This window comes from Vigna angularis, chromosome 1, assembly GCF_016808095.1.
Source record: "Vigna angularis cultivar LongXiaoDou No.4 chromosome 1, ASM1680809v1, whole genome shotgun sequence".
NCBI classification, from domain to species: domain Eukaryota; kingdom Viridiplantae; phylum Streptophyta; class Magnoliopsida; order Fabales; family Fabaceae; genus Vigna; species Vigna angularis.
This window is the reverse complement of record NC_068970.1, coordinates 61,574,937-61,711,585: the sequence shown is the minus strand read 5'-3', so window position 1 is coordinate 61,711,585 and position 136,649 is coordinate 61,574,937. Positions and strand designations below refer to the sequence as shown.

At 31.2% G+C, this 136,649-nt stretch overlaps 9 protein-coding genes and 2 non-coding genes across 17 annotated transcripts; 5 read left to right on the top strand and 6 right to left on the bottom strand.

Moving 5' to 3' along the window:
- Window positions 1–4,313: 4,313 nt before the first annotated feature.
- LOC108347283 (heavy metal-associated isoprenylated plant protein 39) lies at window positions 4,314–5,934 on the bottom strand. Its single transcript, XM_017586451.2, has 3 exons — window positions 5,783–5,934; window positions 5,309–5,384; window positions 4,314–4,816 (listed from the first exon to the last, which is right to left on the bottom strand). Exons 1-3 carry the CDS (start codon window positions 5,786–5,788, stop codon window positions 4,497–4,499), a joined length of 402 nt encoding a protein of 133 aa, XP_017441940.1. The 5' UTR covers window positions 5,789–5,934; the 3' UTR covers window positions 4,314–4,496.
- Window positions 5,935–9,617: 3,683 nt separating this feature from the next.
- LOC108347624 (monodehydroascorbate reductase, chloroplastic/mitochondrial) lies at window positions 9,618–17,797 on the bottom strand. Its single transcript, XM_017587000.2, has 17 exons — window positions 17,585–17,797; window positions 17,348–17,507; window positions 17,159–17,258; window positions 16,969–17,046; window positions 16,682–16,753; window positions 16,176–16,294; window positions 16,008–16,092; window positions 15,613–15,702; window positions 13,363–13,464; window positions 13,158–13,247; window positions 12,907–12,987; window positions 12,540–12,611; window positions 11,445–11,539; window positions 11,265–11,353; window positions 11,100–11,162; window positions 10,970–11,010; window positions 9,618–9,960 (listed from the first exon to the last, which is right to left on the bottom strand). Exons 1-17 carry the CDS (start codon window positions 17,598–17,600, stop codon window positions 9,835–9,837), a joined length of 1,479 nt encoding a protein of 492 aa, XP_017442489.1. The 5' UTR covers window positions 17,601–17,797; the 3' UTR covers window positions 9,618–9,834.
- Window positions 17,798–36,361: 18,564 nt separating this feature from the next.
- Window positions 36,362–37,950, bottom strand: LOC108347216 (protein ROH1). The gene has a single exon (XM_017586379.2). It carries the CDS (start codon window positions 37,650–37,652, stop codon window positions 36,483–36,485), a length of 1,170 nt encoding a protein of 389 aa, XP_017441868.1. The 5' UTR covers window positions 37,653–37,950; the 3' UTR covers window positions 36,362–36,482.
- A 16,947-nt stretch (window positions 37,951–54,897) lies between these two features.
- On the top strand, window positions 54,898–63,472 carry LOC108346423 (uncharacterized). The gene is made up of 9 exons (XM_052872952.1): window positions 54,898–55,051; window positions 55,407–55,536; window positions 56,480–57,145; window positions 57,209–57,266; window positions 60,947–61,048; window positions 61,143–61,191; window positions 61,289–61,568; window positions 61,774–61,906; window positions 63,242–63,472. The coding sequence occupies exons 1-9, from the start codon at window positions 54,919–54,921 to the stop codon at window positions 63,314–63,316; spliced, it is 1,626 nt and encodes a 541-aa protein (XP_052728912.1). The 5' UTR covers window positions 54,898–54,918; the 3' UTR covers window positions 63,317–63,472.
- Window positions 63,473–66,593: 3,121 nt separating this feature from the next.
- Window positions 66,594–69,893, top strand: LOC108347442 (mitogen-activated protein kinase homolog MMK2). The gene is made up of 6 exons (XM_017586677.2): window positions 66,594–67,010; window positions 67,113–67,242; window positions 67,366–67,503; window positions 68,388–68,720; window positions 69,194–69,377; window positions 69,479–69,893. The coding sequence occupies exons 1-6, from the start codon at window positions 66,826–66,828 to the stop codon at window positions 69,652–69,654; spliced, it is 1,146 nt and encodes a 381-aa protein (XP_017442166.1). The 5' UTR covers window positions 66,594–66,825; the 3' UTR covers window positions 69,655–69,893.
- Window positions 69,894–70,256: 363 nt separating this feature from the next.
- On the bottom strand, window positions 70,257–72,631 carry LOC108347441 (probable polygalacturonase). 2 transcript variants are annotated; one of them, XM_017586675.2, is made up of 6 exons: window positions 72,343–72,631; window positions 71,890–72,228; window positions 71,675–71,795; window positions 71,413–71,587; window positions 71,227–71,297; window positions 70,257–71,120 (listed from the first exon to the last, which is right to left on the bottom strand). In XM_017586675.2, exons 2-6 carry the CDS (start codon window positions 72,223–72,225, stop codon window positions 70,414–70,416), a joined length of 1,410 nt encoding a protein of 469 aa, XP_017442164.1. In that variant the 5' UTR covers window positions 72,226–72,228; window positions 72,343–72,631; the 3' UTR covers window positions 70,257–70,413. The 2 variants fall into 2 exon arrangements, with proteins under 2 accessions (XP_017442164.1, XP_017442165.1); XM_017586676.2 differs by having other exon boundaries at window positions 71,890–72,236; window positions 72,343–72,630.
- Window positions 72,632–76,558: 3,927 nt separating this feature from the next.
- LOC128195115 (U5 spliceosomal RNA) lies at window positions 76,559–76,674 on the top strand. The gene has a single exon (XR_008246688.1). It is a non-coding gene; the product is annotated as a U5 spliceosomal RNA (small nuclear RNA).
- Window positions 76,675–79,771: 3,097 nt separating this feature from the next.
- LOC128195114 (U5 spliceosomal RNA) lies at window positions 79,772–79,887 on the top strand. Its single transcript, XR_008246687.1, has one exon. It is a non-coding gene; the product is annotated as a U5 spliceosomal RNA (small nuclear RNA).
- Window positions 79,888–99,135: 19,248 nt separating this feature from the next.
- LOC108346269 (uncharacterized) lies at window positions 99,136–102,837 on the top strand. The gene is made up of 3 exons (XM_017585300.2): window positions 99,136–100,216; window positions 101,749–102,291; window positions 102,438–102,837. Exons 1-3 carry the CDS (start codon window positions 99,308–99,310, stop codon window positions 102,537–102,539), a joined length of 1,554 nt encoding a protein of 517 aa, XP_017440789.1. The 5' UTR covers window positions 99,136–99,307; the 3' UTR covers window positions 102,540–102,837.
- A 5,328-nt stretch (window positions 102,838–108,165) lies between these two features.
- LOC108347616 (homeobox protein BEL1 homolog) lies at window positions 108,166–113,890 on the bottom strand. Of its 6 annotated transcripts, XM_052876709.1 has the most exons (7): window positions 113,733–113,889; window positions 113,534–113,625; window positions 112,349–113,375; window positions 111,490–111,872; window positions 110,924–110,984; window positions 110,140–110,748; window positions 109,751–109,891 (listed from the first exon to the last, which is right to left on the bottom strand). In XM_052876709.1, exons 2-7 carry the CDS (start codon window positions 113,557–113,559, stop codon window positions 109,796–109,798), a joined length of 2,202 nt encoding a protein of 733 aa, XP_052732669.1. In that variant the 5' UTR covers window positions 113,560–113,625; window positions 113,733–113,889; the 3' UTR covers window positions 109,751–109,795. The 6 variants fall into 6 exon arrangements, with proteins under 6 accessions (XP_052732674.1, XP_052732671.1, XP_052732679.1 ...); XM_052876714.1 differs by lacking the exon at window positions 109,751–109,891 and adding an exon at window positions 108,166–108,195 and having other exon boundaries at window positions 113,534–113,890; XM_052876711.1 differs by having other exon boundaries at window positions 109,497–109,777; window positions 113,534–113,890.
- Window positions 113,891–128,203: 14,313 nt separating this feature from the next.
- LOC108347586 (BTB/POZ domain-containing protein At1g63850) lies at window positions 128,204–132,244 on the bottom strand. The gene is made up of 3 exons (XM_017586929.2): window positions 131,152–132,244; window positions 129,697–130,685; window positions 128,204–128,622 (listed from the first exon to the last, which is right to left on the bottom strand). Exons 1-2 carry the CDS (start codon window positions 132,052–132,054, stop codon window positions 129,741–129,743), a joined length of 1,848 nt encoding a protein of 615 aa, XP_017442418.1. The 5' UTR covers window positions 132,055–132,244; the 3' UTR covers window positions 128,204–128,622; window positions 129,697–129,740.
- Window positions 132,245–136,649: the final 4,405 nt, after the last annotated feature.

Sequence of the window (136,649 nt, the reverse complement as noted above, 5' to 3'; positions counted from 1 at the left end):
AGCTGATAACAAGTTTAAAACTAAAGGCTGATGATGCTGTTAAACTATTAGACAAAAACCATTCCCAAAAGTTCATTTCATTAGAATAAATTAAAGTGTAATTCGTGTTAATGTCCCAGAAGAGTGAAACTCATAAAATAAAGAGTCTAACAATCAAGCCTTTTACAAGAAAGGAGATTTTTACTTTAAAAAGAAGAAGAAAAGCATGTCCCCTTTTTCGTTGTATTCAAGGTTATACCTTTTGATATTACAACTTTAAAATAATAGGTAGCTCCTTTGATCAACCACTGCAGAGTACAGAACAATGAGACAACACATGTATACTTGGAAACAGTCAATTTTGATCAAATCAGATAAAATTATTGTCTTGGAAATAGCAATTAAGAATGGTTTTATTAAGAAACCGAAGATTAGCTAGAGATTGGTTCAATGGCATACAGAATGACACACTTGTATACAGTACTGAAAGCAAACCGTGGTAAAATATTAGATGATACAGGAGGGATGACCTAAGCTATTTTGCATTTAAATGGCTGATTATTATAATATGGATGACACATTTGATGACTGTGTCATCTCAATAATAAACAGGCTTTACCTACAACACTTCAAGCATCTTTAACGTAATTATGGAATTTATAATTCCTTTTACTTCTCGTGATTATCAAAATCTGCACCTAAATCTAACAGAATGTCTTTTTGTTGATCAATCTATACACAAATAACCCTCTTTGTTTTGAATCCATTTACGTCACATTATACATTAATTAAGTTTATTTCTAACTTGCCAATAAATTTGCTCTGTAGCTTGTTAATATCCCTCAACTTGCTAATAAAAGATAATTACCCTATATGTTGGAAAAGGAAGGAGTAAGTAAATAGTTGGAGATGGATAAATGAAAATATCCCTCACGTCATCACAACAAAAATAAATTGTAAAATACTTAAACAAAATATTATAAAATATTTCAAGTACTTAATAGAATGAATTTTTTTATACAACTCAATGTAAAATACTCAAATTTATAATATACTTAAATATTTTTTAAAATATAATTTAAATAGCTTTTTTTTTTCTAACTTAACAACTTATATATATATATATATATATATATATATATATATATATATATATATATATATATTTTGTTTGTTTTTCCCTTTCATATTACAATATTATAGGAACGGGGTCTTTACTTGAGAGACCTTTCAAAATGTCAAATATTATATAAACTATTTGGATTAAAACAATGAGAAATATTTCAGTCAAATTATCATCTTTGACGCTGAAAACTATTACAACTTAACTATTAAAATGTCTGTCTATGTTAAAGTTATAAATTACAATTTCAAGCACCGTTTTTTCAAAACCATGAACTTGAAATAAAAAAAACTAATATGTTTATTCTCAACTTGTTTGCATTTATTATTTGTTTTTGGATCCTTCAGAAGTATAAGAATCAACACTTGTTTGAAATGTGAAAACAATTATATGTACTTTTAGTTGGAAACAAAAAGTTTGCTCTTTGTAATAAAATATTGTTAACTGATCATATTTTTATTTTAAACTCATTCATTCACATTATTTAAATGTATGTAGATAATAATAGAAAAGATTATAGTTAGAAAAAATTGGAAGACGAAAGTTCTTCCAATACTGCATCCAGTGTTATTGAAATAGAAAAACAACAATGGTACTTTTTGAAGTCAATACAAGATGTTTAATGACTATAGTTTTTTAACAGTTTAAACAATAACCTTTTTTTTATATATATATTTTCTTGTTCACGAGATATTTAATTTTAACACATTTATTTAATGTGTTTGTATTTTTGTGTTTATTTAACTTATTGTAATTTTATTATCAATTGTAAACTCAATCTGTGAAACATTTAAAATATATTGTAACATGTACGTAGTTTTTTTTTTTAAGATTTTGTTTATGCAAACTAAGTCATATATCCGCAACCCAATTATTACATATGACAAACTAATAAAATTAATTCACAATTTTTATACAAGTTGTTCTACTCTAACCTATTTTGTGTGGGACCAAATGCCAAAATGTTAAAATGAGACCGATCAAACCACATTATTATTTCTACTTGATTCGTTTAAGGTTTGATTTAACTTTGATTCGTTTAATAAAAAAATTATATTTCAACTTTTAAAAAGAATAATTAAATAAAATAAATTTGACCTTAAAAGAAACTTATTAATTTTGTGTTTTATAATTAGGTCTACTGACCTTCTTAACTTTTTGGCTTATTTAATTGTTAACCAGTTTACATGTTAACATATTTACATGTTATAATATAAAGAACTACAAGAAAATCTTTTATTACATCTGTAGGTAAGAAAATCTTTTAGTTTTTCTATTGATCCATATATATATATATATATATATATATATATATATATATATATATATATATATATATATATATATATATATATATATCTGTAGATGCATTATTTTATCGCAACAAATACTTCAAGTAATTCTTGGTGGACTGTCGATAGTTGGACAAACTATAATAAAAAATCAAGATTCAAGAGTTTTTCAAGAAGCTTTGAAAAAGAAAATAAAATAGAAAAAAAGATTAAAGTGGAGAAAAACAACAGTAATTGTTATAAGTAAACGAAGATACAAGAAAAAGAAGTTAGATTTAAACACTTGAAATTCAAATTAAAGTTTTACAAGGGGAAAGAGACTTGTTATAAAATACTTTTATGTTGACAAGAGTAAAATAATTATAAAAAAATAAATTTTTATATTTTCTTAAAAAAGAAAAGGTAAAAAAAAAAGTATGAAATGAATGTAATTTTTTTTTGTATATGTATCATATTATCTAATTACAAAGAAGGTATCAGAAGGTGAAATATTTGAAAATATGCTCATGATTTATTAGTTTAGATATTAATTTATTGTTTCAAGAGTACAAATTTAAAAAGTTTATCTTTAAATTATATACAAACAAAAAACCATCTTTTTTATTTGTTTATCTTTCTATATTTTATTGTGATATGTTTTGTCTTGATGATAGATTTATAGTGATTCTGCATGTCATAGGTGGTGGTTTGTCAACATCAAGAATTTAAAACCGACCAACAAATTAGAACAAACCTTTTCAATTAATATTTGGTATTATGCATTGGAGCCGACAGTAAGGCACTGCACTGCAATGCCTCAATGATTTTTACATACCTCCTAATACACGGGAAGAGTCACTAGCTTCACCACCTACTTTGATGCTAAAATTATTATGTTTTAGGCTACTTTTATACAAACAAATTTTATGATTTTAGGATTATCATTGGAATTTATTTAGAACATACCATACTCTTACTCTTTCTCATTCACCTTTATTGTTTGCTCGGTTTTCCATTTTCTAGGGTTATCATTTTTTCCATGTAATTGATAATACAATTATGTATCTTGTTATGTTAAGAAGTTTGAAGAAATAATAATTTCTAATTTTTCTAATTTAATTCCCACATCTAATTCGACATTATCAATTTAAGGTTAATAAATTAGTGATTAAAAACGCAATTTTTTTTTAAATATGCATTGTAAAACTTCTAGACGATGTGGGAGTAGCTGAATTGTGAGTTGTTATTATATTTAATCAGATAAAATTGTTACATCAAGAAAATGACAAGACCCATTGATGGAGAATCAATCAAGGGACTAAAAATTATCAAGTTTTAATTAGTGATAAAAGATACATTTTTAAGACGTTTTGAGAAAAAAGAATATATATATATATATATATATATATATATATATATATATATAATCTAATTAAAAACGTTTTCTCAAACTAAACCGACTAAAGATTTTGATTGAGTATTTGAAGTTACCTTGGGTTGTTGTGACAACTCTACCATAAACTTCATAATCAAGGAGACACGCTTTCAACCGCATGCTAACTCTCCATATTAATTTGGCCACTGGTTTTGGCCCAAAACCAAAAGCCACGAGTCAATATTTTAATCTTTTCTGAATATAAAAAAAAAAACAACCTTAACATCGTCATCACATCTCGATCATAAAAGACTGTGTTCCACAATTCAACCTTATCCCAAAGAACTTTTCAACGATGTATAAATCATCCAATTTCCTTCTCTCATGAAAGAAATACATTACATGTTTTTTTAAAACAAATAAACCATAAACTTAGTTCACGTTATTAACATTACATTCAATATAAAATTTTAACACAATAGATTAACGGTCCTTATATATTATTTAATTTTATGATGTTTATTCTTTTGTAAGATTTATATCTTTAATAACAAGAAAGTCTGGATTGACAGAATTTTCTAAAGTGGTATCAGATATCAGAATAATGATGAATATTCCCACAATACAAACATCAGTTGATTTATTCATTGAAAACCTCCATAGCCTGTTTTGGTACCTCGTAATCCTCTAGGATGTCTGAATGGATACTCCGAAAATATAATTTACACAAAGCTTTCATGAGTGTGAGTCAAGAAATAGCACAAGCATTAGGGTTCTCTTCAGCACTCTGAACATAATAGTATGTTGGCATGTGGGGATTGTTTGCTTTGTAGATTTTGACAAGCTCCTCAATCTGTTGATTTGGATCTTTCTTCTTCTCATCATCTTTCTTCTTGTTATCGTCTTTCTTCTCTTCATCTTTCTTCTTCTCTGCCTCTTTTGCCGGCCCAACAGTTACAATTTCTGTGTGCCAACTTTTTCTCAATTTGCTCACCACACTCACAGGGTCTACGTCTCCCACTACAGTCAGTTTCTTCTCCTTCATGTCCATCGAGATCGAATCAATACCTGCATATTTTAATTATCCTATCATCACAAATTCTCTCATTTATTCTCTGCATTTCACGACCATCAAACCTCTTCTTTTTTAAAAATCTTCGTTAGCTACATCATCACGACATGGATCATAATACAAAAATTTAAAAACTAAACAATGTTTTAAGGAATTTATAATTAAGAAACAACTTTAAGCCGTCCATTTTACTAATTAAGGTTCACTGTTTTTGTTCTGAGTGGCAAGTAGAAACAAAATAAACGTCCATTCCTGGATTATCCCCTTTTCCTTTTATATTGGCAACATGCTTTGTTGAAAGCCATTCTCACTAATTAATGGGAAAAATTGTTCCAAATCAATATTTATATATATTGAATGCATCCTAATGGTCCAATCCCTACAGTTAGAAATTGCATTAAAAGGGAGAACTTAGATGATTTTTTCTAATATTATCAAAATTATAATTTAAACCCATAAGCTACCAAAGTAAGATCTTAAATCAGTACCTGGCAGGCTAGAAACCGATTTCATGGCCTTCTGCTTTGCTTTTTCATCGTGCAAATCCAATTTCACCACTACTTTCTGCAACAAAACAAAACAACAAAATCTAGGTTTAAGCTCGTAACAATAATCACCAATTAAGATTAAAGCATGTTTAAGCTCTTTTCTTTTTCTGTGTTTGTATAAGCTAGGGAAAGATGAGATGTGAAATTATATTGTGACTGACATATGCAGTATGGTACAGTATACAATAATCTGCATCAAGTATGATAGCCTTTAAATAAAATATGTATGAAACAAGTTAGAAAATGGGTATATTGAAGTGATCATTCTTGTTTAAAGGAAGAATGATGAGAAAGGGACACAAACTTATGAAAGGCAAAACAAAAATAAAAACATATAACATTAGAGAGAAACAAAAGATATAACATATGAAGTGCATAAGGAACTGAACTTTCAATAAGATTAGGAAATCTGACCTTCATTTAGAAATTGGTCTTAGTTTTGACAATGAGTGAAGAGTGTTTGAGGAAGAAAGGAAGAAGCAAAGAAATTAGCAGTGCAATTTCAGTGTTGGGTTGGGGCAAAGTTTATGTGGAGGATGGACTATTTCCTATGCATCAACCTTGTTATTATATAATATAAACATCAAAACAAGTCAAACAAGTGCCTTCTTAGTTAATTGTTTTTTGGGTAAACTAACATTTTAGACCATTTTCAATCCAATAACTCCTTTAAGATTCTTAAATCAACCCTTCATGTTAACATCACTCATTTTTATCTTAAAACTTTCTAAGTATTACATAAATCTCTCTAATCCAACACCTCCTAGAAAAAGTTACTACGTGCTTCCACCAATAACTCCACATTCTAGCATTTAATCTTAATTTAAATATTACCTTTAATTGTTCGTTCAGAAAACAGAGTAATTCATCAATCAAAAAATATAAAAAAGTTTAAGTTTTGGTAAGAAGTGCATCATCTAAAACTATGTTTTCAATGGTTTAAATACAGATTTAATCACTAAAATGTGAATAAATAGCTAATTTTAAAAAATGATTTCATATTGTGGAAATTTGTTTAAAGTTTTGTAAGTTTGACAAGGATTTTATGGTTTGAAAAATGAAAACGTAATTTATGCGTTTGTTTTTGTATTGAATGAGAGTGTTGGGCAAGGAAGGGATGAAATTGACGCAAGATTTATGACAGGCAAACGAATGAATTTGTTTTGATTTTGTCTGTGTTTGCGTGTTGTGTTGAAGATTTGAAGGGGAAAAGCTTGACCAAGTCTTTCGAATTAGAAATGACCAATGTGTCACGCTGCATGTTATACACTCTCTGTGGACCAAGAATAATTTTATATGTTGACAGTATCAATACGTATTAATGGATGATTAATTAATAACCATTTGATGTTTTGTCTAACATGTTAATAGTTAACAATTATTATATAATACTGAAATAAAAATCGTATTTTAAAATTTAGAAAGTACAGAATTTTATTTTTAAATTAGAATTGAATTCGTTCATTTTAAAAAAAAAACGAAAGCAGAACATATTTTATCAATGGTATAATTGAGTTGTGCTTGAAAATTTTTTGTAATCAATGAAAAAAAGGCGCCCACTTTCAAATAATGAAATAAATAAACTATTAAGCTATGCTGTTTTTATCATGGCCTTTAGTTCTTTGATGGAAGAAACTAAAGGTATTAAAATCGATAATAGCTTTCTCTTCCTCTGTTATTGAAAATGATACATTAATTAAAGAAAACATAGGCATTCTCTCTTTTAGTTGTTAACGTGTTTTTTTTTGTAAATTTGTTATTTTTTACTTTAGGAGAACAAGTATTTAAGTTCGCATATTATACGAGAAAAATGTGTTACTTGATTCGAATATTTTCCAAGAGAAAGTGTAGGGATTGTTTTTAAGGTCACAGTATGACAAGGACTTATACAAAAAACTTACAAATAATTTATTAACAAATAGTTATCGATAAGCTTTTAAGCCATTTTTTCATTAAAGTAGTTTAAGTGTATCTTTAATTTGAGTCGTGACATGTATATAAGTAAAAAGATTCAAATAAGGGTAGATTTTTAAGATTTAATGTGAATCTAAAGTTCTATATTGAAAAAAAAAATGAATAAGATTATTAGTATACAAGAATATAGACCTATGAACCTTTTAACGAGAGGAAATTGTTAGGATTTAATGAGTTTGAACTTCCACGTAGACTAAAAATGAGTAAGATCACTAGTATATAAGTAAAAATGACCCAAAAACCAATTAAAGAGAAAATTGACAAGATTTATTGAGTATAAAGTCTTACATCACATAAAAATGAATAAGATGACTAGTGTATAAGTAGAAAGACTCATAGACCAATTTAGGAGGATTATAGGGATTTAACGTTGGTTCAGAGTCCAACATCAATTAAAAGTGAGAGTAACATAACTAGTTGGTTAAAGTTAAGGTGGCTATATTGTAGGGATTTAACTTTGGTACAAAGTCCTACATCAATTAAAAATGAGTAACATGACTATTTAGTTAGGGTTAAGGTCAGAGTTCGAGTTAGGATTTAGTGGAAGGATAAAAATGACTAAATTAACTAATATATTAGTGGATAAACCTAGAAGAAAAAAACTCTTAGGACTAAACTTAGTTTGAACTCTTATTTCGAGTGAAAATGAGTATGACTATTATATAAGTAAAAGGGTTAGAGTTAGTGTTCAAGATAAAAATAAGTATGATGAATAGATAGGGAGAATGGGTTAATGTTACAATTTGAGGTATAAATCAAACCATAGCATAATATTGGAGATATTGATTTTAATTATTATCAAATATATTGTTTAAATTGTTACAATCATATCTTTATTTAATTGAAAAGTATTGAAAAAGCACGTCAAAGAAATCAAATTATAACATAACATCAAGATATTAAATCTAATTATTATCGTGAATATTACTTCTAATTATCAAAACCGTTTTCTTAAAATAAGATATTTCAAAATATTTTCTCATAACATAACATGTCTTATGAATGGTTAAAAAACAAAGGGTAGGGAAGATGTATAAAACTATTAGATTGTTGTGCTCATGAAAGCATGCGATAATTAAACACAAATTGAATTATTCCTTGTCTCTATTTTTTAATTTTATTTATTTTATTATTATTTTTGTTATCATTTTTATTTTATTATATATTTTTATTCCTTTTTATGCTAAAATTAAAGTTTGAAAATATAAAAAGAAATTATTTTATTATCTTTTATTTACCTGCCATTAATTGAAAGCATTTATTTTTTTATTTTTTTTTAGGTTTTGAAAATGAGTTTATTTATTAGAACGAAATTGGATATTAACACATAAGTTAATGTTAGAGTCAAAGTTAGGGTGAAAGTTTAGGATTTAAAATTTAGGATCTAAGGTTAATTAATCATGAATAGTTAATCACGGTTAGTTAACCATGATTAGTTAACTGTGTTTAGTTAACCATAATTAGTTAATCACCTTAGTTAACTATCTTAATTAATTGTTCTATTTAATCGCCTTAGTTAACTATCCTAGTTAATGGTCTTAGTTAAATGTCCTAGTAAACTGTCATAGTGGTTAAAAATTCAACCATTAAGAGTTATCAAAACAGACTACCCGACCCAACCCAACTTGACCCATTACGGGTTGATCACTTAGTGAGTCAACTCAACTTGACTTACTTATTAGTGAATCGAACAAATTTGAACCCAACCTGACTCACTTAATTACCGTATGAAAAAAATAACAAATTTTCTAATTAAAATCTAAATATAGAAAAAGAGTCTTAAATTAGATGTATAATCAATCAATTAAACATAAGATTTAATTCACACAAAATATCACAATCTCCTCCAAAAAAAATTTAATGACTTCATAGCAATTCAAATTTGTTTCTGCATAAAAATTAAGTTAATAAATATAGATTTTTGAATTTTTCATGTATAATAATTCCATACAAAAATAATTTCACTCAATTTTAATATTTTGTAAAATGACTAACAAAAAAAAATACTTATTAAAAAAATTAGGTGAATTGGTGAGCTAACCCAATTCACCACATATTTAATTCAGATGAGCCGGATTCTTAATGAACTAGGTTTAAAATTGATCTGTGTCAAAATTTCAAATTTCTTTTCAATCTAACTCGACTCAAACCCATATAGTCTCACGGATTTAAACCTAATTTCACAACACTACCATAAGGGAATGGAAAGGAAGTTAGGGTTGAGTCTACTAAGTTAAGAACAAAAATCACAGTCCAGGACAATAAACGAAAAGTGTGAAGGCAAAGACTATCTTAAATTATTCATGGATGCCAAATGACGTTAAATCAGATCCAAGACAGTCATTCCAGTTCAAACCCATTAATAAAGCCATGTGACTGAATATAATAAAAATTATTCTCTCCCAAATGGGCAATCCCTACTCAGATGACGACAGATCCTGATAATCTGGCCGAAAATGAATAAAAATGACTGGATGCTATTGCCCAGATTATTAGGCAGCGGCTTGCAAGGATGCCCGAGCAATCTCTAGAGCCTCCTCCACTGTAGTTGCGTTTTGAAGTTTAGCTATGTCAATCAGAGGTTGATTTCTGGCGAGTTTAGGCAGGAGTTGAAATTCCTGAGTTAAAAAACCAAAAAACAGCATTAGGTTTTCTTTTTCAATGATCCCACGTCTATTGATATGAATTCTCAATTATATACGACTAGTTTTGAATATAAATTCTGTAATTTACTAGTGTAATTGTATAGAAAGAGAACTTGGCTCTACTTAGATAAACTTCTGCTTAAATATAAATACTATGAGAAGAAAATGAGATAAAATGGTTTGAACTTTTTCCGTAATCGAAAACTAAGAATTAGTTAATTTTTATAGAACCTCTCTTATTTATTTTTTCTAAAAGTTTAACTGTATAATTGATTTTAGCTTACAGGAATTAATTTAACTTTTTTAACTTCTCCTCTAAAAAGTACTCACCAAAAAAATTGTACAAACTGAAACAGAGCCAAGCTAACAAATATAACTTCGGGCCAACAGTGTTATGGTGCTGTGTACACATTTAAGGATACCAATAAAAAGGGAAGCAACTTTTGCGGATTTTTCATAAACATGCCATATATTATTGCAAATAAACTCCATTAAGCACCCCTATTGTATTAGGATACTCTGCAGTTTCTAAATGAACTGCAAGATGTTCATTTCTAAATTTCACGCCTAAATTAAATTAAATTTTAAAAGATAAAATAGTTACTTAATAAAATAAATCAATAGACTAGATGATGCAGTTACTTCATAAAACTGTAGACGATCTTAAAATCCACCTTAAGTATATAATCTAAACATTAAAAAAGGATTAACAAGTTTTGGTCTCCACATTTTTCCCTATTCCATTATAATTATTTGGTAAACTTCGATAAAAAAAATTGTTAAAAGTGACTTATCTCGATAAAATTCATGAAAAGAATGAAATGATGTCTTGAGCAAAAGAAAAAAAATTAAATTAACACAAATCAATATTCTATAATATTTTCATAAAGAGTGAACATGCAGTGTCTATCTTTCTGCTAGTGAGTGTGTATAATTCTAATATGAATTACACTGTAGAAAGATAGTGGCAACTAGCAAGTACCTCGGGGCTCCCACTTTCAAGAAGAACTCCTTTCAGCTTACCTGTGCTCAAGTAATATATTCTTTGTAAGACCAATTCAAAGATCAAACAAGCACATATGTGCATTTAAACATACACATTAAAGCATTACCAGATCCAATCCAGAAGGTAGCTATTTTAGGATCAAAATTTCCAACTTCAACTGTTTCTCCGACTGTCCAAAGAAAAATATATGGTAAGAACAATAAAAGAAATTTAAAAGTTGAAAAAAGAAGCAATAGGTGAGGCGATGATGTTTATTTTTAAGTATATTTACCATTGTCTCCAAAGAACTGCCACCATACTTTTCTAGGGCTTCCTTCATATTCAAAAATCCTCGAGTAGAAGTATGGAAGATAGTCATACCTGAAAATTCATTAAGTAAATTCAGTAAAATCGGCTAGGGGAAAAAAATGAACTCCAAGGATAAATGACAGGAACATATAATCCCATGTACGTTTGAGTTTGTGCGCTGAGTAATGCTTTCACACAGTGCTGTGCAGAGCGACGGGCATGATCTACATGTTCCACTCGAGAGATACGGTCATAAATCTGTCCGGTTTTCCATAAACTCAGATGTCAGATAAAAGAAATGAAAAGATATACATAAACTGATCCAATTCAATGCAAATCACGAACACCAAACTAAAAGCCAAAAGGAAAATAACCAAAAACCAAATCAAGTGAAATAGCTGAAAAGTTTTTATTGAATTGGATTGGAATTCGTATGTGATTTTCAAAGCCAATCCAAAACCAATTCAAGCCCAAATTACGTGTATATATAATTTTGTTTATGAAATTATTGTACTAATATTTGTATATACCAACTTATTTTTGTCATCATTTTGTTAACTATTTTAAGTCTAGTCATATAATATTTTATAAGTGTACTAATTTAGTTAGCTTGAATTTGTATTTTTATCTTTTCAAACTATAACAGTGTTGCGGTTGTTGTATCTCTTGTTCTTTCTGTTATTATATCACTTTTACGTTTATGCTAAAAAATAGGTTTTGACTTTTGATAAAGAATGGATAGAAGAAACAAAATATTAGATACAGTGTGCCAAGTCTAAGTCTACAAAGAGAAGTAAAAATTTGTGCATGCATTTATTAAAATCTCAAACTATTAAACATGTAATCAATGTAATCCTTATAAGACTTGACTTTGCCGGTAGTTATCCTAAAAACCAGTTTTGTAGGATTGAGAGTTCCCATGCCTAAATTCTAGTAATGTTAAATTTATGTATAAAAATGTATTTGCAACTTTTTATGATGCCGTGACTATTGCCGTGACTATTGCCTAACAGGTCGATATTCAATACATTGAATAAGTATTTTGCTATATTTATTAAATAGTATGTGTTACATAGAAGACTCAAACCACATAACCAATCCAATCCAATCCAATCTATAAGAAGTTGGACTGGATTAGATATTGTATTCAAATTCATCCAAAAATACTTTCTTTCTTTTGCCCAAAATATACTAATCCAAACTGTAAATGCTCCAGCAATGAATTGATAAAACTTCAAAAGCAAAGTTAATTTTGTACCTTTAAAGGGAAAGCTGCTACATCACCAACAGCAAAGATTCCAGGAATGCTTGTCCGGAACAAACCATCAACCTGAAAGAAAAAAGAAGAAGAAGCTATTGATGCATTTAGACAAAGTCCTTCAACCATTATTTTGGCTCACTCCAAGTTTCATCCGCAAATGAGGGTGGTATCTCTAACAAACAGAATGATCTCCGAGAATTGATGATTAACATGTTTAAAAACCCTATGTTTCATTCACCGGAAAGGGAAGACATTGATGGTCTTGCCCATGCACAAAAATAGAATTCACTATAAGACCCTTAATCGTTAGTGTTTCCTAATCTTTTTAATTTTTTGTCAAATTATTGTTATTAATTGGCCTCACCTGTATACCAGCAACATCTGTATTTAGGCCCACCCTCTCAAAGGGGCTCACAGCAGGTTTAGCTCCGATGCCTATGATAACCTGTGAACCAGAAGAAAAAGTAAAGAGAAAAAAAAAATCTATGTTTTGTCCTTCTTGCCTAACGTAGATTTAAAACCTCAATTATTTCTCTAGCAACGCACGCATTACAGAAGTAAAATTGAACGGAAAATGATCATCACATATTAAAGAGTACTTAAAAATGTAATTACTGTATCTGCTTCCACCATAGATCCATCTCCGAGTTTCACACCAGCTACATGTCCATTAGAACCAGCTTCCAATTTTTTTATGGAGGCACCCTGGCAAATTTAAGATTTAAAAAAAAGAGCAAAAAAGGGAAAGGTTTTCTCAAACCCATTACTACCTAATAATTATAAAAATGGAGAATTACAGAAATGGAGAAGGAGGAAATACCTTTAAGACTTTGACTCCATTTTTTTGGTAGAGTTCTTCATATCTCCGGGAAAGAGAAGGAGTAAACAGTCTTTGCAAAAGTTGATCTTCCGGAAATATGATCTACTTTTTATGGTAACACATTTGCAAGTCAGTCGGTCAAAACTTTACAACAACAAAAAATCTTAGAAAGTTATGCATAAAAGTTCAACTCATGCGTATGTCTTAACTAATGAGGCTGAAAACATGATAATAACTAATGAGAAAAGGCATAAATAGTAAAGTAAGTATATTTGAATAGAAAGGCTAATCTAATCCAGAATGAATTACCGGAAAATACAACATTTTTGTTATTTTACCAACCTTCAGTAGAAGCAAATATAACATGGTTTAGAGATATGATCTGATTACATTAAATAAGAAAATAATAATCTGATTTGACAGGAAAAAAATTTATAAAATATTTTTCATTATTTGATATTGATTTTTTTTATTATTATTGTATCTCTCCTCTATAAAAAGTAAGAATACTCATCTGTGTACCCAACACACAAAATTCATTATACTCTCAATTTCTCTGTGCTCAACTTGGTACAAGAGTAGAACCATCCTTCGTAACCTGTTTTATAACTAATATCTTCAACATAATATCAAGAGCCTAATAGGAAAAGAACTCAAACTTATGCTTTCCCTTTGGACCCATTGCTCAGAAGAGTAAAATTTATGTGAAAATGTGTACATTTTCTTGTTTTTGTTTTTATTTTACTATCTACACTGGTCAGCTTTTTTCTAGCCAGCGTTACTATTTACCACTGACAATTTTCTAGCGAGTTTCATTTACTGCCAATGTTTTTCCAACTACCATTATTTATTTTTGACATTTTTTTCGCCAAGTCTAGTTTACCACCAACTTTTATCCAGCAAATATTGTCAATTGTTGACGCTTTTTTGGCCAATACTATTTACAGACAATGTTTTCTCAGCTAGTACTATTTACAGTTGATGTTCTTCCACTAATACTGTGTACAGTTGATGTTTTTCGATTAGAAATGTTTATTGTAGATGTTTTTCGATTGGTAATGTTTATTCTAGATGTTTTTCGATTAGTAATGTTTATTGTAGATGCTTTTCTGGCAAGTACTATTTGTTGACAACATTTTTCTAGTGAGTTTATATTTTCCTCAATCTTTTTCCAACTAGCTTTATTGTTCACCATGGATATTTTTCCAAAATGTTTATTTTCTTCTCCCAACAAACTTTTCTGGCCGGCATCTGACCATTGCCCTGTTGCACAATGACCATTTCTGCTCTCTGAAATCTGTTGAAACCTCTTAAGACTTGTTGCTTTCCGACAGTGACTGCACTCTCCAACCATTTTTGCATTCTGGCAGCCGAGGTGCTCTTTAAGCATTTTTGCTTTCCAACAATTACCATGTTCTCTAAGCATTTTGCAGACTAGCAGCTACCACATCCAATGAGCAATTTTGCTTTCTAACAACTTCGTTTTCAGGTAACTATTGTGTCCTCCAATTATTGTTAACAAGTCTGACTCATGGCATATGATTGTTAAAGATATGATTTTAAGGGAAGAAAAACATTAAAGATTATAGTCACTGATAAAGAGAAAATCATGTCCAGGAAATATCTACTTGCTTTGTAATTATTTACCGTCATCTTCAGCAATCAACTAGTTGACATGTTTACCAGGACCCTCAAGGTGTTTTCTACCCTTTGTTGAAAGGATTAGTAACAAAACAGTGATGGAGGATGTTAGCACTCTAGTATTATAGTGATAAGAGAGAAACATTCACTGTAAGATAAATGAATTAGAAGTGAAAGTAGAAAAAGCTAATTGAAAAAGCAACAGTCATATTTCTAATCCCCAATAACAATAAAAAGTGAAGAGTTTTATAATGAATTCATTGAATTTTTTGTAAGAGTTATTACCAACCCTTTTGAGGCGATTTGAGGGTAGTTGTTTTACATCACAAATAGGAATGCCATGCCCTGATCTAATGTTGACATTCAACAAAACAAGTTAATGCAAGAGATTTTAAATGACTCCTAATTGTGAATTCACGATTCATCACACACAACAAAATTTACTTAACACAAGACACTTTAAAGCTTTGTGTAGAGGACCAAAATGCAAAACTTCTGTTGGCATAGATGAACAACTTAATAGGTAATAATGGAAGTCAGAACAAGAACTTTTCACTTCAAATCAAACCATAAAATAGATAATGAAAAGGGTGCAGAATAAACACATACCGTGGTATCCAGATTCCAACCAACAGCAGCAGCAGCAACCTCCATTCCTATATAACCACCTCCAACAACTACAACCTTTTTTGATTTTTCCTGGATGTTAAAGAAAACAAATGAAACAAATCATATTGACGAACAAATTGTATGTCCTATTATTTTTCTATTGGCTGTATTGATATGTTTCTTAAAAGTAATAAATTATTGTAACTTTTCTCAATCTGTATGAAAGAACTCTTGACAAAGATTTATTTTCATGGGGGGGGGATATCGTAGAATTGGAAAAAGCATAATTTGAATACCTACATCAAATGATTGTATGAATAGGAACGTGCAAGAGATGCTCCATTTTAAAAGTAAAAATCAATCAAATTATTCATGTTAGAGGCATAATAAATTACCAATGATAAAATCAGTGCATCAGCATCTGCAACATTCCGGATATAGTGAACACCAGGTAGGTTTCCCCCATTTTTCTCTGGAAACCTTACATCAAGAAATCAACAACTCAGATTTTCATCACCACATTGTACACAAACAGTAGTGAGCTAAAGTAAATAAACCAACACCTTGATGCTGTACATCCTGTTGCAATAATAAGCGAACCATACTTCAGAAGTTTTCCAGAATTTGTTGTCAAAGTTTGATTTTCAATATGAATATCCTTTACTGGATCTTCATACAACATCTGAACAGGAAAAACAAACAGCCTAAACTCTTCATCTCACTGGCTTTAAAGGATGAGAACCAAAAGGAACGCTGCCTCAGACAGATACATTAAATAAAGCTTTACATTCTATTTCAAGCAATCCTATGTTGATTGTACAACACGCACACTTAAAGTGTGTGTGGAAACCAGTTTGGAGTCTCATATACAGAACTTTCCGCTTTCCAAAGCAGCAAACATAATAGAATAGGAGAGACAGATTGGCCTTCAGTTGAACTCACTGAATTCCAAAAACAAACTTAACAGTGTATGCAAAGCAATCTTAAAAATTTTCCTACTCTTTATTTTTGAAGTCCCTACCGTGATCAAACCAGTTGCAAAACGATTCCAACAGCAAAAAAGAGTTACCTCTATCCCGTTCTCTTTATACCACTCTGGAGTCTGCCTCTCTCCACCGGATCCAACACACGTATGAAAACCCTAGAAAGGCATACAGGAACTATCACTGACAAGAAACCATAATGTGAAGCCAGGGAACAACAGCACAGAGCGGCAATAATAGCATAATAATATAATCAATTGAAGAATATATGACCACACCACCACCCAAGCCTTATTCTACAAAGTGAGGTCCGTTACATGGATCACACGATGCTATCGCAGTGTATTAGAGTAACTGAGGAAAAAATTCTTACAGGAAGACGCGCTGGTTTCTTATCCGGCGGGAACAAATACGCTTTCGTCAGAGCGGGACGCTCGTAAGGTGCATATGGCTGGTTAATCGAATTCAATGGAAAATCATAAATAACAACAAAGAAACAGATCACGTTAAAGTTCTAACTAAAGAAACAGAAATTAACACAATGAAGCTAGAAACTAGAGAACCTCTTTGGTCACAATACAGAGGCGTCCATCCGCCATGCCGTGCTCGACGAAAGTGCGTGCAGCATATCCCGCGGAATTTCCACCGCCAACGATCACGTACCTGCGCCAACAGAAAATGAAAACTCAAAATCGAGTAATAACTAAAATTGAAAAAAAAAACAGTGATGCATGAATTAAGAGAAGCCGTACTCGCGATTCTCATTGGCGAACGCGGCGTAGCATCTTCTGAATTTGATTGAAGTGGAAGAAGGAGGAGCTCGAGTGAGAAAAGGACGTTGCGGACGCGCCAGAGAGAAACCGTGCTTGAGTGATAGTGAGTTTGATATCGCGGCCATTGTGAGTCTGCGAGCTGTGAAACAGAAATCGGTTAGGAGGGAAAGCGACAGTGCAATGCAATCAAATACTCCTACAATAGAGGTTGTGTACCTGAAGGGGAAGGCATCGATGCGTTTATAGGTGAAGCTTATTATAATAATGATAAATTAATTATTGAAATGTAAGTTAGTGTTACTTAAGGTGGCTCTAGTAGAGGTCGAAGGGGCATGATGTCTGTTCAAATTTATAAGTGTGTGCGATGGGAGATGGTCAAGTTTGTTTGTTTTCTCCATTGGAGGTTATCGCCATGTTCATTCTGCTGGTGCCCAATGTGTCCTTCCGCAATAGAGTAATACGACGTCGTAGGGTACTAGAGCAATCTGTTTCTATACAGGCCCCAGCCCATTTTGTAGTCACATAAGGTCAGTTCACCCGTCGTTACACAAAGCATCAACCTTTTTTACTCTTTGCACCCTCCAATATCTTTTGTAATATTATATAAAACTAGAAAAAAAAAACTCACTTATTTCTTGAGCTGTTTCTTCCTACACTTATCCATGTTCTATCCTTCAATAAGTTTTCCACCTTCTTCTCCATCTCCACAACTGTGTCTCCACTCTTTCACCCTCAAAGTAAATTTCCCACCTTCATCTCACTTTTCCCCCACACGTTTGCTCCATTACTTTTAATAAAATACACCTCATTGACACATTGAGTGAGTGATGGAGGTAGCCAACGCTAAGAGGAGAGAATCCACTGTGAATGACCCATACTTAGAGATTATAAAACACTTCCAAATAGAATAAAACTTTATAGATTAAACAATATGAAATATATTCTAAATATATGATCAGAAAAGTATTTTCAGATTCAAAAATTAATGTATTTTAGATCATGTAATTTGGAAATGAAGTAACCAATCCCTCTGAATCTAACCATTAGTTGGCTTATTCCAATCCAGCTACAAGTTGGTCTCTTCTAATCCAATAATAAGTCAATCCCTTTTAAACTGGCCACAAGTCGATCTCTTTCAACTCAGTCACAAGTTAGTTTCTACCAACTCAGCCACCAGTCAGCTTCTTTCAATCCGACCACAAGCCAACCTCTTCCAACCTAGCCACAAGTCGACCTCTTCCAATCCCGCCACAAGTCGATCTCTTCCAACTAGACAACTAGTCAGTCTCTTCCAACCCAGTCACAAGTCGACCTTTTCCAACCCGACAACAAGCTAACATCTTCCAACCCGATCATGAGCTAGCCTCTTCCAACCTGACCATAGGCTGACCTGATCCTACTCAACCATAAACTAGTATGTAATACTCTACTAGTGTTTTATTATTTAACTTAGCATAATTTCCATCAAAGGTAAATGGTCTGTTGGGCTTATCTTGATCCTATAGGTAAGGACCCATGATATTCATAATTATCCTATAAATAGTACACTCATTAAGGTAAAATGTTTGCATTCATTATTAACACATTAATTGTTATCTAACGCACCTAACTAACTTGGGCATCAAAATGTCTTTTGCAGGAATACCATCATCCATCCAATTTCATGAAGATGCCACTTATAACTAGAGTTATATGGAGGAATGTCATTTCATAGGAATTACATCAAGTGTTTGTGTTAGTGATTTTGCAATTTAAAGAAAGATCAATCTTTGATCTTCCACTTCGATTATTACAACAATCGATTTTGTATATGGATAAAACCTTTTTTTGACATATTTTAACAATATTCCATTTGAAAATCGATTTCAATATGTCTTCCACTTCGATTATTACAACAATCGATAAAACCTTTGTTGTTACCGTGATTGTTATTGTACAGTTACCGTTACTGTTACAAGTAACGTTACTATTACAGTTACCGTTATTGTTATTGTTACCGCTGTCGTTGTTGTTGTCGTTGCTATTAGCGCTGTTGTTGTCGTTGCTATTAGCGCTGTTGTTGTCGTTGCTATTAGCGCTGTTGTTGTCATTGTTATTGTCGTTGTCGTTACCGTTTACATTGTCGTTTTCGTTGCCATTACTGTTGTCGTTGTCGTTGTCGTCCACTACTGCTACCGCTATCGTTATCGTTACCTTTACCGTTTACCATTACCGTTATCGTTATCACTACCATCACCATTACCGTCATCGTTACCGTTACCGTTGTCGTTACCGTTATCATTGTCGTTTGCGTTACTGTTTTCGTAACCGCAATCGTTACTGTTACCATTACCATTATCATTATTGTTGTCGTTACAGTTACCATTACCGTCACTGTCATCGTTACTGTTACCGTCATTGTTACCAATATTGTTACCGTTATCGATACCGTTACCGTTGTCGTTGTCATTGTTGGTTTTGTTTTGTTATCGTTGTCATTGTCGTTGTTGTTGTCGTTCGGGGTTAAGGGTTAAGGGTTCAGGGTTCGGGGTTCGGGGTTTAGGATTTAGAGTTCAGGGATCAGGGTTCAGTGTTCAAGGCTAAGGGCTCAGGGCTCAGGGCTCAGGGCTCATGGCTTAGGGTTTCGAGTTCAGGTTTAAGGTTTAGAGTTTAAGGCTTAAGGTTTCGGGTTCAGGGTTTAGCGTACATGATTCAGGGTTGAGGGTTTAAAGTTTAGTGTTTATGGTTTAATGTTTAGGATTTAGGGTTCAGAGTTCATGGTTCAGGGTTCTGGCTTCTGGCTTCTAGGTTCACGACTCAAGGCTCAAGGTTCAGGGTTCATAGTTTAGGGTTCAAGGTTCAGGGTTTCGGGTTCAGTGTTCAGGGTTCAGGGTTCTCAGTCATAGTTTTGGGTTCCCGGTTTGGGTTTCGGGTTTTGAGTTTCGGGTTTTGGGTTTAAGTTTCAGGGTTTAGGGTTCACAGTTTTAGGTTCGGGGTTAAGGGTTAAAGGTTCAGGATTCCAAGTTCGGGGTTTAGAGTTTAGGGATCAGTGTTCAAGGCTAAGGGCTCAGTGCTCAGGGTTCAAGGTTTCAAGTTCAGGGTTTCAAGTTCAGGGTTTCAGGTTTCGGGTTTCGGGTTTTGGTTTTCGTGTTTAGGGTTGAGGATATAGGGTTTTGGGTTCATGGTTCAGAGTTTTAGGTTCATCTTTCAAGGTTCAGAGTTCGAGGTTCGTGGTTCAGGGTTTAGGATTCGGGGTTCAGGGTTCAAGGTTCATGGTTCAGGGTTTAGGGTCCAGGATTCAAGTTTCAGGGTTTAGGGTTCAGGCTTCAGAGTTCAATGTTCAGGGTTCATCGTTCAGGGTAAGGGGCTTAAGGGTTATGGATTATGGGTTAAGGGTCAAGGGTTAGGGGTTAATGGTTAGGGTTAGGGGTAAAGTGTTAAGGGTTACAAGTTAGGATTTAAGAATTATGGGTTAGGGATTAAGGGTTAACAGTTAATGGTTAACGGTTACGTGTTAAGGGTTAGAGGTTAGGATTTTGTGGTTAAGAGTTATGGGTTAAGGGTTAAGTGTTAGGGGTTAAGGGTTAAGATTCATGGTTTATGGGTTAATGGTTAAAGGTTAAGGGTTTAGGGTTAAGAGTTAAGGGTTTAAATTTTAGGGTTTAGTGTTAGGGGTTTAAGGTTTAATGTTTAGGGTTTAAAGTTTAGGGTTTATAGTTTAGGGTTTATGTTAGGGTTTATGGTTTAGGGTGTAGGGTTGAGGGTTTTGGGTTGAGGGTTCACTGTTCAGAGTTCAGGGTTCAGGGTTCAAGGTTTATGGTGTTGGTTTTAGGATTGAGGGTTTAGGGTTTGTGGTTTAGGGTTTAAGTTTTAAAGTTTAGGGTTTATAGTTTAGGGTTTAATGTTTAGGGTGTAGGGTTTATGGTTTGGGGTTGAGAGTTTAGGGTTGAGGGTTGAGGGTTCAAGGTTCAGGGTTCAGGGTTCAAGGTTTATGGTTGAAGGTTTATGGTTTAGGGTTTTAGGTTTAGGGTTTAGGATTTAGGGTTAGTGGTTTATGGTTTAGGGTTTATGGTTTAAAGTTTAGTGTTTATGGTTTAGGGTTTAGTGTTTATGGTTTAATGTTTAGGATTTTGGGTTTAGTGTTTATGGTTTAGGGTTTAAGATTATGTGTTAAAGTTTAAGGGTTAAGGGTTAAAGGTTAAAGGTTAACAGTTAAGGGTTATGGGATAAGAGTTAGTGGTTAAGATTTAAGGGTTAAGGGTTCAAGGTTCGGGGTTCGGGGTTTAGGATTTAAAGTTCAGGGATCAGGGTTCAGTGTTACAAGTTAAGGGCTCAGGGCTCAGGGCTCATGGCTTAGGGTTTCGAGTTCAGGTTTAAGGTTTAGAGTTTAGGGCTTAAGGTTTCGGGCTAAGGGTTCAGAGTTTAGGATTCAGGGTTTAGGGTTCAGGTTCAGGGTTCAAGGTTTAGGGTTCATGGTTCAGGGTTCTGGCTTCTAGGTTCACGGTTTAGGGTTCACGACTCAAGGCTCAAGGTTCAGGGTTCATAGTTTAGGGTTCAAGGTTCAGGGATTCGGGTTCAACGTTCAGGGTTTCAGGTTCAGTGTTGAGGGTTCAGGGTTCTGAGAAATAGTTTTGGGTTTCGGGTTTCGAGTTTCGGGTTTTGGGTTTAGTGTTCAGTGTAAGATCCCTGAAAATATTTGTAAGTTAAAATGTAAGATCCATAAAAAAAAATATTTATAATTGTAAATTTTAACATTTTATTAGTAATAATAATTTTAATGGATAGAAAAATGTAAATTTTTGGATATAAAGTTATAGTAATTCTAGAGGGAGAGCTTCAAATTTTTGATAACTTATTTAGGATTTTTTTTAAGAAAAGTGAATAGTGAATAGTAAATAGTAAATAGTAAATAGTGAATAGTGAATAATGAATAGTTAAAAAAATATATATTAAAATAAATTGTGGAAGAGAACACTCCACGTAGAATTAATCATTCAGAGATAAGAATGATGAATAAAAAATAATTTTTGAATAGTAAAAATGAATAGTAAAAGTGAATAGTAAAAATGAATAGTAAAATTTTTTGGCTATAAATAGCCAAGGGGGGGAGGCTGAAAATTTGCACCAAAATTCTAGAGAAATAATGAGATAAGAGAGTTGGAGGAAATTATAGTTAAAGAGGGGAAATTCTGGAAGTTTCCGGAGAACGGTTTGAGAAGAGGAAACTAAGTCTGGAATAGAGGTAAGGGAAGCTAACTTTGAGTATTTCTTTTTGTATTATCTTGAGTCTTGAATATGCTATAATTTTTCTTTTGTCTGATTTTAAATCTTGAATATGGAGTATTTTGTTTCTGTATGATTTTGAATTTTAAATAAGAGTATGTTTTGTGTTAATATCCAAGTGTGATAGTTGTAAAATATGATGTTGATTATGTTATGCCAATTGTATGTTATTAGTGGTTTATTTTTATATTTTGGAAGGATTAGAAATTGTCTAACCGACTCTGCCAGATTCAATTTCTTGTTTTCCCAAACATTTTATTGTTTTCCTTATTTATTTTTATTGTTTTTTTGGAAGGATTAGAAATTGTCTAACCGGCTCTGCCAGATTCAATTTCTTGATTCCCCAAACTTTTTATTTCCTTCCGTATTTATTTTATTACATTTTTGGAAGGATTAGAAGTTGTCTAACCGGCTCTGCCAGATTCAACTTCTTGTTTCCCCAAACTATTTATTTCTTTGCTTATTTATTTTATTGCATTTTTGGAAGGATTAGAAGTTGTCTAACCGGCTCTGCCAGATTCAACTTCTTATTTCCCCAGACATGTATTGTTCTTGTTATTTAATTATATTGTATTGATGGATGGATTAGAAGTTGTCTAACCGGCTCTGCCAGATTCAACTTCTTGTTTCCCCATGAATTTTTATATTAAGATTATTTTTATGATTGTCAAATATTGTATTCTTCTATGACCATTTATAGTAATGTTTTATTATTGTTAATTGTTTATAATTATCTTGTATGAATTCTATTATGGATGTTTATTGTGATGAATTTATTGAATGAGTTTGTTGGCTGAAATTAATCTTGTTGGAAGGTTTGGAATAAGGGTTCTGTAATAGCTTGTATATGGGTATTAAATATATAAATAGTGTTTGAGGTTGTTGTGAGAGGAAGTAAAATTAGGCATTTTAAGATTTAGAGCATAAGAAAACAAGGCAGATAAATTAAATAAATAAATTGTTAATTATTGAAGGCCTCCCTTTGTTGGTAGGATAGAGGAACCTTAAAAACCTGAGTTGGCACATCCCTGATCATAGAGCAGCCCTGGCCTGGTCCAGTCAATTGTGACTAGTCATATGTGCTGGCGTCGAAGGTGAGTTTGATGCGTTCAGACATCTGGGTCCTCTCCGGTGACCAATTGGGGTAAAGAAAAATCTCTACTAGGATGAAAATAAAATAAAACAAGTTGATTGTAGATGCATAATATTATCATGGTAAAAATTTCATATATATTTTATTTATCATTACATTGAGCCCAGACTTTAATATGTAGTTCCTAAGATATGTTGATATATTTTGGTTGATCCATGATCTTTGTTTGGTGAAAATATGTTGAGTTATACTCGGTATGGTCAAAATGAGTTTATAATATGAAGTATGATATCTGGCAATATGTTTAATTTATTGACACCAAAATAGGTTATTGTCAAATTATGATTAGAGAATGAACATGATTGAGTTATGCGGAGAAGAAGTTATGAATTGTTGATTTGATGAAATGTTGGAGTGGATAAGAGGGTATGAAATGTTGATTTGATGAAATGTTGGAGTAGATATAAGAAATCATTGCTTATGAAATGATGTTTCCTACGGGAAGTAGTATGTTCGGTTTATACCATGGGAGCTTGATATGAGCAAAGTAACACCTGAGGTTTATGAAAGCAGGCAGCAAGTGGTCTGACCATAAGGCTTTGACATAAATATGTGGTTCATAAGTTTTATAGAAGCAGGCAGAGAGAGGTCTGACCATAAGGCTTCAGAGAGTAATACATAGTATACAGGTGAGGCTTAAGGAAGCAGGCAGAGAGCGGTCTGACCATAAGGCTTCGTGAGTAAGCATGGTAAAATTGTAAGGTTTATGAAATTGAGGAAGTTGATTTTGATAATGATGAATTAATGACATCGGGGTAATGATATTTTAGTAATTGTAGAAATACATGTTTGAACTATTCTTATTACAAGTTTAATGATTGATATGATATGGTTGGCTTACCCTTATTTGTTTGTTCTATGATCATATAACTCATGTTATATGTGATTAGATAATGTTGCAGATGCGGTTGAAAAAGCTTAGAGATGAGAGAGATGCGGGGAAAAACTTTCAGGGATTTTTGTAAAAAGAATAAATTTGTATTGGGAAGATTATGTTGTGTAAAACTTATAAGTTGAAATTTCAATGATGAAGACTATATTGTTTAAAGTTTGTAAGTTTGGTATTGTACTTTGGAGTAATTGAAATAAAGTTTGATTGTTTATATGAGATATCAAATTAATTTAGTCTCTACTATCAGTAATACCCTTTAAAATATTTGGGTGTTACATTCAGGGTTTAGGGTTCAGGGTTTCAGGTTCGAGGTTAAGGGTTCAGGGTTCGGGGTTTAGGGTTCCAAGTTCGAGGTTCAGAGTTTAGGGATCAGTGTTCAAGGCTAAGGGCTCAGGCCTCAGGGTTAAAGGTTCAGGGTTCAGGGTTTCTAGTTCAGGTTTTCGAGTTTCGGTTTTCGTGTTCAGGGTTGAGGATCTAGGGTTTTGGGTTCAGGGTTCGAAGTTTTAGGTTCATCTTTCAAGGTTCAAAGTTCGAGGTTCGTGGTTCACGGTTCAGGATTCGGGGTTCAAGGTTCAATGTTCATGGTTTAGGGTTCGGGGTCCAGGATTCAAGTTTCAGGATTTAGGGTTCAGGCTTCAGAGTTCAATTTTCAGGGTTCAGTGTTCAAGGTTCAGGGTTCATGGTAAGGGGCTTAAGGGTTAGAGATTATGGGTTAAGTGTCAAGGGTTAGGGGTTAATGGTTAGGGTTAGGGGTAAAGTGTTAAGGGTTACAGGTTAGGATTTAGGAATTATGGGTTAGGGATTAACGGTTAATGGTTAACGGTTACGGGTTAAGGGTTAGAGGTTAGGATTTTGTGGTTAAGAGTTATGGGTTAAGGGTTAATGGTTAAGGGTTAAGTGTTAGGGGTTAAGGGTTAAGATTCATGGTTTATGGGTTAATGGTTAAAGGTTAAGGGTTTAGGGTTAAGAGTTAAGGTTTTAAATTTTAGAGTTTAGGGTTTAGTGTTAAGGGTTTAAGGTTTAATGTTTAGGGTTTAGAGTTTAAGTTAGGGTTTATATGGTTTAGGGTTTTGGGTTGAGAGCTGAGAGTTGAGGGTTCACGGTTCAGGGTTCAAGGTTTATGGTTTAGGTTTTAGGATTGAGGGTTTAGGGTTTTTGGTATAGGGTTTAAGGTTTAGGGTTTATAGTTTATGGTTTATGGTTTAGGGTGTAGGGTATAGGGTTGAGAGTTGAGGGTTCACAGTTCAGTGTTTAGGGTTCAAGGTCCAGGATTCAAGTTTTAGGGTTCAGGGTTCAGGCTTCAGAGTTCAATGTTCAGGGTTCAGTGTTCAAGGTTCATGCTTCAGGGTTCATCGTTCAGGGTAAGGGGCTTAAGGGTTAGGGATTAAAGGTTAAGGGCAAGGGTTAGGGGTTAATGGTTAGGGTTAGGGGTAAAGTGTTAAGGGTTAAGTGTTAAGGGTTAAGTGTTAAGGGTTACAGGTTGGGATTTAGGAATTATGGGTTAGGGATTAACGGTTAATGGTTAACGGTTACGGGTTAAGGGTTAGAGATTGAGATTTTGTGGTTAAGAGTTATGGGTTAAGGATTAATGGTTAAGGGTTAAATGTTAGGGGTTAAGGGTTAAGATTCATGGTTTATGGGTTAATGGTTAAAGGTTAAGGGTTTAGGGTTAAGAGTTAAGGGTTAAGGGTTTAAATTTTAGGGTTTAGGGTTAAGGATTTAAGGATTAATGTTTAGGTTTTAGGGTTTAAAGTTTAGGGTTTTGAGTTTAGGTTAGAGTTTATATGGTTAAGGGTGTAGGGTTTAGGGTTTTGGAGTTTGGGTTGAGAGTTGAGGGTTCACGGTTCAGAGTTTAGGGTTCAAGGTTTATGGTTTAGGGTTTAGATTTTAGGATTGAGGGTTTAGGGTTTGTGGTTTAGGGTTTAAGGTTTAAAGTGTAGGGTTTATAGTTTAGGTTTTATGGTTTAGTGTTTATGGTTTAGTGTTTATGGTTTAGTGTTTATGGTTTAGGTTTTAGTGTTTATGGTTAATGTTTAGGATTTAGGGTTTAGGGTTCAGGGTTTTGGCTTCAAGGTTCACGGTTTAGGTTTCACGACTCAAGGCCCAGGGTTCAGGGTTCATGGTTTAGGGTTCAAGGTTCAGGGTTGCGGGTTCAACGTTCAGGGTTTCGGGTTCAATGTTCAGGGTTCAGGGTTCTCAGTCATAGTTTTGTGTTCCCGGTTTGGGTTTTGTGTTTCGAGTTTCGGGTTTTGGGTTCAATGTTCAGGGTTTAGGGTTCACGGTTTCAGGTTCGAGGTTAAGGGTTAAAGGTTCATGGTTCAGGGTTCAGGGTTCCAAGTTCGGGGTTCAGAGGTTAGGGATCAATGTTCAAGGCTAAGGGCTAAGGGCTCAAGGCTAAGGGTTCAAGGTTCAGGGTTTAGGGTTTCGAGTTTAGGGTTTTGGGTTTCGATTTTCGTGTTCAGGGTTGAGCAACTAGGGTTTTGGGTTTAGGGTTCAGAGTTTTAGGTTCATGTTTCAAGGTTCAGAGTTCGAGGTTCGTGGTTCAGGGTTCAAGGTTCATGGTTCAGGGTTTAGGGTTCAGGGTCCAGGATTCAAGTTTCAGGGTTCAGGCTTGAGGCTTCAGAGTTCAATGTTCAGGGTTCAGTGTTCAAGGTTCAGGGTTTAAGGTAAAGGGCTTAAGGGTTATGCATTATGGGTTAAGGGTCAAGGGTTAGGGGTTAATGGTTAGGGTTAGGGGTAAAGTGTTAAGGGTTACAGGTTAGGATTTAGGAATTATGGGTTAGGGATTAAGGGTTAACAGTTAATGGTTAACGGTTACGGGTTAAGGGTTAGAGGCTAGGATTTTGTGGTTAAGAGTTATGGGTTAATGGTTAATGGTTAAGGGTTAAGTGTTAGGGGTTAAGGGTTAAGATTCATGGTTTATAGGTTAATGGTTAAAGGTTAAGGCTTAAAGGTTAAGGGTTTAGGGTTAAGAGTTAAGGGTTTAAATTTTAGGGTTTAGTGTTAAGGGTTTAAGGTTTTGAGGTTTAATGTTTAGGTTTTAGGGTTTAAAGTTTAGGGTTTAGAGTTTAGGTTAGGGTTTAGGGTTTTGAGTTGAGAGTTGAGGGTTCGCGGTTCAGAGTTCAGGGTTCAAGGTTTATGGTTTAGGTTTTAGGATTGAGGGTTTGTGGTTTAGGGCTTGTGGTTTAGGGTTTAGGGTTTAAGGTTTAAAGTTTAGGGTTTATAGTTTTGGTTTTATGGTTTAGGGTTTAGGGTTGAGAGTTGAGGGTTCCGGGTTCAAGGTTCAAGGTTCAGGGTTCAGGGTTCAAGGTTTATGGTTTAGGGTTTTAGGTTTAGTGTTTATGGTTTAGGATTTAGGGTTAGTGGTTTATGGTTTAGTGTTTAAGGTTTAGGGTTTAATGTTTAGTGTTTATGGTTTAGGGTTTAGTGTTTTTGGTTTAATGTTTAGGGTTTAGTGTTTATCGTTTAGGGTTTAAGATTATGTGTTAAAGGTTAAGGGTTAAGGGTTAAAGGTTAACAATTAAGGGTTAAGGGATAAGGGTTAGTGGTTAAGATTTAAGAATTAAGGGTAAAGGGTTGAAGGTTTGGGGTTCGGGGTTTAGAATTTAAAGTTTAGGGATCAGGGTTAAGTGTTCAAGGCTAAGGGCTCATGGCTCAGGGTTTCGAGTTCAGGTTTAAGGTTTAGAGTTTAGGGCTTAAGGTTTCGGGTTCAGGGTTCAGGGTTTAGCGTACAAGATTCGGTGTTGAGGGTTCAGGGTTGAGGGTTCATGGTTCAGGGTTCTGGCTTCTAGGTTCACGGTTTAGGGTTCACGACTAAAGGCTCAAGGTTTAGGGTTCATAGTTTAGGGTTCAAGGTTCAGGGTTTCGGGTTCAACGTTCAGGGTTTCGGGTTCAATGTTGAGGGTTCAGGGTTCTGAGTCATAGTTTTGGGTTCCCGGTTTGGGTTTTGTGTTTTGTGTTTCGGGTTTTGGGTTTAGTATTCAGGGTTTAGGGTTCAGGGTTTCAGGTTCGAGGTTCGGGGTTCCAAGTTTGAGGTTCAGAGTTTAGGGATCAGTGTTCACGGCTAAGGGCTCAGGGCTCAGGGTTCAAGGTTCAGGGTTCAGGGTTTCGAGTTCAGAGTTTCAGGTTTCGTGTTCAGGGTTGAGGATCTAGGGTTTTGGGTTCAGGGTTCAGAGTTTTAGGTTCATCTTTCAAGGTTCAGAGTTCGAGGTTCGTGGTTCAGGGTTCAGGATTCGGGGTTCAGGGTTCAATGTTCATGGTTCAGGGTTTTGGGTTCAGGATCCAGGATTCAGGTTAGGGTTCAGGGTTCAGGCTTCAGAGTTCAATGTTCAGGGTTCAGTGTTCAAGGTTCAGGGTTCAAGGTTCAAGGTTCATCATTAGGGTAAGGGGCTTAAGGGTTAGGGATTATGGCTTAAGGGTCAAGGGTTAGGGGTTAATGGTTAGGGTTAGGGGTAAAGTGTTAAGGGTTAAGGGTTACAGGTTAGGATTTAGGAATTATGGGTTAGGGATTAACGATTAATGGTTAACGGTTACGAGTTAAGGGTTAGAGGTTAGGATTTAGTGGTTAAGAGTTATGGGTAAAGGGTTAATGGTTAAGGGTGAAGTGTTAGGGGTTAAGGGTTAATGGTTAAGGGTGAAGTGTTAGGGGTTAAGGGTTAAGATTCATGGTTTATGGGTTAATGGTTAAAGGTTAAGGGTTTAGCGTACAGGATTCAGGGTTGAGGGTTCAGGGTTCAGGGTTTAGGGTTCATGGTTCGGGGTTATGGCTTCTACGTTCACGGTTTAAGGTTCACGACTCAAGGCTCAAGGTTCAGGGTTCATAGTTTAGGGTTCAAGGTTCAGGGTTTCGGGTTCAACGTTCAGGATTTCGGGTTCAGTGTTCAGGGTTCAAGGTTCTCAGTCATAGTTTTGGGTTCCCGGTTTGGGTTTCAGGTTTCGAGTTTCGGGTTTTGGGTTTAGTGTTTAGGGTTTAGGGTTCAGGGTTTCAGGTTCGGGGTTAAGGGTTCAGGGTTTGGGGTTGAGGGTTCCAAGTTCGAGGTTCAGAGTTTAGGGATCAATGTTCAAGGCTAAGGGCTCAGGGTTCGAGGTTCAGGGTTTAGGGTTTCGAGTTTAGGGTTTCAGGTTTCGATTTTCGTGTTCAAGGTTAAGGATCTAGGGTTTTGGGTTCAGGGTTCAGCGTTTTAGGTTCATCTTTCAAGGTTCAGAGTTCGAGGTTCGTGGTTCATGGTGCCGGATTCGGGGTTCAGGGTTCAATGTTCATAGTTCAGGGTTCAGGGTCCAGGATTCAAGTTTCAGGGTTCAAGGTTCAGGCTTCAAAGTTCAATGTTCAGGGTTCAATGTTCAAGGTTCAGGGTTCAGGGTTCATCGTTCAGGGTAAGGGGCTTAAGGGTTTGGGATTATGGGTTAAGGGTCAAGGGTTAGGGGTTAATGGTTAGGGCTAAGGGTAAAGTGTTAAGGATTAAGTGTTAAGGGTTACAGGTTAGGATTTAGGATTTATGGGTTAGGGATTAACGGTTAATGGTTAACGGTTGCGGGTTAAAGGTTAGAGGTTAGGATTTTGTGGTTAAGAGTTATGGGTTAATGGTTAAGGGTTAAGATTCATGGTTTATGGGTTAATGGTTAAAGGTTAAGGCTTAAAGGTTAAGGGTTTAGGGTTAGGAGTTAAGGGTTTAAATTTTAGGGTTTAGTGTTAAGGGTTTAAGGTTTAATGTTTAGGGTTTAAAGTTTTGGGTTTATAGTTTATGGTTTAGAGTTTAGATTAGGGTTTATATTGTTTAGGGTGTAGGGTTTAGAGTTTTGGGTTGAGAGTTGAGAGTTGAGGGTTCATGGTTCAGAGTTCACGGTTCAGAGTTCAGGGTTCAAGGTTTATGGTTTAGGGTTTAGGATTGAGGGTTTAGGGTTTGTGGTTTAGGGTTTAAGATTTAGGGTTTAAAGTTTAGGATTTATAGTTTAGGGTTTATGGTTTAGGGTGTAGGGTTTATGGTTTAGGGTTGAGAATTGAGGGTTCAGGGTTCGAGGTTTATGGTTGAAGGTTTATGGTTTAGGGTTTATGGTTTAGGGTTTATGGTTTAGGATTTAGGGTTAGTAATTTATGGTTTAGTGTTTAAGGTTTAAAGTTTAGTGTTTATGGTTTAGGGTTTAGTGTTTATGGTTTAATGTTTAGGATTTAGAGTTCAGGGTTCTGACTTCTAGGTTCACAGTTTCTGGTTCACGACTCAAGGCACAAGGTTCAGGGTTCATAGTTTAGGGTTCAAGGTTCAGGGTTCATAGTTTAGGGTTCAAAGTTCAGGGTTTCAGGTTCAACGTTTATGGTTTCGGGTTCAGTGTTCAGGGTTCTCAGTCATAGTTTTGGGTTCTCAGTTTTGGTTTCGGGTTTCGAGTTTCGGGTTTAGAGTTTCAGGTTTAGTGTTCACGGTTTAGGGTTCACGGTTTCAGGTTTGAGGTTAAGGGTTAAAGGTTCAAGCTCAAGATTTCAAGTTCGGGGTTCAGAGTTTAGGGTTTAGAGTTTAGGTTTAGTGTTTATGATTTAGGGTTTAAGATTATGTGTTAAAGGTTAAGTGTTAAGGATTAAAGGTTAAGAGTTAAAGGTTAAGGGATAAGTGTTAGTGGTTAAGGGTTAGGTGTTGAGGATTAAGGATTAACAATTAAGAGTTAAGGATGATGGGTTAAGGGTTAAGTTAACCACCATTAAGTTTACCATGGTTAAGTTAACCACGATTATTTAAGCAAAGTTAGTTAATCAAAATTATTTAACTATAATTAATTAACTAAAATTAATTATTCATAATTAGTTAACTATAGTTAGGGAACTGTAATTAATTTACTATTATTAGATATAAACCTAAAATGGAAAAATTATTAGTTTCGATCTTGAGTTTCAATTTCTTGTAAAAATGAACAAGAAAAATAGAAAGTGTAATGATAAGATAACAACACAAATCAACTTTACTGACCGTGCAAAGAAAGAAAGTTGTGATAGATTGACGTATCCAAATTCTTTTGCAGATGCTTCCCTCTCAAACTGCACGAAGCCATAACCTTTAGACCGGCCAGAGGCATCCGTAGCAACCTTGCAAGATAGAATATTGCCAAAACACGGACAGAGATGGAATAGACCCTTGTGATAGATTGACGTATCCAAATTCTGCGTCATCAATCAAGAAATTAGGACACTTTGAGGATAGGTAAAAATGCATAGATGATAAATAACAGACTTTTCAATGCAAGAAAGAAAAAGAATAATCCTAAGCAAGAACAACATTATTAATGCAAGAACAAAACCACCATCCTATCCCTCCAAGACCAAACGCGACGAGTCCTATCAAACCCAAAACATAAATGACTAATCCTAAGAATGTGCAAGAAGAAACCAACCATTGTAACTGCTACCGTAGCCGTAACCAAGGACTTCCCAGTTGCATGGTCGTGGCAAATTCGAACGGAAACGACTTGGGCAACGTCATTGAAGAGATCATAGTGCTGGTTATCGTCGATGTTCTCGCAAGATCCCTGACATACAACGCCGTGTAGGACTTGGAAAACGTCTCTTCACTAACGTAAAAGTTAAGCCCCGAGCAAGTATTTATAACGAAGTGGAGTTTCTAAATATTCTGTGACTTTATAGCTGTGAACTAGCTAGTAATTTTATTGTATATTTATAATATATACACACGAACTAATAGTTAAATTAGATAATTATTAGAATATTTAACAGAAAATTAAATGATAAATAATAATTTTGAGAGAGAAAACAATAATAACTAACTTTGTAAGAGAATTCTATGCTAAATTTGTGGATTTATTTATCCATTATTACGTTAAATTTTCATTACTTTAAATAAAGCAATACGTTGAACAAAGTTAAAATTTTATTTATTTTTATTTTTATTTTTAATTTCTATAAGAATTAAATGATATTTTATATTACAATATCAATTAAAATATTTATTTATATTTTAAATACTTTTCCGTTAAAATGACTAAATTACATTGTAGGGACTTTGAGAAGAAGTAAAAAGGTATAGGTGTTTTCAGTGTATTTATTTGAATTAATATTTTTCAAATTAGTTTTTGAAATATATTTTAAAAATAATATTTGAAAATTTTATCAATTCCTAGAAGTTTCAGATACCAACTTCTAAATAGAATACTTTTAATGTATATAAATCATTTTACAGTCCTACTGCGATATATGATACCTTCTCATGTTATAGATATAAATTGTAATAGTTGGTTCAATTAGAATTTATATCTAAAGATAAATATTATAATAAAAAAAACTTAAAAATACAAACATCTTATTCATTTTAATTCATTTTAAATTGTAATAGTTGATGAAAATTAATATTTTAATTTTTTTACTTTATTCATTTTAATTCATTTTATGTTTTAACATAATTCTTTTATTAATAGTGATTAAATGTTGAATAAAAAAATTTAATTTATGTATTACCTTTCTTCTATTATTTAAACACTAGTAGGTTCTTCGTGGTCACTTCGAAAGTGTGTACAAAAAAATCTGAAATTTTTTTCAATGATAATATTCAAGAAATAGCACACTTTTTCTTTAACAAATATATTCATAACTTGTTAAAATATTTGAATTACTTAATTCGAGCATTTCGAATCGAAACACGTATCCTCATTTGTTAACAAGTATTTAACTCTCCTAATTTGTTATTAAATAAAAATTTAAGTTTAAGTTTAAATTTAAATTTTATTTTAACTGATATTGAACTCTGTCTTATTTACAAATAAATATATCCGGAAATTTTATTTTATTCCATTTTTTTAAACTTCATTTTATTCTAAATAAACACCTACGTTTTTAGTTTTATTCAGATTAATCTTTAAATTTTATCAATTTTCATAAATATTTTTTTAGAAAAAAATTATTTTAGCTGAATCACAGTATAAAAATTTGTACTATTAATAAATTTATTTTAAAATTAAAGTAAATTCCATGTTTAAAAACTCATATTTGAATTTTGCTACATCAATTCAAGACGGATAGATTCCAAATGTTACTCCTCAAACTTATAAAATTATTTTTTAAATAGAGAAGTGTCACATTTGACAAATGAAATCAAATTGCTATAGTTTTAATAAACGGTAAATTTTTAGAGACATTAAAAACTACAATCAATTAAAATCTGTTTGTAAAAGTATAAATGGACCTTTTTTTTTTGTTACTTCATTTATTTCTAAGTTATTGTTTTTACTTTATTTTAATTCAAACTTATTACAAAAAAAACTGTTTATAAAAGATGGATAAGTTTCAAAGGTTAGGATGAAACTAGAATTCTAGATATTGATTTCAAAAACAATAAGTGCAAGGATAAAAAAAATCCTTAAAATATCTATAAAATGGAATGATGTTTGAGTTAATTAAAACAAAATTAAAATTTAAGGTGTCTATTTTTTAAAAAACATATTTAGGAAGGTTCTTTTTTCCTAAAAACTACACCAGTTAGTTTTCTCTTATATTGTTCGCAAATGTTTATGCTTACTCGTGCAAAAGAAAACTGATATTTTTCCTCAGTAATGATGTCTGACGTTAGCACGATCGAAAACTAAAAACTCGTATGTGCATCTAAGATGTGATGTATAAAAGAAACAATTTTTATTTTATTCCTATTCTTCAATGTTAATATATACTAAGATTTTTTTGAAAAGAATAATAAAGAAATAATGGTAGACGTTAAGTGATGTCTTGCACGTCTAAATAATTCAACATAACATCCTTAGTTGTGGGAGTGTAAGTGCACGGTATATGCCACTACACATAGCCAGCAACTTTTTCTAACATATACAGTTCATCTTTTTAAATTAAAATGTTATAAAATAAGATTTTAAAATTAAAAAAAAAACAATTAAAATGTGTCTTAAATTTCCAATCCTAGAATGCGTTATGTTATAATAATGTTTGTAAACCATTATATTTTATACATAAAAAAAAAAAACTATACTCACGTTTACTTTACATACATTAAATTTGATGAACATTATACTTTTTTTTATATTAAATGACTATTTTAGTCTTTGTCAATAGCATATTGAAAATACTGACTCGTTTGTATATAATTTAAACACCAAAATAATGGAAGCATCAATTCGAGGATTGCGTGTAATGGTTTTTGGTTATTTTTTATTTATAAATTCTTACTTTTATTATATTAAATTATCTGTAGCGAAAAGAAAAAAGATTAAAGAATAACTGATGTCAATGAAAATGGTTAACTTGAAGACATTAAAAAAATATATTTATAAAAAAAAATAATAAGTTTTAAGATTAATTGGAATATAATGAAATTTTAGGTGTTTATTTAAACAAAAACGGTAAAATTAAGAAATTTATTGGTATAAACTTACAACTCAAGATGTATGTTTGTGAATAAGATATGGAAGATGGACTGAAAACAGATGCGAATTTAGGATATTTATATATGTAGAAAAGGTTTCTAGTAGTTTTTTTTTTCATCGTAAATAAATAAAAGAACTCCACTATATGAAAATATGATACCAACAAAAGAACATATAAATTGTAATAATGGTTAAAACATGATACTAAAACAAAAGAACATATTGTAATAATGATTAAAACATGATACTAAAACAAAACAAAAAAACATAAAAAAATTGTAATACTCTTATCTTATTTTATGTGTTTAATAATGTCATTTAACGATATTTTGTTGTGATTACAGTCAGAATTGCATTTAAGAACTTGTTGAAACAATTCCCAAATAGGCGTTGTTAGATGGCAGTGTAACGAGAAGAGTTGTACTTCAATAACATGCTATTGAGGCACTCAGATCAGATATCAAAGGGTATGCTAGTGGTGACAATAAGAGTGTTTGGAGATTAAGTGTAGGACAATAGTGGTGAAGTGATTGGTGACATCTTGTCTTCTTTTTCTTTCTCATTTTTGTAAGTGGCTTTTAAGCTACTATCAATGATCAGGGTTTGGTTTAACAATGAAAATGAATAGGAAAAAAAAAGGTATGATCTAACTATCATCATATTTAATTGTAACATTTAAAATTATTACTATATTATAGATATAGTCCGATGAATCGAACTAACACGATCTATCGTCCAAAGTTTGAAAAAGAGTGATCAGTCACAGTTAAAATCAACTAATCATTTAATTAATTTACACTATAAATACAAAATCAAAATATAATTATTAAAACTTTTACTCTATATTTACTATAATATTAATTGTTTAACCGATTAAACTTAACGTAAAAATATCTTTAAATGATCAAATCCTATACCCCAAACAATTACAAATGATTTCGTGTAATAGATTCTCATGACGAAACACTAAAACCGATATATGTTTTTAAAGACAACTTGACATTCTCCTTAATAAAATATGAGATTGAAAACCTATAACTATTGGTTTGGTTATATTTATAATTTGCTCCTCGTAACATTGCATCAACACAGGCTAAGGTGTAAAGCATTTGCAAATTACACAGTTAAGGATAAATAATTACAATAAATTGTAGCATACACACAGTATCATACTTGCGAAATGAATACAGATAGAAAAAAAATTAAAAGTGACTAACTAATAGTAAGAGAAATGTATACATAATTTAAACAGTTTTGAAATATTTGAAAAAAAAAACAAAGAAATGACCTAGGAGTGGAGAGTGGGTGATTAAAATGAGAGAAATCGTAAAGGTATGATAAATATAACTAATTTTTGTACAATTAAAAAGTATGAAACGAAGAGAAGAAAAGTGATAGATTAGTAAATATGTATAGTGTTAAAAGGGAGAAAAAAAGAAAAAGAATTAAACAGCGGGTGCAGACAACTTCCCAGCTTGGTCCAAGACAACGAGAAACTCGGCCCTGCTCCTGACGATCCTGTGAAAGACTTCCCTAATCTGCTGCTGCATGGGTTCCAAGCCTTGGTCCATTTTCTTACAAATTTCGGCCAAGTCCTCAACGTTCCTCTTCATTTCATCCAAACGCTCCGTTTCGGGGGGAAACTGAAAGGAGTCAGCGAACTCGATCAGCGATTGTCCCAACTTCTCCATCCTATGCATCTCCTCCAACAATCCCACGTTACCCTTCTTCTCCTTCTTCTTCCACTCCTCCGCGATCTTCTCCTGCAATCCGATCAAGGGCTGGGCCCAGTTCAATTGCCTCGGTAAGGGAAAGTGCGTCCCCAACCCATTCCTCTCCTGGCATGGAACCGCTGCCACAAAAGCCCACATCACGAACACCAGCACGGTGCTCATTATGTAAACAGGCTGCGCCAATCCCGACGACTCTGCGCCGCGAGGCGCCGCCAGATTCGACATCATCGCGTGGATCTGCTTCGACGCCGACCAGTTCCGCGCCATCGTCCACGACAGCGCCCGCACCCTGTCCTTGCTGTTCGAGCCGGAGTTCCCGGAGCGCCGCCCGAAGGACCGGTTGCGCTCGGTCCCCTTCGCGTAGGCGTTGTCCTCGTGCAGCATGGCGGCGATGAGGGCGGAGAGCGCCTTCTTCGCGCGGCGGACCTGGCCGTCGCCCAGCGGCGTCACTTCGAGCGCGTCAACGACGATCTCGGCGAGGCGCTGGAGGTTCTTGACGGCGTCGAGGCCGAGCACGACGGCGTTGCAGACGTCGAGGGATTTGACGAAGCGGTCGAGGAGCTCTGGGAGGAGCTTGTCGAGCGGCGGCTTGGCGATCTGGGAGGGGTCGCGGCCCATGAGCAGGACGGCTTTGAACTCTGCCTCGATGCAGAGGAGCTCGTCGAGGAGGCGGCGGAGCCAGGAGATGGAGAGGAGGGCGTCGCCGGAGGAGTCCTCGGTGGTGGTGGAGAAGAGTTCGGAGAAGCGGTCTCCGACGTGCTTCTGAAAAAGTTCGAGGTCTTCCATTTCTTGGTCGTGGGTTCCATCCATGGACATGACTTGATTTCTACGTATGCTTATTCGGCCCAGAAATGAGCCTTGGTTCTCTGTTGTTGCAGGCATTCTCTGGTTTTGGTTTTGGAGTGGATGAGGGGTCAATGTAGAAAATAGGAAGAAGAATAAAAGGAAGAAGTCAATGGGGGATAGAGCGTCAGTTTTGGAAGTTATTTATGCTGAGTTTTAAGCCTCACACCTTTTTTTATTTCTTTTCTTTTTTTAGTCCCTCGTCTCTTCTTTCTTTTCTCTCTTCCTCGTTCCCTGTTTTTTCCCACACTGTCCCTCTCTATTCCCCCCACAATTACAACACTAAAACTGGAACCATTTATTACTCACCGTTACAATTTTTATTTCTCAAATCAACGTCGCATTTTACACCTGTCACTGAAAGCAACCTAGATAATAATCAATTACGGTTCTATTTCCCTCACTCCATCTATTCAACTTCGTTGACTTCAGTCTTTTTTCATTTTTGTTTATATAAATTCATTTGTTGTGAAAATAGAGTACCCAAATACATAAAATTGTAATAATTTTAGAAGGAGCAGAATTATCATGGAATAATTAATTAGTTACCCTTTATAAATATTCTATTTGGAGTTAAACTGTGGTGGTTGTAATGTATAATATTTACAAGTGATTGAAAGTTTCAACAATGGATATTTTTATGAATGTGACTCAACTTAATTAGAAGACCAACTAATCCTCGTATAAAAGAATTAAACCAATTAATGCTTAAAATATTAAACTTGGTATGTGACATCACCACCACTAATGAAATCAGAATATATCAAAGTAATTGACAATCCTTCTGTTCGTGAAGTGATGTGAGGAATTTTAAAAGTAAAGAGTATGAAAAGTTATAGTTTTATCCATTCTTATTTACATGCATGTTAATACGTGATTAATGTTTTCAAAAGTAGGTAATAAAGAGGGGAAGTTCGCGCATAGAATTTACATTGCATTTGCGTATCTCATAAATCTTATAATATTTAATGCATTGAAATTAAATGGAGGTTGTTTTAAATTTACTTATTTTTTAAATATTTTGTTTGAATAAAGTAATTTTAAAATATTGAAATTATTTTTTAATTTAAATGAACTATTTTAATTATTATCAAATAAAAAATTTAATCGTTATATACTTATTATTAGTAAAAGTATCATTATTTAGAATTTAGTTTTAGGATTAGCATTTTTTAATTGATTTTGATTCGTTTTTTTTTGTTAAAATTGATTAATAAAATATTTATATTAATAAATAAAATTCTATACTGACGTCAGTTTAAATGATTATTAATCGATTTTGATGGTAATTATTTAGATTGTAAAATTCTATTTATGACATTGTTAGTTGAACTTTACTTGCGTTAACTTTTTATAAATGTAAGTTAAATTTTTTCTCAGTTAGTATTAATAATAATAAAAAAGTTCCTTTTCAATGTTAATTAAAAGTCTTTACAGTTAACATTAGAATAAAAAATTCTAATAAATTATTGATAAAAGAAAATAATAATATTGATATTTTTGGTAAAAAAAATGTAAATATTTAAAAAAAAATCATGACAAACTTCAATAGAATTAATGTGGTTCATATTCATAAAAAAAATCTCCACATTAGCCTTTAAAATCCTACTTAGTTTGAAATTTTTTTAACAACGTAATTAAAAAATAAATCCTATTAATATCTATGATAAATTATAATACCTATCAATTAAAAATTGAAAAATAATTGACTTACACTGTTCAAAAAATAATTTTAATTGACATTAGTTGAAAAATAATTTTGACTCAAATAAAAATAAATATAATTCACAAATTAAAAAATAAATCTTTAACCAAAACATATTGTTAATATTAAAATTCATGGGTCTTTACAGAAAAATCCATTAAACACCAATGAGATATAATCTAACAAATATAAGAAATTTATATTTTTAACCTAAAACTTTAACACAAATTTATGGATATTACTCAATTAAGATATTACACAAATTTATATCATTAAACACCAATGAGGTATTACTCAATTTTTCTATTTGTACTAAACGTAAAAGTTAAACTTATATTTAAATTTTTAAAATTAAGATATTCAAATATTGTTAAGATAGCGATTATTTTACTCTTTGTCAAACCAACAATATTTGTACTAAAATAAATAAGATTATTGAAACTTTTAATTTCTAACGTTTTTTTATTAGGGTAGAGTTTAGATTTTTCTAATTTTAAATAATTAAATTATTCTAATGAAATTTCAAAATTTTAATTTCTTGTATAATTTATTATTCATACGTAATGATTTTGAAGAATTTTATCGGAACATGACATCAGGGAGTGTACTCCCAATTATCCCGTTTCAACATTATTGTGTAAGAGATTAATGAATTTAGAAAATATTTTTGTAGTAATCTTTAATTATTATTATTTTTAACTGTTTGAACTGAAATCTTTTATGATAAAATCGTTTTAAGTATATTCAGTTTTAAATGTTTCTATTCTTTAATTTTTCCCATTTTATGCTTTCATAATGTTTAATTTATTCAAATGTATTCAATTGTTTGTCCCAAACGGGCTGTTTCTTTCATAATAGATACTTGTAAGAATTACTTTTACGCACGAAAACAATGTTATTCCTTTTTATTCTTGCATTATGTTTGAGTTTGTCAATAATGATGATGTCATTGGCGAGGTTATAGATATACAGAAAGTAATATAAGTAGATAATAAAGACTTCAAAGTTGGAAGCTGTAAGGACCACGGTACCGCAGCACAGCACACAGAAAACTTCACCATCCAGTCCAGAGTTCACGCATCCAGCGGCTGTGAAGAGTCCTCCCTCCATCAAGCTAGGGAGCCCACGGTTGCAATGAAGAAGAAGGGAGTCATTGGTTGGAAAGAAGGGCAACTCCCATCCATGCAAGCTTTCTAGGAGCATCACAGTCTCCCCATTGCAGCAGTAACAGCTCTCGGTTCCAGCAAGGTGGAAGTCTCACGGCCTTGTTTCGTCTCAGCTGCTGCACATCCAGGTGAAACAGAGAAGCTGCACGGTGATGGCTGCCACGAAGGAGAAGGCGCTCCGTCCATACAGTACTCCGTCCAGCACCAGCAAATCCAGCAGATCTTCACGGTATGCCAGCCAGCAGTCTAGCATGTCCAGCACTCCTTCACCGTCTAGCTTCAACTTGAAAAGAGTTTACAACGTCCAAAAAGTGATAAGAAGCAGCAGCATCCATCAATGGAGTGGAAGCACACACGCGGGCACAACGGAATATCCAACAGTTTGAAGAGAAGCAGCAACATTCATGATATAGTCCAGAGTTGGTATTTACGTGATCAGCGGAGAGGCGTGTGCAGGGGGAAGGATGAAAATGGAGAGTCCCTTGCTTAGTTTTGTTACGTCGAGGAGGTGAAAAAGAAATTGGAGAAAAAGTGCTAAGAGACAAAATATGGGAAGAGCACCACTTTCTTTCTTTTAAAAATATTGAAGCAATAGTGAGAGGAAAAGAAGGGGAACAACATACTCCACACACAGAGCTCACGTTCAGCATAGGAGAGAAGCTGTAAGGACCTCATTTTCTTAGTGGTGGAGACACCTACTTCTTGCATGATTAGAGTACAATTATTGGGGAAGGGGGTCGCATTTTCCGGAGGGGAAGGGAGAGTTTACAGGGAGGAACCCATTTTTCTTCACTCTTTTCATCTCCAAAATTCTCCCGTTTCTCTCTATAAATCCAGCACCTTAAATCATAGGAATCGAATTTTGTTGCCAGCATGGCCTCCACGGAGTAGAGGGCTTCATTTCAACCGAACGTTTTCGTCGTTCCGATCGGGGCAGAGTTCTTGGCTGTAGAACTGTTGTACTTGGAGAAAACCAGGTAAGGGGAGCCAGATCTCTTATTGTAGAAATATTAATTTGTGTTTGAGATCTGTTATATTATGCTCTTTGATGCAAATCTGGGAATTTGGGGATCAAAAAGGGGGTTTCTGGGTTTTCTCTGGAAACTGGTGCGATTCTGCAGAATTTTGCAGAACGCGCGTACGTCCGAGTTTGGTGAACCAAAATTGGACGTTCGTCTGCACAGTGGTCGATCAGTTACTGGTCGGCCAAAATATCATGAACGTTCTTAAGATTTTGATGGTAAATGTTCTCAGGTGTCCTCAGGTAGAGAGCGTTCATAGGTAGTAGCGAGAGTTAATATTAGTGGCGTTCGGTGTTGATGTTATTGTTCTCAGGTAGCGAGCGTCATTAGGTAACTCTTGATATTGATGATAGTTGTTCTCACATATCTAGTGTTCGGTCTTAATTTGGTATCTTGAGGTTTAGTTGGAATGCGTTCGGTCCTTACTTGGTGTTCTTAGGTTGCGATTTTAAGCGGTCGGTCTTGGTGTATTAGTGACTGTAGCGTTCGGTCTTAATGTGGTATCCTTAAGTGTCAATCTTGAGCGTTCGGCCTTGGTTTAATAGTGTTTGTGAGCGTTCATCCTTAAGTTGGTATTCTTAGGTGTGAATCTTGAACGTTCGGTTTTGATGTATTAGTGTGCGTTCGGTCTTAAATTGATATTCGTAAATTTAGATCTTAAGCGTTCGGTTTTGGGTATTAGTGATTTCGAGCGTTCGACCGTAATTTGATATTCTAAGTTTGAATCTTAAGCGTTCGGTCTTGATATCTGTTAGTGACTCGATATTGATCAGTTAGTCTCCGGCTTCAATCTGAAGCGTTCGGTCATATTATGTGTTAGTGAACGATCGGCCTTGTTAACGTTTTCAGTTAGTGAGCGTGTTCGTATGGAACGGTCGTTGTCGAGGATGTTTGTCCTCAGGTAGTACCCGTCATAGGCAGCATTCGTTCTTGATGAGATTTAATCTTTGAGCGCTCGTCCAAATAGTATTGAATTCAATATGGGGTTTGGTTTTGAGCGTTCGGCTCAATAGTACATGACCTCCTAGCGTTCGTCCAAATAGTATTCACCCAAATAGCGTTCGGTCAGTTAGCGTCCGACAGATAGCGTTCGTTCAAATAGTGATCAGTATAGGACGTTCAGCCAGATTGGGTTAGATCTCATAGCGTTCGTCCAAGTGGTGTCAGTCTTATAGGGTTTAGTGAATAGCGGTATCCAGTAGCGTTCGTCGAGTAGCGTTCGTTCAAAGGAGTTCGGTGAATAGTGCTCATTCAAATATTATTTTTCACATGGTGTTAGATTCTGAGTTTGAATTAAATTATGTGTATTATGGGGAGATTTTGTAATGGTGTAATGTGAGTTGAGGAATATGAGTATGGTATGAATCTCATGGAGAGATTCTGTAATATTATGATATTAGTGTATATGTTGATGTTGAGGGTCCCGTAGTTGGAGGTTATCCTGATACTCTAATAATCATCCAGTCTCATGTAGAGAAGGATGAATTATGTGGTGAGAGGAGCAGGAGGTCCTGGTCTATGTGTCGGTTGTGGACATAGTGAGGGGACTAACCTTGTGAATGGTATGAAGTATTTTGGAAGTGTATTTGTAAGAAAAAGTAAAGGTCATCACAAGTGCATAACCTCCCGTGACCGCTCATCAATGTATCATCCGGATAAGTGTCTAGTAGGAATTATGGTATAATGGTATATGAGGATGTCTGACATAAATTTTATATGATGTTTCTATCAAGCGTTTATGGATGTTTTATTATTGTTGTGTTGTATGTTAGCTCACCCTTACTTGTTTGTTTGTGCCGGAAAATCATATTTTTGCGATGATCGTATAACGTTTTTGTTATACGTGAGCAGATGAAGGGATGTCGCGTGATCTGGTGCAAGGGCAGGAAGAGATGAAAGAGTGTATTAGAAGGATTCAATGTTATCTTTACTGTTTTGTCTGAGCTGTAAACCTTGTATAGATTTGAGCTTGAGGTTCGGGGTGTTACCGTAGTTGTATTATTGGAATATTTGAAATTTTAAATTTTTTAAAAGGTGAAATTTTTGGGATGTTACAGAAGCACACTTCGAGAAGTTCTTACAAATAATAAGGAAAAAAAAAGGATTTAATTACTCTTTTAATTTTCACTTTGGTTAGAAAGTTTTAAGTAGATATTTGTTTTTGAAAGAAATTTTTAAGTAGATATTTGTTTTTGAAAAAGTTTTAATTGTATCCCAATCTTAAAAAAATGTATTAGGGTTTTCTTTTTTAAATATTATCAACGGCATTAACGTGTGTATTTTTAATTTTTTTTTTTTTGTAAAAAAAGTTAGGACTAAATTGAATAAATTCAATGAAAATAGAAACCAAAATAGTATTTAAGTTAAAGAAAAAAAATACTAAAATAAATGAAGAAGAAAATGAAGAAGTAGAGATGGGTTCATGCCTTATGGATCCATCATTTCATAATATATATTTTTTTGTACATTCCGGATAGGGTATTTTGAAATTTTTACATTCATAAATACTCAATTCCAAATATATTTTGAATGAGTGTTATGAAAAAGATATTTTCTAATCATGAAATATTTTTTAAAAGTTCAATCCCAAAAATATTTATATTTAATATTGGATTTTCCAAAAGTTCCTTTTGAATCCGAAAATATATTCTAAAATAGTTATTTTGAAAATATATTTTGAATTGGATATTTCGAAAGATATTTTTAAAATTGATATTTTTCTGAAATATCCAATTAAAAAATAAATAAAAGAGGTTCAAAGATTTCATTATATTTTTATTGAGAGTAGTTTGAGAATTGCAAGTTTTATAAGGGTGCAGAAAGGAAAAAGGAAATGCAAAAAGAAATGTCCTATAAAATAAAGAAGAAAAAACCATGTAGATTAGACGATTTCTTCTTACAATCTTCTTTCTCTTCCTATAATGCCAAAATTTTGAAATCTCATATTTGTCCTTATTAAAGTTATTAAAAAAAAATCTTCTCCTTATTTTACTTCTAATGGTTCCTTATACTTATTCTTCTTAACAATGTATCTTGTCACAATGTGCAGTAAGAGCTTATCCATCAAAAGTTTTATTGATCTTAATAAAGAAAAATAGGTATGAGTTTTTAATATATTTTGTAGTTTTTCTAGTAGGGTTCTGGCAAAAGGTGTGGTAATCAAGTATTAATTACTAAATTTGAGAATGTTAATTGAATTACAAAAATTATAAGTTTGAAGTTGGTTGAATATCAAATTGGACTATCTAGTATGCATAATCAGATCAGAAAGATCATTTCAGATTAGTTAATCCGGTTTGAAAAAGTGCATACCAGATTAAGTAATCTGATAAGTTCTCTTGTGTCGATAATGCATTATCAGATTGGGTAATCCGTTAATGCAGTATGAGTTTTTGACCTAAACCGTTTGTTCTTTTTGAAGGTGTTTAACGTGTTGGACATGAATAATTATTTTAGTAGAATATCAAATGAAGTTGAGCAAAGTTTATGCATGGAAGAATATGAAATATTAATGAGTGGAGATGATGTTACATGAGGAGATTATAGTGGACATTTTATGACAAATGATATATTTGCCATGTGTTATTATTTACTTAAGTGGATGCGAGGATGTGAGATATTGCTTTGGTCTTAGTTTTTTTGTTGTCGTTCTCAGTTATGACAAAGCTAATGGACAATCTAAAGAAAGACATATGTTTTGTTAGAATGTGAAATGGATGATAAGTTTAGAAAATACAAATCTGATTTACAACCAAGTATAACTGGGATAAATAAATGTGATTGTCCATTTAGGTTGCGAGACAACCCAGTTAAGAAGGAAAATGTTGACAACTGAAGGAGAAATGTGACACTTAAATCATGATTTATTAAAGACTTTAGTTGGTCACCCCTATGTTATAAGATTGAAGCTCCATAAGCATTTTATACTTGTTAAGATGACTAAGTGTTTGATAAAGCCTATAAACATATTGCTTATCCTGAAGAAAAACAATGAAGACAATGTGATTACAAAAAAACAATTATATAATGTTAGGTATGCTTATAAAAGATCTTTGAGAAAATGCAACAACTAATAATGTTGCTGGAGTAGATGCATGAAGTCTTTAGATGTAGTAAGCAACCTATTTTGGACACATCATGATGCAATTAAGTTGTTGAATGTATTCAACATTGTGTTGTTGATGGACAATACTTACAAGACCAAAAAATATAGGTTGTCATTGCTTGAGATTGTTAGTGTGGTATCAACTAGATTGAAATTCAATGTAAGTTTTGTATTGCTATCAAGTGAACGAGAGAGCAACTTCATATAGACTATTTGAAGACTACACAATTGTTATTGAATTATGATGCATTGTCAAAAATTATTGTCAATGATAAAAACTCGACTTTGGTTAATGTTATAAACATTATATTTCTTAAAGCTTACCATAATTGATTTCACATCAATAATAATGTCAAAGAAAAATACAAGTTAATGGATTTAGGTGAAACATAGAATGTTGTAATGAATGCATAAAACATTGTCATGGATTATGCAAATGAAGAGCTATTTGATGAATTTATTTCTCGATTTCAAATAATTTGTTTTCTATGTCAATTACTTTTTAAGTATGTGAATAATACATGATATTCTTAAGAAGAAAAAGTTTGTAGAGTTATAAATTGATAAAATTATGCATTTAAGGAACACAGTTTCAAATCGGTTTGTGACAGTTCTTTCATGGTTGAATGTACTATATTTGTAGAGTAAGATTCCGGCCCAAATAAATAAGTCCTAGTACTTGATAATTGGCCAGCTGTTAAAGGCACTGAATTATCTTTTTTTTTTCGTCAGAACCCTGTTGCCCAATTATGATGGCAGTTTCTTTCTGCACCTCCATAATCTATTGTGTAATTCAAAAGATAAAAATAAATTTAAAAAATTGAAAAGGGTTAAAAGAAAAATAAAATTAGATAATATGAAAGTAATTTAATTTTTATTTATATAATCCAAACATTATTTTTAATTTTCAGATTGTGGAATTTAAAAATATGTTTTTTTAAAGAAACAAAATGGTTTTCGTATGATCCAATGAAAAAGTTATTCTTGATTGTTGGATGGCATAAATAATTTTTTACTTCTGAAAATGAATTCCTAAGTTATAATATTCAAAAAGCACATAAACAAAATTTTATATATGGAGTGCAGGGGATTTATAGAGGTGCAGATACCTTCCATCATAAATTGGGCAACAGTTTCTGACAAAGAAAGATAATAAAGTTCATCAAGACTTGTGATAATTGGGTAAGAAGCTCATGTGTCAATTAAGTTTTTTTTTTTAATTATATGCACTCATAGAAATCTATGCTACAAGTAAATAAATTACTATAAAAAAAGTGAATTTTTATACAAAACGAGTTTTATCAATTTAATTTAGTTTTATGATAAATATTTCAATGTTATATAAATATTAATTTGTAATGGTTAACAGTATAAAATTACTTTATATTTTCCTTACAAGATCATTTAATTCATATCTTATTTTTACTTTTACGTAAGCCTTTTAAATAAACTTCGGAATTCTAATTTACATTCACAATTCTTACAGGAAAAATTACCCCTTTTTTTCACAAAAATTGAAAAATATTTAAAAACTTAAGAAAAATAGTAATTAAGCTTTATTTAAATCCAACTCAACTTTGTATTAAAAAATAAATAAAATCTTGAATTCACACTAATATTTCATTTCCAAAAAATTATTATTCGATATGTAATTGATGCAAAAAATTCACCTGCTTCTCTTATCACAATTTTTGTTCAAAAACATGACCATTAATCTCTTTTAGTAGAGTGACTTCATTAATCACTTTTTTTTTTCAAAACTTGAATGTGGGACTTTATTTAAGAAAATCACTTTTAGTATCAATTCGATTGATTTTGTACTTTGCATAATTTAAATTTAGCTAAATTGAGATTTTAAGTGGCATGTTGGATAAAAAATAATAAAATTAAATATCATAAACATAAGATAACATATTGTTTTAAGATTTTAGATTGATGATTTCAACGATATGAATTAAATTAAGATTTCATTAGTCTTGTTTTCTCAATTAATCCTCTAAAAAAAAATCTATCAACAATATGGATGTTTAAAATATTTATAATAAAACAATCACTTATTATGATTTTTAATTTTTAATAGTTATTTAAAAGCATAAAAAAACAGTTTTCTACTTTTATGAACAACTTGGAGTTACTTGTCATAAAAAAAAAACATGACAGAAAGGAAAAAGTTAAAAAAACAGTAAAAACACATCCATGTTTAAAAATGAGTTAAAAATGAAGAACTTTTTATGAATATTTATTTACAAACAATAATGTTATTGTAATTTGAAAGGTTTGGAGTTGGAATTAAAAAATATCCAGAAAAAAAAAAGAAGCTATAATGATTGTTGATATTGACACATTGCAAGAATTTCAACTGAGATAAGAGGGGCAGTGTGTGTGGACCAGAAGCAGAGAAGCAGAGTGACTTAAAAGTGGAATTGGGAGTGTATTCAAGGCTGTGATTTGGATAATCAGACGTACAAGTTCATTGTCATGTCCACTTAAGCACTTATAACCACACACAACCAAACACTGCAATCACATGAATTTCTTTAAAGGTGAAAAGTGCTTTTCCTCACTCCAGCTTTTTAGATAACTGGGAAATCAATTCATTTCATATTCAATATACTGCAATAAACATCATGCGGTTTAGACTAATACAACTCCTCACCTCATCATGTTAAAAGAAAATGCATTGGTTAGATATGGCTTTTTTAAGAGCATATGTGAAAAGAATTGTTGCGGGAAACAAAACTTATTCTACAAAAAATAAAAATACATTTTACAAAAATAATTTCTTATTTTTCTGACTATAAATTTAGAGATACTTTCATGGTGGATTTGATAGATATGAGAAAAATAGAATTGATAAAGAAAAAAAATGAGTGAAATATTGATAAAATGCTTCTTTTTTTTTTAGTTTATCGTAACTTTAAAGTTGAAAAAAAAATCATATTTGGTTTAGTTTTTAAGAATAATATTAGTAGAAAATAATTTTGATAGTTTTTTATGAAACATCTAATTTATAGAATAATAATTTATAATTTTTTATTTTGACAATGTTTAATGTATGTGATTTTAATTTGGATTCACACAGTAATAATTATATATTTATCATATTTTAAATAATTTTTATACATGTTTTAATGTATGTATCATATATCATATCCTATTATTTTTAAAATAAACTTATAGACATATTTGATACGTGTTGTATCAGCATCACAAGTTTTGAAATATTGTATATAAATAATTATATTTTATATTTAGTTTGTTAATATATATATATATATATATATATATATATATATTTATTTATTTATTATAAACAACTATTACTATTTATAAATTATATACATCGTGTTTAATTAATTATTTTATATTAATTTCTTGATATAATTTTATAATCTATAACGATTAATATTTAAATGTTACCATGTCATTTGTTATTTAATGTTTTTCAATTTCTATATTTTTGATATCTCAACACGAAATGTTTTTTAATTTCTATATCTAATAATTCAACACGAAATGTTTTTCAATTTCTATATTTAATATCTCAACACTAAAATGTATCGATTAAATATAAGATTAATTTATAGTGACAATAAAATTTCTTTAGTATAGTTATTTTATATTCCACTGTTTAATATATAATTGTTTTTTAAAAAAAAAATTGAAAACAAAAAATTACAAAAAAAAAATTATTTTGATAACCTTGAATCTCACGTGTAAGCAAACGTCGTATGTCGCCATTGAATGATAGGTCCACCGAAAACCCTATTAGTTATGGAGGTGAGATCATGCTGCTATTACACAATGACACTGCCTCTAAAAGCATTTTCATGCAATGAACTACCCTGCTCTTCTTCATGCTAATATATAATCATTTTCCTATAAATTAGTGGATTCCACGATCCTTTCTTTGTCTTGAAAATGATTGGATAAGACAGTAAGTTGCAATGTGCATGTGCATGTGTCATATATAGCAAAATATTATATATATATATATATATATATATATATATATATATATATTTATATTTATATTAAAATATGAATAGATCACTTCAAAAATTCAACTAAGACACTCAAACAAATGAAGTTTCAAACTTCATATTATTCCGAGAGATAAACCAAAACCATACAAATAATGATCAATCTGTTGCTTGTTAGAGTGCTTCTTAGTCTATTTGTCATGTAATAATTTAATATCAAAACAACATGTTTTTCATAAAGACCTCAAAGAAGAAAAATACGGAGAAACAAGAAATTTTACGTAATTTGAAACTAAGTCTTGCTTATGATCTAAAACCAGTTTCAAGATAATAATACAGAATGGCTGATCTCTTCTTAACCCAAAACATTTTCAAGAAGATTTACGTGTACATTGTGTGTTTATGAAGAATAATAAAATGGATTTTCTCCACTAACACAAGGATATTTTATTAGTTTTACAATGGGAGTTATTTCTTGAGAGTTCAAACTTCAGAACTATATTGCATAAAAACCTAAAACATGATCATATTATTTGCAACAAAACTTCGAAAGACATGCTATGAGTGAAGAAGTTCCTAAGTAGGTTTAGGGTTTATGTATACTGAATTATGATTATCATTCATTTAGTTGAGAAGATTATGTATGTATTCATACTTCAAACATATCATATGTATAATTGGATATAAGATAAATTGTTGATGAAAACATCTATGTGATATGATGATTAAGACAATGCTATAAAAAGAAATTGTTGTATGAGACTATGATATGATAATACATACAAATTAAGGAAGGATTTTTTAAAACTTCATTTCCTTAATGGTTGAATTACAATTAATTGTTGTGCATACCCAAAGTATATAGTAAAGACTACCATTTCTTTAATGCATTAGGATGGTAGATAAATATCCACGTTTTCTTTTGAAGTTCCATTTCACATTCAATTAAGATTTTTTGCCCCTCTAATAAGAAACTTCTGAATATTGGCTATTATCAAAGAATTTTTTCCATAATTAAAATTACTTAAATTTCATCTAGTATCAACAATATTTTATTAAAATCAAGACCCAAAAGTTTATAAGGTTATTAATAATTTATTATTTACATTACTTTAATATCTTTACAAGTTTTACCTTTTGAGTCCCAAATTATATATACATAAAATAGACACCAGTTAGTTAACTCTAACTAGATAAGGTTAGTTAAATAGATTAAATAACACCATCAATTAAATACCAAATCATTAACTATAGACATTATTTACCATGATATTTCTCTTAAACAAAATAAAATTCTTCAATGTTCTTCATTATCTCACTCAGTGCTCTGTTTAGTTTTCCTGTGGTCCAACCACCTAAACCTATTTAAAGGCATCTCTCAAATGTTTCTGTAATATCTCCTTTTATACAATAGTTTAATTTCTTACACATGTGGAAAAACGTTTATTCAAACACCCTTATCTAAATTTTTAAAAGTTATTTAATTATTTGATTTAACTTATGATATATTTTGAGATATAAATAAACTAATATCTACCGTAACATTCATATTAGAATTATCTATTCTGGCCAACCCAGTACGAAATTTGAAACGTTTGATATTAATTTAATATGAAAAATAATATAGTTAAGTGGGAGTGTTGAAAGGGGAGAGGTGATTGATGCGAATGAACCACCACAATTGATGGAAAAGAAGAGAAAATGACATTTGCTTGTATGAATAGCAAGCTAAAACTTTGATAGTAATACATATATAAATGATTTTTAAAAAAGACCTTTGGGAGGAAATGAAAAGGGTAAATGATTATAGTTAGCTTTAAGGAGGAGCAATGGAGTGCAATTTGGCCCTACCACTTCCATTTCTATCTAGTAATTACATGTGAAAATCAAACATCTACATTTAATTCCTTTCACCCTCATGGATGAAATGTCTCTATTCCCCTCCTCAATTCTTTTTCCATTAATAAAATTAACCCTACCATAAAATTTAATTTACTTTCAATATATATAATATTTTTATATCAATTAAAGATAAAATTAATTTAAAAAATATAACTGAATTAACCTAAAAATCCACTTGATATTAAAGATTATTAAACCTATCGTTTCATACATGTGAGAGTGATTGAAATGTGGTTGAAATCATATTTAGCAAAACTATATTTAAGTGAATATGACGGTGATACTTCATGCTTACATAAAAATTCACAAATATTTATATACTTATAATTAATTATGTATTGAGTTTGGACGCATTCACATATGGATTCTTTCCATCAAAAGATGTTATATTGGGAATTACTCCATGAAAAAACGTGTCGGCGTTTAAGATAAAACCAAGCCAAACTTCAACGAGAAAATTAACAGGTACAGAAAACAATAATGCAAAATCAGATTGAAGATCCATGTTTTCAGTAGAGGGCAAAAATTAGATTCTGAAGTACTGGTGAAATTGAAAACATAGAAAATGACAATGTTTATCAGAGACTCAAAGCTGCAATTCTTGTCATAAGCATTGCTTCTTATTCACCCAAGACTTTTTTTTAGTATGATTAATTTTATGTATTTATTCTTGTTATTAAATTATTTAAGATTTATTAATAACATTATTATTCTAATTGGTATTGCTTAAATTAAATTTAAATATATTTTTACACTTTTAAATACTACATATTCTTATTAGATTTCCCTACTTTTAAAAACTTCAAACTTAATAGTTGTAAACGATTTTTTTTTTTTCATATATTAGTTTATTTTTCCTTCCTATCGCTTTTATTAAGTAATTTTAAGTTAATTTATTAGTTAATCTCACCAGACATTTTCAATTTAATGTTAATTTATAAGTTTCTCATCTTCTAGTTTTGCAGAACATCATATTAAAAATGTGATAATAAATATTTTTATTTACTACCCTTTAAACAAGGCCACTCTAGTTATAGAAATTTCTTCCATGGCTAGGCAAATCAACGAATTAATGATATGATTAAAGTGATCGATTATTAAATTAAATAATAAGTGATGTGGTAGTTATCTTTGTTTTTTCCAACTGCCACACAGGTAAACTTGTGGTTGTCGGACAGGACATAATTAATATCAATTACAAACACCAATAATTAAACGCATTCGGATGAACTTAAACTTTTCAATATATTATTGTAAGAAAAAATTATATATCACAAGTTTTCTTAATAATTTAAATTTAGCTTATGATTAAAATAAATTAAAATTAAATATAAATTCCTGCATTCTCAAAGTAAATTTAGAAGTAATCATAGATTAATATTTGAGTCACTAGAAGAGAATACAGCATAATCACGGATAGTACGCAAATTACCTGCTTAAACTTAAAGACATTTGATTTGACCAATACTGTATTGTTAAATTCATTATTGTGTTTATATTTTTCTATTCCAACATTTTCAATCATTGAAAAGTTGAATGAAACTCAGATTATAAAAATCATGGACAAAACTATCAAACGTTTATAATTCGAGCGTGTAGTTTAAAAAAAACTTATCGAGTAAATTATTTATCCGTGAATCCAAAGATCAAAATAACAATTTTCAATTAGCTTAATTAAATTTTAAATCGATAAATTTATAAATTAATTTAAAATTGAATTATTAAAATTTAAAATTTTTCAATTTAATATTAGATTTTTTTTATTAACTATGTAACATAATAATTATTTTATTTTTTTATTATCTTAAATATCGTCATATAACATATTATTACAAAATATAATCGTAACTTTTAAAATTAATTTTCAATAAATGTAACAAATCCTAAAATGATTTCTTGAAGACTACGTATGAATATGGTGACATAATTAGATAATTGTCATATATTACATAATTAAAAAAATATAATTAACAAAAAAATCTAATTACAAAAATTAAATTAAATTTTTAAGATTCAATAGAGCACAAATTTAATAGAGATTCAATTAAGAGTTTAAAATATAACAGAGATTTAATTTCCTCTCATTCTGACCAGTTCTTTGTGTTTCATTTGAAAAATAAGTGAAAAAGAAAGAAAAATACCCTTTATGAATAAAATACAAGCCCTGAGTTTTTTGGGTACACCATTTATATTTTCACCCTTACTTTTAATAATATAGGGATAGTTTTATATGCAAGACCTGTTAACTAATTCTTTGATCAATATAAAGACTTTGATGTGAAAAATTGATATGAAAACTTCAGGACTTCACTGAAGCTCTTTTTGAAAAAAAAAAACTAAACATATAAAGCAAATAAACCCCTTCTTCTCATAATTGCTTTGCATTATAGTATGAGTTACGTATGTAATCACTTTAACAATATTAATATTTATTTACATCTCAAAATTTTCTCTATCATCTTTTTCTTTCACCATCTTCTGATCTCTTTCTAAAAGTAGACTGTCTTGAGTACGAATGTATTCCTTGTTTTAATTTTATATGTACGACCATATACCAATTCTATCTTATTCCTGGTTTCGTGTAGTGTACAAGTTACGAGGAGAAAACTATTGACACATTTTTTTACCTGTTATAAGTTTCTCTAAGTTCATTTCGACCAGAGATTTTGAAACTGTCCCAGTAGTATTGAATTTTCGTATATTGTTCAACAGATAAAAATATTAGGAAATAAATTTCGTATATATTAAAAATTGAAGTTTAAACCTAACGAATGTTAAATCTTACAAATTGCAAATAAAATAATAATGAATGAAAAAAGAATCTGAGTTTAATGTGTCTAATCATGGTGGGAAGCATTAAATAAAGTATTAGTGATTAGCTTGGAGATAATAATGTGGAGATAATCCTGGAAGTCAATATCAGAGAGAGAATCCACTTGCTCTTGATATCATGAGGATGGTGTATAATTGCAGCAGACAGGGAGAAGGTGCATAAACAACCGGCAATGATGTTATGATTACCTAGGCTCCCGTTTTCTTCTCTACCCCTCTTTTTGTTTTGGATTTGAAAGATGTGCGGAGAAGGGCGAGGGTTTTAGATGTAGTGGTGTATGAGGAAGTTTGGTTACGTAAGTGGTTCAGAGGTACGTAGAAAATGGTTACACGGTAATGAATAGTTAGCAATATATGGAGTTAGGTTGATGGAATGTCATTGTAGGGTTAGATGGAGATGTGGGTCCATTGCATGGAGCCCAGATGAGGTTCTGAATGTATGTCGGCTAGGGCATGTACTTTTAAAAGGAGAGGAGGAAAGAGAGTCTTTAACTATTGCACACAAATTTGATCCAGGCAATAGAAGCCACTTAGGGAACAAGAATATAAAAGAAGGAAAAAGAAGACGACAGAGCAAGAAGCCTAGAAATATGGGTCACCATTCTTGCTGCAACCAACAGAAGGTTAAAAGAGGACTTTGGTCTCCTGAGGAAGATGAAAAACTCATCAGATACATTACAACTCATGGATACGGCTGCTGGAGTGAAGTTCCAGAAAAAGCTGGTCTGTTCTTCTCTCTTTTTTTCTTTCTAACAGGAGAGACTATACAATATTTAATAAATTCAACAAATTCTTTTTCAGTAGCTGGTCTAATATGAAAAAATATAACTCAAAAAACAGTATTATTTACTCTCGATGAGAATGAACAGTTGATAAAACTGATGATAATAAATTTACGAAAAAAAATCTAATTATAAGACTTTTGTCATGGTTATTTGAGTGTAATTGTACAAATAATTCTTTTAGGGTAGTTTCTGATGAGACTGAAATGAATTTTAGTAATTAAATTTAAAGGACCAGAATCCCTGTGAGTGTAGTGTTTATTATTGTGATCTGTGGTTTGTTAATTGGCTTTCAGGGCTTCAAAGGTGTGGGAAGAGTTGTCGTTTGAGATGGATTAATTATTTGAGACCTGATATTAGGAGAGGAAGGTTTACACCTGAGGAGGAAAAGTTAATTATAAGCCTTCACGGGGTCGTAGGCAACAGGTTTGAATTACGCTATATCCCAGAATTTTGAATCATCATCACTTCAATCTTTCTCTTGCTTTACCTTCCTGCATTTTCCGCCATACACATGCCTTCTTCTCGGTCCTATATCCCACATCATTAGCTGTCGTTGAGTTGAGTTTAATAGCTTTCTATTAGGCCAAAAAAGAGAGAAAACAATTCGGAAATTATGATATTGGCTATATATATGTGTGATTAATTTTCATTGATTGTTATATAAATGAAGGACTTATGATGATGGCTTATTAAGGCATTCCTTGTCTATGGCTCATCTTTCAATTTCAGTTACATATGAACTTCAATTTTCTGATAAACAACTAAACAAATAAACTAGGTATAAAAGCAGCATTGCACTTCTAGTCTCCATGTATTTGATCTACACAAACTAGTTGAGCAGACTATAAGCCAGATTTCTAATTCATTTACCTTGTTTCATGTTGACACCATTCTCAATTATCTCTATCTATTGCTTAAGTTCTTTTTGTCATAAATATCGCAGTCAAAAAGTAATGACACAAGTTGTCCCGTTTTTTTAAACAAAGGCAAATTTGTTTCTAGGTAAAGGCTACCTAGCTATCAGCAGCAGTTTTAGGGAGGTCAAGAGATCAATACTTTAGCCCTACATTTTTTTGTCCACCTTCCCAGTAGATGATACATATCTTACTATTCGTTTTCCATTATCAGGTTTTTCTTCGCACAAATGTTTCCAAATTACAGAGAGAAACCATACATGTCTTAAAAAATACAAGGGTTTTATGTACACTTTTTCTCTCTCTCTCTCTCTCTCTCTCTCTCTCTCTCTTTCTTCGTATGTCTAAACTTGCTTGATTATATATGGATCTATAAGCATCTGCTACTGAACATATGTTTTCCTTGATTTAAACGGTGGGATTCTATTGATTATTGAATCTGTGAAATGCAGATGGGCTCACATTGCAAGCCACTTGCCAGGTCGAACGGACAATGAAATAAAGAACTATTGGAACTCGTGGATAAAAAAGAAAATAAGAAAGACTTCACTGTCTTCAACCATTATTGCACAAAGTATCGATCACAATTCTTCCCAGTTCAGCTACAGTTCCAATCTACTTGGCCATTTTTCTTCCAACCTGGATAATCCACAGACAAAACCACCATTTCAAGAAACCTTGTTTTCCTCTACATGCCCTCTGTTCATGTTTGACACACCTTCGCTGGAAGGACCAGCAACAGACTGCAACAGTGTGCGACCTGAAAATTTTCAAGATGCAGTGGGGTTGAGCACTGAAACGTGGAACCTGAGCCATCATCAGGTTCAGGCACTTCCTCCTCTAACAGTGACTGTGGGCTTGGACACCACAAATTATTTGCCACCATTGATAGAGAACGTGGACAACATGGTCCCGATTGAGGTACAACGTTGTCCCATGGACGAGCAAGGAGATATAGCACTAGAGTGCTTGCAGAGGCAAGGTTTAAATGAATGGGTGGAAACGCAGCAGCAATGTCCTAACTTTCTCTTTTGGGACAGTGTTGAAGGACATATTGGTGGGGAAGAACTAGCCACAAATGTGGAAGCAAACACACTTTCTCCTTTTCCTTCTTCTTTGTGAGATTAAAATGATTGTGGAAGGTGTCCCCACTTTCTTGTATGACCTCTCTGACTAGCTAGGAAGACATTTTCATCAAATGGTCCAGGCCAGGCTTGTGAATTTGCAGAGGATATGCACGTTTTCTTTTGATTGCTGATTTGTAAAGATTGTGAAATGTGATTGAAGGTAAGAGAAATATGTGTTGTATGTAACAATGGTGATGTTTGTTGGGTGTTTTGTCGTGGAAGAGGGAAAAAAAAATAAAGGTGATTGCAACTAGCAGCAAAAGCTTTATTTTGAAGACATGTAAAGCATCTTCAAGTTGCTAGATATTTGACTCTACATGTTTTGTGGATTTTCAAATGATAATAATGCATGCTTTTGCCCCCATCACATAATTCTGTGTCTTCTTATATACAATGTATCTTCTTCTTTTGTTCTATCACAGATTTTTTGTTATTTATTTGGTAGAGATTAATATTGGTATCAGCAATTTCGTTTTTTAGCTGTATAGTTTGACTGTGAGGTGGTTTGAGGACGACAATAATGAGTTTTTGTTTTTTGCATTTACATGTCCTTTTACACCAACAACCTGTCTATGAAAAGAGAAAAAGTGAAAAAAAAAACATTGACTTATCACATGTATGTTCCCCAATTCGCAAGTCCCAAAAACACCAAATGCAAAAAGATAGAGAAAAAGAGATTCTGCATAAGGCTGTGCATGCATTGATTACTTTGCCTCTTCATAGTGGCGCGGGTAATTTGGTTTAATCAACAACGATAATGCCCTCTCAGTCATGATACCCTAAACCCTAAATATTTTCAATGTCAAAATAAATTATACCTTAATATTATTATTCAATCTCGAATGAATTAGTTAAAGTCTTATAAGTAATTAACAAATTACTTGTTGAAGTCTTACGAGTAGTGAATGAATTAGTCATCCAAATTTTATAAATAATTAATATATTAGTCATTGGGGACTTATTAGTAGTTAATGAAATAGTCGTTTATGATAATTTATAGTCTATTTTATCTATTTTGAGTACAACAATTAAGAATAAGTGAACCTATAAATTATATTGTTGAGTACAATGAGTAAAACAATAACAATAGAGATGAATCAAGTTTTTTTAAAATAAAAAGTTTATTGTTTAATGTACTTTAAATTTAGTCAGTTTTGTAATAATATTATACTACGAATTATAAAATATAACAAATTTTTTTTGTTAGTTTATGATATAAAAAATTTACATGCATATATTAAACTCGCTTTTTTACTACAGATTTCTCTATTTGTTGTCCTAGATTCAACATAGTACCTGTTTGTACAAAACACAATTAACTCTTGAGAGTTAAAAATGATTAATACTCCTATATAAAAACTTTAATAAATTTGACAACGAGGATATATTGGTACAATCAAATATTATATATATAGTTTTTAACAAAATTTTAATACTTTTCATTCTTTACAGCAAAACCATTTTAATTTATTATTGAGCTAGATAATAATTTGCAGACCCAAATCTTATTTTGGAAAATATAAATCAACTTAATTTTATGTACAAATTAATAATTTGTTTTGAAGAACGTGAGACAAATACGCTTTTGAAAAAAAAAAGTGTTGAAAAGTGAAAAAAAGAATTTAAAAAGTAAATTTTACATCTAACACAATCTTAAAAATACGTTGTGAATTGATATATTCTAGTCCAATAGTTAACTCAAAATAGAACGAGCAATAGATTCAATAAATTCACTAATATATGTTCCAACAGTCTAATATCATGTTAACAAACTTAAACCTAAATTGACTTATAAAATAAAATTTATATTTATTTATATATTATAATTTGGTAATAAGTTTCAACAACTTGTTTAGTTTTCACAAATTAAAATGAAGTTAATATATATAAAAAAAAGTATATGTCTTTTATAGTGGATTAATAGTTTGATACTAAATATTATTAGGTGATTTCCTTAATCGAAGTTTTCAACCTACATGTAAATTACTTAATTTCACTGATAAATTTAACTATAATTTGTTTAATATGACAAAAACCACTTTAGTTTTAGTTTATAATAACTTGTTCAAGTACACAATACCCTGTGACAAAATTACAGTGAACTTATGTTTGAATATGACTTATGGTTTACAATTATTTTTTGAGGGAGGTGAAAATAAAGGTCCGTTTTCGCCAGAAAATGGTTTACAAACTAGAAATTACTGTTGTTATCTTTGTTATGTATTGTGTATGTGTAAGATGATTGAAATATTAAGTATTGTTAGTGTTTATTTTTTGTTCATTGTTGTTGTTTTAGGAAAAGACACAGAGTGTATTTAATGTTGTATTTGCATGAACGAATTCTAATGCATGTGTTGATACACTGATTTAGGAGTGATTGCGATCACAAATTTGTGGGATATAAAATAGGATTATAATAAGTTTAAAACTTTTTATAACAACTTTTTAATAATAAATCACATGTTATTATTTTATTAGTTTGTTTGAATTTATTTTCAGAAAATATTTAAAAAGACCAATCATAAATCATCACATTTGTAAAAAGTTAGTAAAAAAAAAAGTTAATAAAAAAACATTTTTTTATAAAATATTCTTCATCTTAAAAATTTGCGTGGAGTGTGTTTTTCGTAAACCTAACCTCGTCATGAATTTCAAAATGGCTTGTTATTGTTGGTTAATAGTTTTGGTTTTAGAAATGAGTTGGAGACAAAGAAGAGGGGAAGGGGTTGGAGATAAAGAAGAGGGGAAAGAGATATAGAACCATTCCTGGAAACTCCAATTAGTGAGAGAATGATTCACAACTTTTTTTTATTTTATTAATAACATATTTTGCTTTTACTTTTTTATTATTATTATTAATAATAATAATAATAATATATTAATTTTTATTATAAAAGAAAAATAGGAATTTTATATTTTAATATATTAAAACCCTCTTTTTTCTCTATTATATCATTCAAATCATTCATAACTTTCACAAACTTCATCCCAAAATTTATTATTTTCACTTTCAAATATTTTAAAAGAAATCATACAAATTTTATCTCTAAATTTACTCAATTTCATTGATGCATTCTTTCTTAAATTCATTTTTACAAAAAAAAAAAAAACACACCCTACCCTAACTGAGAATGAAGTGAAAAAAAAATAATAATCATATAGATATTCAGCCATTTTACTTTTGCATATGAAAACGTATAAACATTACGTAGACCATGTTTATGCATCTATCTATACGCGCGGATTCGATTAAGTTCCGGTACAGAATTTTGTTTTTAAATTTTCTTATTTAACCATTATTTTAAACTAAAATAATTACATTTCTATTTTTATTTTTTAAATAGTTATTAATTTGAATTTAATTATTTCATAAATCAAAATAATATAATTTTACTTTTTTAATAAATATTTTTTAAATTCAAATAATTATTTATAATAAAAATTGCCATATGTACTAATTTGGTTCTTATTTTTATTTAAACTTATTTAATTTAGTTATAGTTTATTTTTATTTTTTTTATTTTTATCCTTTTTTTTTTTCAATGTGTTCAGTTTCATCTTTTTATTAGTTTAAATAATTAGCCGACAGTTAGTAGTATTTGACCCAGTGAATTGGAGATAAAGTGAATTAAGCATTTTAGAATACTTTTTTCACCTATCAACAATTTGGATTTTTCACGCAACAGGGGTGTTAAAAGTCACTTTCCAAATAAGTGTTTATAGGTCGTGGTCTAATGACGCAGTCTCGGCCCATGAATAGGCCCATTTAATACGAAAAATCGATCAAGTTAGAATTTAGGGTTTATAGACAAGAACGCAGCAAAGATAACAGTGTCGACGCCGAGCTCTGTTTCCCAGCCTCCGTATCTTCATCATCCACCTTCGCACACAATGGTACGTTCACAATTTCGTAATCCCCAAATTTTTTCATTGTTTCGTTCAATTTTCACTCTGACGCAGACTCTTGCATGCATTTTTATATGTTCAGATTATCCCGGAGAAGAACCGTAAGGAGATCTGCAAGTACCTCTTCCAAGGTAGGTTCGCTATAGCTTATCATTAGTGGTGTTTGTTCGTTAGGGTTTCATCCCGTGGAATAACGAGTCTTACCTTTTGTCGGTGTTTATGGTGCAGAGGGAGTTTGCTATGCGAAGAAGGACTTCAATTTGGCGAAGCACCCTGAGATTGACGTGCCTAATCTGCAGGTGATTAAGCTGATGCAGAGTTTCAAATCTCGCGAGTACGTGAGGGAGACCTTTGCTTGGATGCATTACTACTGGTTCCTCACCAACGATGGCATAGAGTTTCTCAGAACTTATCTTAACCTTCCTTCCGAAATTGTCCCTGCCACTTTGAAGAAACAGGCCAAACCACCTGGCAGGCCCTTTGGCGGCCCATCCGGTGATCGCCCTAGGTATGCGAAGAAAATCACTGTAAATCATTGAATAATATATAATACGATACAACGCGCATTTGTAGGATTAGTATCATAGTGTTGTACTATGAGCTTAACTGGCTTAACTTAGAACAAGAGATGCAGGGATTTGGTTATAATTAACTGATAACTATTATTTCTATTAGTTGATTGTAATAAGCCTGATTTGTGGCGCTTTGAACAGGGGTCCACCACGCTTTGACGGCGAGCGTAGATTTGGTGGTGATCGTGATGGGTACCGTGGAGGTCCCCGAGGCGGTGGGGAATTTGGAGGAGACAAGGGAGGAGCTCCTGCTGATTACAGACCCACTTTTGGGGTAATCGCTTTTTCTACTGCAATTCATTTTTTTCTTATCTGTTTAGTGTAATCATGGTTGTCATTTGCTTTCAAAGTAGTTTTCATCATCATTTTCTTGTCTTTCTTTTGATTGGATCCGTTCTACATGATATGTACTTACACTGCCTCCTATTTGAAGAAATGATTTTTATCTTAGCTCATTTTGAATTAGCTTCTAACTTATAGAGCTTTAGTCTGGATAAGTATTTTGTTCCAAACCCTTATAAATTATAGTTCCCTTTGTGGAGAGGTTCTGAACAAGTTGAAAAAGAAGTTAAAATTAATTAATTTATGTGCAAAAAGATTTAAAACCTTACTCCTATTAAATCCCTTCATTCCTATATCTTGTTTTTATTCTCATTTTCACCACTAGAGTATGTTAGTGACTAGGGCTATGTCTGTGCTCAAGTTTTAAACTACTAGAGTATATTTGTGACTAGGGTTGGATTGTTGTTATTGAACTTATATAAAATTTATGAATAAGTATGGGTAATGTGATTGTGAAGATTTCTTGAATGGTGAAAACGTTGCTGTCACAATGGTAGTTGCATTTGATGATTGTAGTTTGTGAAATCGAATGATGTGTAAAAGGCCGCCGGTGTTTCTGCCTGTTGTTCGCATGTATGTGGTCGTTTCCGTTTAAATCTTTGAATTTCTTTTCTTGGCCATGTAGAGTAGAATTCCAGAGATATTAAATTATGGCACAAGTTATGGGTTGCCTTCGGCTGGAAGAAATGGTTTATAGTTTTGCTCAGTTTGGCTTATTTTTTAACTCGATAGAGTTCTTGTCTTAGTTAAGTATTTGTTTTCAAGCACTAGTAGAATTGTAAGTAGTTGTGGGGAGATAATTTTGAACAAGTTTAGGTGTACAGGTTAAAATTAACTTCTTCCAAGGAAGGTCGATTCATTTTACTTTCTCTTGCAAGTTCTCTTGGGAGTACTTGCTTATAATTTCCTTTTATTTGCTCCTTTTTGTTGTAGAAAATGTGAAACCAAGTCCTGGGTTGGGAACTCATTCGATTTGTACATGTGCAATATATTCCTCATCAATAGTGTCATGTAATTGATGAATCTGATTAGAAATTCTTGTTAATGTGCAGTATAGAACATTTTTAACTGATCTCAGTGTCATGTGGCTGATCATTAGGTTTTGTAATTACAGTTATGGTAGATGTATCCTTGAAGCAGTTGAGTTCTAATGTAGATACCTAGCTATATTTGTATGAGCTTGGGACATTTTTTGTGCTGTATGGGATTTTTTGGTTTCTTTTTCTGTAATGTTTTTCCGTCTCATAATTAGTTTACCATATTGCAGGGTCCTGGCGGAAGGCCTGGCTTTGGTCGTGGATCTGGTGGTTTTGGAGCGCCAACCAGTTCCAATCTTCCATAAGGATAATGTTTTCTGTTTTATTTTTTGTTTAATTTTTTAGAGAATGTGCCTGTAGTTGGAGTTAATAGATTACCCTCTCGTATTGATTGTTTTATCAGCTTAAGAGTTTATATTCAGTTTTCGTTCAATGAAGATTTTGAATTGAGTTTATACTAATTGAGTGTTACATCCCAACTTCTAATGCTCGAAGTTGGTCAGAGCTTTTGTTACTGCATTGCATATTTCGGACCTGCTGCCAATATTTATACCGTACATGAAGTAAAACATCCATGGCAGCATTTATACTTACTATGAACTTATTACGTAAAAAAATCATTTAATCAATGTAGTGCACCAGAGATTTTCATATAGTTTTAAAATCTGCAGAACTAAGGTGAACCATCTTTTATTGTCGTTGTCTTGATTTTTTATAAAGTAAGTGGATTTGTGTTTCTTATCCGTCGTTTATGTATATGTTTTAAAATCAAGTGGTAGTTTTCCATATTCAAATCTTGTGTATTTTTAACTGTGGTCTTAGTAACTTGCCTATTACAAAATTATTGCACTGTCTTGCTTTATTTAAACATTCGCTCATAAATGTTATCTTTTTCGATCAATGTTTTTATTTTGGCTTTGGGTTCCATATTATGAATTTTCTTTCAAATCGTTCTCATTAAAATGGCTTCGTCTTTGGTGTTTCTTAATTTTTTTTTATCGTTTTTCAAGAAGTAGGCTATACTTTTATTTGTGGAAATTATAAGTTTTGTAAGACAAAAGTTAAGCTTGTAAATAGAAAGAAAGTCAAAAGTAGTGTTACTTACATTTCTCTCGCTAAAACTGCAGAACTTCTTATACTTTTGAAGACAAAACTTCAAATTTATTACATTACAAGGAAATTGTTTTCATTGAAAAAAAAAATTCAATTAGGAAAGCTTAAGTAGAGGTTGATGATCGCCCATATCGGAGAAATCCAAAAAGATTTGGACGTACTGTTGATTTGGTTCGGATGAGCAAATAAAATTAAATGATTAAAATTGGATATACTGGTTTACAATTTTATAATCATCGGACCGAAAGTAATATTTTATTATTTATGAATTTATAGGTATATTTTAAATTTAATTTTTTAATATAATATTGTTTTATTAAAATTTAATAATAAGCTATTTAAAAAAATATTCCTTATAAAAAATAATTATTAAATTACAGGTAGGCATAATTCATTATAAAAAAATCATTGAAATTAAATATATATAATATTTTTTACTAAAGATTCAATTATTTATTTCATTTCTTCCAAACTAAAATTAAAAATATTTCTTAAAATTTTGATACCATATAAACCAAATTTAAATAATCGGCTCAAATTAATCCATAACCTAATCAATTCATAATTAACTAAATTATTGAATCAAATGATCATATATAATTTTAAAATATTAAATTTGAATTATAGGGATTTATTAGGTTGAGTCTAAACTATCATATATAATTTTTAAAATGTTAAATTTATATAGATTTGTTAGGTTGACTCCATCTTTGCTCGTACTTATATTGTAATTCTGATAACAAAACCACATTCATTTTTTTAAAATACATAAACAAATTCTTATTCCATTTTAATCCTTTCATATATATATATATATATATATATGTGTGTGTGTGTGTGTGTGTATTTTTTTATTTCAATTCTTATAACTATATCACTTTCGTATTTCAATATTTGATGACGTTATAATATATACTTTGCTGTGTTATTATTGCTAAAATGATAATTTTACTAACATATCATGTAATTATATCACACTGTAACATGATAATGACATAGATTATCTATTATAAATTTAAAATATAATTTATATATTTAAACAATTTATTAAAATTTTTAATTAAAAATTAGTTATTACATTTTTAATTCTATAAAATAAATTGCTGAAATATTAATTCTTCTGTTAGTCATACTCAAGTTCCTTTGGAGTGATTCTCTTGTCCTAACATATGGTTTTTTCTTGTTCGCAGCTTATTATATCTTACTTTACGGATCTGATATTCTCTGCAGATTTTCAGAATTTGAAGCTGGTGAATTCAACACAACACCACGATGTAGCTTTATTTTACGCGCATTGGTTTTTCTCAATAAAAATTTAAAATATATGAAGAACATTTATTTGAACAACACAAACATTGAAAGAATTAATTACCATAAATTGCACTTACATCTCATTACATTTAACACAATATATAAGATTAAGAATCTTGCTCTCTAACACCGTCTCCTTTAGTTTCTTATGCAATCATACAAACGGAATGATATGTGAAAAGAGAAACAGTATTGAAGGTAATTACTTCATGTTATTTATACTCCATGTCTCTTCTTCATTAGACTACTACAGGTTCGGATTCTCTCCAGTTTTTGCAGCTATATGTAGTGAATTTTGTAAACTTACACTTGACATGTAAAATTGCAGGATCTAGTTTTTCTGCATTGTACAAAGAATGGCTGAATCTGATGTGTTATGAAGCAAGTCAAACGCTGATCTTCGACATTCCCTTGCCACATTTTCTCCAACAATGCTTTGCTTCAAGTTTTCAACCAAGATAAGTTGCATCATATATACACACGCATTGAAAATTTGAACAGAAAACAGCACTCGAGTCGATCACCATCCAAATCCTTCCACACACCACACCCCAGTTACAATCACCACAGAATAATAGAATTTTGGCATAAAAAATAACAGATTTCAAACAAAGTTTCTTCAGAGCGATAAACAAGCTCTCTCGGGAAACTTGTGTTGAATTGGCCTAAAGCCACCAAAACAATCAGAGGCTCCGATCGAGCATCACATTTTTTATAACTAGCCTTTTTCCTTTCATGTTCAATTAGTCCATTTTTTTTCCCTCTTTTGCACACCATAAAGTACAATACGTGTTGTACTTTCAACCACAGCACACGATTCACCATGCAACTTATCACAGGCAATTCGTGAACTCAGAATGAGACGTGATTCTGAGGAGTATACGTACCTAAAAAGGAAACGGGCTAGGTTTCCACTTTCTAGAGTTTTAACGATGCATGAATGCAAGAAAATTAACAAACATCTCGTGATAAATCCTATGCTTTTAGAGATCACGTTACATTTTAGGCTTTTACTTTTACAGGTAGAATGATCAATATCCAAGTGGCAAGCCCATGACCTAGAAAACGCCATTTTCAGATTTCTATTAAAAGCTTTATTACAACTCACTTATCCTACAACTACTTTTTTCCTTTATGATACGTTCTGCAACCACTTTTTGGTGTATGTGTCAAAATTATCTTGTAACTTTGGTCTATGAACACACAAGTATCTTATATTTTTTTATACTATTTGGTGGAAGGTAGTTGTATTTACGTACGTTCCCACCATCAACTAATAAACTCAACCAGTGAAAAATGCTATTTTCTGTTTGCTATTGGGTGGCTTAGCTTTTGTAATTTTGATTGAAAAGGTGAACACCCTTTTGCTCTTGGAGTTCGAACATTGAACATGGCCACAAAAGGGTCAAGCTCTTCTGCTGCTGCTTCAGCTTCTGGGGATGCAAAAATCAAAAGGGTTCTCACACATGGTGGTAAATATGCACAGTACAATGTGTACGGAAACTTGTTCGAGGTGTCTTCCAAGTATGTGCCTCCTATTCGCCCAATTGGTAGAGGCGTTAATGGCATCGTCTGGTAAGTGTTGTATTTCCTGCTTCAAGTTAAATCTGATATTTGCTTCTTAAATATATGCTTGCAAGTAGATTTTATGTTCACTTGAACCATATTTTTTGTTAGTGCTGCTGTTAATTCCGAAACACACGAGCAAGTTGCCATCAAGAAGATTGGTAACGCGTTTGACAATATAATTGATGCTAAGAGGACATTGAGAGAAATCAAACTCCTTCGTCACATGGAACATGAAAATGTAAGTGCTCATTTCCTAATTCAATCATATTCTATTGAACTTTGATCTTTTATTGTCTTAGTTTACATCACTGAAGCTTGTTCTCTCTGTTTGAATACTTACAATTGCTATCATCTTTCACAGATCATTGGCATCAAGGATATCATACGACCCCCCAAAAGGGAGACCTTCAATGATGTGTACATTGTTTACGAGTTGATGGACACTGATCTTCATCACATAATTCATTCTGACCAACCTCTTGGTGAAGAGCATTGCCAGGTTTGGCTCAAATGATATGCTATTGGCTCTTAATTACATTTTGTTTTCAACCACTTGTTATATTTTCTAGCATAGAATTATCTTCTTTTTTTTTATGACATATCAATATGCAGTATCTACCTCTGGTTAAAACAATATAGATATAACACTTGTAGGCTTCTACAATTCTCGGTTGTTAGCAGTTGCTTTTTGTTTAGACGTTTGAATTAAGAATAGGCTTTGACTTTGGACTAAGATCACAAACTATAGACTTAGCGTATGTGGTTTTAGCATTCTTTTAAAGTAATGGATACATATATGCCTTCTTTTCTATCGCAGCATGACACTTATTTGCTGTTAACTCAGAACTTTTGCAACTTAGCAGGTCTTATTTTCTGATATAATGTTCCCATTTCAAAAGGACATGGATCGTGTAAATAGGCTTTAATATAGTTTTTCTTTGGATAAATGTTATTACCATGTCGAATTTTTGAGACATTGTTTTGGTACTTCATATTTTTTAAAGGATTCATTTTGGTAGTATGTGTTTTTAAAAAGATTTATTTTGATAATTTTTAGTTAAGATGTTAAACGGGTTAATGCAAGTAACTTTACTTAATTCTTTTGTTAAAAAGAATTAAAATGAATCCATTACAAACAAAAAATAAAAAGTTAAGACTTCTAAAATTTAATGTAACAAAATGAAAAAAATATTAAAACCCAAATGAATAAAAGATGTATATATATATATATATATATATATATATATATATATATATATATATATATATATATAATTTTGTTTTCTTTGCTATGATCATAAGAAATGACTTACTCATACAAAAACTCCTTTTGATTGAGTTTGAAATTAAGCATGGAATTGATATTGAAAGAAACTTTTGCAGTACTTCTTATACCAGCTGTTACGGGGGCTGAAATATGTGCACTCAGCTAATGTTTTGCACCGTGACCTTAAGCCCAGTAATTTACTTATGAATGCAAACTGCGACCTTAAAATTGGGGACTTTGGGTTGGCAAGAACAACATCTGAAACAGATTTCATGACAGAGTATGTAGTCACACGATGGTACCGTGCCCCAGAATTGCTCCTTAACTGTTCCGAGTACACCTCTGCAATTGATGTTTGGTCTGTTGGGTGCATACTTGGTGAAATTATGACCAGAGAACCCTTGTTTCCTGGCAAAGACTATGTTCACCAATTAAGGCTTATAACAGAGGTATGGTTCTCGTTTGGTGCTTCCAATTATGATCATGTCAAGTTCCTCCGTCATGTTATTATCAACCATTACCTATACTTTTTCAATGCTGTTATTATCAACCAACTAGAGAAATGCATAGTTTATATACCTTTGCAAATATATCAGTTTTTGTTATTAGTTCCAGTAAACTTATTTATGACCCCTATATAGTTTAAATATTTCGATCTCTTTTGTTACAAAAGCCAAAAGGGTCAAGCATTGTCACATGTTAACACCACATTACAGAAATGCTAACTCAACAATACTGGAAGGAATCAATAAGCATTTTTTTGTAACAGAAGTAGGTAAGGACCAAAAGGAGAAGTTTGAACTTTTTAGGATCATCAAAAGAGTTACAGGAATCAAAAGAAAATATTGGTATATTTGTAGCAATAAAAGGGATATTTAAATGTAACACCATTCGTACATTATGTTTTCCTATTGTACAAAAGTTATTAGGTTCACCGGATGATGCAAGCCTAGAATTTCTCCGGAGTGATAATGCCAGAAGATACATTAGACAGCTTCCACAGTACCGGAAGCAAAAATTCTCCGCCAGATTCCCTAACATGTTGCCTGAGGCACTGGACCTGTTAGAGAAGATGCTTATATTTGATCCAAACAAACGCATTACAGGTATGCATTCTCATAGAATCTGAGTTCCAAGGCAGGTTTATAGTTTTCTTATGGACAGCCTCATTTGTTTCATGTTTGTGAGGTATTTTCATTGTTTGCAGTTGATGAGGCACTATGTCACCCTTATCTTTCATCACTTCATAACATCAATGATGAGCCAGTCTGTCCCAGGCCATTCAGTTTTGATTTTGATCAGCCAACGTGCACTGAAGAGCACGTGAAGGAGCTCATTTGGAGGGAATCAGTGAAGTTCAATCCAGATCCACCCTGCCAGTAATTCTTTCTTATTTGTATAAATGTAACAAGATGAACCTCTTTCACCTTAAATGTATTGCCTGTGCAACACCAAGACGATTTGCTAGGGACAAATTGAAGTTCTCTTTTCTTTTAATCTAGTCCTACACCAACGAGGGTACGCAAACAAATTTCTCCTGGAAAATGGGTAATCGTTAGAAATCTAGTTGGATGTCACAGGCCTTTATAAGAGTAATAAAAATGCTGTGTTGTATTGTGCTAGCTCAAGTTTTCTTTTGGAGGAATAGGGAGCACACAGCCTCTCTTATTTCATCGCAACCATCTTTAAATTTCACTTTCCACTTTCAACGTTTGGATATGACACCGTTTGTTACATTCCAAGTCTAAGATGCACGACTTTCACGTATGGTGATTGGCGATTCTTCTTGTGAACTGGTTGACCGGTTGAATGTGGCAAAGTGATATGTTAAAGTAACACTAAAGTAAAGAGTTGTAAATCAACAAGTCTGCATAATGAAACTATCTGCCTCAGCAATAGCAATCAAAAGAATTATGTGCTCGTTGCTTTTACCTACTTATATTTTGCAGGGTTTACGCAAGAGGGAAAAACAGTTCAAAACAAGATGACAAATACAAACATGTGTATTTATTATTGACTCATTTCTAAAATCATTTGTTGTCATTGTCCTTGTACAGAGTCTTCATAAGTACACAATGTTTTAAATACAATTTTTGAAGTATGACATTGTTTGCATTGAACTGAGCCATTCCTTTTACACTATCATAAATTCCTACTGTAAGTGCACGTTTGAACCTGGATATCTTCTATCGGCAAACTTTCCTCTGGGAAGGTACATGCTCCAATCTTCTCTTCTCCTTGTTCTGGCAACAGATTACATGGTGCAGGAGTGACATCGCTTGAAATCCCATCAATATCAGTGCAAGTCCATGGAACTTTTTTAGCCTTCTTTGCCATTTGAATGGTTACATTAGATATGCAGATTCCAGTAAAAGGGTCACCAGAGATTCCTTCCAACCTCGCAGCCATAGTGACATTCTCAGCAACCATATCACGATAGTTTATGTTCTGAATCACAGGAAGTGCATTAGGGTCATACTTGTCATCAGCATGTGACCCGTAATTTCCTGTCATCCAAAATGCCCATTTCATGGTGTTCATGGTCATTCTTCTAACAAATATGTCCTTAACATACCCTCCTCTTCCCACAGCAGTTTTGATTCTAACCCCTGATTCTGAATTGATGGCTACAATGTCCTCAGCCCTCACATCTTGGATCCCACCAGACATCTCACTCCCTAAAGCAATCACAGCACTGAATGGAGAAATACAAGTGAGTCTTCTGATTACAAGCTGCTTTGTTGGCATTCCATAAGCTATACCATACTCATCCCAACCACTCTTCACAGCCACACAGTCATCCCCGGACACAATATAACAGTCTTCAATTCTTGTGTTTGTGCAAGAGTCTGCACCAAAACCATAAACCTTAGCATGTTTGGCCAACGTTCAGGCAGTAGAACCATGAACTGTTTTATCATCTAGAAGAAGATATGGAGACGTATTCTAACTTACCAGGGTTGATTCCATCTGTATTTGGAGATGTCACAGGAGCAAGAATTGTGACCCCTTGAACAACAACGTTGCTGCATTAAATTTCATATGTTGATTAGAAACAGGAAACATTATAGTAAATTAGAACCAGTTGTAAGGTCAATTATTAAAGATAATAGGTAAGAAAAGAGTGAAAAAAAGATGAACCTGCTGTATACAGGATGAACATTCCACGATGGAGAGTTCACCAGAGTGAGATTGGATATCTGAACATTATCTGAGTACATGATTTCAATCAGGTAAGGCCTGGTATAACTGAGCTCCCCCTTGTGGAATTTTTGCCACCAGAGATCTCCTTGTCCATCCAATGTGCCATTGTTCCCTGTGAACAAATTTTGATTCAGTAATTAAATGAAGTAAATTCTTAGTTGGACAAAATTTGTAATCTCAAAAGCATAACTTTCGTTACCAGTTATGATTACATCAGTGAGGTTGGTCCCAAAAATTAGGCTGCTAAACCTTCCACCTTGGGTGTCCCTCCCTCTACCGTAAGATGGCAAGGGATCAATCACTGGCCAGTCATTTTCATCCTAAAACAACAGTTTCAAAACAAATACGATATCAATACACTTAAATTACATTAAGTGAAGAATAACATAACATTAGCAAATTACTCTATTAGACCTGAGAGCCAAGAATCACGGCATCCTTGTGTAGGAATAAAGTGAAATGGCTAGTGAGATTGAAGCTGCCAGTTAACCATCTTCCTGGGGGAACATAAAGTTGAGACCCTCCACTTGATGCATACTGACTCAGATGATCTATGGCTGCCTGAAAGGCTCCGGTGTTCAAAGTTGTTCCATCACCAACACCCCCAAATTCTTCCAATGAGGCACTATAAGCTCTGCAGCTCATAGCACAATACTCAAAGTAGTCCAAAACTGGAGCTTTGCGGCTCTCCACTACAGCCACGTTTGGCAAAGCAACCAGAAGAGCACATAATAACAACAAAACATCCATGACCTGCCAAACTTCACATGTCAAATAATTCATATGCAACCCAAAATGTCGAAGTTGATGTTGTTTTACTCAACGCAAGGACAGAAATATAAGAGTATAATGGAGTGGTTCTTGTACCTGAATTCTTGAGGGGAGAACTGGTGCGGCGTTAAGCTATTGGTATGTTTACATAGAAGACAATGTAGGTATATATATACGCATAATTATTATTCAGCATTATGTTTGCTTTCGTTTTGTGCTACCCCACAATATATTTCTTATTCATCATGTGAATGTGATAACAAGGACGTGTCTTGTAAGGCGATGTTTCCAAACGTAGCCCGTCAATTTCTTTTGGATTCAATTCATTCCATTAGATGGTGTGTGAGGGATAAAGTTTGAACAGAATTACTCATCCCAAAATATTACATTTTAGTCGGAATTTGTTAAGTCGAAGCTTACACGAATCATTTCTGCCAAAAGTAAAACAGAGAAATAAATTAGATGTTTTCATTATTGAGTTGGAAAACTTATAATTCAGCATCTGATTGTGATATACCGAGGATTGAAGGAAAAAATGAATTGGCGTGAGAATTTTGTATAGATGATATTTTCTGAACAGTTTGGAAGACACGATCCATTATCAATGTTGAGTGTACTGCGTATGCATAATCCACATATTATGAGTTCCACCATCAATTTTTTAGGTTAATTTTTTGTATGTATCTTATAATGTGTGGTTGAGCTTGGCTAGTCCCCCACTTACATGCGAGGACAAATATGATGCATGTTGTTCCTTAGAAGTCTAAGTGGAGCACAAAAGAGTGGCGTAGGCAATAGACCATGTTGTATCGTGCATCAATTAGTGTCTTTTCTTCCACTGCATAAAAATATTCACACATGACTTATCTGTCACTATTCATCTGTGTTTCATGGTGGACATTGCTACATATGATACCCTCCACTGTTATCTTAATCCTTAATTTTTAAGAATGAAAAGTAGAAGTAAATTGAGTGCATAAATTAATGTAGTCTGGCACTGTTGGCTGAAAATGGTATTGGGTGGGAAATAGCATTCTTTTGTTGGGCGGGGTCCCACATCGTCACGGAACTTTGTCGAACATGTCTGGATTACCTTCCATTGCCAATCTCGTGACTGCATTTCTAATCCCAGAAACAAGACGCGCACATGACACTCTTCCGTGACTGTGATGCCACTTCCACGTGGCCCAACTTCACAGCTCAAACTTTCTTTTCTTCACCCAAGTTTTTTTTGTCCACTTTCCTCATTAATATTATTACAAGAAAATTTTCTAAAATAATTTTAGTTTATTTTTTAAAATAATTTTTTTTGTCCACTTTCTTCACCATGCTAAATTTATTCACTTAAGTAATAAGTATTTTAAATTTCATGTTCTCTGTTTTTAAGACTGGTGTGATTAGAAAGTGGGTGGATGAGAACTACTCAAACATTTTAAAAAAACATTGACTTTTCCGGCATGATTTTGCTAGAAAAAACTTTTAAACTTTCATTTTTCTATGTTCTTTTTTTGTGAAACTATTCAAACATAGAGTTATGCTAAAAAAATACAAAGATAATTAATGGTTTAATATTATTGTTGCACCATAATCAAAGTTGAAAATGAAAAAATGGAGTTGAAAATGAAAAAATGGGGTCTGATTTTTATGAAAGATGCATAACCACCTTGAACATAGGAATTGTTACACTCATTTGAACCTAAAGAGTTTCATCTAACTATGAAAATAGTTTTCAGACATGATATTTTACTTTTAACAATATAGAATTATGATATTCAATTATTTTTACTCAGTTTCTGAAACACTTTTAAAATCGTTTTCTTAACTTCTTTCATAATAGCTCTCATATTCTGTCTTATATTTCTCCATCTTTCTTCATAGCATGGGTAGGAATAAATGTTTGAATGCACACAAGAATTGAAAAGTCTATAATTTGCCCTTCCAAATTTTACGAGTTGAGCGGTGGCAAATTTTTTTGTCATACAATAAAAACCTTTGGATATGATTTGTAGTTACGAAACTCAAAACATGGAAACTACTGTACATAATAAAATATCACCAAAGTAATGGTTTAGGTAACTTTAATAATAATAAAAAAAATTCATGTGAATTACATTTCCATATTTAAAAATACAAAATGTGAATTTCACTACATGGCATTCTTAAAACAATTATTTTAAATTTTGTTTCAATAGAAGAGAGGTAAAGAATTCTAAACAATTAGCAATTTTATACTTTTTTTTTTACTTTCTCTTGCTATATATGTGCATACTCTCTATTAAATTCTAAACAAGTCGTTTCAAAATCTTGAGTAAACAATTTCGTTGGAGATTCTCTTATATTTGTATTTATTTATTACTACTATTATTATATGTCAAAAGGTCTCTGTTGTTAAAAATTGTGAATGTCATGATACTAGGAAAAAGTATTAGCATGATTTTTTTATTGTAATTACAGCATCCCATAATTTCTATCCTATTTCTTCCTCCACTCCATATTTTCTTGCCGCACCCGATAGCCTAATGGAAAAGTGGTGATTTAGAAAATGGAAAAGTCTCTACCATTACAACTTTTAATCATTAGTATGATTGGGTTATATATTTTCTCTTAACAAATTGCTTTTATTTTTGTTCAAATAAATTGTTATACATCATTCAATAAATAGATATTTCTCCTAATATTTTCTTGTAGTGAATTTTCATCTAATATATATAATTTAAACTGATATATTTGTATCTTACTAAATAGGAATGACTATGACGCAGGATATCAAGTTGGTGTAATGTGAAAATAAATTAGTTATTTTTTTTAATGTTAAGAATTTGTAAGAGATTTGAAGGGTAAATTTGGGAATAACTATCTCGTTTGGTAAGATATTGTCTGCTTTGGGTCAAGTCCTCACAGATTTGTTTTTAGTATCACTCCAAAAGACCTCTTGCTAATGAAGGTATCTTATGTGTATATAAACCCATGTCCATCTTTTATTTTTTCGAGACTTTGTTTGTACCTAACAGAGGATTTGATTCTATGGTGTGTGTGGGGATGGAATCAGTTTCATCATGATGTGAGTATGTGTTTGTTTATATATATATGAGTGATGTAATCGGTTTCATACTTGATTGAATGTTTGGTTTATATATATATATATTATTTATTTATTAGAATAATTATTTTTTAAAATTTTATTCATTTAATAAATAAATTACTAACAAAAGTGTAAAGATCTTAAATCTCATGCATAATATATGTGAAAAAAGTACGATAATTTATCTTAAGGTGGTAGAAACCGTGTCCATTCATTATAAATAGGTTAAGAGTCTTCACGTTTGTGAATCCCTTGACCACAAATGTTTTTAACAAAACCAAAGGAGGCCAAAACTTCAACACCAATTTTGAAAGATCTTTTAACCTTACAAAAGGTTTATCATCAAAAAGAATTTCAAAGTGATAAAAAATGTGGTAATGAGATGAGATGCAGTAGAAGTACATTGTCTCGTAAGGTCAATGTCATGCAATATTTAATGAGATGAGCCCAATTAATCTTTTTTTCGGTTAAGAACGCCTAATAGAAAATTTTACTGAAAAACATATCAGTTTGAAGAAATGAAAGTTTGTTTATTTTTTGTTGTATGTTATATTTAGTTAAGTTAGCTAGATTTATATCAATTCAAATCATGCATCTCATGTATTGTTTGTTTTTGAGTCTTATTTCGATTATGACTTTAGAAGACATCTTGAAGGATTAAAAGAGAAAAAAGTATTTAAACTACACTTGATCTCGATTCCTAAATAATGTAAAATTATTAAGTTAACAACTTTCATCTTATTCATATCTTTTGAAACAAACCATCCAAAAAAGATAAATCTTATCTCAGTTTATTAAGCACTAAGTTGAATGAATAATGTTATGTTGGAGTTGTTTAATATGGATAGCATCCCATGGATTTAATTTCATCAAATCCTCAATGTTATATCTACATTCATATCTTGTTTGTTACATCTATTCAATTTTGTACAATACCTTATCCCAGTTAGTTATATACATGGAAGTTGATTTTATACACAAGAAAAATTAGTTATTTTCTTGAAGTTACCATGTAGAATTCAGGATGTATAGAATAGAAGAAGTAAATAAGATAAAATGTGTACATTACTTTGCAGGAGATGTTATTAGGTTAAGTGATAGTTGCTTGCTTAGTTCAGCTGTCTGCGGAGGTGTCCAAGTTCTTATCAAAGCCCACATCACCCAGTTTGCTAAGAGCTAATAAATTACTTATGCTATAAAGATCAATGTTTGCCACCTGTGCAACCATGGAGCCGTGTGTTAGAAACAGAGCGAACTATTCTTTCGCCTTTTACTAAAGAATACCGTGTTTCTGACAATTGATGCGGTATACATAATTTTTGGAAGAGTCTTATCAGTTTAAGACTCTGTAAATGTACATTAAATTTTTTAAACCACTATTTATTTAAATTGAACAGATCTCTTTGGGTCTTTTAGGAATTGTGAACATTTTTAATCTATCTTTTTAGGTGGGTCAGGGTTATGAAGTGAATGTGCAATAGATATACGAATACAAGTCTTATATAAATGAGACTGAACAAATAATATAGTGTATTACACAACTCTCATCCTATATAACAAGTAATCTATCAGTGATATAGATATTCTCATTACAAATTATAGTTATAGCATCATGACTCTATGATTAATTTTTCAGTTATATATAATTTTTTTAAGAGACACTATGAAAATTATTTATCTTCTCACGACAATTTTAAAAAAGTTGTATTTTCACACTATAATTTTTAATTTCAATTGAATATATGCAGTTCTTTCGTAACTTTTCTATTGAAAGTCATTTTATCCTTACATGACTTCTATTGACTCCGGATTTTAATTTTTGACATACGAAGATCGTACTGAGATTTCACGATTTCTTCGTACCATGTGTCACTCCCTGCACGATTTGTCTAATAATAATTTTTAATGCCTATTTTCGTACTTTTCAAATTTCTCAAATTTCGTAAAAAAAAAATAAAACCCAATTTTCTTACTTACAAATAACTGTTTATATGTTAATGCTTGCAGCCACAACAACAATAACGACTATATAAAATATAGAAGCCCAAAGATATTAGATAAGTTGTCTTGTGAACACGTCTTACCTTAATTCTTATTTCCTCTGAAAATAATTATAACAATGAAATATATACACATATGGTTTGAAGAAATAAAAGTTTGTTAAATTTTTATTGGTCATAGTTAACTAAATTCATTAGTTGGTAATTTAACTTATATTCTAATATATGATGGTATAAAAATATATATTCAATCAATTACAATAGTATTTTTATAAATACTAAAAAATGTTGTGTAGTCAACCCACGACTTCTTTATTGAAAGTCATTTTACCCTTACAAGATTTTATTACGTCAAGGATTTCAATTTTTGACGTAGGAAAGTCGTCTTGGAGTTTCACAATTTCTTGATACCATGTTGTCACTATATTCTTGTAATAGTTTTCAAATTTGCCTATTTTTGTACTTTACTTTTCAAATTTAAGTTTCGTAAAAAACAAATCCCAATTTTCTTACCTACAAAGAACGAAATTTGATTGTTTTTCCTCCTAATGCTTCCAACCACAACAACAAAAATGGGTATATAAAATATAGAAGCCCATAGATATTGGATAAGTTGTCTTGTCAACTCGCTTGACTTGAATTCTCATTTTCCCTTAAAATCATGACATCAATTAAGCATAAACACGTATTGGTTTAAAGAAATAAAAGTTTGTTAATTTTTTGTTGTAGGTCATAGTTAGCTAAATTCATTAGTAATAGTAATGCATGGTAATTTAACTTACATTATATTCTCATATCTAATACTATAAAAATATGTATTCAGCTAATTACAAGGATACTTTTATAAATATTAAAACGATCACACATACTACTTCAATATTGAAAATTACCTTTGTAATTACCTTATTCAAATGTGTTAAGCAACACAACCCAAGCAATAAAAACGGGTATATAAAGTATAGAAGCCTAGAGATATTGGATAAATTGCCTTATCGACACGCCTAACCAGAATTCTCATTTCCCCTGCAAATGATGACAATAATGATGCACATACACATATCAGTTTGAAGAAATAAAAGTTTGTTAATTTTTTGTTGTAGGTCATAGTTAGCTAAATTCATTAGTTAGTAATGCATAGTGTTTCAGATGTAGATTCGAAGATATTTCCAAAATGTTCTTTCACACTTTTCTCCAAGTTAGTTTGGGTTATCCTGCACTCATTTAGTTAAAAATTTTCCTTGTTCACGCTCTAAACTGTCTAGGTATACGTGTAAAAGGAATTATGATATTCAAGTCAGTGATCAATCCAATTGGGAGTCACAGTAAATTCTTAAATTCACAATAAATGCAATCAATTACCTTCTTATCTTTGACCTCTATTTATAGGTTTTGAGTGGAGTTAGTGATTAGTGGAATCCTAATCACGACCCAGTCGCGACCCATTTCTCACTAAGTAACTCTTATCGGTAATTTTGATTAGAAACAATATTTAAGGGTTCTTACTGTTGGGGGTCGTCTGGCCTCTCGGTCTCCTATCTCCATGACTGTGCGATAAGCTAATAAACAATGTTTACTAACAATCTTAATTGAACAGTGTCTAATATTGTTGACCCCAACCTATTCAGACTGGTCGTTCTTTCTCGTTGCCTTATCTGACCGACTACTCTATATGTCCGTATGGTCATATAGTATACATGATAATTTAACTTATATTATATTCTCATTTTCGAAAGTATAAAAATATATATTCACTTAATTACAATGATGTTTTTATAAATACTAAAAATAATCAAACATACTATTTAAATACTGAAAATTAACTAGTCCAAAATGTGTTAAGCAACACAATTCAAGTATTTGATGAAAAGAGAAAAAAATATTTAAACTGTGTGTCATTTTAATTTTTTAATTTTTAAGCAAAAGACTATTGAATAGTAGGAACAACTTTCATATTATTCTTATTTGTTTAAAACAAACCACTCAAGAAAGATAAAAATTATCTTAGTTCACGAAGCACGAAACTGAATGAATAATGTTTTCTTGGAGTTGTTTAATCTGGATAACATCCCATGCATTTAATTTCATCAAAGCCACAATGTTCTATCTACATTCATATCTTGTTTGTTACATATATTCAATTTTGTATAATACCTTATCCCAGTTAGTTATATCTGCAAGTTGATTTTAGACACAAGAAAAATTGGTTATTTTCTTGAAGTTACCATGTAGAGTTCAGGATGTATAGAAAAGAAGAAATAAATAAGATAAAATTGGTACATTACTTTGCTGGAGATGTTATTAGGGTAAGTGATAGTTGCTTGCTTAGTTTAGCTGTATGCGGAGGTGTCTAAGTTCTGATCAAAGCCCACATCACCCGGTTTGTTAAGAGCTAATAAATTACTGATGCTATAAAGATCAATATTTGACACCTATGCAATCATAAAGCCGTGTGTTAGAAACAAAGCGAACTATTCTTTCGCCTTTTACTAAAGAATACCGTGTTTCTGACACTTAACACGGTTTACATAATTTTTGAAAGAGTCTTATTAATTTAGGACTCTGCAAATGTAGATTAAAATTTGTATGCAAGTAATATTTTTAATTTATACCTTTTATATCATTTTATTAAGAGTTTTATTTTATTTTAAAGTCTACATGATTTAGTGATAATAACCGTGTAAAGGGCAATTCTATGAAGTGAACGGTATTGCCGCAGACAACCAGCCATTTGAAGTAATTATTGCTTAATATTAAGTATAATTTCTTTTAAACTGTATTGTGTTACAAATATTATACACATTGTTATTTAAATTATGGTATTGCAAAATATATGGGGTGATAGGTTAAAATTGAAAAACCAAACCTATATTTCTTTTCCAATTTGATTGAGTTTTTTTTAGATGATTTACATACCAGACAACTAATAACACACTCTTCAGGGTTTTAGATATATGCAAGCAAAAGTATATAAAATCATTTACCCTTTTGAACCTAAAATAGGAAACTCTTCCATCACAAATAGTAATATATAATACTAGTTAGAAAGATAAGAATGAAAAACAAAGTAGCTACTTCTTAATGCATACAGCGAAATCCTTGTACATCCTTCAGCCCTGCTTCAAGCTAAGCTTTTAATGCAGACCTCCAGCTGATGAGACTGAACAAATTATGGAAGCAATGAAATGAAAAACACTAACCACTATCTTGGATTTAATCTGTCCTCTTTTCAGAGATGATTTTGTGTTTTTGAATCTGTTCCTGTTGGGAACTTCTGAAACTGGAACATGCTGTGGAGGGTTCTTCTTCATGTTAAAGGAACTCAAGTAAATGGATGATTTGATACTCAGCTAGTTGTGTTTCAAAAATGAGGATGCGGAAGAGTACGAGGTTCCAGAGTTTATATAGATCTCAAATTATCTTATTAGAATATAAAACTCTACTACAGAATTTATGGTACAATAAACTTATCCATCTCTACTTGACATGAGTTTAATTTATGTTATAATAAAAAAGTATCAGATAATTACTTGTCAACTAAATTAGTCAGCACTTAGAGCCAACACTAATTTCTCATTTGTTGGCTACATTGTTGATTTAACAGATAACACTATTGTTTAGAGACAAATTGATTAACTAATCAAGAGATTGAGTTTCAATATTCTTTGCATTTAAACAGCAAATTTTACTTTAAGAGTATACTAAGGATGATAACATTTAACCAGACATAACTTTTCAATTGATAAATATTAGAATGTTATATTAGTTGTCAAAGGTTTTGGTTTAAAATTTTCCAATTTAAATTCAATGAATAAGTTTTTTCTAGATTTTTTGTTTACTTAATAGTATGGATGCAATAGTTTTGTTTTTTTAATTAACATATGCAAGTGGCGTTGAGGCTGAGTTTTAAACCTTGGTGCTGGTTTCTGGTATATGAGATTTGGTCATTATTTTTTTTTCTTTATTCCTTTAATTTTGTTTGCATTTCTTAATAGCAGCTGCAGCTGGCTGGGACTAAAGCACCAACTTGTGTATATATTCAGATATGTAAGTACTTTATATCATAAACACGTGATAAAGATAATTTTTCTTGCCAGAGAATCAATTTATCTGCTAATTTTTCTCAGTTTCTCTTCGTTTATGTGATATCATTTGTTATATTTTCAAATCTCCCTTGGTATCTAGAAAATTATACATCAATGGGCATGTTTCAGTTACTGTTCTGTCAGTACCCAGTTGTACAATCAGAATTTATTTGTCAGATGACGATGAAAATATAAAGAAAATTGCTGTATCATATAGGTGACATAATGGAATCAGAAAAGAGGAAAAGAAACTTAAGTTCTAACTAAATTGTTAGATTAAAGAAGAGGTAACACCACACAAAGTCAACCACACAACAGTATAATAAGCCAAAAGAGCAGAAGGTAAAATAATGAATGATATGATATGCCATTCAAAAAATACTTATAATTTCATATAGAGTTATTCTTTGCCAAAATTTCTGAGATATAACATTCCAAGCTGTATATGCTATAAAGCATGTAAGGAGAAAACTAATGTAATGTTAACTAGCTTTGAAAACCATTAAACCAGAAACCAACTCACCCTATATACCTATATACCTATAATGCACTGGTTTTTGTTGTTCTACTTATCCAGACAAAGTTTTTTTATTTGACCAATCAGACTCAGATTCATAAACTGTGTGCTACTACCACTGGCCAGTTACAAAGTAATAGTTTCCTCAGTTTGGTATCAGATAGTACCCGAAAGAATTTGAAAACTTTGTTTATCCCTCTTTCAATTATTTATCCGCTTTCCTACATTTGAAACCCATCAAACTCAACCAACTTAAGTATCTCTATGTGGCTTATTAATTAGTCAAACTAAACCATAGACGAATTCCATATCAACTTGTACAATTCTTGAAACTGTTTGATTTAAAATGACACCAATCATGTTGATACAAATGAACGTGTTTGGTCAGTAGAGTAGAAAACATGTGACTGCGGATTAGTTGCAGGTAACTATTTTCGCTATAGTCCATTTTAAAATGAGATATAGAGGAAGGTGAATGAGTTTTATAAGTAGGACATAGATTTGGAAAAGAAAAGAAAAAAAAATCATTTGTATATCTGAACCATACAATTTTGTGAAAATCTAACTCCTTGCTTGAAAGTTGAAATACTAGGGGCGTCTTAAGTATGACAGAAAACCTCTGGAGCTCTTTGAGTGGTCACAGAAATAGGATTTGTCGGGTTTTAAGAAAAACTTTTTGTTGAAGCCGTAGGCTGCCATATTTTACTGTCTTCAAACTTAGTCATACATGGATCTGTGTATTTTTCCACCTTTGAAGTTAAAAAGTGAAGACATTTCTGTGAGTGTAAGGTATATGAAAGTACTGTGAACCTTCTTTTTCAGAATCCATTCTTGGAATCAGAATCGATAATTAGTATTAATGACTGACTCATTCGAATACACTGATCACTGTATTCTACGAAAAAGTTTAAGTAAACGTGTGTTGCTAAGATGAATGAGAGTACGACTAAGTGATACTCGTTGTCATAAACAAAACAAACTATTCTTTCTCTTTTAGTAAAGAATATCACACATTTATGACACCAATTTTTGAAAGGATCTCTTTTTGTTACCTGAAAAATAGTTAAAACATAGCATTTCAAAATTTAAAACCTGCATAATATGTATGACCAAACAAGTGGGCTAAGTGATGATAATTTGTCTTTTTTTTTTATGAACTAACAATTGCAGTGGGTTTTATCGGTTTTATTGTGTGACCATAAACATCATCTATTGGCAATATCTGCCCCCATCTTTTAAGGCCCAACTTCATAAATCACAAGCAAAATAAGATTGTAAAAAGAAAAAGCAAGTTCTTCTACTTGTAAACATCAACAAACAAAATACTAAAGCACAAATATACTACACTACTCCTAAGAATATTTTTCTTAAATGTGTCCATTGTGGTTAAACTATTTTACTCTATCTCTACAATTTTAGCTAAGGAAATTTAAAATATTATACAAGGCTAGATTGATACGTATGTGGTTGGTCTTTAATTTACCAAAGCATAAAATTTCATTTTACATGGAAATAATTTTGATTTTAACCTTCTATAAAACTTTCTATTGATGATTGGTTTTAATTGTGTGCTTGGATCGTGTTTTTGTTGTTAATAGGAGCATATAAGGTTTCTTGTACGTTTAGAGCTGATTTTTTAGTGTTGTTTGGTCATTAATAATTAGGTAAGAAAAGATAATTACATTGATTTTAACTTATAATTACTTATTGTAGGCTTGTGTGATGGTTGGTTTGTGAAATTGAGTTGTCTGATGAATTATATCCTGTTGAGTTCAATTAGGAGTTTTGAATCGTCTTTAGCAATTGTATGTTGAAATGTTGATATGCTATATGGTTGAGATTACATTTGAGGTGATTAAATATAATTTGATCCTTGGTTGTTTTGGCATCTATGGGTAGTGTTAGACTTATTTTACAGGATTGAAAATTGACATAAATCTGAAGAATTATGCAGACTCGCTGGGCGAATATATATTCACTGGTGAAGTCAAAGTCAACGAGCTACTGACCTGGTAGTCGTTGGGCGAGAAAAATCTCGTTAGACGAGACCAAAATCAAAGAGTTCACTGACTTGATAATCGTTAGACAAAAATATACTTGTTGGGTGACTTTTAAGAGAATTTAAATCTGTAAGTTACAATGGTTTTCTCACTGAGGGAGCTATTTGGTTGTTGGACAAGTGTGTTGTTAAGCACTACTCGTTGAACTAGCATATGAGGTGATTGAGCGAGTGTGTTATCAAATATTAGTCGCTGAGCAAGCATATATGATGGTTGAGCGAGTAATATATCAAATAATTAGAATAACCTCCTTAATTATTTTAGTGTCATTATTCATTTTATTAATTTATTCGCAAACAATCTATGAAAAGAAAAAAAAAAGATTTTGTGATACTCTTCTTCCTTTGTAACACTCATCTTCTTTCTCCTTCCTTTAAAATAAAGTTAATCAGATATTACATAATTTCAAATGACAACAATAAACTTCGTCAACTGAGTTTGAACCGGACAAAGCCAAAAAAAAAAACATCAACTATACTAAAAAAATTCTTTTTAAAATTAAATGTTGATAATTGAATTCAATTAGAATTATGAAATATCTTTAGTTTGTTACATATTTTTTACATATTTGAAAATTACAAACATTTTAAAGAGTATCGTAAAAAAGTTTCAATTTAATTCATTTCTATTTGTTGAGAATTGTTTTTATTTTAATTATGTGTATAACAGTTAATTAATTAATTTTTTATTCTAAACTTTGACAATTTTTTTATCAATTGCATTAAAAAATTTGACATGTAAAATATATTTGAGTTGTTTACATATTTTATTTTTATTCTTTGATATATTTTGATTTTATACTTAAAACAATAAATGAATATAATTTTTTTTTTAAATTATATTAAACTTTTTATATATTTTAAATGTTATTTATGTTAATATGTAATAAAAATATATTAAACTTCAATATTATAACATGTAAACTTTTTTTTAAAATTATATTAAACTTCAATATTAATAAAAATACATATTTATTTATAAAAAGTTAACTGAATTTAAAATATTTTATCTATTATCTTTTAAATTTAAACATTAAAATGTGTCAAAAATTGATATAGTAATGAATTTAAGTAGTCACTTTTTTTTTCTACACATAAAAAGAGCGAGTTTGCCAAAAATATATACTTTATCCATTATTTGTAACCTCATAAAAATAAATAACAACATTATTTGAATACGCTGAAAATAAATTGACGCATTAATTTTGATTTAGTGCGATGTGGTGAACGGAAAGCGCGTGGTTTTGTCTGAGAAAAATTCACACAAATGAAAAAAAGCCAATTTCGGATTTGCCTCAATGACGCACACGAGTTAAAAAAACACAAAATATGAGAACACCGTTATTTATTCTTTTTTTCCTCCAACACGTGAGTGAGGATATGATCCAGCCCTTGGATTCACTGAATTGCATCTCCTCTGACATGTGGCCCTATGAGAGAAAAATCCAATGCATATGTTATAAAAACAATTTGTATTTATACATATGTATATGTGGATGGTATGCATGGTAATTAGGAGGGGTGAGAAAAGATAGTGGGTTTTATTGGCTTGTCTTCTACTGTGTAGATTTACTATGGAGTAACAAATTAAGTACTTTGATTGCAGTGAAACTTGTCTTAAGGCAGTTGGTTTACCTGAAAAAAATAGTTAAAACATACCTAGCATTTCAAAATTTAAAACCATAAACTTGACAATTCTAGAAAATAATGACAAAACAAGCTTAAGCTTAATATAGGGATATGCTTTGTGTTTATGTTGATTAGTGACTTTAACGTTGTGTTTTCATTGTACTAATGTTGTTCATATAAACATATAAAGTTTCTTGTGTATTTGGAGGTGTTTTAGGATTTTTAGAACTGTTTGGTCATCAATTAGGTAAGGAGAGCTAATTATATTGATTTTAACTTATAGAAAACTTATAATTACTAATTGTAGACTTTTATGATAATTGGTTAATGAAATTGAGTTAATTAGTAAATGACATGTTGATTTGAACTATAAGTTTTGAATCGTCTCTAGCGATTGTATGTTGATGTGCAATATGGTTGAGATTGTATTTGAAGAGAATTGAGTCGTTGAATTGTGTATAATATGATTGTGAGTTGTTTTGGCATTTATGGTTAGTGTTAGACTTATTTTAAAAGGTTGGAATGACATAAATCTACATAATTCTATTCTATAAAATTATGCAAGCTCATTGGGTGATCATATTGGGCAAAGTCAAAGTCACAGACCTACTGATTTAGTAGTCACTAGGTGAGACTAAAGTCAAAGAGTTCACTGATTTGACAATCGTTGGACGAGAGTATACTTGTTTGGTGACTTTTCAGAGAATCTAAATCTGTAAGTTTCAGTGATATTCTCGCTTGTTGATAACGGGAGCAAATTTAAGTAGTAAAGTATTTTTCAAGATGTCCCAAATATGTTTAAAATTGTTTTTTATGATGTTTCAATGTACCTGATGAATTTAACGAATTAGTAAATATGTTAAAGTGCATGTATAAAAGAACAAGGTTCTTAACTTATTACTAAATCTGTTAAAATGCATTTTAGGAAAAGCTAGCTCTCTGTTTTAATCGATTACGTCGATTAAAATTACCATAAATGTGTTTTTGCATATAAATAGGTATGGTTTCATTTCCTAGAAACATATACATATTCATAACATTAATTTGAGAGCAAAGAACAACAACCAAGCATTCTGGGAGGACAAAGAACATCAATTTGTTAAAATCAAGACTACAAGCATTCAAGCAGGATGTGGCTAAAGAGTAAGGGATTCAGATGTAAAATCTGCATTAAGGTATTTTCGTATCTTAGTTTTGCTATAAATTTGATTAATGACTTAGAAATGTTGTGTAGGCAAGGTTTTTAGGGTGTATGTATGTAGCATCACCATAAAGAATTATTCTTATTTGATTAGAGTTAATATTACATAGGTGATCTTGTAATATTGTAATCTCTATATTCTTTTAGTGAATTCCCTTCCAATTCAAATTGTTTGGAAGACGACTAGATGTAAACTCTTTAAGAGTTAACAAATATAAAATCTTGCGTATCTTGCTCTTTTATCTTTGCTTGTTATTTTTTTAAAATCTTTTATAGATTGAAAAGTTCATTTGAAACAATTTTTAAACACCAAAATTTTCAAGAAGGGTAAAATCAGTTTCTAAACCAATTCACTGGAAGAGTGTGTTGTCAGGTACTATTCACAGAACAAGCAAATATGGGGGTTGAACGAGTATGTTGTCAAGTACGACTCCTTGAGCAAGTAGATTTGGTGGCTAAGCGAGTGTGTTGTCAAGCATTACTTGTTGAACGAAGAAATCTTATGGCTAAGCAAAAATATCATAATTTTAACTAAATTTGCATATATCTCTTATGATATGTTTAATGTGTGTGATATTTTGGAATGTTAAAACAGGTGATTTATAATATGATATGTGAATAGTTGGTACTAATCCAAGGAGGATTGGTGGTGGTTAAAGTAGTGCGTATTGATATATGGATCCCTATTGAAAATTATCTTGACACTCTGATAACCATCCAATCTCAAGTATAGAAGAGTATGGTATGTGGTGAGAGGAGCATAAGGTTTTAGTCTAAGCGTTTTACCTTGGTCAAAGACGTTAATGGACTAACCTTGTGTGTGGTAAGGTAAAACTCATTAGCGATAACTTTATAAAGTAGTATAGGTCACCACAATTGTATAACTCGCCAGAGTTTGATATCAATACATGTATATGGATGATCAAGTTTAGTATGAATGATTGCATGTCTTATAATTTGTTAATATGAATGTTATTTGTATTTTTTTTATATATTAGCTTATCCTTTCATGTATGCTTGTTTGTCTATTTTGTATTTTTTATTTGCAATGATCACCTTAATAGTGTGACCAGATAAGGATGAGGTCTTAGTCTAAGGGTTTTACCTTGGCCAAAGGTAATAACGGATTAACTTTGTGTATGATAGGATGAAACTCATTAACAATGATTTTACAGAGTAGTATAAGCAATCACAATTACATCACTCACTAAAGTCTGATATCAATACATGTATACGAATGGTCAAGTCTAGTATGAATGATTGCATGTCTTAATATTTGTTAATATGAATGTTATTTTTATTTTAGATTAGTTTACCCTTTCATGTATGCTTGTTTTTCTATTTATCTTTTATTTGCAATAATCCTCTTAATTGTGTGACAAATAAGGATGTCCTATTAAATCCACTACAAGAAGAAAGTGATATTGAAGCTTAGAGTAGACTCTTTGTTTTCAGTTTATATAAGTTTTTAAAAAACTTTATTATAATTTTGAATCGGTTAATATTACCTTTTAATTGATAATATATACATATATTGTAACTGTAATGCTGTTTTATCTATTTGTTTAATATTTATTTTTTATATTAAATGTGTGACATTTTTATTAGTACTTGAATACTATTAAAAATGATGAGATGTTATAAATAATATATCTTGAATCATATTAGTATCAAAATTAATATATTCAACAAATACGGAAAATATTTTTAATAGAAGTTGAACAAAAATTTAGATTTAAATTGCCAAAACTATATACTAATATACAAGATGGAAATTTTTTTATAAAGTAGTAAAAAAATTATACTTAACGGCCAAACTTTATATTATTTGGATCAAATTTATATATTTGTAATTTCAATCGTATGTTTGGGGAAACAATTTATATGAGAGGATGTTTAGGAGATTAGGAGAAATTAATTATAGAATTTACTTTCTATAAATGGAACATAAATATAATTTTAGTACTTGTATATAAAGCTTATAATATTTATATTGAGGATTATTAATTAATTACTATTAATTATAATTAAAATTATTAATATTAATATATCAAATAATTCTCATTAATAAAATTTGTATAAATAGGGTAATCTCCTTAATTATTTTAGTGTTATTATTCATTTTATTAATTTATTCGCAAAAAATCCGTGAAAAAAAAAAGATATTGTAAATTCAATCTCTTTCTCCTTCCTTTAAAATAAATTTAATTAGATATTACCTAATTTCAAATGACAACAATAAACTTCGTCGAGTTTGAGTTTGAGTTTGAGGACAAAGTCGTACAAATAAAATCAACTATGCAAATTTTCCAATTTATTTTGTGCGTTTTCTTCCATCACTAGTCAAGGTTACGGACACTATGAGCAAAAAAAATCTTTTTAAAATTAAATGTTGATAATTCAATTCAATAGTTATGGTTACATATTTAAAAGGCTTAATATAATTGTTGATCCCTATTTTCGTCAATATTGTTCGATATAGGATTCATTTTTTTTCGAATTTTCAATGTAGTCCTTTATATCGTAATTTATGTTCAATTTGATTTTTTTAACCGACGACGTTTAAACCATTAACGAGTAAATGTCCACAACACTCATCAGTGAATTACATGACAATTATTAAGGACACTTAAAGACATAGTGATGTTAATTTTTTATTTTTGGAAGTGATGTGGATTTGTTGGTCCGGGACCAAGGCCTCTTCTCTTTCTCTTCCTATCAAAAATCACACTCACTAGGGTTTCTTTTTTTCTTTTCATTTGGAATGAGAAAAGAAGCCTAGTGATGTAATTCACTAATTGATGCTGTGGACATTTAGCCGTTAATGATTTAAACATCGTTAGTCAAAAGAATCAGATTGAACATAAATTACGATATAAAAGAGTACATTGAACACTCGAACAAAAATGAGCATGAACAAAGTTGACAAAAATAGGGACCAACCTATTTTAAATTACAAATATTTTAAACAGTATCGTAAAAAATTTTAATTTTAATTCATTTCTAATTGTTGAATATTATTTTTTTTATTATGTATATAATAGTTAATTAATAAATTAAATATGCTTTTAGTTTTTTAATTTTAATGTAAAAAAAAATTCATTCATTCGAAAATTTAATATATTAATTTATAAACTTTGATTATGTTTTGACTAATTATATTAAAAAAATTTGACGTATAAAATATATTTGAATTATTTACATATTTTATCTTTATTTTTTCATATATTTTGATATTTAGACTTAAAAAATAAATGAATATACTTTTTAAAAAAAATTATGTTAAACTTTTTTTTACATATTAAATGTATTTAATATTAGTATGTGAATTGTTTTCACATTTAAAAATATTCATGCTTCAAATTAATGAAAAAACATGTTTAATACATAAAAAAAATTAACTGAATTTAAAAGATATTATCCATTATTTTTTAAATTTAAATATAAAATATGTCAAAAATTTGTTAGAGTAATGAATTTAAGTAGTCACTTTTTTTTATTCTACATAGAAAAAGAGCGAGTTTCCCAAAAATATATAGTTTATCCATTATTTGTAACCTCATAAAAATAAAGAACAACATAATTTGAATAGGCAGAAAATAAATTGACGCAATAATTTTGAATTAATGCCTAAACTGATGTGGTGAACGGAAAGCGCGTGGTTCTGTCTGAGAAAAATTCATACTGATGAAAAAAAGCCCGTTTCAGATTTGCCTAAATGCCAGCACACGAGTTAAAAAAAAAAACAAAATTCACACAAATGAACAAAAGCCCGTTTCAGATTTGCCTATAAATGTCAGCAAACGAGTTAAAAAAAAAAGACAAATTCACACTAATGAACAAAAGCCCGTTTCAGATTTGCCTTAATGCCAGCACACGAGTTAAAAAGAAGAACAAAATTCACATTAATGAAAAATAGCCCGTTTCAGATTTGTCTAAATGCTAGCACACGGGTTAAAAAAAAACAAAATATGAGAAGACCATTGTTTATTGTCAGTTCCCTCCAACACGTGAGATATGATCCTGCCTTGGATTCGCAGAATTGAACATCTAACCCCTTGCTTGACAGTTGAAATTCTAGAGGCGTCTTAAGTATGCCAGAAAATCTCTGGAGCTCTTTGAGTGGTCACAGAAATTGGATTTGTCGGGATTTAAGAAAACGATTTTGTTGAATCCGTAGGCTGCCATATTTTACTGTCTTCAAACTTAGTCATACATGGATCTGTGTATTTTTCCACCTTTGAAGTTAAAAAGTGAAGAAATTTTTGTGAGGTGTAAGGTATATGAAAGTACTCTGAACCTTCTTTTTCAGAATCCATTCTTGGAATCAGAAGCGATAATTAGTATTAATGACTGACTCATTCGAATACACTGATCAGTGTATTCTACGAAAAAGTTCAAGTAAACGTGTGTTACTAAGATGACGAGAGGACGACCTTATTTACATTAAAGGGATTTGAGAGAATTTGAAGATAAATTTTTTTGTTGTTTATTTGAGTGAATTTGGAGATAAATAAGAGTGGATTTCGAAGTAAATTTTTTTAATCTATCATGTCAATCAAATCCTACACTAATTCTCACAAACTATACTTTCAAATTTATTTTCACTTACCTCCAAATTCACTCAAATAAACAACAAAAAAATTTATCTTCAAATCCTCTTAAATCCCCTCAATTACTCTCTTTCAAATCCATTCAAGTACATAAGACCTAGGTGATGCTCGTAGTCATAAACAAAACAATATGTTCTTTCTCTTTTACTAAAGAATATGACACATTTGTGAAATACACCAATTTTTGAAAGGATCTCTTTTATTAAAAGGATCCTGCTTTTACTGTGAAATTTTTGTTTTAATGTTTAGTAGTGATTCTGCTGTTAGTGTGAAACGTTTTGTTTCATTTTCTAGAAGTAAGCTTTATATCTGTTTTGTCGAGAGGATATGCTTTTATTAGAGTGAAATTTTTTATATTATTTAATAAGGTTTCAGACTATATAAGTTGAATAATTTGTGAAATTGTGATTGTTGAAATAGTCTGACATCTGTAAATTAGAAATTTAATGCTTTTGAAAGCTGTGACTTGTGAAGTGTGTAGTTTATAGTCTTGAGTTTATGTTAAAGTGTGGATATAGTCTTTAGTCTTTATCAGTTATATATCTGTTATAGCTTTTGGTATGAGCGGGGAAGACAAGGCATGGGAAGAAGACAAGGCATGGGAAGGGAGACTTGACTTAGGATACTCAAACCTTAAACTTAGCAATTCCATAAAACAATGGCTAAATATGACCAAACAAGTGGGTGGAGTGAAAATAATTTGGTTTTGCTTTCTTCATGTAATTGTTTTTTATTTTTTCTTGCAAAAAATAACAGTTTTACTGAGTTTTAGAATTTCTAGGGTTGTTTAGTCATAAAGTAAGAAGAGGAAATTATATTGATTTTAACTAATCGAAAACTTATAATAATTTATTATAGGATTGTATGATAGTTGGTTTATGAAATTGAGTTAATTGGTGAATTATGACCTCTTGAGTTGAGTTAGAAATTTTGAATCGTCTCTAGTGATTGTATATTGAAATGTTGATGTGCTATATGGTTGAGATTGTATTTGAGGAGAATTGAGTAGTTGAATACTGTAAAATATGATGGTGGGTTGTTTTGGTATTTGTGGTTAGTGTTAAACTTAGTTTAAAAGGCTAGAATGACATAAATTTGTAGAATTCTATTCTGCATAATTATGTAGACTCATCAGACATATGCTCGTTGGAGGAAGTCAAAGTCAGAGAACTACTGACTTAATAGTCACTAAGCGAGACCAAAGTCAAAGAGTTCACTAACTTGACAATCGTTGGACGAGAGTATACTCGTTTGGTGACTTTTCAACGAATATAAATCTATAAATTTCAGTGGTATTCCGGTTTGTTGATAATGGGAGCAAATTTGAGTAATAAAGTATTTTTCATAATGCCTCAAATATGTTTAAAAGTGTTTTTGATAATGTTTCAATGTTCTTGATGAATTTAACAAATTAGTAAATATGTTAAAATGCATGTATAAAAGAACTAAGTTCTTATAACTGATTATTAAATCTGTTAAAATGAATGCTAGGGAAAGTTAGCTCTTTGTTTTAATCCATTAAGTTAATCACATAATCAATTAAAATTACCATAAATGGGTCCGGTCATTTCCTATAGACATACACATATTCATAACATCAATTTGAGAGCAATGAACAAAAATCAAACATTCTTGGAGGACAAAGAACATCAATTTGTTAAAATCAAGACTACAAGCATTCAAGCATGGTTGGATGTGGTTAAGGAGAAAATGATTCAGATGTAAAATTTGCATTGAGGTATTTTCGTTTCTTACTTTTCTTGTAAATTTGATTATTGATTTAGACTTGTTGTGTAGACAAGGTTTTTAGGATGATTGTATATAACCTCACCATAAAGAATTGTTCTTGTTTGATTAGAGGTTAGGATTACAGAAGTGATCTTGTAATATTGTAACCTCTATATTCTTTTAATGAATTTTCTTTCAACTCAAGTTGTTTGGAAGACGACTTTGCTTGTTATTTTCTTAGTCTTTGATAGATTGAAAAGTTCATTTGAAACAAGTTTTATACACCAATTTTTTTTTAAGAAGAGTAAAATCAGTTTCTAACATTCTAACATCATTGAACGAGCTATTTGGTCGTTGGACAAAACTCATTAGCATTGATTCTACAAAGCATATAGGCTACCACAATTGCATGGCTCGTAAGAGTCTTATATCTATAAATGTGTAAAGATGAATAATTACACGTGTTATGATTTGTTAATATGAATGTTATATGTATTCTTTTTACATTTGTATTTCAAAAAAATTTAACTGAATTTTAAAAGATTTTATCCACTATTTTTTAAATTTAAACATTAAAATGTGTCAAAATTTGATACAGTAATGAATTTAAGTAATCTCTTTTTTTGTACATATAAAATGAGCGAGTTTCCCAAAAGTATATAGTTTATCCATTATTTGTAACCTCATAAAAATAAATAACAACATTATTTGAATAGGCAGAAAATAAATTGACGCAAGAATTTTGATTTAATGCCTAAACTGATGTGGTGAACGGAAAGCGCGTGGTTCTGTCTGAGAAAAATTCACACCAATGAAAAAAAGCCCGTTTCAGATTTGCCTAAATGCCAGCACTCGAGTTAAAAATAAAAATAAAAAACAATTTTGTTCCCTCCAACACGTGAGGATATGATCCAGCCCTTGGATTCCCTGAATTGAACTGCACCTTACAATTTTGTGATAATCTAACTCCTTGCTTGAAAGTTGAAATTCTAGAGGCGTCTTAAGTATGCCAGAAAATCTCTGGAGCTCTTTGAGTGGTCACAGAAATTGGATTTGTCGGGTTTTAAGAAAACGATTTTGTTGAATCCGTAGGCTGCCATGTTTTACTGTCTTCAAACTTAGTCATACATGGATCTGTGTATTTTTCCACCTTTGAAGTTAAAAAGTGAAGACATTTGTGTGAGGTGTAAGGTATATGAAAGTACTGTGAACCTTCTTTTTCAGAATCCGTTCTTGGAATCAGAATCGATAATTAGTATTAATGACTGACTCATTCGAATACACTGATCACTGTATTCTACGAAAAAGTTCAAGTAAACGTGTGTTGCTAAGATGAATGAGAGTACGACTAAGTGATACTCGTTGTCATAAACAAAACAAACTATTCTTTCTCTTTTACTAAAGAATATGACACATTTGTGACATACACCAATTTTTGAAAGGATCTCTTTTGTTAAAAGGATCCTGCTATTAGTGTGAAATTTTTGTTTTACTGTTTAGTAGTGATTCTGCTGTTAGTGTGAAACGTTTTGTTTCATTTTCTATAAGTAAGCTTTATTTCTGTTTTGTCGAGAGGATATGCTTTTAGAGTGAAATTTTTTATATTATTTAATAAGGTTTTAGACTATATAAGTTGAATAATTTGTGAAATTGTGATTGTTGAAATAGTCTGACATCTGTAAATTAAAAATTTAATGCTTTTGAAAGCCGTGACTTGTGAAGTGTGTAGTTTATAGTCTTGAGTTTATGTTAAAGTGTGGATATAGTCTTTAGTCTTTATCAGTTATATATCTGTTATTGCTTTTGGTATGACCGGGGAAGACAAGGCATGGGAAGGGAGACTTGACTTAGGATACTCAATCTTTAAACTTAACAGTTCCAGAAAATAATGGCTAAATATGACCAAACCAGTGGGTGAAGTGAAAATAATTTGGTTTTGCTTTCTTCGTGTAATTGTTTTTCATTTTTTCTTGCAAAAAATAACAGTTGTACTGGTTTTATTTGCTTGTCTTATGCTATGTAGATTTACTATGTAGTAACAAATTAAGTACTTTGATTGTAGTGAAACTTGTCTTAAAGCAGTGGGTTACCTGAAAAAATAGTTAAAACATGCATAGCATCTCAAAATTTAAAACCTTAAACTTGACAATTCCAGAAAACAATGACAAAACCTGCATAATATGACAAAACAAGTGGGCTAAGTGATGATAATTTGTCTTTTCTTTTTTATGAACTTGCAGTCGGTTTTATCGGTTGTATTGTGTGACTATACATAATCTATTTTTAATACTAATTTTCTTTAATACAATTAGTTTTGTTATGAATAAATTTTATTATTTTAAAACACACAATATTTCTAAAAAATATTCTTTTAGAGTTGTAAAACTTTTTTATAAGAGCTTATATTTCAATCTGTTTGAAGATCAATGACCGTTAGAGTGATCGTTGAAGTGAACTTTTAACTTCTTTCCAACGAGTTTCTCAAACACAACAAGTATTTTGTTTTCCTTTACATACGAACTATCTGGAGTTGCATGTGATGTTTGAGTTTTCTATAAAATTCTCTACTCATAATGGTCATAAGAGTGTGTTTTGATCGTGTTTCTATTGTTCATAGGAATAGACAGGGTTTCTTATGCATTTGGAGCTGATTTAAGATTTTTAGAACAATTTGGTCATCAATCAAGTAAGGAAAGCTAATTGCATTAATTTTAACTTATAAACAACTTATAACTACTTATTATAGGCCTGTATGATAATTGGTTTGTGAAATTGAGTTGTATGACTAATTATGACATAAATCTGCAGAATTCTACTTTACATAAATCTGCAGAATTCTACTTTACAAAATTATGCAGACTTAGTGAGCGACGTATATTCGTTGGGCGAAGTCAAAGTAGGAGAGCTACTAACTTGGTAATCGCTGGGTGAGACCAAATTCAATAGTTCACTGACTAGACAATTGTTGGACGAGAATACACTTGATGGGCGACTTTTAAGAGAATTCAAACATGTAAGTACTATTGGTATTCTAGTTGAGCGAGCTATTTGGTCGTTGGGCAAATGTGTTATCATGCACTACTCATAAAGCGAGCATATATGGTGGTTGAGCGAGTATGTCGTCAGGTACTACTCGCTAAGCAAACAAATGTAGTGGTTGAGCGAGTATGTTGTCAAGCACTACTCGTTGAGCGAATAAATCTTATAGCTGAGCAAAAATATTAGAATTTTAACTAAATTCGCACATTTATGTAATGATATATTTGATGTGTGTGATATTTTGAATGCTAAAAGAATAGTTGATTTATAATATGATATGTGAATGGTTGGTACTAATCCAAGGATGATTAATGGCAGCTAGAGTAGTGTGTGTATTGATTTATGGATTTCGTATTGGCAATTATCCTGACGTTCTAATAATTATTCAATTTCAAGTAGAGAAGAGTAGAGTATGCGATGAGATGAGGAGAAAGTCTTAGTCTATGATGAATGATTGCATGATTTATAATTTTGTTAATATGAATGTTTTTGGTACTTTTTTATATTAACTTATTCTTTCATATATGTTTGTTTGTCTATTCGTCTTTTTTTGTTTACAATAATGACCTTAATGTTTGTAGATAAGGATGTTTACAGTAAAGTCTACTGCAGGACAAGAGTGGTGTTGTAGCTTAAAGTATATTGTTTGATTTCAGTTTATATATGTTTTTGTAAAATTTTATTTTGTTTTTTTAATGGATGTAAATATTTCTTAATTGTAGAGAACGATTTTTATTTATATATATATATATAATTATATTTGAGGTGACAAGTATTCTATATATTTATTTAATATATTATTTATATTTATTTAATATTATGTTATTTATATTAAATATGTGACATTTTCAACCGTATTAAAAATGAGATGTTACCTATAATAATATATCTTGAATCATATTAATATTTAAATTAATATAATTAACAAATACGAAAAATATTTTTAACGGATGCACGAACAAAAATTAAGATTTAAATTGCCAAAACTATATACTAATAGACAAGAAGGAATTTTTTTTTATAAAATAGTACACAAATATACTTGCCGGACTAACTTTATGTTAAAGATTTAGATTAAATCTTTAAATGTATATTTGTTATTTCAATCGTATGTTTGGGAAAACAATTTATATCAGAGGATGTTTAGGAAAGATTAGGAGAAATAATTATAAAATTTAGTTTCTATAAATGGAATATATATATATATATATAATTTTATTACTTGTATATAAAGCTTATACTATTTATGTTAAGGATTATTAATTTCTTACTATTAATTATAATTAAAATTATTAATATTAATATATCAAATAATGCTCATTAATAAAATTTGTATAATTAGGGTAATCTCCTTAATTATTTTAGTGTTATTATTCATTTTATTAATTTATTCGCAAACAATCTGTGGAAAAAAAAAATACTGTGGATTCTCTTATTCTTTAGTACTTATCCTCTCTCCTTTCTTTAAAATACAATTAATCAGATATTACATAATTTCAAATGATAACAGTAAACTTGGTCAAGTTTGAGTTTGAACAAGACAAAGTCGGAAAAAAAAATCAACTATGCAAATTTTTCAATTTATTTTTTGCGTTTTCTTCCATCACTAGTCATGGTCCGGACACTATGAGCCCAAAAAAATATTTTTAAAATTAAATATTGATAATTGAATTCAATTAGAATTATGAAATATTGTTAGTTATTGTTACATATTTGAAAATTACAAATATTTTAAACACTACGGTAAAAAGTTCTAATTTAATTCATTTCTATTATTGAGAATTTGTTTTTATGTGTACCAATAGTTAATTATGTTTTTGGTTATTTTATTCTGAAATAAAATAAAAATTAATTTTTTAAAATTTTAATACGTTTAAATTTTTAAACTGACATAAATTTTTATATTAACTGCATTTAAAAATTTTTGACATATAAAATATATTTTGTATTAATACTTTAATTGTTTACACATTTTATCCTTATGTTTTAATATATTTTGATTTTTAAATTTTAAAAATAATGGCTATAACTTGTTTACCTTAATTACATTAATTTTTTTATATATCAAATCTATTTTATGTTAATACGTAAATTATTTATATATTTTAACACATTCTTACTTTAATATCAATAAAAAAACATGTTTAATACATAAAAGAATTTAACTGAATTTAAAAGATTTTATCTATTTTTTAAAATTTAAATATTAAAATGTGTGAGATAGAGTAATGAATTTAAGTAATCACTTCTTTTTTTTCTACATAGAAAAAGAGCGAGTTTCCCAAAATATATAGTCTATCCATTGTTTTTAACCTCATAAAAATAAAGAACAATTTTATTTTAATAGGCAGAAAATAAATTGACGCATTAATTTTGAATTGATGCCTAAACTGATGTGGTGAATGGAAAGCGCGTGGTTCTGTCGGAGAAAAATTCACACCAATGAAAAAAAGCCCGTTTCAGATGTTCCTAAATGCCAGCACACGAGTTAAAAAAAAAAAAAAATTTAATGTCTCAGTAAGTTCCTATTTTCGTCCCAAATTTGCAATAGGTCTCTGTTATATTTAAAGTCTTAATTAGATCCTTATTTTTGTTAATTTGATGCAAATAAATTCTTTCCGTCAATTTCAGAAAACGGCGTTAAGGAGTGCGTGACGTGACGTGTGTGAATTCAATTTTTTAAGGTTTAATGTCTCAATAGGTCCTTATTTGAGACGAAAATAAAAATATATTAAGACATTAAAAAAAAAAAAAAAAAAAGCAAAACATGAGGACCATTGTAAATTCTCTGTTCCCTCCAACACGCAATAATGTGAGGCCAGCCCTTGGATTCACTGAATTGACCTGCATTTCCCTGACATGTGGGCCCTACTAGAAAAAAAAATCGAATGCATATGTTATAAAAAAATAGTATTTATACGTATGTATATGTGTACGGTATGTATGGTAATTGGAAGGGGTGAGAAAAGGTGATTGGCAGTGGCACCATGCTCCATAGTTCTTTTGCTCTTCCTCTTTAAGATCAAACTGTGGGCTTTTTTGTTATTTGTTTGTGGGCTTTGAAGGCCCTCTGTTGTTCCTCCCTGAATCTGAATTTCTGAAGCATCTGCAATGGGTGAGAAAGAGTCGGAGAAAGTAGTTTGGGAACCAATGAGAACCTCTGCTGCCACTCTCATTGCACCAACTGCACACCACCGAACCACACCAAAGCTTTTAGTCATTCTCGTCCTCTTTGTCTCCGTCACCTACGTCGTCTACACGCTCAAGCTCGTCGCAACCTCACACGCATGCGGCCACGTTTCATTCCCCACCGCCACCTTCTCCAAAACCGTTCCCGCCGGCAATGCCTCCGCTACTGTCACCGTCCCAGCCATACCCTCCGTTCTCCGACGGGAGTCCCGCGAAACGAACTCCGACGACCGGACAGACCTCCGCCACGTGGTGTTCGGAATCGCCGCGTCGGCGAAGCTCTGGGAGCAGAGGAAGAACTACATCAAACTCTGGTATCGCCCACGGGAGATGCGCGGCGTGGTGTGGCTCGACGAGAAGGTGAAATCGAGGGAGGATAGGGATGCGTTGCCGCCGATTAGAATCTCCGGCGACACCGAGAGGTTCCGTTACACCAACAAGCAGGGGCACCGGTCCGCCATCAGGATCTCGCGGATCGTGGCGGAGACGCTGAAGCTGGGGATGAAGGATGTGCGGTGGTTCGTGATGGGCGACGACGACACCGTTTTCATGACTGAAAACCTAATTAGCGTTCTGAGGAAATACGATCACAATCAGTTCTACTACATTGGGAGTTTATCGGAGAGTCACTTGCAGAACATTTTCTTCTCTTACAACATGGCTTACGGTGGAGGAGGTTTTGCAATTAGTTATCCTCTCGCTAAGGCTCTGTACAAAATGCAGGATCGCTGCATTCAGCGTTACCCGGGTCTCTATGGTTCCGACGATAGAATGCAAGCGTGTATGGCCGAACTCGGTGTTCCACTCACAAAGGAAATCGGTTTTCACCAGGTTCGTAACTCGCTCACACTCACTATTTTTTCAAACTCACTCATTGTTTCTGTTAATGGTAATTATTATTTGCAATCAATGTTTTATTTATTTATCATTTATTTTTTATTTTGTTACTGTCGCTGTCTTATCAATTTTTGTCGGCATTGGTTGGGTTTGTTGGGAGTGGGGACTGGTTTCTCATTTCTGCTTTTTATGCTTAATTTCCTTAATCTCAATTTCCTATGTGATTATGCAATCCATTGCTAATATTAATTATGGATTAAATGAAAACTGTGGTCGTCCCCAGAATTGGTGACTGGGAAAGGGTCTAGTTTACTTGCGGGTATTCTGGACCCGAGTTGGGATTGAAGTGCTGACTTTGCTTGTCGGTGTGGAATCGCATTAATTTTTCTTTTTTTCTTTTTATATTTGTGCTTTCTTGCCAGAATTTGACTCGTGTTCAATTTCTGTCTACCGGATTTTAATTATCTGCGTCGGCTTGCGGGTGATTTACGCCTCCCAATAACTTTTTATTCGGCTAATAAGTTCTTGTCATACTCACATATTTATAAAAATATAGTATAATGTATTAAACAAAGCCATTTTTTAAATGATTTGATTGGTTGTGACTGGTATACAAGCTGATGTAAACTTAGGAAACCTGAAATAGGTGCACTTCATAATTACGACTGGGGCCATTTAGGGAGAAGGAATTAAGAAAATTAACAGAACAAGATTAAGGGTTTTGAAATTTGACAGGACTAAAATATACTTGTAGAAATTATTAGCTTCTGCAAGTATATGAAAATAAAAAGCGTGGCTAGATTAGATTATCTGGAGGGTGGGCGGTGGAAAACATGGTTCTTCTGCCATTTCTTTTGGTTTCGACAATTTGACTTTAAGCTGCAGATTTACGACTAGGAGAGCTCTATTCTATATGCGGTAGAAATTTAGGCACTAAAGATTTTTTACTAAAAAGCAAACCAAGTTTTGAGTTGTTGTCAAAGTTCGAAGACAATTAAGATTTTTGAGTTGTTGTCAAAGTTTGGAGACGATTAAGAGTTTTGAGTTGTTGTCAAAGTTGTCGAGACGATTAGGAGTTTTGAGTTGTTGCCAAAGTGGCGGACACAATTAGGCTAAGGGTATAAGCTTTTTCTCCTAATACTGCACTTTAAAGAGTAGAGACAGTTGCTTTAAATTCATTGATTTTTCCGTAGTTTTTCTTCCTAGGTGATTTTGATGGGTTTTGCTAATGTTTTACTTAAGGGCATGTGTTAATGAAATAGAAACATTTATCACAATGTATTAAACTATTCTAATCGCTCCAAAAAGAGAACGTTAAACATGATTTACTTAAAATTTTCAAAACATGGATACTTTGATCATTCACAATGAACTCTAGCATTTCATGATTTTCATTTCGTTGAACAAAATGGAAAAGTCATATGATGACAGCTGCTATGAATATGGACAAGGAATTGGTTTGTAGTCTTGCAAGTGTATACGTTCTGATAACATCCATGCTGATCGGCGCTGATTTATTGGAACAGTATGATGTGTATGGAAACCTGTTTGGCCTTCTGGCATCTCATCCCGTGACTCCATTGGTGTCACTGCACCACCTTGATGTGGTTGAGCCAATCTTCCCCAACGTGACCCGACTGGAAGCCCTTCAACGGCTCACTATACCAATGAAGATTGACTCGGCAGGGCTCATGCAGCAGTCCATCTGCTACGACAAATCAAAAGGCTGGACTATTTCCGTTTCGTGGGGTTTCGCTGTTCAGATATTTCGTGGTGTATTTTCACCACGTGAGATAGAAATGCCTTCGAGAACATTCTTGAATTGGTATCGAAGAGCAGATTACACTGCATATGCATTCAACACCCGTCCAGTTACCCGAAATCCATGCCAGAAGCCTTTTGTATTTTACTTTTCCAACGCAAAATACAGTTCTGCGATGGAACAAACAGTGAGTGAATATGAAAGGCACCTTGAACCTCACCCGGAATGCAGGTGGAAGATGGATGATCCTGGTGCTCTTGACAGAGTGGAGGTTTACAAGAAGCCAGATCCGAATCTGTGGAGTAGAGTAAGTTCTTCTCTGACTCTCCTAATTAGATATTATACTACTACCGACACATGAAGGTGATTTTAAAGTTTTTTTAACAAACAAAATTAATTCATAATGTTAGATTTGGCTTATTAAGTAATTGACTTGGGTTTGTTTTGATATAGGCTCCGAGGAGAAACTGTTGCAGAGTGAGGAGGTCGAAGGAGAAAGAAAAGATGGTGATAGATGTGGGTATGTGCAGAGATGGTGAGGTAAGCGAGACATAATGGTGATGTTAATGATAGTTATAAATTAAATTAGGGAGGAGGGATTCTCGTGGAGTTTCTTAAAAAGCTTATTTCTTTATTTATTGGGTAGCTCACTCTCATTTGAGAATTTTTTGTAATTTTTCCCTGGATTCACTGAAAAGGGGTGAGATTTGGGAAAGGTCAATCACAATGTACAAAGCGATTTGTCCTTTAATTAACAAAAAATGTAGAGGGGGGTCACACAAGGAGAAGTGTAATAAAACTTGTAATTTACTTGCCATTCAAGAAAATCATTAGATGCGTGCTTATTGTGCCACTCTACCATTTCCTCATGCTTTCATTATGCTTTATTTGTCCTGTTGAGTTTACATTTTCAAAGAAAAAATAAAAAATAGTATGCAATAATAAATAATTGACTTTTCCAATTTTCTCTCTCTCGTATATCTCCATATACGAGTATCTGATTCTGCATTAGGAATACGAATTACTAAAATAAGATGCTAACAAATCTATTTGCCTTGCCCACTACGTTGTGTTGTCTTCTGTAATACAGCTGTTGAGTCACATGATGAATCTAAATACTGTATTATCAATGTCTAGGAATCTTTCAGAGGTAGAGGGCCTGTTTACTCAGTATAATTAATTTTGATAGAATTATTTTATATTATTGAACTAATTAGAATGCGTGCTATAACTGTGTTGATCAATTTTTCAGTCGAAACTCAATGACGTGTATTAAATTAATAATAATTATTTTGATTAGAAGGTGTATTTGTGTATGAAAAAACAAATGAGAAGTAAGTTTTTTACCACAAAACAAGAAAAGGTGCAATGAGATATAGTAGTACATTTTATTTAAACCAAAGTTGTCTCTAGTGGAACCCACCTCTGCCCCTGACCTTTGAGCTGTCTCTAATACATCTCACTGCAATCATTCACTTTTTCTTCAAAAATAGTGTTTAGAATTATTTCTGAGTTCTGCCGGATTTAAATGGTTTCTGTTATCTTAAAGAAATGAAAGTATAGTTTAACGAATACTATTTTCAAATGCAAAGGTAAAATTACCTTTACTTAAAAAAATTGGTTTAAAAAGGAAACTTTTCCCCTTTGACTCCATAGCCGTTTTTTCTTTTTTTTAATATCAATATCTAAACTCGGTTGTTATCTGATTTTAGTAGCTTTTCCTTTAATAATAGTTGTTTTTCAACCACCCAAAATGATACTTGTTTTTCAACCATATACTATTACTTCTAACTCATGCTTTAATTTATTTCTTTAACCATTCCTCTCACTCCTCTAATATATGTCCACATTTCCCTTACACAAAAAGAAACCTATTTCAAAACCACTAACTGTTGTACAACACTATAAGCCCACTTCAAAACATCATTCTAAGCCCACTTCAAAGGTTCCTGAAACTTTAGTGCATACGTAGGCCCATTACATATAGGTTTGGGATGCCCTTCAAGAGGAATATTTACAATATATTCTTTTACATGTCTTCTTTCAACACGCTTCCTACTATTTATAATAAATTTTAGTTGACTCCACATCCAATTAACTCTTTAATGGTTTTCTTTTTTCTGATTATTTTAATTGTTTATAAATTTGGAACAGTAAATGTGTCTTGACAAAGTTAAGTTAGAAAATACATCAAGTCAGTTTGTTTGAAATTATTTATTCAATGACATAAAAAAATTCAAATGCTTGTATAATACGTCTGTTGATTGTAAATACGATACTGTCTATCCATTTTAATAAGTAAATCCTATCTACTTTTTAATTTAGACACTCCAACTATTAATTTTTCGTTTAAAATTATAGTGTAATCTATTATTTTATTAACAATATACTTTAATATAATATTAAGATATTCTTACTATTAATTTTATTAATTGTATACTGCAATATAAATTAATGTATCATTATGATTATTAATTATTACCATATTTAACTAAATTAATTAATGTCATTAATTAAATAATAATGATATATATTATTAATTGTTTTCGTATTTAAAATATAATAATATACATTATTAATTATATACTTTAACATAAATTATTTTTATTAATAAAAGTATTGCTACGTTTAGTTATATATTTAGTAATTTCATTAATTGAGATAATAATGATAAACATTTATTGTATTACTGTTTGACATAAAACTGTTTTAAGCGATTAAAATCGATTATTATTATTTTACTCTTCTTCAAAGTAAATTAAATTAAACTGTAAGTAGTATAAATTATATTATAATGAGATGTGAGTGATTATTTAAAATAAAAAAAATGTTTATTGATAAAAATATATTAAATTAAAATGTTATTTATGGAAATTAAGTTGAAATAAATTGTTGGTGATCAGTTTTAATAAAATTGAGTAATAATTTTAATTGATGAAATTATTTAAAATTAAGATGTAGTTGTTTAAAGTTAATATAAACTAAAATAAGAGTAATTTGTTTAAAAATTTATTTATTGATGAAAATAGTGAGAACCATTTTCACATTCTTTTCCAGAAATCATTTTGTATGATTGGAAACAACCATAACCACCCACTTTTCTGTCTCCATCAACTGTAAACGCATGAAACTAACACAGGCTAAAGGTATTATTTAAGATATCATTAATTAAAATAATAATGATATATTAATACTTATTATCGTAGTTATGATATACAATATTAATGTATTAATTATACAATTCAATATAAAATTATTGTTATTAATTTTATTTAATTATTATCGTTTTTAACTATATTGTTTTGAATATGGATAATCAAATAATACTGACGTAACTATTATATTATTGATTGATATGTAAATTTACTATAATTTTAAAAAATATATTTAATTCTAAAATAATATATACTAATCTATAATATACTATTATTTAAATATAAGTAATGTAATATATTGACTAGAATACATTTATAAAACAATATATTAATAACATATAGATTACATTAATATTAAATAACTTATTGATATTATCAAATTTGAGTTTCACAATAGAAGTATTGATTATTGATTCCAGTTTCTCATGTATTCATGTTGATATTTATCCATCCTCTACTTTCTCTTATAAACCCTCCTATCAAATTAACTACATTGAACTTAAAGAAATCCAATCATTTTAAACATTTAATTTATTTTTTGTAAAATAAATAAAATATGTAAAGTATTAACGGTAACATTTTATTTACATACATAATTATTTTGTTTTTAAAAAAATTATTTAACGCATATATAATTGCCAATCAAACCTACACACATATTACCCAATCACATAGGTGTCTTCGTAAAGAATGGGAGAAGTAATATTATGAGAGAAGAAATTGAGGTTTTAGTTTACATTATTTATTTATATTTTTTTATAATATGTAAAGTTTATCTATTTCTCGTAAAGAATTCGGTGTGATTTTTCATATTTTATATTTTATTTTTTTAATAAACCTTTATATAATTATAAATGATTGATAAATTTTAAAGTGTGATCATAACTTATATTAACAAAACCTTATTTATTATTTAGATTTGAGGTTTTAATAAGATAAAAATATTAAAAAGAATAAAAATTCATAAAGGATTGGTACCATTTACCATATATAAATCTATAACCAACTAGTTTAGTTAGGAAAAACAAAGACAGATATAGATTTTAATACAATAATAAACATCTTAGTACAAGTATTGCGTAGGATAAATGTTTGTTTTAGCACATCGTTGACACAAACCATCAAGCATTTTGAAAACAAGAAAAAAAAAGATAAAGATGACGCACACATATTCATGCATGACTCCTAATTTTGTACCTTTTAAGTATTTTGGCTACCTTAATACGTAACCATAGCTGAGCCTTATCACGCTGCTTATTATATGTAATATAGGACATGCTTCGTCGTATAAAATTTAATAAGGTGAATGGCATAGAAGTAGCAATAGGTCAAATTCCATACATAAAAATGAATTTAATTTTACTAATTCTGTTACTCGATATATATTTAAAAAATATTTACAGAAATTTATAAATATTTTTAAAAAATATTTATAAATTTTAAAACAATATTATAAAAATATATATATAATATTTTGTCTATTATTAAGATTTTGAAATTCATCTATAAAATTTATCAACAAACATTTATTATGTCGACAAAATATGTACATTGATAGTATGCAATTTGTTTTAGTGATATATCATGATCCAATAAGAAATATGAATTTAAATAATGGTCTCATTATTTACAAAATTGCTCCCAATTGCTCTTTCAGTCATGGGAGTACCTTCGCAGAACTCATGAACCTTTCTCCCATTTTAAAACTGTAAAAAGTTGAAAAAATATATTTCAACGCAAAAAAAAAGTATCTTGCCACACTGAAATTGTTACACATAGTGATCATCAATTACGGTAATTTATAAAAAAAAAATCATTTATTTTCTTTTAAATAATATATATATATATATATATATATATATATATATATATATATATATATATGTGTTAATATCCTTTTATTTCTATCTCCTTACACTTTATTTCGTTTTAACTATACGATATTTGTTCACTTTATCTCTTTTTTTTTTTCATTATTCTTTCTACACTTTTTGCCCCTACCAAATAAAGTTAACCTTGGTTTATTTTATTTTCCTTGTCTACCAACCTATTCGCTTGAGTAATCTATTCTTAGAGTCATAGAGGTTAGTAGTCATGAAAGATAAGTAATGACGATGGATTACTCATCCATTAGAAACATTTTTTTATTTTAAGAATATAATCTTTATAATGAATTTAATTAATTTTGTTGAAAGTTTCACCAGAGAAAAATAAAGTTAATTTATAATATAAGACAATGAAAGCTTTATTTTATAAGTCGTTTTTAAGAAATTAAATTAAATTTAAAATTTAATTTTTAATGAGATATCAGAATTGTGAAAAAATGGATTGAAAGTTCTATATTTATTAGTGATAAGTTTTAGATTTGATTTTAACATATTTATAAAAATAAGCCATCTTAAAACTTATTTAAATCAGGTAAATATTAGTTGAATTTTGATCAATTATGACAATTAACGATGAGATAATATGATATAGATGTTCATATTTGGTTCCAATTTTGAAAATAGATGTGGTTTGTTACTTGGTTCAGTAATCTATATACATCTCTTTCTTTCAATATAAAACTATATTGAAATACTGACTAGGTCTAAGTTACTTTATAAATAAATGAAAGTGTTTAAGTGGATGTAATTTAATCTATAAGCATTTTCAAAATTCTAAAATTCATAAATTTCTTCATTCAAACATAAGCGTCAATGTTCAAATGCTTGAGGGAGGGATTAACATGACAAGGAAAGAGTAGTTTTGATGAATATGTGGTTGACACCGACAAGAACAAACTATTTTACCTATTCTCCTGTTATTGAGCAGTTTAGGAAAAAGTGACAATTACATCCATAATTAATTAGATGAACTCTTAGATAACCCCTTCTTATTGAATAACCTAAGATGATCTAAATTGTAGAACAAATCCGTCTACAGTAGCTCGTCACTCACCAAATAAATGCTATTATCATCCAACCACCAATTTTCTTGTCGAAAACCAAAAGAATCTCTTGGCGAATCTCAACTACTGCTGATTTTGGTTGCCTTTAATTCTATATAATTGCATCCTGAAAACAATTCGAAGAAGATTTCTCACAGTAATAATGATTATAGAAATACCCAAACTATGCGACAACCGAGTCTTGATGCGATGAAATGTGGAGAAGATTTTCTAACTTTGACGAACAATATAAGAGAGAACACGACACAAGGGTTGTGAGGTTCAATATTTGTGATTTGAAATAGTAAGATTCAAGTTTGAGAAATTTACGTTGCATGCTAAACAGTGAGAAATACATTGGCATATGCTTCGTGTCTAAATTAATTGTCTTTATGAGTCAATCATTTTTACCATTCTCATGTTCTTCTCAAGCAAATCCATCCGTGGATATAGTGTTTACGATCAAAAGCAATAAAATAGTTTTTTCTTATAGAGTTAGAAAAAATATTATTGAAAATCAACATGAAAATAGACATGGGAAAAACACATAAAAGTGAGTAAAATCAGAGAGAAAAGTAGCATTTTGTCCTGCAATTACAGAGTAAAGCAAGAAAAAAGTGAAATACTCCACCACTGCCACTGGCAACTCTCTGCAATCCATAGTAATGGGAATTTGTTATATAGCACAATGACGTATTCATATGCTATTAAAAAAACATATCGATTAATGGTGTTCCCATTCGTGTTCAAAATAATTTGATGACTAGAGATTGAAACTTATGTATTTAGACAAGAAAGAGATATTAATGTTAATGGTAGTTTTAAAAAGTAAATCTATAACAAATTTTATAAATGTTTTATCATAAATAAATTAGATACCGTCACGATTTTACTTTTTGAAAACATACTATAGAAAAGAAATAACGAGTATTTAAATTATTTTAAATTTCGATTATTGATGTGAAATTATTGGATATGATATGATAGAAAGATAGGTGATATACGTAAAGCTAGAAAAAGAGGTGTGTTTTAACAAAATAAACGTAAGAATTTTTATAAAGCTTGAAGTGAAAAGTTAATTTATTTGGAAATTATAAGATGTGCATCTTCGAGGATTATGGACTAAAAGAGGAAATTTAGTATAGAATAGAGATGTGCATTATATCATGGCCTAAAAAAAGATGGAAATTAAATAAGCAGGAGTGTAGAAAGGGATACCATACGTATCGATGTGTGGTTCGTGGCATTTAGTTGGTGATGAAACTTTTAACACAAGTTGCAGTGATTAAAGAGCATGCATGATGATGATGATGATGATGATGCATCTCATCTTAAAAAACCCTAGCTAGTGCCTCCAACACTGTTTTAAAGATATAATTTTAATGGCGAAAAAGAAGGGGCACCGTTCAACCAATCATAAAACAGATATATCATAAAGCAACCATTTCTTATTGGCACCATGAAATCAACAAGGGACCACAACCCCTCCAAATTATCTTTCATATTTTTCCACCTCTTCTTCTTAGCATCCAACCAAAACCGTAAAGCCAAAATGATTTATTGTCCTTTTACAATATTCCTTTCTTTTCCTCATTAAATTACAAATATCTCCAATCCCAAAAAACAACTTATTTTCCACTTCAACGCTTTGCCATCGGAACCCCATCAACACAACACATCATGCATCTTCGAAAATTATTTACTGCAAACTAATTTTAGAAAAATATTTAGTGCAACAAGAAAAAAAAATAATAATATAACGTTGAATCAACCAGTTGAAGATTCAAATTCCAAAATAGATGAGGCATGCGCATGATCAATACCTGTTGAAAAGTTTACATTATCTAACTACAAGTGTAGTGTAGCTGAAATTCTATATTATGGAAGCATTAATTAATATATATATATATAATTAACTGTGTACTATATATATAAAAGCTAATTTAACTAAAACTGAAAACTAATCCTTCTACTTTAACTAATTTTTTCACGAAAACTAGAACATATATATACTTAGGTGACATCTCCATGATCGAATTAAGAGTATATAATATGATTAATGATATCATACCAAATCATGGAGCAATTGTGTCCCCATGAGATTCCTATACGGCATGTTTTGTCCTTCGCCGTCCAAAAGAGAGTACTCGACTGTTTGACACTCTTCTATATGGTCCCGTGGGTAGAACATCGAGCTTTGAGTCGCTGGCGGGAACGCTAAACTCACCCCGCTTTCACCCTGCTGCTGTAACCCTAGCGTCAACGACACGCCCCCACCGCCACCCTGGAACCTCTCGTTCCCGCTGTCACCATCGTAACCGACCACGCCGGAGGACTGCTGCGCGTATGACGAAAAGTCAAGCTCCACCGCCCCGAACGCCTCCGCGGGATGGTTGCTCTCATTCATTTGCTCGTCATTTTGGACGCTTTTTCCGCTCTTGCTGTCGTTTTTCTGCTCCGTGTTGCTCACCATGGACGACATCTCCGAGTCAATTCGGAGGAGCCGAGCCTGCGTCGGCTTCTGATCCTGGCGTGCCGCGTTCTGATCACCCTCGGGATTGGTGCCTCCTCCCTCCGACGATGCGACGTCGTTCTGTTGCTCCTTCTCTTCTTCCAAGTACATCTCCTCCACCATCGGCTTCCACAGCCTCACCCTGGCGTTAATAAACCAATTCGAAACCTGCTCCCAAATGCCACACGTGCCGGTGTCACCAAACCGTATTAGATAATTAATTAATCTATTAATTTTCAACTTTCAACTTGCGTGCATGCAACAGCAACGATTAATTTAGTTACGATAATGTTAATATTCAAATGCAAATCAAGTGAAGATATATAATCATATGCACACGTGCCTGACTTCTGGAGAGACCGGTTTGGCGGGCTAGGATGTGTTTATCGACATCACTTGGGTACCTGCAAAGGTTTTTCACCCAAAGCATTAATTAAAACTGATATGACCTTCGATGGCTCGTAGGAGTTGCTAATTGATTAATGATTAGAGATAACTGTAGTGGGGGAAACGGGACCCTACGTAGTAGTTGAGAGAAAGAGGCAATTCGAAACATTGTGATTATAATTTAATGTACAAAACAAAAATAACATCATTCAAAATAAAGTGACAAACTACCAAAACATGGAATCTCAATGGTGATGCACACAAGTTACCAAATTTCATTTCAATTCACATAGTTTTTTTATCGGGCACGAATCATTGATTCGGATTCTATACACATACGCTACTGTGCTGCCATCTACTGCCAATGGCTGTTCTCGTCTATTGATTTGGAGAGAACATTTATTCCTTGGTAGAATCTATTCTGTACCTTACTTTTTATATTCAATTTCATTTCATCATATAGGCATAGCGATGAACTGCATAAAATAAGAAGAGGACAACAGTAGAGTAGAGAGGAATTACGGGTGAAGAAAGTGCTCGAAAAGCCAAGCCCGAAGAACTGAAACGGATCGTTCGGGAAGGCCACGTTGAGGTCTCCAGGGATGGGTTTCCATCATGCTAATTTGTTGAAAGGCCCTTTGTTGTCTCAGTGATTGGTCAATGATTTTAAGCCTCGGTGTTTCGCCCCTTGTTGTTCCTGGTGCAACGGGGTCTTTCTCTCCCATAGCTTTTCTGGTGGTTTGAATCTGTTCCATGATTCCATCTTTCAGGCACCTAAAATGGCGAGACATGGCTCTCAAAGCCAAAGCCGAATAAACTGTGGCTGCTCCGTTACCCGCCACTGCTTCAAAGGAGGAGACCACAGCCTTCATTTGGTTACAGTAATGTTTGTATCTTCTATCAACCTTGACAACAAAAAGTGTGGGCAAGTGAAAGAAAAAGTAAATATATAAATTTCACTTTGAAAGTTACAGCCACCTTGGAATTGAATGAATCTTCGCAAGATTTTCTTTAAAGTAACAGAAACAAAATGAAAGCGAAGTTGCTATGAAAAGGTAAAAGGCAAAAACATTAGGAGGTTTTGTTGCGAGGATAAATAAAAAGGCTCCATTGTCACGAGTTGCCATTGATGAAAAGGCCCGCACCGGCTGCTTAATTAGTTCAAGAATCAAAGTGGAAAGACCCCAATCCCATCAACCACACCAACGAAAAGTTAAGAACATGGATTGTGACGGGTAATTCGACTGAAGTAAATGCATGGTTTTTACTCACTTTTTCCATGTTATGTGGAACAATCACACGAAAGATATTTCCTTCCCAAGTACAAACTCATCTCTTAAATGAAGCCAAACAAAAATAAGAATATTTGAAACATATGTACCTCTTCCAGCATCGATAGCAGCCTTGTCTTTCTCTTCTGCAACTCCACGAACTCTAGAGAGCCAAGAGAATGGTTCTTTGAGGAACCACCACCGTTGTTACCCTCTTCCCACGGCTTGTTCTTTAGAGACTGCTTCTGCTTTTGCACATCATTTTCCTTTGTTCCAAGACTACAAAACTCGTTCAGAAGGAGCTGTGCAGGCACCAAGAACTTGGAGTTCTTGATTAGAAAATGTCCCTGATAAATATTTGCAGCTTTGTTAGGACTCATGTACCCGTCTTGCAACACTTGTTGCTGTTGTTGAGCATTGACCGATTTTCCAAAATACCCGTCTCTCGAAACAAAATCAGAAAGATGCTGATGATGGTTTGTTTGTCTTAGCTCGAAAGATTGCAACCCAATACTCGAAGGGTTGGTTGAACTGAGAGAGAGTGAAAGACCTTGACTAGGCCTTTCGTTACCTTCACAGGGGAACACGCACCTTAAGGAAGAATCATCAAGCATTAGCCTGTTCTCTTGCCACGGGGCAGAATCATGAGCACCACCGACTATCAAATTTTCGCTACTTGTTTCTGAAATCCCTGATGTGAAGTCTTGCTTATTACTATACTCGTGCTGGTTATAAAAATTGCAAGAAGACTCGTTCATAGTTTTGGAAGAGGAAGGACCCGCGTGTTGACTTGGTTTCCCGAAGAAACTTTTCCACATGACCCCGTTGCTTTCACTGTGTGGATGAAGATTCTTGGAAAACCCTATCATCTCCATGCCAGTGGTGAGGTTGAACATCTCTGGGTCGGTCACAAAGCCTTGGATGTGGTTCATCAGATGGGGTTGGAGAGTTGGGATGTTTGATGACACATCAGGGTAGAACAGACCAGTCGATGAAGCCATGTCCTTGGATTTGTCTTCACACAATTGTCGAGCCATCATGAAATTAAACTCAAATATTGCTTCCACTTCTTGATAATCTATGTCCCAGCAACACCTTCCGTTTATGAGGGATGCGCTTTCATCAAGGTTGATTATCCTACAATAAAACTAAGAAATATAACCCCTCGGATAGTTAGAAACTGAAGAAAGGAAGAAAAAAAAATGAAATTTTATGTGGGTATGTGTATCTGACTTATGAGTATATATATTTTGGTTCTTTGAAAGTGAAATAATTGAAAAGGTGGAAGATCTTACCGTAATGGAAGAAAAGTGGAATACATGAGATTAGGGTAGGTGGTTGTCGGATGAGAGTGGTGGTGAAGGTGGTGGTGATGTTGATGGTGAAGCTGTGGATGCAAATTGATGAAGATGGTAAATTAGAGAGGAAGTGGAAGCTGTTTCTCCTCAGTGTTGTGCTCTAACAAGGCAACATGAGAGTACCATGAAAACCAACCTAGGAAGAAAGATGAGATATACTTCCTCAGAAATAGAAGATCAGATAGGGGTGATGATGACCTCCATGCTATGATCATCATTGATATGCCTGCTGCTCCAGTGCTTCCTCTCTCTCTCTCTCTGCCTATGAAGAGTAGTGGGTCAATGCAGAAAGATATATTAATACAGGTATACAGCCCAAACAGTCTTCATTTAAATGCAAAAAATATCAACCATATTTCCTCAATTATTTCTTTCTAATTATTAAAAAAAAATTCTACAATCACTCAAATTAATCATATTAAAAATTCATCTCAAATTGAATAAAAATTAGTCATACAATATATATTTTAAACTTGCATAAATATTAATGAATTAGTTTTAGTGACTATGAAAGGTTTCTATTTCATCGTTATTTATGGATTAATGACTAATATATTTTAATTGTATCATTTTACATAATAATAATTAATAATGTGTATAGGTAAAATTTTAGAAAATTTAGTTTATAATAAAAACGAAATTAACCTCAAAGTACACATAACATGGACCAGCTGCAACAACATAATAAAGTAAGATCGTCCTTTGCCTCATATATGAAACTAACTGTGTACAAGCCGCCGCATGAGTTGTTCTTTCATTTGCTAACACCTTGATCTTTCACAACAATATATAATAGACATGTTTCTTTTACAAAAGTCCTACTTTTACTGAAAATCATTTTTTTTTAATTTGTCCTTTTACCTTTTTTTTTCATTGAATAAAACTGGTTAAAAAGGTAAAATAATAATAATTAATTATTTCCTTGCACTGTTATTGTGAGTTCCGTGTAATTGTGGAAAGCAATTATTTTAAAAATATATATAAAAGAGAAAAATAGTTTTCCAAATAACTTTTTTTTATCTTAACTTGTTTTTTGATTTAATTTAGAAAAATTTGTCAATGATTAACTAAAATTGGAAATGAATGTGAAATGTGTTATTAATTTGAAATCGAAATTTATGATTTAAAAAAAATGGGAAAGGAATAGGGAAATCTTTGTAGGGAACGAATCCCTAGATTGAAGTGATTGGTAAGTAATGTGAAAAACAGGCTTTTTCAGATGGGTTTGAGTGAGAAGGGTAGGGTTGTGTTGGATGAGTTTGGTGGGTCCTCATACTGCATCCTAATGTTGTTGTCTTCCTAAACAAAAGCTACCTCAGTTATTCCCTTCTGTTATATGTCTACACAGATAAATAGGGTGAACCTGCTCTGTTGTACTATCTATAACTGTATAATTCATACACATCAACTATCAAATATTTTATTTATTATTATTTTTAATTTATTCTTAAAACCGAAATAGAGTTTATTAAATATCAAGTGGTCATAATTTTAACTCAGCATTCCATGGTAATACAAAACGTGAGAACTAAACATTCCGAAGGTGAGATTCAATAGAAAAAAATGTAGGTGGGCTTGGATTTGAGGACAATGTGCTTTTCTAAAGGAAAAAGGTTTGGTCAACACTGGTGTTTACAGTGAGGAAGAAAAAGAGAGGAAAATAACAAATCTGACAACTGATACTTCTTTCGTTTCTAAATACAGACAAAATGTTTTTAAAAAATGTCATTTTTATTAAAATAGATGTTTCTTATTATTTTTAATAAAAAATAACTTTAATTACAATAATTTATAAATAATAAATGTTGTAAGATTAAAAAAATAATAGAAATTAAAAATTCATCACTATTTTATTGAATTTGTTAATCAACTTTAAGTTTAAATTCACTTTTCAAAATCATCTTACAAAGTAAAATTTATATTTATTTATATAATATAAATTAATTTTATTTGCAGATAATGTAAGATTTTTAATACATATATCTCAATGTATATATATTTCAAATGTAAGAAAAAATATTAATAAAATGTTAATGGATAGATTAAATAACTAGTAGAATAATATACTAAATAAATAACAAATTAAAATAAATTTTAATTTATGATTTTGATAAAATATTAAAAGATAATATTTAATTTAACTTCACATAATCATCTTAAAAATGAGATTTATTTTAAGACTTTTCATCCTCTCCCTGTATTAATTAATCAAATCAAAGATTTTTTTATCATTAAAAATCAATGTAAGTTGTTGACTAATTCAGCATACTTTTTTAATATTATATGTATACTACATAGAGAAAAATGAAAATATACTATTAAAGGATAAATAATGACGTAAAGGATACGTGTGTTGAGTTTACACTAAGACAATAATTTTGTTTATTATTAAGCATATATTTTATACTTTTGGATAAGTCTTCAAAGTCGTTTTATTAAATTTTTTATATATTTAAATTAATAAAATATTATGTGTTCAGATTCAGTCTAGTCTACATTTCAATTTAAACAAAGTGTATTATTAAGCAAAAGAAGATAACTTTTTTTAACATACGTAAGTTTCTTCAAGCACGGCTTATTCAATAATATAATTTAACCTGCTTACATTGCGGTTGTGGAAAACTTTTACTAGTAGATGTCACCCAGAGATATGGTTTCAACATTAGTTTTAGGGTGTAATTGATATAAAATGGAGTATTTTTTTTAATCATGGCTTTTGAATTTTTCCAACAAATAAATAATCATGTCAAAAAATTCATTATGTAAATAAACAAAAAATGATAACAATAATCAAACTCCTTTAATTTATAAAAAAATAAAACGATTCAAATCTCAAAACTTAACCTATAGTCTACAAATTCATACTTAAAAGTTGTTCGTGGAAGGTTTTTTGAGAAAGCCAAAGTGTTGGTAGGAGGAAGGCACATATGTGTAGTAGCTTAGTTTAAAAGTAGGTTAATTTTAATTAGGAATAATTAAACTCTTAAACTATACAATTGATCACTTTTAAAGAATTGAGTTTTTTGCAATCACTTAATTTATGTTTAACCACTTAAGAGATTAAAATTTCAATAATTAAATGAATCCACGATATAATTTGAAAATAAATTTGAGTGTTGTGAGGGGTTTCATTAAATCCAACTATAATATCCACCTATCAATTTACAAACTAGAATATACATATAAACTCTTCAACAATTTGTATAGAACTTCACTTTCCATCTTTTATTTTTTATTTTAATTGAAGAAAAATATACATATGTACATTAAACTCTTTCTCGTGTTAGTCCTTTAATTAATTCACTATATACTTGAAATTAAAAATTCACTACTTGTAAATTTGATACACTTCCTAAAATACTTAATAGTGTTTAAAAAACATAAACCTTATGCTAAATTTGGAGTTAGGACTGAGATGATATTAAGAACGAAAATGGTAAAAAATTATACGATTATAAAAACTACTTAAGTGAGGCCTAGAACTCCCTCACATAACCAAAAAGACGAAACACTACGTAAAATAAATATATCTCGCTTAAGTGATATTTTATTTTAACTTTTAAATAAAAATTATAACTTGAGATCAAACTATTATTTATTGTATATTATACAGACTGAAGTCCAGTGCGAAAAAATATATTAAAACTTTGAAAGTGAAACTTGACATTTTCTAAATGTCTTTATCACAAATTCTTTAAATCTTTAATTTACAAAGTTTATTTAGACCTCGCAAAGAGTAGTATTTATAATAAAGTAATTTATTCTCATTTACTTAATAATTAATATTTAAATCATTGAGTGATCAATGCTATACATTGAACCTGGATGAATTAATACATTATTTATTGCAGGAGAGGTGATTTAATAAGTTTCAACTCTAATTTCTCATTCGTATTTCACCTACACACTTTACACATTTATTGTTTAACAAAATCACAAACAAGTCATATTACTTTATTCCTTTAATATTTATTTTACTTGAATTATTGTTTAAGTGTATATACATTACGATATATATATATATATATATATATATATTTATACTTGAATCTATATCTATTTTATTATTAAAATCTGAATAGATGGAGGCTTTTCACAGTTGATGTTGGAAAAGATGAAAGGAATCAAACGACGAAAGAAACAGATGAAGAGATATGTAAGTTTGTTTTTTTCACAAGGACTTTAATGTCATTTCAATTTTATATATTTTTTTATAAAAAAAACAAAAATATAGAAAAAGATTATAATATCTGATAAAAAAAAGATTATCTATACCACGAGGGCAAAGTCCATATAGAAAAATCCATTCAATTTTATACTTATAAGAAAATATCCATGTTCAAATTTATTTATTATTGTTAAATATTTCATAGTATTCTCTTTAATCAATTTAAATATAATCTCTTATTGTACCTTTACTTAACAAATTAAAAGACACGTGAATGTTAAATTAAATATAAAAAATCAATATTTTTTGTTAATTGAAAGCAAAACACACAACTTTAAATGAAGAGCATGTTGAAAACATAAAAAATTACAAATGAAATTGTGAGCTTAATTAGAAAATCGAAGTTGTAATGATAAGAGAATAGGAAATACATTATTCGAGTGTAAATTTAAACAATACAGCATCCATAGCCAGTTATTCGTATTAAAAACATACTTATTTAATAAATAAAAAGTAAATTGATTAACCAAAAACGGAATTTATAAGCATATGTAATAAAGGCAGTAATGTTGGGAGGTGCATTGTTTGGTGATCCTATCTTTGCCCATCTAAATCTTATATTAATGGGTGAATTAAAGTACTCCACCCATTCCTCTCTCTCCATTTTGCATGGGAGGGACCGCATCATCCTTTATCTTTATTATTCTTCATCCAAACATGCCCCTCCACGCGCATCTACTTTCGCAGCCAGTACTCTCCATAAATCTCAATTAATGCTACCTAAGTACAATTATTAGTCAATCATCCTCATCATTATTCAGATTTAAAAACCCTTTTTTTTCTTAATTGCATCAAAAGTTCAGTGAACATTATCACTAACACTATTTCCCTTCATCCCATTCGAGGCAATTCGAACAAATAATCACGTAAAGCAAGATTAAAACGATGTCTTAATTATTACAAGAATCATAGATGAAGGGACAGTGGCTGTCCATTCAATAGTTTGACGTTGGGTTCTTAGTAAGCGATCATTTCTGGGCATTTCTAATTTTGCATTTGGTCATTTTCAATCAAAAGGACAACGTTGTTTTGCATCAAATCGATGTTACAAATTTTTGGGGTAAATGAGAAAAAAAGAATGGAAAGGGGACGCGCAAGAGAAGAGAGTGGGAGAGTGAAGAAGTGAGTGTTAGTGGTCCTTGAAGGTTGGGTCGGGGCAGCTTTCTCCGCCGCTTGCCAAATTTCTCTTGTTCCAACCCAACCATGACATCACACACCAACTTCTTTATTTTCTTCTTATTGCCACTTCTCACTTCTCATCTTTCTCTGTACTCTGCACTCTGCGCTCTGCGCATGCTTCCAACCACATCTCGCCGCGCTCACTTAAGCCAACCCATCGCATATTAATTCATTTCTTTACGTAATATTTTTTTTAAAAACAAAATTACAATTAAATTTTAATCTCTAAAACAAATAATATTTTTAATGCTGAATTTAAATAATATGTGTATTCTATGATCAGATGACTAGGTGATAACCAATAAGATGAGATCATGAGAGGAGTTTGATCGGCCAAACAATCTATCAATTACGAATCAAAAATAAATAACTCATCAATCGAACCATTAAAAAGGAGAGGAAACCGAACTGACATACTTTAACACCAGTTATTTATAAATATCACGTTAAATTATGAATAAGCATTGTTTAGAAGGTCTTGGACGATGATTGGATCGTAGTTAAAGATTCACTAATTTTGAATTCATCTCAAAATATATAAATAAAAGTCAAAGATAAGAAAGTATGTGAATTTATTTAATGTAAATTTGAGATTTTGTTCTTATCTAATCAAATTTGATTTAAACATCGGATTGTCTTTAATAAATATTTCGAATAGTTTAAAACGTAAACAAATGAAGATTTGAAATTGAAGTACGCAAGTTTACCTAAACAAATTTAGAGTAAAGTGTGAGAGTGGATTTTATGAAAATCTCTATCCTATATCCCAAACAAAATGCGAAATAGTTTAGGAATCTTTAATCGGAATATTTAATGTTAGTTTATTACAGCACTTACTTATTTATAGGTGTGAGATAATAATTCTTTGTTAACATCTCTTATCATGGGTCCCTCCGCAATGTTAATATTATTCGTTTCCTAAGTTTCCATTACGATTTAGTGGTATTATACTTATGAGAGAATATACTTGGTTAGTTAATGTGAACAAACTGGTGGAGGGAATTCCACGATTCTTGCGCACACAAGAGTCTCCTATTCACCACCACATCTCTCTTAAACCTACTACAACATGATCCTTGAACAGGATCGTCGGGTCTTTGTCTTTACTTTAAATTATTAAAATAGTTTTAATTTAAATTAATTTAAAAAACTCTTTTTTTAATACATGATTATTTGTATTTTGTTTTATTGGATGAATCATTATTTTGTTAAACGATTTTTCATTCTCTCTCTTAATTGGTTGATTCGTTTATTTATATTTTAGAAATACTTTTTTAACACAATTTTAATTACACAATTCTTTTTTAGTTTTGTTTAGATATCTATTACATGTTACGAAATATAAATCTTAATACTATTGAATTAATTTTATTTTTAGAATACATATTTAATTATTTATGTTCATTGCTAATATTTTTATTTATTATTTATTGTTTTTATCGTGTAAGCATTTAACTATCGATTTCAACATAAACTCTTAATTTATCAAGTAACTTAAAAAACGTTTATTTTTTCTCTTTTGTTTTAAGTTTTGTTTTATTTGAAGAATTTTATTTTTATTATGCAGTGTTTCATTCTCTCTTTTTGCCCTCTTTTAATAAAAAAAAAAGATACAAGAAATAATTAATAAATAAAATAAACAGTATTTCCATTTTTTCTCCCACGATCAGTATCTCAATCTATTGGATAGGAAAGATTGTGGTACATAAGATTCTGTTAACTAGTACAATATTCTTTTGAGTATTGGTAGAAAGATAATTCCATTCCATTGAGTATTAATTATTTAAATGATATATTAAAAGTGAATGAGTAACACGTTTGATTAATGTTTGGATGAGTATTTTCGAATATATATTATAAAATAATATTTAATAATGGTAAATTTATGTGTGTGTGCATGAAGAAGAAAAGAGTCCAGAAATGGCGGGGGGTAAAAGAAAGTGTGGGTTTGAAACTTGTAACTAGATGAGTGAGAAGCAGTCTATATGGATGGTAGGGTGGTCCATATCTTTATAAAAAAAAAAAAAAAAAAAAAAAACAACCTCTTTTGAGTGGTACGTACAGGTATATTTCTGGTTGCTACTTAGGACCATCCTAATCCTAGGGTTACTGCTTTTCCTTAACTAGGGAACCTACCCATGCAACCCCTAAACACTAAAACCATCCTCCTTTTATTAATTACACCATATCAACTGTGTCTCAGATTGAGACATCCCCAACACACTATTATTTATTACATTCCTTTCTCCCCCTAATTAAACCATCCTTTTACTCTAACCATTTATTACCACTTCCTAATCTCTCTTTATCACAAAAAACAAAACAACAGGATACTACATTCTAAGAATACAAGATTAATCCTAATTAACTTCACTTACACAACCTATAATGCCTCACTAATTCGACTCGGCCATAATTTTTAACACATTTTCAAACTTTTATTGAGCTTTCTAAAACACGTATTTACATATTTTCTTTACATTTCATAAATTAATTCTTATAGGATAGAGTGTATCATTTGTATTATAAAATGAATTCTAACAAAGTCACTGTTTAAAGTCTTATACTCTAAAGTATAAAAAAGGTTATGCTTTAACTTTATACAATTTTTTGACAAGTGATACGCGTTCGATAGTAATTATTTTTCAAAACTTTCTTCACATCAAAACGAAGATTTGCATGGAAACAATCTTATACATAATAAAACATGTATATATGTAACCGATTCTAGTATTTTATATACGTGTAACAAATAATCGATTCTTTTATAATCGAATATATATATATATATATATATATATATATATATATATATATATATAATTCGTAATAATATAAATAATTATTATTTTTATTATAGATATAATTTGGTCATTTTATAATTTTATTCATTAAAATAATTCTTTAATCATTCATATCAATTAATCATTTACAAATATTTGTAAATTTTCTTTTCATTTTTCACCATTTTTCTCTTAATCCACAATCTTTTCCAAACAATTTCACTTTTACTTCCTTTTTTCTTAAATCTATTCAAATCCATCTTAAAATTGCACATTAAGTTTACTTTTAAAGAAATAATTGTTGAGAGATAGATTGACGAAAAAATATTAATTATTCTATGATATAAGTCAAGTGAATTAAATAACTATCAAATTGATCCTTAAAATACTAAACTTTTTTAAACAGAAAAGATTAAATTTTTATTTTTTAGCTATAACTTTCGGTTGGATAATAAAATCTGCGTCCAATATTAATAAACTAATTTATATATAGATTAAAAATATTTTGAAAATTTACTTTTGTTATTATTTTCTTCTATTATGGCTCACTATTCAAACCAAATACATTTACAACCTAGGAAAACTTCCTAAATTATTTTTTGTCTTTTTTTTAAAAAAATTAAGTGATTTTGTGATATGCATGATATTTTTTTAAGGAAAAATAATATTCCTCATAATTTTCTTACCTGTCTTTTTCTTCCCATATGCGTCATTTCCCGCGTTGTTATAATTGTCGGTTCAAGCATTAATCAACAATAGTAGCAGTTTTTATAAAATTTATTTTATCATCAGGAATTTATTTATTTCGTTTAGTGTCCATCATTAATTAATATTTTTTAGAGGTATATAATGAAAAAAAAATAATATATTTGTAAAAGGCTTATTTTAGTACATACATTTCTTATATACACAACAATTATGACATAAAATAAGTATTCTTGAATAATTTTGAGATTTTATTTTCACACTTTTTTATAAGGGCTAGAAGACGTATGGACCTACAGACAGACAGACACATATATATATATATATATATATATATATATATATATATATATATATATAATGCAATCAAACTCAATTTGTGAGGTATAGAATTATAACAAACAAAACAAAATGTTTGGAGAAATTGAGGAATAAAATTAAAATAAAAAGACCTCTAGAAGGTATATAAGAATACATAAAAAAGAAAACTTTAATTAAACACATCAAATTTAAAATGTTGTTTTTAAAGTTTGATAATTTTATCACACTTTTATCTTAAAATGAAATTTTTGTAAACTAGAAAAATTCATGTTTATAAATTAATTTATTCATAATGTGAAACTCTCAGTATACTATAAAAGGATACTTTAATTAATTAGTTTATATAATTTTTAATTCAAAGTAACACGTAATCTCAAAACTAATGCTTCTATATACTGTTTTTTTGTCAAATATTTTGAAGGAAACTGTCAACTTACTCGTATAAAAAATAATGACTATCAAAATCTTAGAATAATAATTCATGTGTATTTTTCTTTCTATTTTACTCGATCTTCTTATTTATATTTAATATATATGAAACTTAAATTCAGACTTATTCCTAACACATGTACGCATATTATTGTGTTCAATTTTTCCTTTGCATTTATTTAAATCATTTTAACTAATTAATATTTTTCAACAAACTGACTATTTTTTGATAATTATATATTTTCTAACTCATTTCTTAATACATATTTATTATCAATTAAAGTTTATTAAAATGATAAAATTACCTGTAACAGGTTGTTGAACGAGGTGAATATAATTTACCCAATTAGAAAATTTTCAAATTTTTTAGCTAATAATAAAAAGTTCGTTGAAATTTTATTTTATTTCCAGAGGTTTCGAGCACATTTTGAGAAGCTTTATTTATATGTATTTAGAAATATTTGCAGATGAATTTCCACGTTGAACCCACTTCCTTTGGCTTTGTCCCTGGAATATTGTGTTAAAATGTTTTTGCAGAAGACAGATTTAATCAAAGCTACCTTTTATTTTTATTCCAATAAACTCGTTTTCTTTTTATTTTTCTGCATTAAATTCCAACACGAAATCTATTTTTTCTAGTTGGACGGTTACTTCAGACAACATCATATTTTTCATATTATGATATTCGTTTGTTGGGTAATAAAATAAAATAATAGTTTTGAGAAAGAGATGGAAATGTAAGTAATAAGAAGTAAAACAAAACAACCGTCAGTGTTCGATTTTTATTGTGTTCTCCATCGTTAATTAATCAAGCATAGTCAATTTTTTTGTATTTTAAGTTTGTTATTTTATTAACTTGTTTAAAATGATAAATAATTTAATAAAAACTGTTGCAATGAAAATGTTTAAAAATAAAATAATCATTGAAGTCCAAAAATGAAAGTATCTAGCTGGTGTCCAATGATAAGAATGACAGTGGCAACTGGTAATTCTTCTTTCAGACTCATTCAATGGAATTTATCAATAAAGACAAAAATTTCAACATTGAAAGAAAAAATATATTTTAGCATGTGCAGCTTTTTTCAACAAATTGAAATTCTTGCAAATTAAAAGAATAATTCGATAATCAACCCACAGAAACAACACTACATGGATTATTTTAGTTATTTTAGTGATAAAATAAGAACTTTAACTTTAATATCCTCTTTTTTATCTATTTTTATGTTTGGAAGATCCTCTATCATATCGAAGCATTAGTAATATAAAAAAACAAGAAGAAACATAAAAAAGTGAGAGTTTTTCATATATAGGGACACTAGGCGCCACCTCCTTATCGTTAGGTGAACATCGCTGAGTGTCTACATCTTGTTGTTGGGTGAGCTACCATTGAGCATCCACGTTTTATCGTTGGATAAGCCACCACTAAGTGTCCACATCTTGTCACTGAGCAAGCTCACTCCATAGAGCAATTATGGTGTTTTCAAAGACCTTTACTAAGCAAGAAGCATTGTGTGCTGGGCAACAAGATGCAGACAGTACAAGTTTTGACCTATTTCTTCTAGTTTCGTAAAGGGAGAAAGGTTTTTAGTGGTTTGGAGGTGCAATTTCACTCTAAGGAGAGCTTAGAGGGCTACTTCGTGGGAACACTCCCTTCTTCCTCTTGGTTTCTCCATCTTTCTCCATGGTCATTTTGTAAGCATGAGGCTCTCCATTTCCATTGAGAGCCAAACCATCTTGTTGGAGCTATTGAACTCTATTGTATATTGTGAATGCTTTAATTATATATATATATCTTCTATTAAATGCTATTTATTGTTTCCGCTCTTAATTTTGCATATAATGGGGACGTTGTGGATTCATTAGATTTTAGGAACAACCTAGTAAAGCCTAAACTTGAAACAAGAAACCTAGTTGAGACTTGTATCTAGGGATGGAACATGGTTCATTTGTTGTCTTAAACCCTAAATCTTAATGTAGGTTTTGCTTGTTGAGTGATCAAGGGATTGATGCTTAATAGGAAAACCTAGGCATATCCCACATTTTACTTTCAAAAATAGAGACATGTGAGATGAAGCTCTAATTTACTTCATGTAATTCCCTAAAACTTAAAAAATAATCTTTCATCTCAGATACTAATACTCTAACCATTTACGACATCAACAAATACAACTTATATTCAGATGTAAAAATAACAATAATTATAACTTATGCATGGAAAAATCAATTACAACAAAGAGTAACATCAATCGAATTTCATAAACTGATGTTATTCAATTATGAATTTCTACGAATTTCAAAATTCATTCAAATTTCTCAACTCTAATTTTAAAATCTGACGACTAACAAAATTCTAAAATTAGAATCAAATTTTAACATTTGGTGAACAATTTTAAAAAATTAAATTTTGAAATGTAGTAATAACTTATATTCAACTAACAAATTTCAAAATGTAGTTTTATTTTCATATGGAGTATTAATCGGATTTCATAATCTATATAATTATCATAATCAGAACTAGATTTTAAAATTCAGAAAACAATTTTAAAATCCAAATTTTGAAATCAAGTAGAGAAAAAATAAAATACAGAATTTGAATAGCGATTTTAAATATTCGAATTTTGAAATATGATAATTAATAATCATTTTAAATGATTATCAATATGATATTCCTAATCATACGCTAATTTCCCTATTATTATTATTATTATTATTATTATTATTATTATTATTATTATTATATATCGTACTGTTAACAAATACATCATAAATTATATATTTTAAAATATTAAATGTCAAATAAAAAAATAGTCTCTACTTAAGTCTAAAAATTTCAAAATGGATTTATATTACGTAAGTTAACCCGCTCACTACAGGTTTCAATTAGGTTGAGCGAGAAATTTTTTAATCTTTTTAAATATCGATGGAAGTGAATCTCACTCACTTATATTAAAAATACGTTATTTTTTTATTACTTTACTAACAATCATGATTATATATAATCACTCTTAGTCAATAGAACATTCACAACCACATATTTATCAAATATATAATAATATATCAATTTTAAGGATATATATTTTCTAAATATGATATAATATAATTGAAAAAATATAACATCTTAATAACATCACATTTACGTTGATACATTTACATACTAAATTTAAACTTCAAAATTGTTACAATATTTTATATTCAATTTATCATTGTTTTATGGTATAAAATATTCATTATATAAAATTATAATAATTATTTAATATTCATTATATATATATATATATATATATATATATATATATATATATATATATATATATATATATATATATATATTTAATATTCATTTATTCAAATGTAATAATAGTTATATTATTTTACTGCTTAAAAAAATCCGTACGCATGAATTTATGTCTAGTCATAATTTATGCGTAAGGCCATCCTAAAATTGTAAAACTAATGTCTTAATGGGCCTTTCCTTTATTTTTATTTGTCAAAAAACTGCTTGGTATTTTGCATTTATGATCCCTTTATGTGTGTACTCTTTGAACTTGTTTCTAACTTATTTATCAATATAAATTTGTTTTGGAGTTGAATCAACAGTTCTTCTCAAGCTCTGTTGCAGCTCATTTTTAATTTTTTTTGTTGGGCCTATACTTTAAGTTTGGACTTTAAATGTCACAACTTTTGCTTTCATTTATGCTATAATTGAAGAAAAGATAGAAACAATTCAACCCAAATCACTTCTTTTGTTTGGTTTATTTAATAACGAAAGTAAAGTAGACCTGTAATCACGCTTCATTTTCAACAGGATTCGTGTAGGAACTTATAACATATATAAATAGAATGCTAAAAACATCTAACATTACAAAATGTGGTAGGTCAGATTTTTTAAAAATAAATATGATAAAATATAGCAATTTACATGGCCATTTCTAAACAATGATAGACAAAAAAAAGGCTTACGAAGCATTATGTTGACTAACTATAAAAGAATGTTTCCATGTGTGATTTATCAATAAATTAAACTATAAGAGATTGTTGTTGGCAATAAACTATTATAAAACCCAATAAATTTACTTGACAGTTGTAATTAAATAGTGATTTCAAAATATTTTATGCGATGTAGACTTTTTATTGAATAGAAAAATTGAAAGTTAAAGACAAATGGCAATTTATAGTCATTACGAATTAAATATGGCAATAACAGACAAAACATAGCACTTGATAACGATGAGTGGCTTTTACCAGGATTCAATTGGAGAACAGACATCATTATGTGAACACTTATCAAGCATGCTGATGTTAATTTTCATCATCAATCACTATATTAAGTTTTTTTTTAATCTAGTTAACGTGAAATAAAACATTGTCGTTATTCTGTTCTTTTCTTCACCTTGCTTACAGTAGTTAGAAGAATTAAAAAAAAAAAAAAAAAAACTATGGCAACATTGTCATGTTTCAGATTAAGCCTTTTTCTTACTTGACGTACAAAAGTTATAATATTGTCCCTTTTCCCTTTTCCTTCATTGTTACATTTGTGCAAGGTGGCATGTCGACAGAATCAATCAGACGAGCATGTTTCAGTTGTTCGCAAATAGCAAGTAGTTGGAGGGTCAACCTATTTGTTCAATTATCATGTCTCCATCGAGCATACATGTTTTTTGGTCGTTTGACCAAGTATTATGGAAACTCCAACTCCAACTTTGCAAAAGCTCTTTCTTTCCACTTCTTCATCATTGATTGGAAAGGGTGATTCTTTCCTTTTTGGTGAAAAGCATTGATGATTATGTTGCCTGTACCATGGCTATTTTCTATAGCCATTTCACCATGCTTTCATAAATAAGCTAACACACATGCCAAATGTCCCACAACCCAAGTTCCTTATCCAAGCAAGATACAAAAACCCAAGGACGGTGAAGGTGAAGGTTTTGCATCTCAAAACTTTTGTTGAAAAGCAAGAAATAGAAAAAGAATCCACAGTCCTCAGTAAAGAAACAAATTATATTCCCATAGGTTAACCTCCATCGAAGTTATTCCCATCATATATAACACAACCGTTGAATATATTCAATACTCAATACCATTCAATAATCAAGATAACCTAATTTGCAAGAAAGATATTTAAGTATATATATATCCATCCTCCTCATCATCATCTTTCTTGCATTCAAAGCTATTTGATGCTCTACCATAAAAGAAATTTTATCCTCGTGTTGAACCTTCCATGAACCCACCTGGAACGAGTTGCTGAACTCGATAAATTTGGCTCATCTTAGGAACTTGGAAAATTAAAGGCCAACCGTTCTTTCACAGCATTCAACTACCTTGAACTCTTGCATGGGAGCTTGCATTGAACGATCAGAAACTTATATTCGTCAATGAAACTACAGCAAGAGAAACAATACCAAGATTCAATTATTTTCCAGGAAAATACATTTTATTTATGCTCGGGATCAATTACGGGGTATTTCCTGAAGAAAACATGCATTTTCTAGGGAATAAATTTATGCGGCATGCCTTGACAAATAAAAGTTGAATACTCTAGGAATATGCCAATCAAAAGCACAAATATGACCGTGGATAAAGACCAACGAATCATAACTAACTGAGCAAGACGAAGTTTACATGCAGAAGAGAATTATGCAGCATATAACAAATAAGAGATCTTCATAGCCAGAAGGGAACGGTGCTAGTATTGGCCAGCTTGTTCATAAACTTCACACCAAGAAATAAAACAAAAGAATCCTACGCTTATAAGAATTTTTAAGCAGATTGACTTCAAAGAGAAAAAATCAACCATCTAAACTTATTACTGTGCGGCCACCACAATCTGACAAGTTAACAACACTTAACAGCGTCCAGCATCAGAAAACAGAAAAGGCCATACAGATGCAATAGCCCCTTGCTTCCAACAGTTATTTTTAGAAGAAAATCTAATATATAGTCAACCACATGAACTTTATTTCATACTTCACTCGGACAAGTAAAATTTTTTATCAGAAATGGTATTTTGGAACCTAAAAAATTAAAAATTACAAAAGAAGCTAGGCATGTCTTGCCACTACACTACATGGATACGAGGAAGTTGGAGTTGTGTCATTGAAAAAATAAACACTGATTTTGTCTTAGGTACACTACATAACCACTTTTGTCATATGTCCTTCTCTTGGAATGTCATCCATTCTATGGACATGAGCAAAATTACTGATGACCTAAGTGTCAATCATACAACAGATATGAAGTGAGAAAAGGAAAGAGGTTCCATGCACCCACTCAAATTAAACGACCCGTTTCTCTTTGGTTATTTCCAACAAAATAGGTGGTGAATATTAACATTGCTAACTTCTAGCCAGAGCATGAAGGCATCAAATCTAAGTACCTATTTCACACCATTGAATTTGCAGGTCGTAGCTGAATCAAATAGACATGATCACAAGAAGCACAAAAAGGTGACGTACCCAATAATTTACTGCCAATTCTTCCACAGTGGAACAATCTGTCTTCAAGGGTTCTCAACTGATGTAGTTGTAATTCGTAATTGTCTTGTCCGTTCTTGCTCTCCATTCCTCTTCCAGAAAGCCCTTCTCCACCAAACTTCAAACCCTCTTTGAATATTTGGGCAATCTTCACCGGAATTCAAGAAACGATCAAACCAAGCAAGCAAAATATCCTGTTGCCAGGAGAGTGGCAGAGTAAGAATAGTATTACTAAGACCATCCTCAATTAGGTGCCTATCAAGCCCCTTGGATGCCCTCCTCATCCAACCAAAGTCATCATAAAAGGGCACCAACCAAGTTTTTAGAAGCAAACACCTGACATCTTTAGAAGCCAACAACTGTCCTTTCCCAATCCCAACAAACAACCTTGCTGTAACTCTGCTAACCTCAAACCTGTGAACTGCTGGCACCTTAGAATGAGCTTCAGCCAAATCTGCTTGAGAGGCCCATGTTTTCAGGAAATCCTCAGCAATCTGTCTGTCAACTAAAATATCCAAAATCCAATGCAGATTGTCTGCTTGTCTTGCAATTTGACTCACATCCTGCAAATGCGAACCCGCAGCCTGCAAAAAGTGGTCACGAAGTAACTGCAGACAGTCATCACATGCTAAGTACAGCGACTCCTTCCGAAGATCATTCTGAGAAGAATTTTCATGCAGCATCTTCGACACTAACCCTTTCATCTCACGCCGGGCCTTCTCATCCTTACCTTCAAGAACCACACGAATAAGCTTAAGAAGAACCTCCTCATTATCACTCCCCTCTTCATTTCCATTGGCAGCAGCATCAGTTGAAACCCTCTTCAAAACCTCCCCTGCGCCAACCGCTTCAAGACGAAGCTCAGAAAGGAGCGATGCCACCTTCTCTTCCTCATCCTCGGCCCAAGGTGCCGCTTCCAGGTACTCCAAACAAGACAAAACCCCAGCATCAAACCCAATGGCAGCTGAAACCTAAGAAAAAACCACACAAAAAAAACAACTGGTTCAGCCCCACAAAACCCTAAACCAGGCAAATTCCAAACACGCACAAAAGTAAAAAACAGCAAGGGACGAGAGATGCACTGGCGTAATAAATAGCCAAACCCATAACCTAAACAGCAGAATTTTCATCCATCAACTGTTCACATACGAAATTCAAACTTTTCCTACTGCCTAAACCTAACCCCACAGCATCATTTAATTATCATCCACTATCCATCCAATAAAACAGAACAATCACTGAACTGTTCCATCCCAAAAGAATAATCCATTTTGTTTAGAATATGAGATTAAAAGCAGTTCAGATAGAACTCTTGCCCTAACGCACTAACTACCAAGACGCACACTTTAAGAACAAATCCCAGATGGCGTCAACCTAAAAATGCAGCCAAATTAATGTATGTACAAAATAACAAAACCCCCAAAAAAACGGCGTTACCTTTAAGATACCGAGAACTCTGGAGACATCCTCTCTCATGAGCTTCTTCCTAAGATCCTTACAATACATCAACCTCAAGGTCTCGATGTAAACCTCCACATCGTCGCAATCGGCGATTTCAACTTCGTAGGGAACCGGCGAGCGCTGCTGCTGCTGCTTGGTCCAGCGATCGGAGAGCTTCACCGAGAAGAACCTACTGTGCGCGACGAGGATTTGGCGATGCACGTTCATGGAGACACTGATTCCGTCTTTGGAGCTGAGCGTGAGCTTGATATCGCTGGAAGCGGCATCGTTGAACTGGTTCCCGGGGCTGCGGGACCCCAAGAGGTCCGAAATCCGCTGCATCATGAGGGCGTGGCGATCGAGAATCTGGGGTTTGTGCAGCGACGACGCAGCGGCGGCGGCGGCGACGGTGGTGGGCGGGATGTGGGTGGTGGGCCTGTGGTGGACATCGGGCTCGCTGGCCATCATTTCGAAGAGCGTGGGGCTGGATCGGGTCTTGTCTGGCGGGGGGGACATTGGGTTCAAAAGGCCCGCGGTGAGGGCGGAGTTAAACTTGGAGAAGCTGGAGGGGAAGTCGTGGGGCTGTGGGTGGGAGGGGTGGTGGCCGTTGGCGGTGGGGGAGGAGTGGGTGAAGTCCATTATGGGGGAGAAGCGACCCGGGGAGAAGCGGATCGTGTGGGTGGAGGGTGATTCGGGCAATGCAGGTGGTTCGGGTTCGGGTTGGGGCTTGGATGGGGTTTGGGAACATATAGGGGATTGTGGAGTGCGACGATGAGGAATCGTTTGGGTGTGGTTTGGAGAAGCGGCAGCGGAGATTGTCGTTTCTCGATACTTGCGTCGTTTGGGCTTGGTGGGCTGGTTTTGAAGTTTGAGGAAAGTTGTTGTAGTTGTCGCTGCCATCCAATGTTGGCGTTGTTGTTATTGTATTGTTGTTGTGGTAATCACTAATCACACTGCTACTACTGCTACTCCTAATACTACTAATCTGTGTTGTGCCCTGTTTTTGTTCTTGTCCTTTAGCGCATCGCAGAAGAAATAAGAGAGAGAGAGTGGCGCATGGTTTAATAAATGGCGGTGGAAACGAGACGTGTGAGATGGGAATGGGATAAAAAAGACACGCCAACACCCACACACCCATTAATACCTGAAAGATACATATATTTCTTTTTTCCAACTGGATTTCACCATTTTTATTTCCTTTTCTCCTTCCATTTGCTGTTTGGTGGGTACATTCACATGCGCAACCGCAACTCACATTCAAAACTCAACCCAACAAACATCATATCTTACTGGTAGATGCCTCTTCTATTGTCCCTCTATACTTTCATTAATCCCATCAAAAATAACATTTTACGCTAATATCCCACATTCACACCACTTCGCTTCCATCATTAATTATTTTATTAATAAAAATTAACTAACACGTCGGACCTCTTATTTTATGCCTCCTCCGCTTCAACTACGCTTAGCCTGCAACATTATGTATAAATTCATTTTTATTTTATTTTATTTTAAATAAATTTGTTCGATCAAATCTTTATCTAAAAATAGAAAATGCTTTTAAAATGTGCACATCTGCTTGTGTTGAGTCCGAAAGTCCATGGAGTTTAACTAATGATGGTGTCGATATTTGGCAGAGAGCTAATTACTCTGTTTTTTTATGGTCAGCTTTTCTTTTCGTGAAAGGAAAACAAAAACACATAAGTTGTTGTTTTTCATCATCACAAATTATAATGTTAATGCCACAAACAATTAGTATCTTTTTTTTTTCTGGTTTTTAAGGCACGTCTGAATCATAGTAAGAGTCGTCTCCCACCTTATCACAATATTATTGATGTCTGCTTCGAGTTATACAATACATTTAAAAGATGCTTACGTGGATAATTGTTTATCCATGTTAATAGTGTGATTTTTGTAGAATAACTAAGTTTTTATAGTGCATTTACTAGGGATGGGAACAAAGCGTGTGAGCCGGAGATATCGATGTCACAAAAGGGAGCAAATGTAAATTAAAACTCAAAAATAAGTAAGATTTAATGTTTTTAATGTATTTTTTATTTACCAACTAGGTATCATATTGAGCATATTGAAATATTTATTTAAATCGTTCATATTTATTTATTATATTTCTAACACATTCTATCTTTCCATTTACATATTATTTTTATTTTTTTATATTTAATTTGTCGTCATTCATTATCACCAAAATTTGATTGAGATTTTCTTGTTATCGTAGTCTTCATTGTTATTATCTATTAAAATTGACATTTTTTTTGGCTAAGATTTTCCAATTTTGAACTTGCTAAGATGGATAAGGGTGACATGTAAAGAAAAACACTCTAAACCTTATTCAACATTTCGTCATACAAACATAATAAATGCAAAAGTTAATATACAGTGATTATCTCATAAACATGTTTCCTTTGTAGTAGTTTACGACTCTAGATTAGTTAAGAATGTTTTAATATTTGATTATTGTATTTTATCCTGTTTTGTTTTGTTTTGTTTTTATATAGTAATCTCATTCAGTAAATTGTTCCGACAGGATGGCATTTTATGTAAATAACATTATCTCGATGTTGTACAATATACTACCTTCCTAAATTTGAAGTTAGACCAAAAATCTATATTTGAAAAAGACAAATTCTATTTATTTAATTTACACCATCTCAGTAAATGTCCTAATATACGTTATTTCTTTCTTAAATTATTAATTTACAATTTATCTTGACACAATAAAAATAATAATATTAAAATAAAATAATAGAGTAGGTCATAACCGTTCAAAAATATAGTTTAAACATAAAAGAAAAAACCATATTTTAAAGTTTCTTTATAAATGAATTATATACTTTCAAAAGAAAAACACATAAATCAAATATCAAGATAGTTCAATTCATAATAATAAAAAAAAGCACAATCTCTGATGAATTAGTTATACATAGAATAATGATACTTTGACAATATTTTTCTGACAACATTTTAACACCATTTATGTGTCATTCTGTGATTAGTTCATGTTGGTGTTTATGATTAATATTATTGATTGTGGAGTAATTTTGGATCAATCACATAATGACACGTAAATGATATTAAAATGTTGTCAAAATATCATTATCTTTATATATATATATATATATTTGATGTTATTGTCACAGATCTCATTGAAATAATACACACTACCAAACTGATTTTACTTTATATAATATGATAATAAGATTATAAAAAGTGTGAAAATCTATCCTCCTGAAAAACAGTGATGATGTCTACTAGTGATAGTAGGAAATATTTAACTTGAGTTTTCACTTGTATAGTAGTGTTTTGATACAGATTCTCATAACATATTAGCACAATGATTTGAATAAACTCATTTCAATATATACAAAATTATAGATTTGTCTAATTTATTTCATTTAATTTAATCATCAATTTCTTAAATAAACTTTTACCTAATAAGGATTTATTAATTAACCAAAATACTAATTGATTACGCCTTAGTCATTGTCCCGCTCTCACTTTAAGTTCTTAGCTTTGTTAGAATCTTGTTAATGTCAAAAGGCCACTAATTAAATCATTGAAATAACACATTTTTAAAAAGTTTGTTCTTGTAACCATGTTCTCGTATGTACTTCTATGCCATATTTGTATAAATTAAAATGACATATTTCAACAAAGTTTTTTTTTAACATATTTTTATACGTATACATAATTATAAATTTGATCATTTAACTATTATTAGGTTTTATTGTGGAATGTTTTTTATCGAACATTTTACAACCGTATATTTTAATTTTCATATCTTTTATAGATATATTAAATGTATAACAAATGATGATTATTACATCACATAATTTTATTATAATATTTTTTTAAACAACACCTATTTCTCAAAGCAAGATGTGTTCCTTTGTGGACCTCTGGATAGTAGGAACCCAACCTCCTTTTACTTTTACCCTTTTTACGGTCTCTCAAATTTCAAAACACTCAATAATGGGCTCTGGCCCACATACGTAACATTACTGGCCCAATAATTCAATTGTCAGGGCTCGTTTTCTTCTCCTCCATGTTTCTAAAGTACAGAAAACAACTCGGATACATTACTGGTACTGGCCCAATAATTCAATTTTCCCTCCCTCTCTTCGTATTTTCTTTTTTCATTTTTAACTTTGTACTACGAGGAACACCCTTTTATTTTTTTTTTAGTAAATTTTTCACACATATTTATTTATTGATTTTAGACATTTTTTACTTTTGATCCTTCAAAATTAAAGGTTTTGAATTTTTGAGTCTCTAAAGAGACTATTGAACGATTTTTTTTTTGTTTAATATGAAGATTCAAAATCAAATAAAAAACTAGAATAGAAGTGTTATATTTCCAAAAGTATATTAACATGCTTGAGTTATTTTAAGATGAAGCATATGCAACTTCTTTGTACTATCTGCGTTACGCTCTCAAATCAAATATTAAAAATTTATTTAAGAAGGCAATTTAGGGAAAACATACATAATTGTTTGACTTGACATATTGATTTAAATTGTCATTTTATTTTAATTATAAGAGAATTGAAGAGGAAAAGAGAAGGCACTGATGTTATATATAAAAGTTCTCAACCATATAAAATCTATCAAGATAAAACAACAGCACCCGATCGCTATATTATTTCTCAGACGATTTTTTTAAACAAATTAATAGTATGTTTAGGTGGAAATTTTTAAATGATGATTACTTTCGTATAAATTTTTTAAATGTTCTTGAGAATAAAATATGTTATTTTAGTAAAAAAATATTAATTTACATGAGTAATTAAATTATTTAAAAATAAATAATTTTAAATCTAACTAATAAAGTAAAAAGTGAAGTCTTTCACTTTTTTTCACTCACTTTTATATGTTATTTCCTCGGTTAAGTTATTGTATCGATTAATTAATTACCATTTCAATGTAGTTATTGCAGTTAAGGTAAAAAATATATCATAGGGGATTAATACATAACTGAGACGTTGTTCTCGTTTGATGTTGGATTTTTCTTTTGAGTTAAAGAAGATTGTTATTATTTTTCATCAACATTCCCATAATTATTTTTTTCTATGAAAGTTAATATTATTTATAAACTAACATTATTTAGTTTGTGTTTGGATTTCAGGAGGTAGAAATGAGTTGACTTGAAGTTGTTTGAATTAAAGACTGAGAATTAAAAAAAAATAATAATAAAATTTTGTAAGTAATTTAATTGATTTGATAGATTAAAAATATATTTTAATCGATAAAATCATTTATATTTAAAAAATAATTTAAAATGAAATATTATTATTGTAAATTATCTTAAAATGAAATATAAATTATTATTTAAATTAAAAAAAGTTTTTATTGATGAAAGAATGTGGAAATATTAGGGTTTTTAATATTTTTAATCAAGGGTGGTTACGTCATTTCATAGGGATATGGGGGTGCAGGAAGAAAATATGGGGCTGCAGGAAGAGAGGCAAATAATCATA

Coding starts and splice junctions, on each gene's coding strand:
- LOC108347441 (XM_017586675.2), bottom strand. CDS start 72,225: ATGGATGTTTTGTTGTTATTATGTGCTCTTCTGGTTGCTTTGCCAAAC. Junction 71,298..71,412: donor GTTCATCCTGTATACAGCAG/GTTCATCTTTTT, acceptor AATTTAATGCAG/CAACGTTGTTGTTCAAGGGG. Junction 71,121..71,226: donor TACAGATGGAATCAACCCTG/GTAAGTTAGAAT, acceptor GTTTTGGTGCAG/ACTCTTGCACAAACACAAGA.
- LOC108346269 (XM_017585300.2), top strand. CDS start 99,308: ATGGGTGAGAAAGAGTCGGAGAAAGTAGTTTGGGAACCAATGAGAACC. Junction 100,217..101,748: donor AGGAAATCGGTTTTCACCAG/GTTCGTAACTCG, acceptor TTATTGGAACAG/TATGATGTGTATGGAAACCT. Junction 102,292..102,437: donor ATCCGAATCTGTGGAGTAGA/GTAAGTTCTTCT, acceptor GTTTTGATATAG/GCTCCGAGGAGAAACTGTTG.
- LOC108346423 (XM_052872952.1), top strand. CDS start 54,919: ATGGGTCACCATTCTTGCTGCAACCAACAGAAGGTTAAAAGAGGACTT. Junction 61,192..61,288: donor CTGCAAGTACCTCTTCCAAG/GTAGGTTCGCTA, acceptor TTTATGGTGCAG/AGGGAGTTTGCTATGCGAAG. Junction 61,907..63,241: donor ATTACAGACCCACTTTTGGG/GTAATCGCTTTT, acceptor ACCATATTGCAG/GGTCCTGGCGGAAGGCCTGG.
- LOC108347616 (XM_052876701.1), bottom strand. CDS start 113,559: ATGTATTCCACTTTTCTTCCATTACG. Junction 111,873..112,348: donor TGCTATCGATGCTGGAAGAG/GTACATATGTTT, acceptor TTTGTTGTCAAG/GTTGATAGAAGATACAAACA. Junction 110,749..110,923: donor CCGGTCTCTCCAGAAGTCAG/GCACGTGTGCAT, acceptor ATTTGGGAGCAG/GTTTCGAATTGGTTTATTAA.
- LOC108347283 (XM_017586451.2), bottom strand. Junction 4,817..5,308: donor ATCGGTTTCTAGCCTGCCAG/GTACTGATTTAA, acceptor TAAAATATGCAG/GTATTGATTCGATCTCGATG.
- LOC108347216 (XM_017586379.2), bottom strand. CDS start 37,652: ATGCCTGCAACAACAGAGAACCAAGGCTCATTTCTGGGCCGAATAAGC.
- LOC108347586 (XM_017586929.2), bottom strand. CDS start 132,054: ATGGCAGCGACAACTACAACAACTTTCCTCAAACTTCAAAACCAGCCC. Junction 130,686..131,151: donor GAGTTCTCGGTATCTTAAAG/GTAACGCCGTTT, acceptor GTTTTTTCTTAG/GTTTCAGCTGCCATTGGGTT.
- LOC108347624 (XM_017587000.2), bottom strand. Junction 12,612..12,906: donor CAGATGTTGCTGGTATACAG/GTGAGGCCAATT, acceptor TTTTTCTTTCAG/GTTGATGGTTTGTTCCGGAC. Junction 11,163..11,264: donor GCAGTTCTTTGGAGACAATG/GTAAATATACTT, acceptor TTCTTTGGACAG/TCGGAGAAACAGTTGAAGTT.
- LOC108347442 (XM_017586677.2), top strand. CDS start 66,826: ATGGCCACAAAAGGGTCAAGCTCTTCTGCTGCTGCTTCAGCTTCTGGG. Junction 67,243..67,365: donor GTCACATGGAACATGAAAAT/GTAAGTGCTCAT, acceptor CATCTTTCACAG/ATCATTGGCATCAAGGATAT. Junction 67,504..68,387: donor TTGGTGAAGAGCATTGCCAG/GTTTGGCTCAAA, acceptor AAACTTTTGCAG/TACTTCTTATACCAGCTGTT.